The sequence below is a fragment of the Nuphar pumila genome, chromosome 5 (assembly GCF_984573655.1).
Source record: "Nuphar pumila chromosome 5, dmNupPumi1.hap1.1, whole genome shotgun sequence".
In the NCBI taxonomy this organism is placed as follows: Eukaryota; Viridiplantae; Streptophyta; class Magnoliopsida; order Nymphaeales; family Nymphaeaceae; genus Nuphar; species Nuphar pumila.
The window spans coordinates 65,857,193-66,001,371 of record NC_143253.1 but is presented as its reverse complement, the minus strand read 5'-3'; the positions used below and the strand labels follow the sequence as shown (position 1 = coordinate 66,001,371).

General features: G+C 36.7%; 1 protein-coding gene across 1 annotated transcript; it reads right to left on the bottom strand.

Annotated features, from left to right (window-relative positions):
• Positions 1-71,332: 71,332 nt before the first annotated feature.
• Positions 71,333-119,801, bottom strand: LOC149837727 (uncharacterized). The gene is made up of 5 exons (XM_090008110.1): positions 119,427-119,801; positions 119,090-119,231; positions 118,808-119,005; positions 118,096-118,702; positions 71,333-71,432 (listed from the first exon to the last, which is right to left on the bottom strand). The coding sequence occupies exons 1-5, from the start codon at positions 119,799-119,801 to the stop codon at positions 71,333-71,335; spliced, it is 1,422 nt and encodes a 473-aa protein (XP_089864236.1).
• Positions 119,802-144,179: the final 24,378 nt, after the last annotated feature.

The following is a 144,179-nucleotide window of genomic DNA, read 5'->3' as shown; positions in this document are numbered from 1 at the left end:
TCTCATATAGTTTGATTTCAGTAATATCCTGATTCTATGATGCATATATCTCAATTTTCCAAATTCACCGTGGATGAACACGAATGTCACGTGCACCAACTCTTAGAGAGTTGATGAACTCGGTGGAATCCATATTTACTGCCCTAGTCAGAATATGGACGAGACCCAGATCCATCATCTCTCTACCAGTCACATTGAGCCTACACTCTTAGGCTATCATGAATATGCACCACATATTTCCAATGTTTTCAAAATATTGTGAATTAACTCCAATGAACCCTGAATATATTCATGGCCACAGTCAGAATATGTGAAGGATTTACTTTGACTTAATCCACATTTTTCCAACCAATTTTTCAGAAATCTTTTCAAAGTGCATTCATTCATTCAAATCATCTGCATCATCTGTTTAATTCATGATTTTCTCAAGAGATTTTCACTTCATGGAATCGATTTCTCAAGAAACTATGATGATATTCGGAGTTGGATTTTTCAAATCAAAGTTTTCCTGTGATTTTTCTTGAAAATATTATTTTCTTAAGATGCTTTCAAAAGGAATTTCTCATCTTTCTCAAGAATCAAAGTTGATTTTCAGACATTTCAAAGACAAGATTCTCAGGAATTCAATTTCCTAAGTTTTGAATTTCCTTCTCCAATGAATTTTCCTACAAAATTTTCTATCCTTTTCTTAAGAAAATTCTCAAAGTCTGAATTTTCCCAACAAGTGCTTTCCTTTTCAAATGTTCAACTTTTCTCAAGAATTCCTACAATTTTCCTGAGATTCTCATTTCTTCATGGTTTTCTAAGTCTTCATAAACTTTCTCAAGATTTTCTCGAGATTCTCACTTCTTCAAGATTTTCTGACTCTTTATAAACTTTCTCGAGATTTCAAACTTTCTTCGTCTGAGTTTTCCTGAGAGATTGATTTCCATCTTTTCCTGAGAAATGCTTTTCAACTCCAAATGTTTTCTAATCATACATCATATTTTCCAATTTACATTTTCCAAAATTCTTATAGCACATGCCTGAATTCTCTGTGCATTTAGGATAGAACACAATTTCAATGATTTTACTAAGTTAAGCACAATTTTGGTCCTTGGTTTGATTACCCCTGTTAAAGGTGGCAGGAACGGTCGAACCTCGTACCGACAGGTCGAGCCCCATCCCATGGATTTTCCCGCAATTTTCAAAATGGAGGCGAGTATTTCAAAACAATTTCCAAAATCCGGTCAAGTTTGAATCGCGAAAGCATTTCCCTCTCTCTTCCGCAAGGAAGGGAAGACGGGGAAAATTTTCGCGACGATAACAGGTTTGGCGACCGTGATGGGACCTGTACTTGTCTGACTTAAATTGTGCTTGACTTAGTTCCATTATTGAAATTATGTGTTCACAAAATGTCAGCTCTTTACTTTTTATATCATGCGAACCTAGGAGCCTAGATTCTGACCTAGCTGACATTGACTGCATATAGTCTAGGCATGGTTTGGTAGGACCAGATTGAGGAGATATTTTCATGCTCACATAGACTTAGGTCTAAATACAACTCTCCTCAATTTAGGATCTGAATGCAAACAATGTATGCTTCTTCAAAGTTTTCAAAATCTATCTCTCTAGGTTTAGAGCCATCTATTTCTTGCATGTGATCATTTTTTCAAACCTCAATTACCTATCATTACCCGGTCTTCACGTTGCTGGGCTCTCTTCCAGAACCCTAGTTCGGGACAGAGCCTCACAACTGGGCCAATTATTTGGGTTAACACCCCCCTACAACGTACCGCGGGCCGCAGTCCGAAGTATATCGGTAGATGCTCAAGGATGTTGGAAAACCTTACCTTAGAACCAAAGTTGAAATTATATGCCACGTACCTCAGATTTCGGTTCGGGTATATCGGCATAACTGGATTGGACAAAGATGATCTGAACTTAGAGTTAGGATTAGGGTCCTACAGTTGTTTTCAAAATAATGCATCTAGAGTCAGCCTTTTAGGGAATGCTGAATGTGCATAAATGTTTGTGCAGGATGTGATTGTTTGTATGATACTGTGATCATCGCAAAATTTTTCCTCTTTTGGTGGTTTCTCTCTCTTCCTTCTTTTTTCCTTTTCCAACCTCTATTTTCCTCCTTTTTGAAGGGAGAGAAAATAAAAGACAGAAAAGAAACAGAGAAGAGAAAAGAAAGAAGAGAGAAGAGAAAGGAACTCTTTTGCGCGGTCTCACTTGACCTTAATTTGAAAAATATTTAGAAATTTAACTCGCCTCCGTTTTTGAAAATATTTGCGGGAAAATGGAGAGACGGGATTCGCTCGTCGGTATGAGGTTCGACCATTCCTGACGCCTTTACCAGGGGTAATCGAACCAAGGATCGAATCTATGTCTTTTGCTTTGCCTAAATATAATCTAAGGATTTAATCTAACTCTAAATGCACGAAGAATCATGCTTGTGCAATGCAAGAATGTATGCTCTTTTGAAAAGAATGTTTTGGAAATTTCCAAGTATTCTGAGATGAACTTGGTAAGGGAATGAAGAAATGTTTGAATTTAACTTTAGAACTTGAGATAGATCAGAGGAGTTCTAAGTTTTTTAAAGTAAATCAGGATTGAAAGGATAAATGAGAAAAAATGAAAGGAAATGAAATTTAAAAGTCAGAAATGGATTTTGAACTTGAAATTGAATTTTAGGAAAGGAAATGAATACTTGAGATGGAATTGAATTTGGATTTTCAAGTTTGGAATGGATCTGAGATAATCAAATGGTATTTAAAAAATAGAAATGGATTTAGGGAATTCAAATGAGATTGGATTTGAAATCTAGAATTGGGAATGGAATTGGATCTTAAAATAGATTTAAGATCTGAAATCTGAGATCCGATGTAAAATTGGGTTCTGGATCCTAAGATAGATTTGGATCTAAAGTCTGAGATCCAATGTAGAATTGAACTCTGGACCCTAAGATGGAATTGGATCCAAAGTCTAAGATCCAAAGTAGAATTGGATTCTAGATCCTAAAGTGAAATTGGATCTGAAGTCTGAGATCCAAAGTAGATTTTGAGTTCTGGATCCTAAGATGGAATTGGATCTGAAGTCTGAGATCCAATGTAGTGTTGGTCTCTGGATCCTAAGATGGAATTGGATCTGAAGTCTGAAATCCAGAGTGAAACTGAAGTCTGGATCCTAAAGAGGAATTGGATCTGAAGTCTAAGATCCAAAAGTGGAATTTGGAGTTGTTAAATTCAGAAGATGAATTAAGAACTTCCAAGTCTGATTTGAATTTGGAAAAAGGAATTTTAGACATTGAATTTTGAATATACAGATGAATCCCAAAGTCAATTTAGATCTGGGATTTGAAGCTTGAAATGAATCAAAAGTTAAATTGAACTTTGAGTTTGATTGGAGCTTTTTAAAAATGAATTTGAAATTTCAAAGTAAAATTGAACTTTGAAAATGAATTTGAATTGGAAATTTTGAATATGAAGTGAAATTGAAATCTCAAAGTTAAATTGGACTCTGAGATGGGAAATGAAATAGAATTGAAAAAGATGAATTGGATTGAAGATTGATTGAAGGAGATATTTACATCACTTGGAGTTTTGAAAAAGTAATTTTGAAAGTATGATATAGTTCTATCCTAAATGATGAATGAATTAAAAAAATTTTGAAATGGGATTTTGAAAGGCTATTTCATTCTTTGGATGAATTAAAATAAGATTGAAGATATAATACATCCTTGACTATGGTCATTGAATGTATTATATGATAATCTATATTAAAATTCAAGAGAAGAATGAAGCACATTTGGTGCTTTTATAGAATTTAAAATGAAATTAACTCTCAATATACCCTGACTATGGCCATTGGTATATATTTTGAATTAATTTTAAGTTGAATTCTAATAAAAGAAGAAGATATTTTGAGGAAAATATGATGGATTTTGAAAAATGGATCCAGTGTGGATCCGGTGTTATTTCGTAAAAGGTCAAAATCCTAAGTTTTGTCCACACCCTGACTATGGCCATTGATGTGGATCATCAACTTAGGATTGATTTACCTCTTACGAAATGATGCACATGCCATTCGTGTTTCACCAATGTGAGAATTTAAGAAATGAAAGTAAAATGAATGAAAACAAACAATTCATGATGGTTACGGTGCTCATTCATTCTATCTAAAACAAGAAGATGTAAATTCTCATTAAGTCCTATCTTATTACAACATATAAAATTGCATTTTCAAATCCAAGTAATAACATCCTCCACACATTCCTTGCAAAATCCAAATTAGCTGAAAGATTCATGGGCAAAGAGAAATCATGTTATATACAAATGGTGTAATTATGGACTATCATGAATACAAGATATGATTCCAAGGAGATGCAAAAGATCCAACTAGGAGACTGCTGGATACTACTAAATGGGCTGACAACAGCTATTATGGTGTATATACAGGGAATATAACATGTGGAGTGGTGATGCTGGGGGGGATGGACATATAACAGGGTAACAGCCCTGTGAGTGTAACTGCTGTGGTATGTGCAGGCTTAGTATTACTTGTAACTAAGGACCGGATGTGGATTGGGAACGCCATGAATACTGATTCTATCAAACGAGGGTTTTTCTAACAAGTTTCTCCATTAATGTCCATTAATGTTTGAGGAGTTTTTACTGTTGCAATAGAAGGCTTTGAAACTAAATGAATGAATTCTGCTGAGGAGTTTTCGACCTAAAGATCTGTCTGGCTCTAGTGGGATGTTATTAGATCCTTTAGGACAATGATACATGTAGCAGACTGAAATATCAGTCAGAGAAAACTTAACTGAGTATGGAAGTAGCAGACATAGCACTAATTATACAGTTAAGGTGTATCATATCCTAATGTTTAGGTGTTTAATTGCTAATATTTACATTAACTGACAATTCCTGATTATCAACAAAGACCCTATCACTGATGCAATTTGTTGAAAATAACAAGTGCTAACTGATATTAAAGTAACCATCAACATGTATTAACATGATTGTCAAACCCAGACTATTTCAATGAGGACCGACACCCCTACTGCTAACTCCTTTGTGATTTTAAATTCAATCATTAACCTGCTGATACAAACCATCCTGACTTATCAGGCAGTATACGCTAGGTAATTCAACACTCAACAAGTCTATCGACTGCATTTTATTCAAAGATTCAAAGGATGACTTTCATTCCAGATCTAATATCTATTATTCAAGCTGAATTCAATGATTTAAACATCAACTCTGATTCCAATAAAGTGTCCATCAGTAAGAATGATATTTACCTAAAATGAATGGTAACTAAAATCCGAATATAACACTTTGACATACATATTCAAATGTTCATTCATTATGCAAGATCAAATATATTTTGACAGATACGAAATATCACAAATTCCGGCAAATAAAATTCAATGGATTACTTCAAACCTTAGTAGACGATGCCTTGATTCACTGTACAGCTGACAAGAATTCCACACAACAGCCCCCCCCCCCAAAAAAAAAAAAACTTCTCCCAATCTGAAACACCGGGGAACTTCCTGTAAAAAAAAAACAATGATTTAGACAAAACATGAAGCAACAGCAATTGAGGCCGATTGGGGTGCAACACAAAACAATTTTTAAAAGGTAAAGTTTTCTTTTTCTTTTTTTCTTTCGGAGACACAGAATCAAATTTTAGGACTTCCCTTCACATGGGGAGTCTTTGAATGACGCCAAAGTCCAAGATGCATGGGTAACACGGCAGGTGAATACCATGACACCTTAGATTACCTGTTAACAGATATTACAGAGATGCAGAGCACATATACTATTTCTCCAAAAGCCAAAGATATAGATAGACCAAACAAACCTCATGCTGTAGAAACTGTTAATCTTCATTAGAGGGACCAAACCAAGGTAAAGTCTGATAACAGATACAACAAAGCAACCACCATGTAGATCCTGAAGAGAATTGCCTCACTACGATCGACCAACTTACCGAGAAATGGGTGGCGATTCTTCAAACGAATCCATGAGACCAACTTCAAAAGGAGATGCTAGCTTCAAAATTGACGACACTAACTTTGCAGTGAATCTAGGGACCCGTTTATGAACCAGTGATATATAAGAAGAAAGATTAATAGTGTAATTTGACTTCGATATCAATGAACTTCAGTAATTGTAGGAATTTTATGGCACATTCAATGATTTCTCGTGATTCTAATAATTGACAACCATCTAGCAGGGATGAACGAAGTCATTGAAACATTCAGCTTATCAGAACAAAAACTCTCAAATCTTCAGAAAGAGAGAAAATAGTAAATTCATACACATTATAGAACTCAGAAAACTTTTTCTAAAAATTCGGCCAGCACATTTTCAGATGTCTGGCAAGTAGCCTCTGCATTTCACAAACCTAAATTTGATCTGAAGAGTTACTCCAGATTTTTTTTTTTTTGAACTCAGACTTTCACTTAATCCAAATTTGCATTCTCCAGGGGACAACAGGTGGTCGGTTAGTGATCGACTGCTCTTCAAGTATCCTCCAGAGTTTCATCAGAAAGCAAATATACCAAATGAATGTTCAACAAAGGGGAACAAATATTCATAGCCTACAGCCACGCTAACTTGATTACTAAGGTATTCTACCTTCAAAAGATGACTCACTGAATTAGTTCAAACGTCTCAGATCACACTGAAGCGCCAATCAAGCCACTTCGTAAATTCTTTCCCTCACTGAGATCCAATTATAATGAAAGACAAAATGATATAAGCAGACGAAGAAAATAAAAATATTCCCCTTTTTTTTTATAGCATGCAAGAAAAGGCGATAACAGAGTGAGTGAGACATCCATGGCTGACAGTTTAAACCCAAAACAGGAAATAGAATACACAGTGATATCCAGCTTTTGAATAAATCCAATCTTATGACAAACCAAAGGAGCGATCCTTGGTAAAAAGAGTTGCAATAATAGAGTCTATTTCATAATGGGTATTAGAATTTTGCAAAATTTTGACATTCGGCCCTTCATCCCTTCTGATCAACCCCAACTTAACCACCGAATTCCTGACCAATACATGGTAGATAGGGTGATGGTGCGTAATGGGGAAAGAGGAGGAAGCTATTTCTGAGATGCAAGAAGCATAAAACAGAATGTGCGAAAAACTGAGGGGAACTAAAAATGATTTATGGAAGACGATGGAACTTACGAGAGAACACTAAGAAATCAAATTCAGATTGTGAGCAGAGGAATTAACCTTAAACATAAATCGACCATCGAAAGTAGAATTCAGAAGTAAACACAGGATTAACGAGAAAAGAAAAAAAAAAAATCTAACGAAACTCAGGGTATATCGATCAAAATAAAAAGGGGAAATACAGAAGGAATGTCAGAATGAGGGAATTCCGTTTGTTATCGCACAATATACATGGATCAGTGTTTGTTATATACGAAACTGACATCCACGACAGTGCTTTGGTGGGATAGAAACGAAAGCAAATCCCAAAGAAATTAGAAACGAGGGCTAGAGATATCCTCACCTTGTTCTGCAGGGGTTTTTGTAGGATGGGGAGAGCCTCCTCTTTATTCTGCAGGTGATTGATCCTCCAGAGGCCCAGTTCGATGATGAGAATGGACGGATGCTTCAGAAGAAAGGTCCTTCCTCGCTCAGAGTGAAACCGATATTAGAGGAAGAAATTGATCGGTGGTGTGAAACTAGATGGATGAAAGGCTGGATGTTTGAAGGGAAAAGGCCAAGACCATCCGAAGGCTGAAGTTCTGCTGTGGGATTTCAAAGCTTAAAAAAAAAGGAATGGGGCGACCATGAAAGAAAAACTCGATGCCTCCAGGGAGCCTGGAGGCCTCTCTTTAAAGAAGGAATGGAAGGCTCGAAAGGGTGAAGGTTGGTTGAGGATCAACGATGGAAGTGATCGAGCGAGATGGAGGGTTTTGGATGGAGGTCGCACATGGGGCTGTCGGGGAAGCTTCGTGAAGGTGGGGGGGAAGTTGAAGGTGAAGGGCAGGTTGTTGGCGATGGGGGGCTGAGGCTGATGGCGCGCATGGGGGTGGCATGGAAAGGCAGAAGGCCTGCGAGACCGTTGAAGATGAACAAAGGAGGCCCCAGGCCATGGTGATCGAGGGTGGCTGAAGAAGAGGGATGCACATGGGGGTGGTTTAGCCATGGAGGGAGAGAAGCGAAAGTAAGGGGGGAAAGCGAGTTAGGGTTTTCAAAACCCTAACTCGATCTTTAAACATCGAAAATCGGTTTTTCCAAAAAGGGGCCTTCTTTTCAAGTTTTCCTAAAAAGGTGGTTAAAGGTGAGTTTTTCGGAAAAAGTTTTCAAAAAAAAAAAAAAACCACGTAGTTTTTCCTAATTTCTTTGGTTTTTTGCATGATTTTTCCATTTTTTGTATTTTTAGAATAAAATCCTAAAGTTTGTAAGAAAACAAGGATTAAAACTAATTTTTTTTTTTGTATTTTTTCATTTTTTTTGTATTTTTGTAATAGAAAAACTAAGATTTAAAGTTTAAACACTAAATTTTGTATTTTTCTAAGAAATATTTAAAAATGTTTTCTCAAGAATTTCGGGCCATCTTGGGGAAAATTTCTTCAGAAAAAGGGGTTTGGACCCAGGTTTTGAGAAAATGTTCGAGTTTAGACCTCGAATCGAGAAATACAACGCGATGGATCCAAACGGATACCGGACGAAGTGTCTGAGCTTTTCAAAAGATTATTTTGGTAATTTTGTGAATTTAATTTAAAATTGGATAATGAAGCTCAGATTTGGATTTTGATAATGGATCCGGATCCAAAATTGAGTCAGATATGGAAAATGAATTTAATTTCAACCAAATTTTGAGAAACAAAAGGGGATTTAGATTTACAACTGACTCAATTACCCAGAAAATGGGGACAAAGTGCAAAACGGGGATATTTACAACATTTTGAAAATTTTGGGGTGTTCACAGATGCCCCTCTTTGCTACTGAGCCGGTTGAAAGCCGAGCTTAGTGGCAAAGAAATACTCCAAATTTTGAAAAAAATGCCCCAGTCAGCCGATCTGAACTGGGTGTGGAAGAATTTATTTTGAAAACACGACTTTTCAGGCTTAAAACCTTATCCTGAATGGTCCTGGGGGGATGAAATCCTCGGCAACGATACGACTGAATGATAGAAATGAGGAAATCGTGATGGGACTTTGGGTGAAAATCCCAGGGATGGTGAAAGATAAGAATTTTGATCAAGTTTCATGGGTGAGATAAGATCAGCCCTTTAGAATGACTCAGGTTTAGCCCTTAACCTGTATGGGACGAAGATAGATCAAGATAATTTGGATGGGGGAAAGGAAATATAAACGGACCTCGATGGGACAGTTTGAGAGAAATGCCTTGTGAGATGAAATTTAAAACATGATCCTTTCTTGGATGGATGTACAGAACATGGATTCCTTTGTGGGAAAAACTATGATGGGACGGGAAGAATTACCTCGTCTAAGCGAGGCTCGGGTTTAACCCAAACCTGAAAGGGAGGTACCTCACGGAGTGAGGTTCAGGCTTCACCCTTATCCTGAGAGGGACGACCATACAGAATCTTTGAGTGAAGGAACCGTGATGGGAGAACAAATGCATCGCCGAAGCGAGATTCAGGTTTAACCCCTGACCTGAGTGGGAGATGAAGCGGAATCTTCGAATGGAGAAACCGTGATGGGACTAGAAAGGATATCTAGTCGGAAATGGGACTCAGGTTTAACCCTAACCTGAACGGAAGGTACCTCGTGAAGTGAGGTTCAGGCTTAACCCTTAACCTAAAAGGGATGATCACACGGAATACTCGGATGAAGAAACCATGATGGGACCTTCAGAATTTGGACGAACAAATCCGAAAGGGGTTTGCGAGAAGAGAAAAACAAGGGATTCCCTAAAGCTTGGAAAGGGGATGATCTTGGGCGCCTCATTGCTGAGACTAAAAATCAGCTTTCTAAAAACAGACGACCTCTCGCAGAAGGTTTGGGTTTGTACCTCGAGGGGCGAGGTAACAGGTTTAATCCTTAGCCTGAATGGATATAGAATCCTCGAGGAGCGAGGAAAACTGTGATGGGCCTCTAGACTTTGCATGACAAGTCCAAGAGGGGTTTTCGCAAAAGGATAAAAATGGTGGTCCCTAAAGCTTGAAAAGGGGTTGTTCTTGGGCACCTCATTGCTGAGACTGAAAATGGCTTTTGACAATAACAGATCTTTTGCAAAAAGTTCAGATTTAACCCTTATCCTGAGCGGGAACTGTCTATGGCGGGACAGTGGGGAGCACAGGGAAGTATGCGAATCTGAGAGCGCTCAGATCAGACGGAAGGAAAGGACCTTTCAGTCCTAAGGAGGGATGACGTCAGGATACGTCAAAACGATCTCAAGTTCACACTTCATGTTGGGATAATTAGAAAATATTGCCAATAAGATGCCAAAAATTGTAGTTGATTCAGAATGATTGAATTGTGCTCATGTGTGAAGATATCACCTCTTTCTACCTAGAGTATTAGCTTCAATTGGGCTAACTCTATAGAATTTGAGATCTAAAATTCAAATTTGTTGTTGTTGAGTTTCTTTAAGGAAGATATCAATTTCCTTGACATGAAAAGAGAGGGAAACATTCTTAGCTTCATAAAAGCAATTAAGTGAAAAGACATTGATAAAGAATTTCACATAGATAAAGATGATTCTTGACAGTTCTTGGGCAGTTTGATATCCTGGGCATTTCCCATGATGATCTGTTTGCACTCTTTTGAACCATGGATCTTTTCTGGGTTCTTTTACATCCTCCTTCATTTTGGAGATGTCCTGACTTTTCTTTCTTTTTCGAGGAAGGGTACGTCACAAACTCCTTCATCTTGGAGATGCTCCGATCCTTCTTTTCTTTCTCAGGGATTATGACATTGGTTCTTGGGTTGAAATCTCTAAATGATAGCAGAAATCAAATATCTTTTAGGGTTTGTCGGCAGGTTCATCGCATCCGCCTTCATCTCAACGGTGATCCGAACTTTCCTGGAAGGATCCGTCACAAACTTCGTCATCTTGGAGATGTTTCAAATCTTCTTTGGCCCCGGGGGTCCACTCGCTTAATTCGCCTTCATCTTGACAACAATTGAGAGATCCCTTTTGCGGATATTTGATTGTACCTTAGCTTGGATGACTGAGGATATATGGATTGGGTAGATTCTTTTTACTGCCCAGGATATTTCCACTGTCTTACCGCAAAAAGAATAATCTTTAAGAATGTGCCACCGCTATGATTAGTATCAGTTCACTTATGGCTTTTCAACATCATTGAATTTTCCTTTGCCGGTCATATCAAAGATTTTTCTTCAACCTCTTGGTTGACCAACAGAAAAAGCTTGAATTTAGCTCTCACTTCGCAAGAGTCTTGCTCTTTTGAAAATGATACTGAAGGTAGTTTTGAGATAATCCTTTGTGTGATGAAAGTTTTGAGATCAACAATGACTTTTGATAGCAGATTGGCAACGTATTCTAGAAAATCCTTGACGAAGGTCGCTTGATATCGAGTCGACAAGTCCGTGACAAAATTCTCCTCTCTTTTTCCCCAAAAGAGAGACTCATGCTTAAGCCCTTACCTGAATGAGAAGTTGGACATACTCCTCTCTTCCCTGAAGGAGGAGGTGTTTGCAAAACGGAACTTTCGAAGAGAATTTAAGTTTTCGTCAAAACTCCCTATCTCTAGGCTTCTCTTATGGAAAGGCGGCCGAAAAACAAAGTTGAAAGTATCACAGAGGAACGAGTCCATCACACTCTCCCTAGAAGAGGGTCCTCTGTGAAGGGGTTGGCCAAAGATGATAAAACAGGGGCCACAAAAGAAACGAGCTTCCGTCGAAGCCCTCCCTAGAAAAAGGGTTCTTTTGTGTAAAGTTGGTTGTTGTTTTGCAAACTGTTTGCAAAGAAAACGAGTCCCTTCAAACTCTCCCTGGAAGAGGGTTCTTGTGAACGGAATATGGTTGCATGCGAAAGGAACGAGCTCCCTCGAACTCTCCCTGAAGAGGGTCCTTCGCAAGAGAAAAAGATTGATTTTTTTTTATAAAATGATGACCTGGAGGTCGAAATTGAGAATTTAGAACTTGAAATGATGATGCTTGGTTAGCACAAAGACTGAACCTAGAGGGCTAACTGATTAGTCAGCCAAACACTAGCACGAGCGCTAGATGCACCAGTACGAGTGCTGGATTTCGAAAAATGCCCCAGTACGAGCGCTGGGTTTTTTTGAAAAATGCACATCAGTACGAGAACTGGGTTTTTGAAATGCACACCAGTACGAGCACTGGGTCTTCGAAAATGCATACCTAGTACGAGCACTGGGTTTTTCAGAAGGAGGATTTGAAAAAATGAGACCGACATTCGAAGATACTTGAGAATTGAACGAGAATGATTGCCGGTGTTTCAGGATTATCCCTTATCCTGAAGGGGAAATGATGAGTGAAAACTCGAATTCACAATAACTTGTCCAATACGAGCATTGGATTCAAAGGAAGTTCAAGTCGGAACTTGAAACTTCAAAAAGATGAGAATATACAAAAAAAGGAAAATCCGAGTCGAAACCCGGTTTTTAAATATGAGAAAATGAATGAGAATTGAGTTTGAAAACTCGCATTCCCAAAGCAGTGAATTGTCCAACACGAGCATTGGATTCAAAAGGAAGTTCAGGTCGGAACTTGAGACTTCAAAAATAAGAATACATAAAAAGAGAAATCCGAGTCGGAACCCGTTTTTTTAAATATAAGAGAATGAATGAGAATTGAATTCGGAAACTCGCATTCTCAACACAACAATTTGTCCAACACGAGCATTGGATCCAAAAGGAAGTTCAAGTCGGAACTTGAGACTTCAGAAATGAGAATATATATAAAAGAAGGAAAATCTGAGTCGGAACCCGGTTTTTAATACAAGAAAGAAAGTGAGAATCGAGTTCGAAAACTCGAATTCTCAAAACAAAGAATTGTCCAACACGAGCGTTGGATTCAAAAGGAAGTTCAAGTCGGAACTTGAAACTTCAAAAATGAGAATATACAAGAAGGAAAATCCGAGTCGGAACCCGGTTTTTAAATACACGAAAGAAGGTGAGAATCGGGTTCGAAAACTCGAATTCTCAAAACAAATGAATTGTCCAACACGAGCGTTGGATTCAAAAGGAAGTTCAAGTCGGAACTTGAAACTTCAAAAAATGAGAATATACAAAAGGAAAATCTGAGTCAGAACCCGGTTTTTAAATACACGAAAGAAGGTGAGAATCAGGTTCGAAAACTCGAATTCTCAAAACAAATGAATTGTCCAACACGAGCGTTGGATTCAAAAGGAAGTTCAAGTCGGAACTTGAAACTTCAAAAAATGAGAATATACAAAAGGAAAATCTGAGTCGGAACCCGGTTTTTAAATACACGAAAGAAGGTGAGAATCGGGTTCGAAAACTCGAATTCTCAAAACAAATGAATTGTCCAACACGAGCGTTGGATTCAAAAGGAAGTTCAAGTCGAAACTTGAAACTTCAAAAAATGAGAATATACAAAAGGAAAATCTGAGTCGGAAAATACACGAAAGAAGGTGAGAATCGGGTTCGAAAACTCGAATTCTCAAAACAAATGAATTGTCCAACACGAGCGTTGGATTCAAAAGGAAGTTCAAGTCGGAACTTGAAACTTCAAAAATGAGAATATACAAGAAGGAAAATCCGAGTCGGAACCCGGTTGAGAAGGAGATAATTCTTACCCAAGAGTCGAATTTTAGAAGAATTGACAGAATGCATGAATAGGTTCCGACGATTACAAAGATTTATTCAAGATTCTTGACCCAAGATGGTCTGAATTTTGATGACTTCAGGATTTTCCCTTATCCTGGAGGAGAATGAATAAAAGATTAATATGAATTGAAGAGTTTATGGAAAGTAATTCAGGTTTTAACCCTTAACCTGAAAGGGATGCAAAATAAAAGATCGATAAAATTTAAAAGTTTGATGAAAACTTGATAAAAACTTGACAAAATGATAAAATGGATAACAAATCGATGAAGATTCAATTAAATCAGAAAATGAAATAGATATAATTTAAAAATAGATCAACTGAAAGATTGACAAGTTTTTCAGAAAGAGAGTTCGTCTAATCCTGCCTGCATATGACGAAGGAAGATATATATAGATCAAAAATAAAAATGCCTCAGTATCAGGGAGAAGATGTGAGAATTTTAATAAAAAATCATCGCTTTATTGAGAGAGACTTTTGAAGAGTACAAAAGGCTAGGAATTTAAGTGTAAAATCTCTTCAAATGTAAAGCATTAATAGGATCTGGCAATTCCGCTCCATCTGCATTGATCAAACGATAGGAATTACGGGGCAATGCTTCCTTAACCACATAAGGGCCTTCCCAATTGGCTGACCACTTGCCCTTTGGCCGATGCTTGAGATGAGCTCTCGATCTGAGCACAAGATCATTGACTCGAAATCTTCTCTCAATAACGGATTTTGCATAGTGCCTAGCTATCCTCTGACGATAGGCCTGAGCGTGCTCTGCTGCCTTGAGTCTTTTCTCGTCTAGTAGATCAAGTTGTACCAATCTCTGCTGCTGATATTGATCAAGCGGAAGTTTAATATGTAACGCAAACTTGAGTGCGGGCTTCTGAACATGTAGAGGTAACACCACCTCTGTTTCATAAACAAGCTCTGAAGGCGTAGCATTGGTTGGGGTTCGAATGGTGGTTCGGTACGCCCAAAGTGCGTCGTGCATCTTCTCGTGCCAATCACGGCCTCTTTCCACAGTTCTTTCCAAGATGCGGATCAAAATCTTGTTGGTGGCCTCAGCTTGGCCATTCCCTTGGGGATAGTAAGGAGCTGAGAAGTGATGAATCCCGAATTTCGAGCAGAAGGACTTCATCTTCTCATTCTTGAAATGGCTGCCATTATCTGACACAATATCATGTGGGACGCCGAAGCGACAGAGAAGATTTTTGTGAATAAATGAAACCACATGCCGGCCTTCTACTGTTCGCAGAGTTACAACCTTGACCCATTTGGTGAAGTATTCTGTAGCCGCGAGAAAGTATTTGTGGCCATTAGATGCAGAAGGAGTGATTGGACCCACCACGTCGAAGGCCCACATTGAAAAGGGCCAAGGAGAGACCACTGACTGCAAGTATGCAGCTGGCGCATGAATGGAAGACGCGTGCATCTGACATTTGACGCACTTCCTCACAAATCGATGGCAATCTTGCTGCATGGTTTTCCAGTAATATCCTGCGCGGATAATCTGCTTGACGAGTGTTTGGTAGCCGATGTGGCCACCACAAATTCCCTCGTGTGCCTCTCGGACAACTTCCATGGCTTCATCCTTGTCTAAACATCTAGCATACTTAGAACTAAACCCACGACGGTAGAGAGTATTGGCAAGGATAAAATAGCGGACTGACATGCATTGAATTGCGTGTTGCTCCTTTCTTGGCATTTCTGCTGGAAACTCACCGGTTTCAATAAAGCTTTTGATGTCTTGATACCAAGGCTTTTCCTTCTGAGCGGCCTGGTTCACTTGCTCAACTAAAATGTACGCAGGTTGATCAAGTTTGCCGATCTCGAAGGAACGACAGGATTCACTGTCTTTAAAAGACAAAATAGAGCCCAAGCAGGCTAAACCATCGGCTATGTGATTGTATTCCCTCTTGACGTGATTGAGCTGAAATTCTTCAAAGTTGCCTATGAGAGCTAAGGCAATCTTCTGATAAGGGATTAACTTTGAATCCTTGACTTGCCATTCATCATTAACTTGGCTGATAACAAGTAATGAGTCGCCGAAGGCGTGTACTCTCTTGACATCAAAGCTTTGCAAAATTTTGAGGCCTTGTATTAGAGCTTCATACTCGGCCATGTTGTGAGTACATTGGAAATTGAGCTTGAGGGAATAAGGGAGCATCTCCTTTTCAGGAGTGATTAACAAGATCCCAATTCCCATACCAGACATATTTCTGGCTCCATCAAAGAATAGAGTCCAGAGTGGAGATTCCTGAACACTGCAGATGCGATCGTCAGGAAAAACATCTTCTGCTTTGATCTCTTCTGTCAACGGGAAATCTGCTAACTGATCTGCGATGGACTGACCCTTGACTGACTTCTGAGAAACGTACTCCAAATCATACTGCATCAGAAGGACTTGCCATTTCGCAATCCGTCCAGTAAGAAAAGGCTGCTCAAGGATGTATTTGAGAGGGTTGAGTCTCGACAGGATCTTGATTTCTGATGCCATTAGATAATGTCTCAGCTTCTGACACATCCACACTAAGGCTAGACATGTCTTTTCCATCTGAGAATATCTCTTCTCGTAATCGATGAAGGTCTTGCTGATGTAGTAGATGGCATGCTCTATCCGGCTTCCTTCCTCATACTGCGCAAGAAATCCGCCACAAGCATTGTGGTTGACAGAAATATACAAGAGCAGCGGCTTTTCGAGTTCTGGTGACTTCAGAACAGGTGGATTGAGGAGATACTGCTTGATGCGCTCAAATGAGAGTTGGCATTCTGATTCCCATTCAAATTTCACTTCTTTTCTTAGCAAGTGATTGAAGGGCTCGCATCTCATGGCCAAATTGGAGATGAAGCGCCGGATTGACTGAATGCGCCCTTGAAGGCTCCTTAATTCTTTGAGGTTGGTGGGAGGCGACATGTCAATGATTGCCTTTGCTTTGGCAGGATCCACCTCTATGCCTTTCTTGCTGATCATGTAGCCAAGCAGCTTGCCTGACTCTACCCCAAAGACACATTTCTGCAGATTGAGTCGTAATTTGTAGAGGATAAGTCTTTCAAAGACTTGGCCGAGAGCATCGGCATGATCCTCTCCTTTAGATTTGACCAGGATGTCATCTACGTAGGCATCCATGTTCTTATGCATCTGATCATGAAAGATTACTGCCATAGCCCTCTGATAGGTTGCCCCAGCATTCTTGAGTCCAAACGGCATGACTGTATAGCAAAAGGTACCCCAAGGCATGATAAAAGAAGTTTTTGATTGGTCGCGAGCGGCCAATTTGATTTGGTTGTAGCCCGAGTATCCATCCATGAAGGAAAACATGGCATGGTCTGTCGTGCTATCGATCAGAAGATCGATGTTGGGGAGTGGATAATCATCTTTCGGGGTTGCTTTGTTCAGATCTCTAAAGTCAATACAAATCCGAACTTTGCCATTCTTTTTGGGGACTGCCACAATGTTTGCCAACCAATCTGGGTATTCGATGGTCCGAATGAACCCTGCTTTTAATAACTCTTCAAGCCCTTCTTTAACTTGTGGTGCCACTCGAGGATCCATTTTCCTGAGTTTCTGTTTGATTGGCTTGCAATCCGGTTTCAACGCAAGGCGATGTTCGACTAACTTGGAGTCTAAACCTGACATATCTTCATAAGTCCAAGCGAAGACTTCCTGATGCTGTTTGAGGAAGTAGATGAGCCTTTCCTTCTCATCTAAACTTAGACTGGAACCAATTTTGAGGATTCTTGGATCATCTTCTGAACCAATATTGACATCCTCTGTTGGATCTTGAACTAACGGCGATGGTTCATCCTGCTTCTGAATGCTGGCAAACTCTGGTAAATCTTGAATTGTTGAGTCAAATTCTGCCAACTCTTCAATCTGCTCTGTCATTTTGCTGACTTCTGCCCCTGCCTTCGCTTTGCATGCTCTGGCTGTTTTATTTTGAAAAAGGTTGGTATTGATAACGAGCTTTTTGAACGATTTAGGAGCCATGATCCTGGCAATCCTGTAAGTGAAAAAGGAGGCCTTTTGAGAAAAGGTAAAATGTTTGAAAAATAGCCTTTTGTACAGAGACAGAGAATGACAACATAGATAAGGATATAAGCAGAGAATTTGTGCACACCAAAATGAACAGAGCAAACAAACTTTTCATTGATTGAGTAAACTTTGATACTTACAAGCAATTGTTTTAAGGAAAAGAAAGAAACTGGGGCGGATCTTGCCCTTACAAAATGACGAAAAGGAAAGAGAAAAGAAAACACTGGCATTGTCTTCATTACTGAGCTCCCTTGACGAAGATGGTCTTTCTGCCCGATGACTGACCTGTGAAACCCAAGCCTGTGCCGGTGACATGCTGAGTGGGGATGATCGGCTCCAGGATGCCGTCTTCATCTTTGCCCAGGCCCCTGAAGGGCTGATACCCGTGCTTCATTAGGAGGTCAAATCCTTTCCTTGATTTGGAGAATTGAGGAAACAGAGGATGATTTTTAAATGAAGTACAATCAAGGCGCCCTCCTAACTTGAAGAAGCGAGGTCCCTGCCACTGAACAACTGCGGCGATATTTTCTCTAGGCTGGATTTCTTTCAAATTTAGCATATCCAGACTTTCACTCAGATCAATTTCTTCGGCTTCCCGGATGCTCGGGATGTCGACAGTGAAAGTGGGACGGGTGATGTCTTCTTTTAAATCGTTGTAATTTTGAAAAGATTTTTAAATGTAAAACATGTGAAAACCAGACATCAAATAATAAAAACCGGTTCTCACTAGTGGATGAGACCGGGTCGAACTCAGGGAACGGGAATATATCGTATTCAAGCACACAAATCTAAACTAATCTTTATTGCCGAATTATTGAAATGTAAAATGTTTCAAAAGAGTAAAACAACTAACTATTACAACAAATGAATACCCTTCGCAGAGGGCGTAAAGTGCAATATTTACAAACCCAATTAAATTCCTAATTCTAAACTAAAAAGTAAAAATCTTCTTTCTTCGTACTTCGTGTCATGTAATCGCTTCCGCTCCAGTATGTGCTATCCTGCACAATTCAAATGAACACGAGCAGTACCAGAGATAAAAGGAAAACTATACTAAACTAACTAAATGCTAAAAATACAAAAGAAATTAAGCAAGAAATCTAAATAACAAAATGCACTTGATTTCTAATTAAATCTAACTAACTAATTACCAACTAAGTACAAATGCTAATTATCTTATTTAACTAACAACTAACTAATGTCTAACAGGAAAGTAAACTACTTACTAAAACAAAACAGAAACTTCATGTAATGAAATAAAGGAAATTAGATTTGCAATTACTACAGACTATACTAAAAAAAACACAGATGCAGATCTATATTAACAATAAAAAACAAGAATTAAGGAGATTAAAACAAATGCTTTGAAATTAAAACATGAAATGCAACAAACAGGAAATCAATTAAAATGCTAAAAACAACAATAAGAAATCAGTAAAATGCAAAACAGGGAAAAGATGAATCAATTAGACAATTAAAAACATAAAATAAAAAAAAACAAACTCTGGAAATGAACAGAACAGCAAAACAAGATTGAAACACAAACAGGAAAAACATCAAGTCATTAAAAAAATATGAAATCCAGGAAGAAATGCAACAAATGAAAACAGGAAATAAAAAAATGAAGATAGGAAAAAAACTTACGCAACTTACCTGTTAACTAATGAATTAACAAAATTGCAAATGAAATCTAAAGAAAAACTTAACAAAATAACAGATCGGCTGATGAAAAAACAAAAACTAAAACACATCTATTGATTTTATTTCTTTTTTTTTTTTCTGAAACAAAACATAAACACACAAATGATCGATTGAAAAAGAAAACAGAAAAAAAACAAAGAAGAAGAAGAAGATGAAGAATTAGAATAAAATTAAGAGGAAGAAATAGAAGAAGAAGAAGAAGAGGATCGGATGAAGAAAAATTGGAGGAAGAAGCTGCAGAAGATGCAGAGCATGAAGAAAAAGAGGAACTGAAGAAATCGGAAGAAAAAGTGGCGACAGAAATCAGAAGAAGATGAAATCAAAAAGAAAAAATATATCGGCTGAAGAAAAAGAAGAACTGAAGGATAAGAGGAGGAAGAAGAAGAATAAGAGGATGAAGAACACTCAGCACTCACCGTGAACATGAGGGAATTGGAAGAAGGGCGGTCATCCACCATGCGCCATCGGCCGATTGAGGTTCCATCACCACCACCGGTTGAGGAAGATGAGAAAAATAGGTAGAAGAGGAAGAAAGAGGTAAGAAGGGGCCGGTGTTGGTGGAGGAGAAGGAGAAAGGAGGGAAAGAGAGGGAAAGAAGGGAAAGAGGGCAAGGTTCAGGCGTATAGGGGAGACCCTTATTTTTTCGTTGCTTTGGGTTTTTAAAACATTACAAACCGGTTCACCGGTTTGTAACAGTTTTTATTTTGAAATGCAAACCGGTTGGAACCGGTTTGTGATATATTTTTTTCATTTTTTTCAAGGAATCAAACCGTGTAAAACGGTTTGTTATTTTATAATTTTTTTTCAGTTTTTTTAAAATTCAAAAACTATGTAAACCTAGTTTATTATAAAGTTTTCAAAAATTAAAATCAAAACTTATAAAGAAACTTAAAAACTATTCTAACTATTTATTTCTATTTAATTTTTTCTTTTCTAAAAAAAACAAACATTTAAAATGATTTTAATAATATAAAACTATTTTCTCTATTCTTTATTTTTTTATTTTATTTTTTAATTGAAAACTAAAACTACATTACTATGACTATAACAAAAACTAAAATATGCATAAAAATGTAAAATAAAACTATTTTTCATGCATTTTCTATTTTTAAATCATTTTAGCACATTTACTCGAAAACTAACATAAAATTGGGTTTTTGAAACATTATTTTATAAAATCATGCATATTTAAATGTTAATAACCCTGAATTATATGCATGATCAAATACCCCCATGCTTATGTTTTGCTAGTCCTCGAGCAAACTAGAAAAATGCAAGAAATCAAACTATCACCTAACTCACTTTTGTAGGAATCACGGTTGCATTTAGCTCATGCAACAAGCCCTTTCACCCCCTGGGTTACCCCAGTGGACGAGTAAGGTCTCGTGAGGGTTTGCAGTGATGCTACCCACAAACATCTCTGTCATGTATGCATAATATTACACATTCTCATAAGCAGTAAGAAATTAAAGACTTTGTTTTCACAAATATTTCCTATTATTTCAAAATCGAAATATAATTAGAGTCTTTTATGCACTACCACAGAAAAAGAATTTCTTTCACTTTTCTAAATATCATAATTATTTATGTTTTATTCTTAGAAAATCCAATAAAAACATATTATTATTTACTTATCCTCACTCATATGTTTTTTGCACAGATTTTCTCAATCATACTTCCAAGCATTGAACTTTTCTTTCTTTTTAAGCTCTTTTCTCTCTTCTTTTTTTTTTCACACTTTTTCTTTTTGCGCACTTATTTTTCTCATATAGCTTGCGTGTGGTATGCTTTTATGCCTTGTGCAATGTCAATATCTTCTATACTTTTTCAATACATATCAAAAGATATCAACTAAGACATAAAAGTGACTTCCTTCATTCACCTTTATAACATGAGAGTCAAATATTTCAACTTGTATCTGATCTCAGTTACTTAGGATCACGAAGTTTTCCACTCTCCTTTATGAAAATGGACTTAAAAGTTTCAACTTACATCTAAGTTCCATCTACTAAGAATTGTGGAATTATCCAAACAACCTAACACATGCTATAATTTTTTCTTTTGAGCTCATTTTTACACTTTTGTTCATTTGCTTAGTTTTTTAAAAATAGAACTGTGCATATTCATATTTATGATTCAAAATAAATTCTAACATGTATCTATCATCATTTCTTCGAAATCCGCATAAACAACCATAATTTTTAGATCTATGTCAGAAAAAATTTTCGTGGGGCTTAAAAATCCTCTAAAAACATCAGATTTGAAATAACATTCATATAAGTTTAAACTCTTTCTTTAAAAATCTACTTTTCATGAGAGATATGTAAACATGTGCAAGAACGTAAACAGAAATATCAAGGTGTGCAAACTACACCCTCCCCCATGCTTGAATGACACTGTCCCAGTGGCACTCCCCCATGCTTGAATGAAACTAAGTGAATGCACATGAGAGAAATAAATGAGGGAAAAGAGTAGAATGACCTGACATGAATTAAAAATGCACATTCTATGAATGTAATAAATGCAATGTATACATGACAAAACCTGAAACTCATGAAAATAAAACCAAATAAAATCTACAAATCCTAACAAATGTAAAACTGTACAAAACATGAAACTCATGAATGAAACAAAAACAACATGAAAAACTCATCAAAAAGTAAAAACAAAATAAAATATATAAATTCTAATCAAATCTAATAATATACAAGATATGGGTTGCCTCCCATAAAGCGCTAAGTTTCACGTCCCCAGCCAGACGGATCTCTGAAAAAAATCCTTCATCGTCCATGAGATCAATGGACATGAAGTCAGACTCAACCGGGCTCTATGAAGAAAAGAGTGTCATCTGTGACACTACGCACTGTGTTTCTATCCCTTCTACCTCCAAATGTAGGATCATAACTCTCTCGACGTGAAGAACAAAGATTAGTCTCATCTGAGAGACTGGTCAAGAATCGAGAGTCTAGGACCGACCGAGTATCAATGAATGCTACTTCAGACAAGTGGTGAATATGATCAGGCTTGACTTGGTCAAGCACCTTCTGCATCTGCACCTCTTGCTTACTCAAAATGATTGGTGATCCTAAAGGCTAAGAAAATGGGGCTTTATATGATGAAAATGTATGCTGTGAGTAAGGCCCCTTCTGTTGAGGTATCATAGAGATCGACTCGTCAGTAGAAATGATATGGGGTTCATGAGTCGATTCCTGAGTAGGGTGACACGCCTTCCCATACTGAAGGGATGTAACAGATTTGACTTGCTCATGATGTGAAGTAGGTTGCAAGTCAAATAACATGGAATCCTCTCCCTTGGATGTGACAACAGACTGACTATGAAGGTTCCCTTGATTTTGTCTACTCAATGTCTGAGCTAACTGTCCCATTTGAGTCTCTAGCTTGGCTATTGACTGCGTATGAGAACACAGAGTGGCCTTGATATCAGAAAAAGCTTCTAACATCTTCTCTTGAAATGATGAACTTGGACTGGGCTCCTGAGGAGAAGGTAAACAATACTGGGAATGAACCTGTGGAAATATAGGATGCGAGTAACCTTGTGAAGGGTTACTGGGTCTATACTGTGTCTGGGAGGGCTGATGGGATGGGGAAATAAACTGGTTTCGCCAACCTGGGTTATATGATGATGTAAACGAATCAGGCATGGGTCTAGCAAAACCTTGGGCAGCATTCACCTGCTCCTGAACGAATTCAGGATATAATGGCGCTGCCGGACAATCCGCAACACAGTGTGCAGGGCTAGCACATATCTCGCACACTCTTTCTATTGGATTTCTCGAAGAATTGGCTAGGAATTGATCTAACTTCCTAGTCAATTGGTCAACCTTGGTACGCAATTCTAATTCGGACCCAACTTCGGAAATCCCAACCTTCCTAGGACCACTAGGCAGAGATGTAGTCCTATCGAGCCGTGAAGACAAGTTATGATGCATCGTGTTTTCACTCAAGGTCTCGAATAGAGACCAGGCCTCGTCCTCACTTTTGAGCATAAAAGTGCCCCCACAAGACGAATAAACCATTTGACGATGCTTTTTAGTAAGCCCGTCATAAAAATACTGCACCAACTGCCAACGAGGCACCTGGTGATGGGGACACTTGCGGAGAAGATCTTTCAATCTCTCCCAAGACTCGTGAAATTGTTCTCCCTCAATTTGAGAAAAACTGGTTATAGCTTTACGAAACTGATTCGTTTTACTAATTGGGAAATATTTTTTTAAAAATTCTTTTTGCATTCCTTCCCAAGTAGTAATACGAATCGTCTCAAGAGATTTTAACCAGTGCTTGGCTTTATCTTTAAGAGAGAACGGAAACAAAGTTAACCTCATAGCATTATCTCCAAAGTTATTGATTCGCACAGTCGAGCAAATCTCAAGGAATTCGTCGAGATGACGATATGGGTCTTCATTGCTAAGGCCATAAAACGAAGGTAACATTTGAATCACACTGGCCTTAATCTCAAAATGGCTCGCTCCTACATCAGGTCTCATGATGCAGGAGGTGGGAGTATACGTATTTGGCATGAAGTACTCCCTCAAAGGACGGATCAAATGATGATCGTCAGCCATTGCGTACACCTTAGAGTAGACCGGTGTAGCACACGTCCTAACTTTGGGTTTTCTACCTAACTAACGCACTAAGCGGCCAAACCACGCAAACCACAAAGCGAGTTAACTAAAAACAACAAAGACTACACAAACACCACGCAGTTACACATAACAGAGATTATGCATTAAAAATACGAAATCTATGTGTACGGTACCAATCGTACACAGTCACCTCTAAGGGGATCCTAATAGGTGGGCTGTGCAGAAAAGTAAGCTCGTCTCTAAGAAATGCACATACGTGGTTCTAAACCTAAATGCACACAAACACTAGGCAATAAAGTGAATACAAACCCAATTAAATTCCTAATTCTAAACTAAAAAGTAAAAATCTTCTTTCTTCGTACTTCGTGTCATGTAATCGCTTCTGCTCCAGTATGTGCTATCCTGCACAATTCAAATGAACACGAGCAGTACCAGAGATAAAAGAAAAACTATACTAAACTAACTAAATGCTAAAAATACAAAAGAAATTAAGCAAGAAATCTAAATAACAAAATGCACTTGATTTCTAATTAAATCTAACTAACTAATTACCAACTAAGTACAAATGCTAATTATCTTATTTAACTAACAACTAACTAATGCTCAATTAACTAATGTCTAACAGGAAAGTAAACTACTTACTAAAACAAAACAGAAACTTCATGTAATGAAATAAAGGAAATTATATTTGCAATTACTACAGACTATACTAAAAAAAACACAGATGCAGATCTATATTAACAATCAAAAACAAGAATTAAGGAGATTAAAACAAATGCTTTGAAATTAAAACATGAAATGCAACAAACAGGAAATCAATTAAAATGCTAAAAACAACAATAAGAAATCAGTAAAATGCAAAACAGGGAAAAGATGAATCAATTAGACAATTAAAAACATAAAAAAAAAAAAAAAACTCTGGAAATGAACAGAATAGCAAAACAAGATTGAAACACAAACAGGAAAAACATCAAGTCATTAAAAAAATATGAAATCCAGGAAGAAATGCAACAAATGAAAACAGGAAATAAAAAAATGAAGATAGGAAAAAAACTTACGCAACTTACCTGTTAACTAATGAATTAACAAAATTGCAAATGAAATCTAAAGAAAAACTTAACAAAATAACAGATCGGCTGATGAAAAAACAAAAACTAAAACACATCTATTGATTTTATTTCTTTTTTTTTTCTGAAACAAAACATAAACACACAGATGATCGATTGAAAAAGAAAACAGAAAAAAAACAAAGAAGAAGAAGAAGATGAAGAATTAGAATAAAATGAAGAGGAGGAAGAAATAGAAGAAGAAGAAGAGGATCGGATGAAGAAAAATCGGAGGAAGAAGCTGCAGAAGCTGCAGAGCATGAAGAAAAAGAGGAACTGAAGAAATCGGAAGAAAAAGTGGCGACAGAAATCAGAAGAAGATGAAATCAAAAAGAAAAAATATATCGGCTGAAGAAAAAGAAGAACTGAAGGATAAGAGGAAGAAGAAAAAGAATAAGAGGATGAAGAACACTCAGCACTCACCGTGAACCTGAGGGAATTGGAAGAAGGGCGGTCATCCACCGTGCGCCGTCGCCGGATTGAGGTTCCATCACCACCACCGGTTGAGGAAGATGAGAAAAATAGGTAGAAGAGGAAGAAAGAGGTAAAAAGGGGCCGGTGTTGGTGGAGGAGAAGGAGAAAGGAGGGAAAGAGAGGGAAAGAAGGGAAAGAGGGCAAGGTTCAGGCGTACAGGGGAGACCCTTATTTTTTCGTTGCTTTGGGTTTTTAAAACATTACAAACCGGTTCACCGGTTTGTAACAGTTTTTATTTTGAAATGCAAATCGGTTGGAACCGGTTTGTGATATATTTTTTTCATTTTTTTCAAGGAATCAAACCGTGTAAAATGGTTTGTTATTTTATAATTTTTTTTTCAGTTTTTTTAAAATTCAAAAACTATGTAAACCTAGTTTATTATAAAGTTTTCAAAAATTAAAATCAAAACTTATAAAGAAACTTAAAAACTATTCTAACTATTTATTTCTATTTAATTTTTTCTTTTCTAAAAAAAAACAAACATTTAAAATGATTTTAACAATATAAAACTATTTTCTCTATTTTTTATTTTTTTATTTTATTTTTTAATTGAAAACTAAAACTACATTACTATGACTAAAACAAAAACTAAAATATGCATAAAAATGTAAAATAAAACTATTTTTCGTGCATTTTCTATTTTTAAATCATTTTAGCACATTTACTCGAAAACTAACATAAAATTGGGTTTTTGAAACATTATTTTATAAAATCATGCATATTTAAATGTTAATAACCCTGAATTATATGCATGATCAACGAGGAATCATCGGCTGTGGGAGTCGTTCTTCTGAATCCTCTCCTAGGACCGTGGTGATCATGCCTCCCTTCGACCATTTGATGCATTGGTGCAAGGTTGATGGGACCGCATTGGCATTATGAATCCAAGTGCGCCCAAGCAACATATTGTATGTAGGTGGCACATTCACTACATGAAACAGGACCGTATGTACCGAATAGTTGATGAAAATTTCGAGAAATATCTTCCCCTTGGCTGTCTGCCCATGGTTATCAAAACCGTAGATCGTGATCGGATCTGGGGTGTATTCCTCTTCTTTCAATCCCAAAGCCTTGGCTGTCATTTCTGGATAGATATTTAGGCTGCTGCCTCCATCGACGAGCACATGAGGGACTGTCATGCCCCTTGTCCGCACTACTATGTATAGGGCATTATTATGAAACAAATGAGGCTTTGGCAAATCCTCATCGGAAAAGGTGATTGGTGCATTCGTCATGGCCTGATTGACGATCTAAGCCATATCTTGCGGAGTCGTGCTAGGCTTGACTTTGATCTTTCTGAGAAGATCTTCTAGCACTTGCTGGTGCTCAGATGAAGCGTGGGTCAGGTCCAAGATAGAGATATTGGATAATGCAGTAATCGGCTTCTGAACTGACACTGAAGCCTCTTCTTTCTTTGAAGTTGCCTTGATAAAGCGCTTCGGGATCCTGGGAACTAGCTTGGCAGTTCTTGTCGCTGTCTTTGTTGGTTTGCTGGAAGATGGGATGACATCTGCCCTCTTGACGGATGACTGTGCCTGGCGAAGGACTAGGACCTGATGTTGATCCTGAATGTCCTGCCTAGAACATGGTTGGATACTGTCTTGCAAAGAGAATGCTTGCTCTGAGATGACCGAAGCTGAATGTTTAGGGAATGGTTTGGACAAGATTTCTGGTTGCTGCTCGTCTTTGTCCTCAATCAGCATGTTTTTGTCGATACAATCCTGAATGATGTTTTTGAGGACAAAACAGTGCTCGGTGTCGTGTCCGACAGTCCGATGGAATTTACAGAATTTATCCATCCATTTACCCATGGCGACGGGAGGGTCCGCCACTTTGGGGAGCTTAATCATTCCCTTCGACATCATATATTCTAAGATGTCTTCGCGGGACTGTTCTAAGGCTGAGAACTCCCGATCATAACTCCAACCTTCGTGCTTCGGCTTTTCCGGCTGCTTTGCTTCTGACTGGGGCGCTAGTTGGACGGGCTTAACAAATTTTCCTTTCTGGGCGGCCGAGTTTGTCCTTTCGGCACTGGGATGTCCTGAGTTCTTGTTGCGGCCCTTCTTGTTCTTCTTTCTGCCGGAACCACTGCTGCCCTGATCTGTCAATCCTGCAGCACAGGCGACGTGCACCTTTTTCTTTTGATCAGGATTTCCTCTGACAAAAGGATATCCTTCGTATAGACCATTGTTCAGGCCGGTCTCGAGCCATTCGGCTCTCTCAATCAATTTGATGAATGACTTGGCAGGCGAAGTGGAAATGAGGTTCCTCAAAGGCTGGGCAAAGTTATTCAGAATAATCTGCAGGGCGTGCTCCTCCGGGATGGAAACCTTCATTCTGTTACAGGTGCTTCTCCACCTGTGGATGAATTCACTGGCTTTCTCATTCTCCATTTGTCTTAAATTGTACAGATGATTGAGGGTTGGTGAGGCTTCAATATTGAACATGAAACGCTCTATGAATAAATTCACAACTTTATCGAACTCTCTTAGTTCGATAGGATTAATGTGGTCTGCATACCACCTGGCCGCTACCCCTTCTAAGCTGCGAGGAAAGCAGATGAATAACGCCCGATTATCTTTCCTGAAACGGCCGCATTCGGCATAAAAGGTGGCCAAATGAGCCTTGGGGTTGCTGGTTCCATCGAATTTAAGGAACTTTCGAGGGAGATTCTCTAGATTGTCATCCCCATCCATACCATGATAGAAGTCTTCACCGGAGTAGGTCTGCTTGCCCTTGCTTTTAGCCTGAATATCCTTGATGGCCCGATTCATTTCTTTCATCTGCTCCTACATCGGGTCATTAACCGGAACGGGCTTATTGATTGATTCGGGCTCTGCAGTGGTCTTTGCAAACTGCGGTGGAGGATTCTGATAAACAAGCTTCTCTTCCTCTTCCGATTCCTCAACTGATTCTGTTTCTTCAGAAGTGGTGTCAGGTTGTACTTGCTTTCTAACAATCCTGACTGGCTTCCTTACAGCCTTTTTCTTTGGCTTGCTTTTTGGAACAGCTTCTTTCTGACTGGCCTCAGCCTGTTCAGCCATCATTTTGGTCATCATTCTTTTAAATAGTACATAGCTGGATCTATATCATCTGCTTGATTCTGATTCTGTCCTCTGGCTGATTTGGGGGAATCCATCCCTCTGGCCTCGCTGTCGCTGTGTTGAGGAACTGTTTCTTTTCCTGCCCTTGTTACAACCATTTTGCCAATGCCAGTGATTTCCTCCGAAGGTGAAAAGAATGATTAGGGTTCAGAGGAAATTTTTGGAAATGTGACTTCTTTTAGGAAAAGACATGAGGGAAGGAATTGACAAATTTTTGCAATGATCGCGTCATCCTTTCATGGTGACAAAATGCGCCTTGTGATCTAGGCGAGGTCATCTGTCATGAAAAAGAATAGACAAAATGAATCCGTATGAAATAAATTAAGATTTGGCCACAAAAGCTTTTCATCAAAATAAAAGTTTGCATTTTCATTGATGACAAAATTTAAATACAAAGAGAAGGTAGGCAGACAGTTTGCCACCATTCTCGATATTCTGATGATACATTAGGACCAGGAAATATAGACAAAGGAATAAAGGAGTCCCAGGTGTATTTGGCGACGTGGTATGCTCCAGACCACTGATCTGATCGTAGATCGAACTCTGGCATGCGACCTGTCGGGAAGCAAGTGTTGGCACGAACCTGCCGCTGCGAAAACTGTCTGAGACATCTCTCTGGCTGATAGTCTACGCAGAAGAAAGGGCCGAGCAATTTGTAGTGCTTGTCACGAGCATAGGTGTAGCGAGGAATGGTCTCTCTTCTGTCAAAGAAGTCCCAAATGATTTCCTCCTGATGCAGTTTCTCGATCAAAGCTCGGCACTGAATGGCTGACTTCGGCTGCTTGTTGCTGAATCTGAAAGAACTGGCTTTTGATGGTACATGTCGTAGGAACCATGACTGCAAGGCATATGTGCACCCTTCTACCAAAATGGTCTCTCCGAGGGCAAATCGAGCCAAACCTCTGTAGAGAAAAGCTAGAGCTGCCATGGAGACTGAAAGTTGACGGGTCTGCTTGCTTCCCCATCTTCAAAAAAGTTGGGCGACTCTGATGTCGATGAAATTCTGACCATCCTAAAAGAATGCCAGCCCCACTGTGCATAGGACCATAGCATGCTGGATTCTTTCTTTCGTTGTCCGAGATAAGGTATCGACTTCTTTATAGGCCCCATATTTGTTGTAGAGTTCGAACAGGTCGATGAATTGATTTCCGCTGATCTCTGCGAGAGGCCAGGATCTGCTCCCTGTAGCTCTGGTCAATGCTTCTCGAACATCTACCCCCTTGACATTGATCAAGAATTGCTGCTCGACCGGATCATCTGGCTGACCATCTGGTTCTGGCAATCCCATGATATCATTGAACTCGTCCATTAGCATAGTCATCTCTCCCCATGGAATCCAAAACGTGCAGGTACACGGATTCCATCGCTCTGCCATAGCTTGAATCAGACTGCCGTTGATGGTTCGCTTGCCAACTGCCGATGCCATCTCCAATCCACAATCATCCAAGTGGTCTGGGAACATACGCGAGAAGGCGGTGAACCAAGAATAGTACCACCGAGGGAAGAAGGTACGAGACTGGATGACCCGATGATCGGGGGTTCCATCCTTTATTTGATAGAAGACATGATCCCAAGGAAAGATAGCTTCGGGAGATTCGAATGCCATCAGAATGATACTGAGGCAAGAAGGAAGAAAGAGTCAGATAGAATGCAGGATTTACGGATAGACTTTTCGATGAAAGAAGGGGACAAACATTAATCCTGGAAATTTTGGAAAGAACAGAAGATTTGAAAAAGACTTTCCAGGGTTTTTAAGAAAAAGTTTTGGCATACAAAAGAGAAAAAAGAAATATAGGCAAAGGGAAAAATATGCACCTGGGGTTTTTGAAAATAGAGGAAGTTTTTAAAGAGTACACCCAGGGTTTTAAAAGAGGTCGATATAGAAGAACACAAGGAAAACATCGCATAATCATAGCTGCACAAACAAAGATGCGCACACAGCACTCCCTAAAGTCTGACTCTATATGCAATATTTGAAATAGCTTGTAGGACCTTAATCCTAACTCTATTGTTCAGATCATCTGATTTCAACCAAGGTATGCCGATATACTCAAGCCGAAGCTCGAAGTACGTGGCATATAAGATATTTCTCCGGTTCTAAGGTAAGGGCTTCCCAACATCCTTGAGCACCTACCGATATACCTCGGACTATGGCCCTTAGGTACGTGGTAGGGGGGCGCGAACCCAAATAAGTGGTCCAGTTGTGAGGCTCTCTCCCGAACTATGGTTCAGTGAGACAGCCCAGCAACGTGAAGACCGGGACAATATAGGTAAGGTTGTTTTCAGAATATGATCAACATGCAAATAAAATCAGAAGGCTCTAATGCAAGTCCTAAAGAGATAGATTTTAAATGAAAAAAAGCATACACTTGCATACATTGTTTTTGCATTCAATCCCTAAAATTGAGGGGAGTTGTATTTAAAACCTAAGTCTAATGTGAACATGGATAATCTCCTCAATATGGTCCTACCAAACCATACTTAGATCCTATATGCAATGATGTCAGCTTTAGGACAAAGTCTAGGCTCCTAAGGTTTGCATGGAAATGTAGCTGACATAAAAGAATAAAGGCTTTAGAAAATATTTAAGCAAAGCAAAGGCATAGATCCAACCGGACGAAGACGGGTCCCATCACGGTTGCCAAAACTCTGATCATCGCAAAAATTTTCCTCTTTTGGTGGTTTCTCTCTCTTCCTTCTCTTTTCCTTTTCCAACCTCTATTTTCCTCCTTTTTGAAGGGAGAGAAAATAAAAGACAGAAAAGAAACAAAGAAGAGAAAAGAAAGAAGAGAGAAGAGAAAGGAACTCTTTTGCGCGGTCTCACTTGACCTTAATTTGAAAAATATTTAGAAATTTAACTCGCCTCCGTTTTTGAAAATATTTGCGGGAAAATGGAGAGACGGAATTCGCTCGTCGGTACGAGGTTCGACCATTCCTGGCGCCTTTACCAGGGGTAATCGAACCAAGGATCGAATCTATGTCTTTTGCTTTGCCTAAATATAATCTAAGGATTTAATCTAACTCTAAATGCACGAAGAATCATGCTTATGCAATGCAAGAATGTATGCTCTTTTGAAAAGAATGTTTTGGAAATTTCCAAGTATTCTGAGATGAACTTGGTAAGGGAATGAAGAAATGTTTGAATTTAACTTTAGAACTTGAGATAGATCAGAGGAGTTCTAAGTTTTTTAAAGTAAATCAGGATTGAAAGGATAAATGAGAAAGAATGAAAGGAAATGAAATTTAAAAGTCAGAAATGGATTTTGAACTTGAAATTGAATTTTAGGAAAGGAAATGAATACTTGAGATGGAATTGAATTTGGATTTTCAAGTTTGGAATGGATCTGAGATAATCAAATGGTATTTAAAAAATAGAAATGGATTTAGGGAATTCAAATGAGATTGGATTTGAAATCTAGAATTGGGAATGGAATTGGATCTTAAAATAGATTTAAGATCTGAAATCTGAGATCCGATGTAAAATTGGGTTCTGGATCCTAAGATAGATTTGGATCTAAAGTCTGAGATCCAATGTAGAATTGGACTCTGGACCCTAAGATGGAATTGGATCCGAAGTCTAAGATCCAAAGTAGAATTGGATTCTAGATCCTAAAGTGAAATTGGATCTGAAGTCTGAGATCCAAAGTAGATTTTGAGTTCTGGATCCTAAGATGAAATTGGATCTGAAGTCTGAGATTCAATGTAGTGTTGGTCTGTGGATCCTAAGATGGAATTGGATCTGAAGTCTGAAATCCAGAGTGAAACTGAAGTCTGGATCCTAAAGAGGAATTGGATCTGAAGTCTAAGATCCAAAAGTGGAATTTGGAGTTGTTAAATTCAGAAGATGAATTAAGAACTTCCAAGTCTGATTTGAATTTGGAAAAAGGAATTTTAGACATTGAATTTTGAATATACAGATGAATCCCAAAGTCAATTTAGATCTGGGATTTGAAGCTTGAAATGAATCAAAAGTTAAATTGAACTTTGAGTTTGATTGGAGCTTTTTAAAAATGAATTTGAAATTTCAAAGTAAAATTGAACTTTGAAAATGAATTTGAATTGGAAATTTTGAATATGAAGTGAAATTGAAATCTCAAAGTTAAATTGGACTCTGAGATGGGAAATGAAATAGAATTGAAAAAGATGAATTGGATTGAAGATTGATTGAAGGAGATATTTACATCACTTGGAGTTTTGAAAAAGTAATTTTGAAAGTATGATGTAGTTCTATCCTAAATGATGAATGAATTAAAAGAATTTTGAAATGGGATTTTGAAAGGCTATTTCATTCTTTGGATGAATTAAAATAAGATTGAAGATATAATACATCCTTGACTATGGTCATTGAATGTATTATATGATAATCTATATTAAAATTCAAGAAAAGAATGAAACACATTTGGTGTTTTATAGAATTTAAAATGAAATTAACTCTCAATATACCCTGACTATGGCCATTGGTATATATTTTGAATTAATTTTAAGTTGAATTCTAATAAAAGAAGAAGATATTTTGAGGAAAATATGATAGATTTTGAAAAATGGATCCAGTGTGGATCCGGTGTTATTTCGTAAAAGATGAAAATCCTAAGTTTTGTCCACACCCTGACTATGGCCATTGATGTGGATCATCAACTTAGGATTGATTTACCTCTTACGAAATGGTGCACATGCCATTCGTGTTTCACCAATGTGAGAATTTAAGAAATAAAAGTAAAATGAATGAAAACAAACAATTCATGATGGTTACGGTGCTCATTCATTCTATTTAAAACAAGAAGATGTAAATTCTCATTAAGTCCTATCTTATTACAACATATAAAATTGCATTTTCAAATCCAAGTAATAACATCCTCCACACATTCCTTGCAAAATCCAAATTAGCTGAAAGATTCATGGGCAAAGAGAAATCATGTTATATACAAATGGTGTAATTATGGACTATCATGAATACAAGATATGATTCCATGGAGATGCAAAAGATCCAACTAGGAGACTGCTGGATACTACTAAATGGGCTGACAGCAGCTATTATGGTGTATATACAGGGAATATAACATGTGGAGTGGTGATGCTGGGGGGGATGGACATATAACAGGGTAACAACCCTGTGAGTGTAACTGCTGTGGTATGTGCAGGCTTAGTATTACTTGTAACTAAGGACCGGATGTGGATTGGGAACGCCATGAATACTGATTCTATCAAACGAGGGTTTTTCTAACAAGTTTCTCCATTAATGTCCATTGATGTTTGGGGAGTTTTTACTGTTGCAATAGAAGGCTTTGAAACTAAATGAATGAATTCTGCTGAGGAGTTTTCGACCTAAAGATCTGTCTGGCTCTAGTGGGATGTTATTAGATCCTTTAGGACAATGATACATGTAGCAGACTGAAATATCAGTCAGAGAAAACTTAACTGAGTATGGAAGTAGCAGACATAGCACTAATTATACAGTTAAGGTGTATCATATCCTAATGTTTAGGTGTTTAATTGCTAATATTTACATTAACTGACAATTCCTGATTATCAACAAAGACCCTATCACTGATGCAATTTGTTGAAAATAACAAGTGCTAACTGATATTAAAGTAACCATCAACATGTATTAACATGATTGTCAAACCCAGACTATTTCAATGAGGACCGACACCCCTACTGCTAACTCCTTTGTGATTTTAAATTCAATCATTAACCTGCTGATACAAACCATCCTGACTTATCAGGCAGTATACGCTAGGTAATTCAACACTCAACAAGTCTATCGACTGCATTTTATTCAAAGATTCAAAGGATGACTTTCATTCCAGATCTAATATCTATTATCCAAGCTGAATTCAATGATTTAAACATCAACTCTGATTCCAATAAAGTGTCCATCAGTAAGAATGATATTTACCTAAAATGAATGGTAACTAAAATCCGAATATAACACTTTGACATACATATTCAAATGTTCATTCATTATGCAAGATCAAATATATTTTGACAGATACGAAATATCACAAATTTCGGCAGATGAAATTCAATGGATTACTTCAAACCTCAGTAGACGATGCCTTGATTCACTGTACAGCTGACAGGAATTCCACACAACAGCGCCCCCCCCCAAAAAAAAAACTTCTCCCAATCTGAAACACCGGGGAACTTCCTGTAAAAAAAAAACAATGATTTAGAAAAAACATGAACCAACAGCAATTGAGGCCGATTGGGGTGCAACACAAAACAATTTTTAAAAGGTAAAGTTTTCTTTTTCTTTTTTTCTTTTTGGAGACACAGAATCAAATTTTAGGACTTCCCTTCACATGGGGAGTCTTTGAATGACGCCAAAGTCCAAGATGCATGGGTAACACGACAGGTGAATACCATGACACCTTAGATTACCTGTTAACAGATATTACAGAGATGCAGAGCACATATACTATTTCTCCAAAAGCCAAAGATATAGATAGACCAAACAAACCTCATGCTGTAGAAACTGTTAATCTTCATTAGAGGGACCAAACCAAGGTAAAGTCTGATAACAGATACAACAAAGCAGCCACCATGTAGATCCTGAAGAGAATTGCCTCACTGCGATCGACCAACTTACCGAGAAATGGGTGGCGATTCTTTAAACGAATCCATGAGACCAACTTCAAAAGGAGATGCTAGCTTCAAAATTGACGGCACTAACTTTGCAGTGAATCCAGGGACCCGTTTATGAACCAGTGATATATAAGAAGAAAGATTAATAGTGTAATTTGACTTCGATATCAATGAACTTCAGTAATTGTAGGAATTTTATGGCAGCATTCAATGATTTCTCGTGATTCCAATAATTGACAACCATCTAGCAGGGATGAACGAAGTCATTGAAACATTCAGCTTATCAGAACAAAAACTCTCAAATCTTCAGAAAGAGAGAAAATAGTAAATTCATACACATTATAGAACTCAGAAAACTTTTTCTAAAAATTCGGCCAGCACATTTTCAGATGTCTGGCAAGTATCCTCTGCATTTCATAAACCTAAATTTGATCTGAAGAGTTACTCCAGATTTTTTTTTTTTTGAACTCAGACTTTCACTTAATCCAAATTTGCATTCTCCAGAGGACAACAGGTGGTCGGTTAGTGATCGACTGCTCTTCAAGTATCCTCCAGAGTTTCATCAGAAAGCAAATATACCCAATGAATGTTCAACCAAGGGGAACAAATATTCATAGCCTACAGCCACGCTAACTTGATTACTAAGGTATTCTACCTTCAAAAGATGACTCACTGAATTAGTTCAAACGTCTCAGATCACACTGAAGCGCCAATCAAGCCACTTCGTAAATTCTTTCCCTCACTGAGATCCAATTATAATGAAAGACAAAATGATATAAGCAGACGAAGAAAAGAAAAATATTCCCCTTTTTTTTTTTATAGCATGCAAGAAAAGGCGATAACAGAGTGAGTGAGACATCCATGGCTGACAGTTTAAACCCAAAACAGGAAATAGAATACACAGTGATATCCAGCTTTTGAATAAATCCAATCTTATGACAAACCAAAGGAGCGATCCTTGGTAAAAAGAGTTGCAATAATAGAGTCTATTTCATAATGGGTATTAGAATTTTGCAAAATTTTGACATTCGGCCCTTCATCCCTTCTGATCAACCCCAACTTAACCACCGAATTCCTGACCAATACATGGTAGATAGGGTGATGGTGCGTAATGGGGAAAGAGGAGGAAGCTATTTCCGAGATGCAAGAAGCATAAAACAGAATGTGCGAAAAACTGAGGGGAATTAAAAATGATTTATGGAAGACGATGGAACTTACGAGAGAACACTAAGAAATCAAATTCAGATTGTGAGCAGAGGAATTAACCTTAAACATAAATCGACCATCGAAAGTAGAATTCAGAAGTAAACACAGGATTAACGAGAAAAGAAAAAAAAAAAAATCTAACGAAACTCAAGGTATATCGATCAAAATAAAAAGGGGAAATACAGAAGGAATGTCAGAATGAGGGAATTCCGTTTGTTATCGCACAATATACATGGATCAGTGTTTGTTATATATGAAACTGACATCCACGGCAGTGCTTTGGTGGGATAGAAACGAAAGCAAATCCCAAAGAAATTAGAAACGAGGGCTAGAGATATCCTAACCTTGTTCTGCAGGGGTTTTTGTAGGATGGGGAGAGCCTCCTCTTTATTCTGCAGGTGATTGATCCTCCAGAGGCCCAGTCCGATGATGAGAATGGACGGATGCTTCAGAAGAAAGGTCCTTCCTCGCTCAGAGTGAAACCGATATTAGAGGAAGAAATTGATCGGTGGTGTGAAACTAGATGGATGAAAGGCTGGATGTTTGAAGGGAAAAGGCCAAGACCATCCGAAGGCTGAAGTTCTGCTGTGGGATTTCAAAGCTTAAAAAAAAAGGAATGGGGCGACCATGAAAGAAAAACTCGATGCCTCCAGGGAGCCTGGAGGCCTCTCTTTAAAGAAGGAATGGAAGGCTCGAAAGGGTGAAGGTTGGTTGAGGATCAACGGTGGAAGTGATCGAGCGAGATGGAGGGTTTTAGATGGAGGTCGCACATGGGGCTGTCGGGGAAGCTTCGTGAAGGTGGGGGGGAAGTTGAAGGTGAAGGGCAGGTTGTTGGCGATGGGGGGCTGAGGCTGATGGCGCGCATGGGGGTGGCATGGAAAGGCAGAAGGCCTGCGAGACCGTTGAAGATGAACGGAGGAGGCCCCAGGCCATGGTGATCGAGGGTGGCTGAAGAAGAGGGATGCACATGGGGGTGGTTTAGCCATGGAGGGAGAGAAGCGAAAGTAAGGGGGGAAAGCGAGTTAGGGTTTTCAAAACCCTAACTCGATCTTTAAACATCGAAAATCGGTTTTTCCAAAAAGGGGCCTTCTTTTCAAGTTTTCCTGAAAAGGTGGTTAAAGGTGAGTTTTTTGGAAAAAGTTTTCAAAAAAAAAAAAAAACCACGTAGTTTTTCCTAATGTCTTTGGTTTTTTGCATGATTTTTCCATTTTTTTGTATTTTTAGAATAAAATCCTAAAGTTTGTAAGAAAACAAGGATTAAAACTAATTTTTTTTTTTGTATTTTTCCATTTTTTTTGTATTTTTGTAATAGAAAAACTAAGATTTAAAGTTTAAACACTAAATTTTGTATTTTTCTAAGAAATATTTAAAAATGTTTTCTCAAGAATTTCGGGCCATCTTGGGGAAAATTTCTTCAGAAAAAGGGGTTTGGACCCAGGTTTTGAGAAAATGTTCGAGTTTTAAACCTTGAATCGAGAAATACAACTCGATGGATCCAAACAGATACCGGACGAAGTGTCTGAGCTTTTCAAAAGATTATTTTGGTAATTTTGAGAATTTAATTTAAAATTGGATAATGAAGATCAGATTTGGATTTTGATAATGGATTCGGATCCGAAATTGAGTCAGATATGGAAAATGAATTTAATTTCAACCAAATTTTGAGAAAAAAAAGGGGATTTAGATTTACAACTGACTCAATTAACCAGAAAATGGGGACAAAGTGCAAAACGGGGATATTTACAATATTTTGAAAAATTTGGGGTGTTCACAGATACCTCTATTTTCTTACATTTTTCCCAAAATATTTTCAAATATCCATATTTCTCACCTTTTCCTTTATTTTCTCAAACCCTGGAAGATTTTCAAAACATCCTATTTCTTTCAAAACTCCAGGTGGTGTTCCATTCTACCTTTCTACTGGATCTCGAATTTCCCGCTACATTTTATCCTGCCTGCAAAAATTTTCAAAATTTCCTACATTTTCCTAAGTCTCATTCCAAGTCTTTTTCTGTTTCAGTTCGATGGCATCCAGTCAAGTCGATCCTATCTTTCCTGAAGGTCACATCTCCTATGAGGTGCGACAAGGTCGTCCTGAACACCGAGCCCTTAGCACCAAAACTTTCATTCCCCGGTGGTACTATTCCTCGCTCAAAAGCTTTTCCCGAATGTTCTCGGACCATTTGAGCGAGTGCGGATTAGAACTGGCGTCGGCAGTCGGAAAGCAGACCATCAACGGCAAGCTGATCCACGCAATGGCGGAGCGATGGAATCCTCGGACATGTACCTTCTGGTTCCCGTGGGGAGAGATGACCGTTTTAATGGATGAATTTTCAGAAATCATGGGATTGCCAGAACCAGCCGGTCAGCCAGGCGATCCATTAGAACATCAATTCCTGATCAATGTCAAGGGTTTGGACCCCCGAGATTCATTAGCTCGTATGACAGGCCGCCGATCCTGGCCCCTGATCCAGTTGGAGGGAAATGAATATGTTGACCTGCTTGAGTTGTACCGCCAGTACGGGACCTTCGTTGAAGTCAGTTCGCTATCCAGGACAGCTAAAGAAAGGATTCAGAATGCAATGGTGTTGTGCACTGCAGGATTATCCCTCTTCCCAGACGGACAAAACTACATGGACATCAGAATAATCCAGCTTATGAGAAGATGGGAAAGTCGGCAAACCAATCGCCTCTCCATAGCCATGGCAGCGCTCGCTTTCTTATATCGTGGTCTGACTCGATTTTCACTTGGAGAATCCATTTTAGTTGAAGGATGCATCTACGCACTTCAATCCTGGTTCTTCCAGCATGTTCCAGCCCGAGCAAGCTCTTTCAGATACAAAGGACAAGAACTCCTTCCAGTGGCGCAGTACCGGTCTATGATCAACAACATTCAAGAAGATGACGTAGTCTGGGACTATTTTGATCGGCAACTATCTCCTCTCAGATACACATACGCTTATGGCAAGCGGTTCAAGTTGCTGGGACCATTCTTCTGCACTTACTACCAACCAGAGAGATGTGTTCGACAGTTCTCCCAGAGACAGCAGTACGTCGAAGCCCGATTGTTATCAGGAGTTATGGCATAATTCGATCTCACTTCCGCACAATGGTTCGGGGCATATCATTCTGCCCGCTACGACTGGGATTCCTTTGTCTCTCTTAAAATTTTTCCTGGTCCTAGAGTGTCTGCTGATTATCGTGAATGGTGGCAAATTGTTTGTCCTCCACCTCTTTGTCAATATCAATAAAATCATGTTTTCTCATTTCAATAAAATTCTCTCTTTTTCTATTGTGGTTTGACGACCTCGCCTAGGTAACAAGGCATATTTTTTTTTGTTGTTGTTTGTTTCTCGAGCTAAAAGAGTTGACAACACAATTGTCGTGATTCTTGCGATGACTCAGTCCCTAGTAATGGGATATCTTCTTCAAATTGTCTACCATATTTTCAATAAATATTTCTTCCAAAAGCCAATTCCTTCATAATCTAATCTGGTCTTTGCCCTGCAGAGAGCATCCACAGCTACATTAGAGCATCTGCAGTATTTGATGGTTCGAACAAGATCAGGAAAAAGAACCACATCACCTCAGCACTCCTCAGCCTCAGAAGGAGAGATGGATCATCCCGTGAATCAAGATCAACAACAAGAGGATGATGGCATAGATCCGCAAATGTATGCCATGTTCCGAAAGATGATGAATAAAATGATGAGTGAACAAGCTGGGACTAGTGCAGAAAAAAATCAATTCAGAGAAAAGTTCCACGGGCATAAGAGCAAGAAAACTTCCAAGAAGCAGGTTCAGCTAGAAGAAAGTTCATATGAATCAACGGAAGACACTGAGGAAGAATATGAGGTGCCTCCGGCATTTCAGAAACGTGGCCGAGAACAAAGGAAAAGCCGCAAATCAAAGAATCAGGTTACAGAAGAACCTCTGCAGTCACAATTCAGGGAAATGGCCCGAGTTGTTAAGGATCTCCAAGCCCGCGACAAGGGCAAGAAAGTCTTCACCAGTGAGGACTTCTATAACGGCCTCGAAGGGGATGACGATCTTGAAAACCTTCCCCAAAAATTCATCAAGTTCGATGGTTCTGGTGATCCGAAAGCCCATCTCGCCACTTTCTTCGCAGAGTGCTCAAGATTAAAGAGAGATAACAGAGCATTGTTTCTATGCTTCCCCCGCAGCTTGGAAGGAGTTTCAGCTAAATGGTATGCCAAGCATATCAATCCCATCGAGCTCAAGGAGTTCGATAAAGTGGTGAATTTATTTATTGAACGTTTTTTGTTCAACACAGAAGCGCTCCCAACATTAAGTCATCTCTGCAGTCTGAGGCAGAATGAGAATGAAAAAGCACGAGATTTCATTCACAGATGGAGGTCAGCCTGCAACAAAATGAGAGATCCCATATCTGAAAGGCACGCTTTGTCATTGATCCTCAAAAACTTTTCTCAACCCTTAAGAGGATTAATCTCTACTGCACCATCCCAGACCTTCATTGAATTAACTGAGCGAGCAGAATGGCTCGAGCTGAGCGTAGAGAATGGAGTCTATGAAGGCTTCACTTTTTCCAAGAGTAACCCCCAAGGTGAGCAGAAGAAGAAAGCTCACTTCACCTTCTCTGCCAACAACAACAACAACAATAGCCGAAATCCGTACAAAGGGCAGAAGAAAGATTACTGCTACGGCGCAAGCAGTTCCAATAATAAAGGAGATCAGAAAATGAAGCCTGCTCCTCAATACAGCAAACCTTCTCAGCAAGACCAAGGGCCGAAACAACGTGAAAAAGTTAAACATGAAGGATGGAGTTATGACCGAAAGTTTACTCCTCTCGACCAATCACTCGAAGATGTGCTCGAGTATATGCTGTCGAAAGAGATGGTCAAGTTGCTGTTACGACAATGAAGCCAAACATGATACTTCAAGTACAAGGTTTTGATGATGAGCAAGTGGAATCAACTGCATTTCAGCCAAGGCTATGAAGAAATTGAAGAATTTGATGAAGAATCTTTGAAGACTTGTGTGCAAATGTTTAATTCATTAAAAGTCTTAGATTCTTGTAAGAGCCTTACTTAGAGTGCATATTTAGGTTGCATTTCACCTTAAAAGTCTTTAGAAAAACTTTTCTAAAAGAAACACTTTTGAAAATCTTTTTAGAAAACTCTTTTCTTAAATTTTCATGTTTATTAGTCGACCAATAGACTTATCAGTCAACTAATCCTTTCGCGCCATATTTTCTAAAAAGTCATTCTTGTCAAATTAGTTGACCGAAGATTTTATCAGTGGACTGGACAGAATGTCTGTTTTCTGGAAAATTAGCAGCAGTCGACTAATGCTTTTTATCAGTCGACCGAACAGAATGTTTGTTTTTCAGAAGATTTTAGCAGCAGTCGACTAAACGGTTTTCAGTCTATTGATGATATTATCAGTCGACTAACTTTTCTCAAGTCGACTAAGTTTCAAAAGTTTAGATTTTCAAACGGCTCGATTAACAGATCAGTCGACCGACGATAACTATCAGTCTACTAATAACTAACTATTAGTCGACTAACTGATGTTTCGGTCGACTAACTGATGTTTCAGTCGACTAATTTTGCAGTTTTCCTGAAACTTCACAAAGGCGTGTCTTTTCATTTTTCAAACGTTTTGATCATTCAAAATGGACTGTTTTGACACCCTTTCATACTCTCAACGTATGGAATCTTTTAACTATAAATATGAGTGCATTTTACACTAAAAAAAACAGAGAAACAACAAGAATTCAATTGATTTGAATCATTTACTTATTGCTTTTCACTCCTATTCAGTCAGGTATTTGTTTTCTCACTCACGTGATATTTTCACTTCAGTTTTTCACTCAAATCACTTTGAGAGATAGTGAATTCGTGAGTAGAGTGTTTCAACAACCTCAAAAGCCAATTGCATCTCATTTGCATTCAAAAGGAAGGCTCATAGGTTGTATTGTAAGTTGTTATTTCTTTTCTGTAAAAAGGACTCCTTGGTGTAAAGAAGTTGTTTGCTTTCAGTAGGATTGTTACTGAAAGTGGGACCGGTTATGGTCTGTGTGATCTTGTAGTTTACAAGGTTGATAGTGGAAAATCTCAAGCGGGTTTTGCTTGGGGACTGGATGTAGGTTGGGTTAGACCGAACCAGGATAAAATCTTGTGTTCTTTGTGTGTTTGCTTTTCGATTTGCAAAATCATTCTATATTCCGCAGAAATTTTTTAAAAGAACTATTCACCCCCCCCTCTAGTGCTCGTTGCCTTGATCCTAGTGCACTTTCATTTGGTATCAGAGCACAGGTTTGCTATTACTTTGATTTGACCATCAACTAGCATGGCAACTACAACATCTCAGCACAAAGAAGGAAGCTCCTCTGTTCGTCTTCCTCTCTTCGACAGAACAAACTATGGATACTGGAAAGTAAGAATGACAATATTCTTGCAATCCATGGATCTAGATATCTGAAGAGTTGTTTCAGAAAAGTACCAAACTCCATCAACTGATTTCAGCCGATGGACCGATGATGAAAAGAAGACTGCTTCACTGAATGCCAAAGCCATGAATGCATTATATTGTGGTGTTGACAAGGTAGAATTCAATCGCATCTCTCAATGCTCTACAACAAATGAAATCTGGCATACTCTTCTCGTGACACACGAAGGTACATCAAAGGTAAAAGAATCTAAAATTGCTTCTTTAGTTCATAAATTTGAATTGTTCAAAATGAAGCAAAATGAATCTATATCGGACATGGTAACTAGAATGACCGATATAACTAACACTTTGAAATCCCTTGGAAAAGAATATTCACAAGTGGATTTAGTCAGAAAGATTCTAAGGTGTTTAACTCCTGAATGGGAGAGAAAAACCACTGCTATTGAAGAAGCAAATGATCTCAATACTCTCACTCTTGAAGACTTAGTTGGTAACCTAATGGCATATGAGGTCCAACTTCAAGATAGACAAGAAGAAGAGCCTAAGAAGAAATCTCTTGCTTTTAAGGCTACTTCTGACTCAGAAAATTCAGAAGAAGATGAAGATATTGCCCTCATCACAAGGAAATTCAGAAGATTCATCAAAAAGGGAAGATTTCAAAGAAAGGTAAAGAAAGCAGATTCTTCCATTCCCAATGAAGTAAAGTACTTTAACTGCAAAAAGGCAGGACATATCAAGAAAGATTGTCCTCTTCTCAAATTCAAGCCCAAGGACCAATTCAAGAAGAAAAAGACATTTCAAGCATGTTGGGATGATAGTGACTCCTCTTCCGATGAAGAATCAAATGAAGAAGTCGCCAACATGTGTTTTGTAGCACAAGAAGATTCGGTAAGTCAATTTGACTATGATGAGTTATTTGAAGCATTTAATGATTTATATGCTAAATTTAAGAGTCTTAGTTCTAAAAATAAAGAGTTAAAAACTGAAAATTTAACTCTTGACTCTCAAAATAAAGTGTTACTTCAAGAAATAGAAGATCTCAAGAAGGAAAATTCTTGCCAAGCACTTGAGATAAAAGAAATTGGAGTTAGAACCAATCTCTTACAAAATGAAATATTTAGTCTTAAAGAAAAGTCAAAAGATCTTCTTTCTATAGTGACCAAATTCACAAATGGTCAACAAAATCTAGAAAAACTTCTTGGTTTTCAAAGATGCTCGGTTAATAAAACTGGATTAGGATATAGCTTCTTTGATACTCAAAATAGACCAAACTATGTGGTGAAAAATCAAAGACATTATTCTCAACCTTTTGTTCATAAAACTAAACTTTCTAGTTCTAATAGAAATACATCTAGATATGATTATTCTAGACATGTTTATTCTAAATCCTTTTATAGAAAGAATATTTATTATCAAAGGAAACCAAAATCCAAATGGATATGGGTTCCTAAGACTAACTCTCATGGACCCGAAAATAGAAAGGGGTCAAATGCTCTATTTTCTGATTTTGTTGTAGGTACACAACATAAGGAGCAAATGGATATTGGACAGCGGCTGTTCCAAACATATGACTGGAAGGCCAGAGTTATTTTCCACCCTCCAAAATAAGGATGGAGGAACCGTCACCTTTGGTGACAATAACAAGGGAAAAGTGATAGGTATTGGTAATATTGGTAATCCAAAATTTCCCTTGATAGAAAATGTTGTTTTAGTAGATGGTTTAATGCATAATTTAATATCTATCAGTCAATTATATGATAAAGGTTTTCATGTTTCTTTTGAAAATGATTTATGCTTAATTTCTGATTTTCAATCTAAAAAGATCATTTTTAAAGGTAAAAGAAGAAACAATGTGTATGAACTATATCTAGATGAATTACCCTCTTTTAATGAAAAATGTCTTATTGTTTCAAATGAAATTCAATGGTTATGGCACAAGAGACTTGGACATGTTAACTTTAAAATTATTTCAAAATTATCCAAGAATGATCTTGTAAGAGGCCTACCTAGAATACCATATAAAAAGGATCACTTATGTGATGCTTGTCAAAGGGGTAAACAAATCAAGAGTTCTTTTAAAGCAAAAGATATAGTTTCAACAAAACGTCCTCTTGAACTTTTACATTTAGATCTATTTGGACCATCTAGAATTCAAAGTTTGAATGGTAGCAAGTATGCTTTTGTTATAGTAGATGATTATTCTCGGTTTACATGGGTGATTTTTCTAAAAAGCAAAAATGATGCTTTTTCAGAATTTTCTAAACTTTGTAGAAGAATTACAAATGAAAAATCTACATCTATTATTAAAATTCGTAGTGATCATGGTGGTGAATTTGAAAATGAATCTTTTCTAAAGTTTTGTGATTTACATGGTATATCTCACAACTTTGCTTTTCCTAGAGCGGCTCCACAAAATGGAGTTGTTGAAAGAAAGAATAGAACTTTGCAAGAATGTGCTAGAACCATGCTTCAAGATAAAAATTTACCAAAATACTTTTGGGCTGAAGCAATTAATACAACATGTTATGTCTTAAATCGTGTTCTTATTCGACCAATTTTACATAAAACATGTTTTGAATTATATTATGATCGTATACCAAAGATCTCATATTTCAAAATTTTTGGTAGTAAATGTTTCTTGTTAAATACCAAAGATAATCTTGATAAGTTTGATTCAAAATCAGATGAATCAATATTTCTTGGATATTCTTCTAGAAGTAAAGCATATCGTATTTTCAATAAAAGAACATCTTGTATTGAAGAATCTTTACATGTTGCATTTGATGAGAATTGTGAGCAGGTTATACCTCTAAGTGAAGGAGAAGAAGTAATACTTCAAGAAGAACCCTTGATAGAGAGTACTTCTCAAGAAAATATTTTTCTTCAACCGGTTTGGAAAGAAGTTCCTAATCATCCACATGAACAAGTGATCATGCATATATTTTAGGGATATTTCATATAAAAATATGTATGATTTCATGAGAAAATGTTTCAAAAACTCAATTTTATGTTAGTTCTCGAGTAAATGTGCTAAAATGATTTAAAAATAGGAAATGCATGAAAAATAGTTTTATTTTACATTTTTATGCATATTTTAGTTTTTGTTATAGTCATAGTAGTTTAGTTTTAGTTTTCAAGTAAAAATAAAATAAAAAAATAAAGAATAGAGAAAATAGTTTTATATTGTTAATAAAATCATTTTAAATGTTTGTTTTTTTTAGAAAAGAAAAAAAATTAAATAGAAATAAATAGTTAGAATAGTTTTTTTTTTTTAGTTTCTTTATAAGTTTTGATTTTAATTTTCGAAAACTTTAGAATAAACTAGGATTACATAGTTTTTGAATTTTAAAAAACTGAAAAAAATATATATAAAATAACAAACTGTTTTACATGGTTTGATTTCTTGAAAAAAATATATCACAAACCGGTTTAACCGGTTTGCATTTCAAAATAAAGAAAATAATCCGGTGAAACCGGTTTGGATTTTGTTAAAACAAACAGCAAACCGGTTTGCTTGTTTTTAAAAAACCCCAAAACAGAAAAAATAAGGCGTCTTCATCTTTGCGCCAGAGCCCTCTCCTCTAACCCCTCTTTTCCCTCCACCTTGTTTTCTTACCTTCTTCTTCCCCTTCTCCCTTGATTTCTTCTTCTTCCCTGTTTCCGGTGGAGGTGCTTCTTCAACGGTGACGGCGTTGACGGTGGAGGCCAGCTTCTTCCCTAACCCTCAGGTTCACGGTGAGTGCTGAGTATTCTTCTTCTTCTTCTTCTTCTTCTTCTTCTTCTTCTTCCTCTGCATCTTCTTCTCTTCCTAATCTTCTTCTCTTAATTTCCTGTTTTTTTTTACTTCATTTGTAATTACAGTAATGATCGGTTTTATAAAATCAAAATAGAAAATAGTTTTACTTTTCTTCTTCAGATCATCTTCTTCTTCTTCTTCTTTGATTTTTTTTTTCTGTTCTTTCTTAATAATCTTCTGTTTCGTTAATCTGATGTCATACGATCAGCCGGTAGAGTGTTGATTTTAAGTTTAGTTTGCAGTTTTTCATCAGACGTAAGGATCAGTTTTAGCATTTGGCTTTCATATATCATTTTCTTTTATCGTGCTTCATAAATTCATTGTGAATCTTCTGTTTTTTTTTCTCTTCTTTCATAACATGCATCGCAGTGTGTGCATTGAAATCACAGGTGTTCATAGTTGCCAGATTATAGCATAAAGAATATAAGATTCACTTAACCATCTGGACTGAACTTCATTTTCTGTACAGATTGATCGATCATCTGGATCGATCACTCTGTTTTTCAAGCAATCTAAATCTACATCTACATTGAGATCCATCAGGAAATGGAATTCCACCGTTTATCTAGTTGTGCTTTTCATTGACAACGATAATCCTTGGTTTGAATCAATTTTTTTGATCCACTGTAACTGGATATCTGAGTTAATATCATGAGATGATAATTTTTGTTTTCGAATCCTGTTAATCGGTATGACTGAAATCGGATGTCCAGCAAGTTTCATCCCCAACGGCTTACAGGATTTCCAGAATCAATTGAAGGTTTGTATTAATTCTGATTTGAAAAAAATCCTATAAGGTTCTGATCTCATTGAATTGAATCAGGTAAATATTGATCGATAATTTGATTGATTATCATATGATTTTCGGTGAGTGAAACCTAGCTAAATGAGGTTTTCCAATAAATAGTTGCAATTTTTGATGTTTATTGTTCATTACTTCTTCTGGTGAATAGTACTTCTGTGGAGATATCAACAAATGTGTTTGCTCAGATATTTGAATTCGATATGAGTGTGGAAATTACTGTTTTTTGAATAAATGAGGAAATGGATCAATTAGATGTCATTGTTCAATGATCCTCATTGCAGCTGAAATTTTTGGTGACCATTGATCACATGATCTAAGAATTTTAGAGTGGATGCATGGATTACTTTTATGTTTACATTTGTGAATTAGTTTAAGTACTATCGAGTTTGAGTGCATTATCCGAATTCTGATAATTAGGTGTTAGTTTTTGTTTTTCTTTCGTGTACTGCTCGTGTTTCGTTGGACTTGTGCAGGATTGCAAGGGATTGGAACGGAAATGATTGCGTGACACGAAGTACGAAGAATAGAAGAATTTTTACTTTTTAGTTTAGAATTAGAAATTTGAAATTGGGTTTGTAAATATTGCACTTTACGCCCTCTGCGAAGGGTATTCATTTGTTGTAATAGTTAGTTGTTTTTACCTCTTTTGAAACATTTTACATTTCAATAATTCGGCAATAAAGAATAGTTTAGACTTGTGTGTTTGAATACAACATATTCCCGTTCCCTCAGTTCGACCCGGTCTCATCCACTAGTGAGAACCGGTTTTTTTTATTATTTGATGTCTGGTTTTCACATGTTTTTCATTTAAAAATCTTTTCAAAATTACAACGATTTAAAAGAAGACATCAAATTTTTGGCGCCGTTGCCGGGGAACGGCGTAATATTAGTATTCACTTTATTGCCTAGTGTTTGTGTTGCATTTAGGTTTAGAACCACGTATGTGCATATCTTAGAGAAGAGCTTACTTTTCTGCACAGCCCACCTATTAAGATCCCCTTAGAGGTGACTGTGTACGATTGGTACCGTACACATAGATTTCATATTTCTTATGCATAATCTCTGTTATGTGTAACTGCGTGGTGTTTGTTTAGTTTTTGTTGTTTTTAGTTTACTCGCTTTGTGGTTTGCGTGGTTTGGCCGCTTAGTGCGTTAGTTAGGTAGAAAACCCAAAGTTAGGACATGAGCTACACCGGTCTACTACGAGGTGTATGCAAGGGCGACGCTCACTTGACCCTGAGTTGGTAGAGCCGATTGAGGACCCCGAGTCCCTTATTAGGAGAGCCCAGAGATCTGCAACTATGGCTGAGAATCAGCAGATTACTCGTCCTCTGAGGGAGTATTTCATGCCCAACACTTACACTCCCGCCTCCTGCATCACAAGACCTGATGTAGGAGCAAACCATTTTGAGATAAAGGCCAGTGTGATCCAAATGTTACCCTCGTTTTATGGCCTTAGTAATGAAGACCCATATCGTCATCTACATGAATTTTTAGAGATTTGCTCGACAGTGCGAATCAACAACTTTGGAGATGACGCGATGAGGTTGACCCTGTTCCCCTTCTCTCTGAAGGACAAAGCGAAGAGTTGGTTAAAATCATTAGATACTGTTCGAATTACCACTTGGGAACATATGCAAAGAGAATTTTTAAAAAAATATTTCCCAATTGGTAAAACGAACCAGTTTCGTAAAGCGATAACCAGTTTTTCCCAAATTGAGGGAGAACAGTTTCATGAGTCATGGGAGAGATTGAAAGATCTTCTCCGCAAGTGTCCCCACCACCAGGTGCCTCGCTGGCAACTAGTGCAATATTTCTATGATGGTCTTACTGAAAAGAACCGTCAAATGGTGGATGCCGCGTGTGGGGGCACATTTATGCTCAAAAGTGAGGATGAAGCATGGTCACTTTTTGAGACATTGAGTGAGAATTTGATGCACCATGCGACAGCCTCACGATTTGATAGGGCTGCACCTGCACAGGATAGCATTAAGAAGGTAGGTATTTTCGAGTTAGGGATGAACCTTGAGTTGAGCAACAAGGTAGACCAACTGTCACAGAAATTAGATCAGTTTTTGTTGGGTCCTTCCCCTGCCATGCAGGTGTGCGCGTTGTGTGCGAGTCCTGCACACCATGTCTTCGAGTGCCCAGTTGCGCCACAATATCCTGAGTTTGTCCAAGAGCAAGCTCAGATGGCTCAAAACTTCGCTAGGCCCGTACCTAATCCATTTTTCAACACTTATAACCAGGGCTGGCGAAATCATCCCAATTTCTCATGGCGCAACTCACAGATCCAACCCCCCAACCCTTCCCATAGTCAACCAAGTCAAGGTGGTTATGCACCTGGATTTCAAAGATCCAGTTATCCCCCAGTCCAACCTGTTTATACTCAACCCCAGTCTCATGAGCCTTTGCATAGTCAATCTTTTGAGGATAAGATTTTGCAAGCTTTGAGCTCACATACCCAGTCTATTGCAAAATTAGAGACTCAAATGGGGCAGCTTGCCGAAGCACTCAGCAGGCGAAGTGAGGGGACATTACCTAGCCAGCCTATTGTCAACCCTAAGGGAAAGGAACCCATGCGTAGCTTGCATATGACTGATGCACATAAAGAGCAAGCTCAAGCAGTAACCCTTAGGAGTGGGAAGCAGTACCAAGCGAGGGAGACTGCAGAAGAAAGAGAGAACATAAGTGAAAAGCAGTCTGTCCCTAATAACTTACCTCAGGAAAGCGAGAAGGTTCTTTCATCTGAGCCTTCACCATCCTACATTCCCAAAGCCCCCTTTCCTGAGGCGTTAGAAAGGCCGAGAGCATTAGGTAAGTCTGGAGTGAACATGCAAGAGATGCTTGAGATATTCAAGCACGTTCAGATAAACCTCCCCTTACTAGATGCTATTCAACAGGTCCCTGCATATGCAAAGTTCCTCAAAGAACTTTGTACGCAGAAAAGGAAGTCGAAGTCCCATGTGTAGAAAAAGATTTATTTAACCGGGCAGGTGAGCGCAGTATTGCAACATCAAACCCCACCTAAGCTCAAGGACCCAGGGACTCCTATCATCTCTTGCGTCATAGGAAACATCACTGTTGGGCGTGCATTGCTCGACCTTGGGGCAAGTGTTAACATCTTGCTGGGTTTCTTTTATGACCAATTTGGATTGAAAGAGATGAAACCTACTCCTATGACTCTTCAGCTCGCAGATAGATCTATCAAGATCCCAAGAGGGATACTTGAAGATGTTTTAGTCAAGGTGGAGGATTGTTATTTCCCTGTCGACTTCGTGATATTAGATATGGAGGGAATTGATAGTCCACAACAGACTCCTATTATTCTCGGTCGCCCCTTCCTAGCTACCGCCAATGCGTGCATCAATTGCCGCACAGGTGCAATGGATGTGTCATTCGGAAATAGGAAGATACGGCTAAACATTTTTCGTGCTGCTATGGGGCCTACTGTTGAGGAGGCTTCTTTCGAGGTTGATGTCATTCAAGACCTCGTAGAAGCAGAATATGCTTGGTTATTGAGTGATCCACCTCATGAGGAGGATAAGGAATCACTAGAAGAGGATCACCTAGAATTACGTGAAAATCAGATAGGTGAGTTGAGTTGGATCAGGCACTTTGAGCCATTTAGAGGTAAACAGGACGGGAACATAGTGCGCAATGTCACTGATGACATTATTTTTCATAGAGAGCCCGGTTGAGTCTGACTTCATGTCCATTGATCTCATGGACGATGAAGGTTTTTCCAGGGATCCGTCTGGCTGGGGACGTGAAACTTAGTGCTTTATAGGAGGCAACCCATATTCTGTACAGTTTTACATTTGTTGCTAGGCTTTGTAGATTTCATTTGGTTTTATTTTTCGTTTTCTATCTTTTCTATGAGTTTCATGTTTTGTCATGTATACATTACATTCATTACATTCATAGAACGTTATTTTTAATTCATTCTACTCTTTCCTTCATTTTATTCTCTCATGTGCATTCACTTAGTTTCATTCAAGTATGGGGGAGTGCCACTGGGACAGTGTCATTCAAGCATGGGGGAGGGTGTAGAGTGCACACCTTGATATTTCTGTTTACGTTCTTGCACATGTTTACACATCTCTCATAAAAAGTAGATTTTTAAAGAAAGAGTTTGAACTTATATGAATGTTATTTCAAATCTGATGTTTTTAGAGGATTTTTAAGCCCCACGAAATTTTTTTCTGACATAGATCTAAAAATTATGGTTGTTTATGCGGATTTCGAGGAAATGATGATAGATACATGTTAGAATTTATTTTGAATCATAAATATGAATATGCACAGTTTTATTTTTGAAAAACTAAGCAAATGAACAAAAGCATAAAAATGAGCTCAAAAAGTGAGAAAAAGCATGCGTTAGGTTGTTTGGATAATTCCACAATCCTTAGTAGATGGAACTTAGATGTAAGTTGAAACTTTTAATTCCATTTCGAAAAGGAGAGTGGAAAACTTTGTGATCCTAAGTAATTGAGAACAGATACAAGTTGAAATATTTGACTCTCATGTTATAAAGGTGAATGAAGGAAGTCACTTTTATGTCTTAGTTGATATCTTTTGGTATGTATTGAAAAAGTATAGAAGATATTAACATTGCACAAGGCATAGAAGCAGACCACACGCAAGCTATAAGAGAAAAATAAGTGCGCAAAAAGAAAAAGCGTAAAAAAATGAAAAAAAAAATTAAGAAAAGAGTGAAAAAGAGAGAAAAGTTCAGTGCTTAGAAGTGTGATTGAGAAAACCTGTGCAGAAAACATATGAGTGAGGATAAGTAAATAATAATATGTTTTTATTGGATTTTCTAAGAATAAAACATAAATAACTGTGATATTTAGAAAAGTGAAAGAAATTCTTTTTCTGTGGTGGTACATAAAAAACTCTAATTATATTTTGATTTTGAAATAACAGGAAATATTTGTGAAAATAAAGTCTTTAATTACCTACTGCTTATGAGGATGTGTAATATTATGCATACATGACAGAGATGTTTGTGGGTAGCATCACTGCAAACCCTCACGAGACCTTACTCGTCCACTGGGGTAACCCAGGGGTTGAAAGGGCTTGTTGCATGAGCTAAATGCAACCGTGATTCCTACGAAAGTGAGTTAGGTGATAGTTTGATTTCTTGCATTTTTCTGGTTTGCTCGAGGACTAGCAAAACATAAGCATGGGGGTATTTGATCATGCATATATTTTAGGGATATTTCATATAAAAATATGCATGATTTCATGAGAAAATGTTTCAAAAACTCAATTTTATGTTAGTTCTCGAGTAAATGTGCTAAAATGATTTAAAAATAGAAAATGCATGAAAAATAGTTTTATTTTACATTTTTATGCATATTTTAGTTTTTGTTATAGTCATAGTAGTTTAGTTTTAGTTTCCAAGTAAAAATAAAATAAAAAAATAAAGAATAGAGAAAATAGTTTTATATTGTTAATAAAATCATTTTAAATGTTTGTTTTTTTTAGAAAAGAAAAAAAATTAAATAGAAATAAATAGTTAGAATAGTTTTTTTTTTTTAGTTTCTTTATAAGTTTTGATTTTAATTTTCGAAAACTTTAGAATAAACTAGGATTACATAGTTTTTGAATTTTAAAAAACTGAAAAAAATATATATAAAATAACAAACCGCTTTACACGGTTTGATTTCTTGAAAAAAATATATCACAAACCGGTTTAACCGGTTTGCATTTCAAAATAAAGAAAATAATCCGGTGAAACCGGTTTGGATTTTGTTAAAACAAATAGCAAACCGGTTCAAAACCGGTTTGCTTGTTTTTAAAAACCCCCAAAACAGAAAAAATAAGGCGTCTTCATCTTTGCGCCAGAGCCCTCTCCTCTAACCCCTCTTTTCCCTCCACCTTGTTTTCTTACCTTCTTCTTCCCCTTCTCCCTTGATTTCTTCTTCTTCCCTGTTTTCGGTGGAGGTGCTTCTTCAACGGTGATGGCGTTGACGGTGGAGGCCAGCTTCTTCCCTAACCCTCAGGTTCACGGTGAGTGCTCAGTATTCTTCTTCTTCTTCTTCTTCTTCTTCTTCTTCTTCCTCTGCATCTTCTTCTCTTCCTAATCTTCTTCTCTTAATTTCCTATTTTTTTTTTACTTCATTTGTAATTACAGTAATGATAGATTTTATAAAATCAAAATAGAAAATAGTTTTACTTTTCTTCTTCAGATCATCTTCTTCTTCTTCTTCTTTGATTTTTTTTTTTCTGTTCTTTCTTAATAATCTTCTGTTTCGTTAATCTGATGTCATACGATTAGCCGGTAGAGTGTTGATTTTAAGTTTAGTTTGCAGTTTTTCATCAGACGTAAGGATCAGTTTTAGCATTTGATTTTCATATATCGTTTTCTTTTATCGTGCTTCATAAATTCATTGTGAATCTTCTGGTTTTTTTTCCTCTTCTTTCATAACAAGCATCGCAGTGTGTGCATTGAAATCACAGGTGTTCATAGTTGCCAGATTACAGCATAAAGAATATAAGATTCACTTAACCATCTGGACTGAACTTCATTTTCTGTACAGATTGATCGATCATCTGGATCGATCACTCTGTTTTTCAAGCAATCTAAATCTACATCTACATTGAGATCCATCAGGAAATGGAAATCCACCGTTTATCTAGTTGTGCTTTTCATTGACAACGATAATCTTTGGTTTGAATCAATTTTTTTGATCCACTGTAACTGGATATCTGAGTTAATATCATGAGATGATAATTTTTGTTTTCGAATCCTGTTAATCGGTATGACTGAAATCGGATGTCCAGCAAGTTTCATCCCCAATGGCTTACAGGATTTCCAGAATCAATTGAAGGTTTGTATTAATTCTGATTTGAAAAAAATCCTATAAGGTTCTGATCAAATTGAATTGAATCAGGTAAATATTGATCGATAATCTGATTGATTATCATATGATTTCCGGTGAGTGAAACCTAGCTAAATGAGGTTTTCCAATGAATAGTTGCAATTTTTGATGATTACTGTTCATTACTTCTTCTGGTGAATAGTACTTCTGTGGAGATATCAGCAAATGTGTTTGCTCAGATATTTGAATCCGATATGAGTGTGGAAATTACTGATTTTTGAATAAATGAGGAAATGGATCAATTAGATGTCATTGTTCAATGATCCTCATTGCAGCTGAAATTTTTGGTGACCATTGATCACATGATCTAAGAATTTTAGAGTGGATGCATGGATTACTTTTATGTTTACATTTGTGAATTAGTTTAAGTACTATCGAGTTTGAGTGCATTATCCGAATTCTGATAATTAGGTGTTAGTTTTTGTTTTTCTTTCGTGTACTGCTCGTGTTTCGTTGGACTTGTGCAGGATTGCAAGGGATTGGAACGGAAATGATTGTGTGACACGAAGTACGAAGAATAGAAGAATTTTTACTTTTTAGTTTAGAATTAGAAATTTGAAATTGGGTTTGTAAATATTGCACTTTACGCCCTCTGCGAAGGGTATTCATTTGTTGTAATAGTTAGTTGTTTTTACCTCTTTTGAAACATTTTACATTTCAATAATTCGGCAATAAAGAATAGTTTAGACTTGTGTGTTTGAATACAACATATTCCCGTTCCCTGAGTTCGACCCGGTCTCATCCACTAGTGAGAACCGGTTTTTTTTATTATTTGATGTCTGGTTTTCACATGTTTTTCATTTAAAAATCTTTTCAAAATTACAACGATTTAAAAGAAGACATCAACAAGTTATTGGTGAAATAAAGAGTGGTGTCCAAACTAGAAGGCAGTTGGAATAATATATTGCAAATGTTGCTTTCATATCTAAATTAGAACCAAATAATATCAATGAGGCATGTGATGATGAATTTTAGCTTTTAGCCATGTCTGAAGAACTTAACCAATTCACTAGGAATGATGTTTGGGATCTAGTTGATAGACCAAAGGATCATCCGGTAATTGGAACAAGATGGGTCTTCCGAAATAAGCTGGATGAAAATGGTGAAGTCATTCGTAACAAAGCAAGGCTAGTAGCACAAGGCTATAATCAAGAAGAAGGCATAGATTTTGATAAAACCTATGCACCAGTGGCTCGATTAGAGTCAATTCGAATGATGCTTGCTTTTGCTAGTTACATGAACTTCAAGTTATATCAAATTGATGTTAAGAGTGCATTCTTAAATGGACACATCAATGAAGAAGTTTATGTAGAGCAACCTCTAGGCTTTGAAAATGAGAAATATCCAGAAAAAGTCTACAAATTGAAAAGAGCTCTGTATGGACTCAAACAAGCACCAAGAGCATGGTATAAAAGACTACGAAACTTTCTAGAACAATCTGGTTTTTCCATTGGTCGGGTAGACTCCACTTTATTTATTAAAAATCTTAATTCAGATATTCTTGTTGTGCAAATTTATGTTGATGACATAATATTTGGTTATACTAATGATTCCCTTTGTAAAGAATTTGCTAAAGCTATGCAGGAAGAGTTTGAAATGAGCTTGATGGGCGAATTAAACTACTTCCTTGGACTACAAATAAAGCAAACTGAAGAAGGAATCTTCATCAATCAGGCTAAGTATACAAAAGAACTTCTCAAGAGATTTGGGATGGACTCATCGAAATCAAGAAGGAATCCTATGAGTACAACTACTTCTCTTGATAAAGATGAAAATGGTAAAAGTGTAGATACTAAGCTCTACAGAGGTATGATCGGATCTCTATTATACTTAACTGCTAGTCGACCTGATATTATGTTTAGTGTTTGTATGTGTGCAAGATTTCAAGCTAATCCAAAGGAATCTCATTTAACTACAGTAAAACAAATTCTTCATTATTTAAAAGATACTTCAGATTTCAGTTTGTTTTACCCAAAATCATCTTCCTTTGATTTAGTTTCATATAATGATGCAGATTTTGCAGGAAGTAAATCTGATCGCAAGAGTACTAGTGAAACTTGTCATTTCTTAAGAAATTCCTTAGTCTCTTGGTTTAGTAAAAAGCAATATTCAGTATCACTCTCAACAACTGAAGCAGAATATATAGCGGCTAGTTTAGCATTTTCATAAGTACTTTGCATGAAACAGACCTTAAAAGATTTTGGTTTGAATTACTCCACAATAACTATTTATTGTGATAACACTAGTGCTATAAATCTTTCGAAAAATCCTATTCAGCACTCAAGAACTAAGCATATTGAAGTTAGACATCATTTTTTAAGAGATCATGTGTTAAAAGGAGATATTTCGTTAAATTTTATTTCCACTAAAGAACAACATGCCGATATCTTCACTAAACCTCTTAAAAATGAAGATTTTATGAGAATTAGGAGAGAACTAGGTATTTGCTCGTTTTTGGATTTATAAAAATGCTGATTTTTGAACAAAATCTCAAAATCGCACTATATTAGTCGACCGATAAAATTTTAGTCGACTGGTGTTTTATATTTTGGAATGTATCGCACCATGTTAGTCGACCGATATATTTCTAGTCTACTGATGATATTTTTAGAATAAGTCACACTTTTTAGTCGACCGATAAAGTTTTAGTCGACTAAATTTTTTTAAAAAAAAAATTAAATGAAGGGACCCCACACCCCTTGGATTTGTTTTAAAACCCATTTTTTTTTTTAAAAAAAAGGCATCGTTTCACTTCGTACCTTTTCGTTTTTCTTAAAAACGAAAACCCCTCTTTCTCTCTTCCGAAAAACCCTCGGAGTGCCATTCGACTCCATCTTCGTCGGGTTTTTCTTACCGTAACAGGGAGACGCCGGAATCTTCTAGCCGTGATCTTGAAACGCCGGAATCTTCTTGCAGTGATTGGCGCATCTTCAAAACACGCCGGAACTCTCTTGCCGTGACAGTGTATTGCCGGAATCCCCTTGTGGCCGACCTCTCCTCGCCGTCATCCACCGCATCGTCCTTCATTTTTGATCGTCGGAAAGCTTTTTCCCTTTGCCGGACGTCATTTGGAAGCCGACATTTTTTTGGTAACTTTTTTACCATGCCTTGTACGAAGTCTGCATTTGCAAAAGGTTTAGGTTCTCCTCCTCCTACACCTACTTCAAGACATGGTTTTTCACTAAGATTACTTCGCAATCCTCTTCTCTATGACACTTTTGGATCAATTTCTGCACTACCTATTCTACCAGGACGAAATGTTCTATTTCACTTGTTTTCTCGTTACAAAATAAGAGAATTATTTCCTGGTATTTCACATCTTTTTGATGCTTGTGCAGATACCCTTCACTATCTGTTTCTTATTCACTTGTTTTACACGAATTTACAAATGAATCATGAAACTGGAGTTTTGTCCTCGCTTGTTCGTGATGTTGAAATCAAGTTTGATTCGAAATTACTTAGAGAAATTCTTGAAATTTCACCTTCAGACACTCTTTTCAACACTATTGAATTGAATGATGAAAGAGTTTTTGAAAAAATTCTTCTTCCAGAAGCACCTCACTGCCCTCCTTTCAAAAATACTAATCTTCAAACTCGTGCACGCATTGCTGGACGAATCCTTGCCCATAATGTTCTACCCAAAACTGGTTCTTTTAATTATTACTCCACAGATCTATCTACGGCTCTTTATGTTTTATTTGGAAATTTTTCTGTCAACTGGGCCAATGTGTATTTTACAAACTTGTGGAAACAAAAATCATTTCTTCCTTATGGTTGTCTTTTAACCCGTATTTTTAGACATTTCAAAGTTCCTTTAACAAATAAAAAATACATTAAGCAAAAAGAGTTCTTTGATCAAACAATTTTTAAAAGAATGAAAATTAAATATCTGCCTCCTTTAAATGTTGATCAAACTGAACCATCTGATCCTAATGAACCATCTATTTCTGAACCTTCACCTTCTGCGACACCTTCATCTCATGCAAAAAGAAAGAAATTTTCAACAAATCAAGACCATGATGAAGTTATGCAAAGTCTGGAAGCTTTGGAGCTGCATCAACACACTTTTCGTGAAGATGTGACTCAACAACTTGCTTCAATTCAGAAGGATGTAACTGCCATTAAGGATTTGCTAAACTCTCTTTTCTGATCTTTGATCTTTGAAATACATACTTTATGGGTTGTAATATTTTTTTAAACTTGTATCTCTATTTTGCTTATGCTATTTTTGCCCTTACTCTTTTTGATTCTGACAAAGGGGGAGAAAAAGATAAAGATAGCATTACATTGAAATTGCAGGAGATCTTGAGAAAAAGATGATAGCAATTACATTGCAGGAGATCTTGCATGAGAAATGCAAAATTAAGAGAAAAAGAAAGCTTTGAATGAATGTATTTCTAAATGCATGAAGAAATGATGAATGGAAATGCAAACCAATCAATATGTGATATATGTGCTTTAAATGTGCTAACTTTTAATGTTTTGCAGCATATTGATAGGGGGAGTAAAATCTCCATCTATGCATCTAAATGCTTCATCTTTGATTAAGTTTGTCATTATAAAAAAGGGGGAGATTGTTACGATAATGAAGCCAAACATGATACTTCAAGTACAAGGTTTTGATGATCAGCAAGTGCAATCAACTGCATTTCAGCCAAGGCTATGAAGAAATTGAAGAATTCGATGAAGAATCTTTGAAGACTTGTGTGCAAATGTTTAATTCATTAAAAGTCTTAGATTCTTGTAAGAGCCTTACTTAGAGTGCATATTTAGGTTGCATTTCACCTTAAAAGTCTTTAGAAAAACTTTTCTAAAAGAAACACTTTTGAAAATCTTTTTAGAAAACTCTTTTCTTAAATTTTCATGTTTATTAGTCGACCAATAGACTTATCAGTCGACTAATCCTTTCGCGCCATATTTTCTAAAAAGTCATTCTTGTCAAATTAGTCGACCGAAGATTTTATCAGTCGACTAGACAGAATGTCTGTTTTCTGGAAAATTAGCAGCAGTCGACTAATGCTTTTTATCAGTCGACCGAACAGAATGTTTGTTTTTCAGAAGATTTTAGCAGCAGTCGACTAAAAGGTTTTTTAGTCTACTGATGATATTATCAGTCGACTAACTTTTCTCAAGTCGACTAAGTTTCAAAAGTTCAGATTTTTAAACGGCTCGATTAACAGATCAGTCGACCGACGATAACTGTCAGTCTACTAATAACTAACTATTAGTCGACTAACTGATGTTTCAGTCGACTAATTTTGTCATTTTCCTGAAACTTCACAAAGGCGTGTCTTTTCATTTTTCAAATGTTTTGATCGTTCAAAATGGACTGTTTTGACACCCTTTCATACTCTCAACGTATGGAATCTTTTAACTATAAATATGAGTGCATTTTACACTAAAAAAAATAGAGAAACAACAAGAATTCAATTGATTTGAATCATTTACTTATTGTTTTTCACTCCTATTCAGTCAAGTATTTGTTTTCTCACTCACGTGATATTTTCACTTCAGTTTTTCACTCAAATCACTTTGAGAGATAGTGAATTCGTGAGTAGAGTGTTTCAACAACCTCAAAAGCCAATTGCATCTCATTTTCATTCAAAAGGAAGGCTCATAGGTTGTATTGTAAGTTGTTATTTTTTTTCTATAAAAAGGACTCCTTGGTGTAAAGGAGTTGTTTGCTTTCAGTAGGATTGTTACTGAAAGTGGGACCGATTATGGTCTTTGTGATCTTGTAGTTTACAAGGTTGATAGTGGAAAATCTCAAGCGGGTTTTGCTTGGGGACTGGATGTAGGTCGGGTTAGACCGAACCAGGATAAAATCTTTTGTTCTTTGTGTGTTTGCTTTTCGATTTGCAAAATCATTCTATATTCCGCAGAAATTTTTTAAAAGCACTATTCACCCCCCCCTCTAGTGCTCGTTGCCTCGATCCTAGTGCACTTTCAGTTGCCTAGACTGGCCGATCCCCCTGTGCCTATGGGGAAATAGAAAGATCAATTCTGCAAGTTCCACAGAACAGTGGGACACAACACTCAGAACTGTTTCGTTCTCAAGAACATTGTGCAGGATCTTATTGACAAGAATTTATTGGTAGAAGGAGAAGAAGAAGAAAAAATGGACATTCTTAAGCAACCTTTTCCTGCACACACCACAGCAGTAGTGTCTGCACAACCATTCCTGCCTTATGAACACATCAAGCCGTGTTCTGCACAAGATCTACAAGTTCAACATCAGGTATCAGTACTTCGACAAGCAGCTCCAGCTTCTAAAAAGATGGACCTAATCTCAGCATTCGGCAAGATGAAAGTTTCTGAAGCACCTGTAAAATCATCCCCCTAGTCAAAGGGAATTCCTGATTTTCTCAATCAAATCATCAAGCCCAAGCCAGAGAATCCAAGTCAGAAGCCTCTGACCGCTCTGTCCAATGTTTCCATTCTTGACTTGACCAAGAGTTCCTGCAAGCATCAACAAGTACTGGATGATCTGCTGAGAAAGATCAAAGTTAAGCCCAGTACCACTCCTGAAGACATGGCACAAATTGTGAATTCAACCATGACTAATGCGCCAATCACTTTCTCGGATGAGGACCTTCCAAAACCTCATTCCTTTCACAATAATGCTCTTTACATTGTCGTTCGGGTAAGGGGAATGACAGTACCCCATGTGCTAGTAGATGGAGGCAGCAGCCTCAATATATGTCCCGAAATGACCGCAAAGGTGCTAGGCATTAAGGAAGAAGAATACATTCTAGATCCTATTACCATCTATGGGTTTGACAACCATGGTCAAACAGCAAAAGGGAAGATATTCCTGGAAGTGTTCATTAACTATTTTGTGCATTCAGTGCTTTTTCATGTGGTCAATGTGCCACCCACCTACAATCTATTGCTCGGAAGGACGTGGATTCATAATGCAAATGCAGTGCCTTCCACCTTGCATCAATGCGTAAAATGGTCCAAAGGTGGAATGATTACAACAGTGCTCGGAGAGGACCCAGAAGAAAGGCTCCCACAGCCTATGATCCCTCGACCATCATTCACTGCAGATATTCCTAGCATCAGAGAGAATGAAGAAATCAGTCTCGGAGAAAGTCAGGAAATACTCCAGGCAACATCAGAATTATCTATGCACACTATAGCCATGACCCGATGGAGAGGTCCCAAGTTCTTCAAGATTGGAGGTCGTGTCAGCCACGACACTGTCAAAGATCATCCATTGTTTCCACAATTTATGAAAGTGAGAAAGGGATTTGATTTACTTCTGAATCATGGTTATCAACCCTTTAAAGGACTGGCCAAAAATGAAGATGGTTGCATCGAGCCAATGATCCAGAAGCATCGTACCCACAGGGCAGGATTAGGGTTTTCCAGCGGGAGCTCACCAAAGAAAACTGTTTTTGTTAAAGGAGCATATTGAGAATCATTTGTTGCATTTCCTTTCTATTCCTTTCAAAATAAATGTCTCAATGTCTTTTATCAAAGTCAAATCAATAAAATGTCAAGTTTCTTTGTCTATCTGGATGCCATCTGTCTCTTTTATCTCGATATCCTCATTTTATAAATGTCATTTTATGCATAATTCTTTTTAAATGATTGTTTGTCGTATGATGGACGATTTTTCCTGAATCCAATTTCTTATCCAAAATTTCAGAAATGTCTTCCCGAACAATCAAGAAACTCGTTATCAATCCAAAGGCTTTACAAAAATCGGCATCAATTCACCGAGTAAAGGCAAGCACAAGAGACGACAAGATTGCAAAGCAGTTAGATGATTATGCAGAATTTGATCCGTCTCTTCAGGAATTACAAGAGTTCGCCTCAGTTCAGAAGCAAGATGAATCATCTGCTCTAGTACAAGATCCTATTGAAGATGTCAATATCGGCTCAGAGGAAGATCCCAAGATTCTCAAGATCGGTACCAGTCTAAGTCCGGAAGAGAAAGAAAGACTTACAAATTTTCTCAAGCAACATGAAGAAGTGTTCGCATGGACATATGAAGATATGCCGGGCTTAGATCCCAAATTGGTCGAACACCGACTCGTTTTGAAGCCAGATGTAAAGCCAGTTAAGCAAAAGCTGAGAAAAATGGATCCCAGAATAGAACAAAAAGTCAAAAAAGGACTTGAAGATCTGCTCAAAGCAGGATTTATCCGACCTATTGACTATCCAGATTGGTTAGCCAATATCGTCGTTGTCCCAAAGAAAAGTGGCAAAGTCAGGATTTGCATAGACTCAGAGACCTCAACAAGGCAACTCCGAAGGATGACTATCCACTGCCAAACATTGATCTTCTGATTGATAGCACGGCAGGACATGCCATGTTCTCCTTCATGGATGGATATTCCGGCTACAACCAGATTAAGTTGGCCACCCGCGACCAATCAAAAACTTCCTTTACTACGCCTTTGGGCACTTTCTGCTATACAGTTATGCCTTTTGGGCTCAAGAATGCTGGAGCAACATATCAACGGGCAATGGCCGTTATCTTTCACGATCAGATGCGCAAAATCATGGATGCGTATGTTGACGATATTCTCGTGAAATCTAAAGAGGGAGAAGATCACCTCGAAGCGCTTGATCAAGTCTTTAAGCGACTCATCCTTTATAAGTTAAGGCTTAACCCGCAAAAGTGTGTTTTTGGAGTTGAATCAGGCAAACTGTTGGGTTTTTTGGTCAGCAAAAAGGGAATTAAAGTTGACCCAGCCAAAGCCAAGGCTATCATTGATATGCCACCCCCGAAAAATCTCAAAGAATTGCGTAGCCTTCAGGGACGCATGCAATCAATTCGGCGGTTTATTTTCAATTTGGCGATGAGATGTGAGCCCTTCAACCACTTACTCAGAAAAGGAGAAAGGTTCGAATGGGGACCAGAATGTCAGCAATCGTTCGATCGGATTAAAAGGTATCTTCTCAATCCTCCTATCTTGAAGCCGCCAGAATTGGGAAAACCTCTTCTATTATACATCTCAGTAAATCAAGTCGCATGCGGCGGATTCTTAGCGCAATACAAAGAAGGCAGCCTGATAGAGCACGCCATTTATTATGTGAGTAAGACTTTCATAGATTATGAAAAGAGATACTCCCAAATAGAGAAGACCTGCCTAGCTCTGGTGTGGATGTGTCAGAAGCTAAGACACTACCTGCTAGCATCAGAAGTCAAAATATTGTCTAAACTCAATCCTCTCAAGTATATCTTAGAGCAGCCCTTTCTCAGCGGACGAGTCGCAAAATGACAAGTCTTATTGATGCAGTATGACTTAGAATATGTCTCACAGCAATCGATCAAAGGCCAAGCAATTGCAGATCAATTGGCGGATTTTCCTCAGGCAGAAGAAGTGAAAGCCGAAGATGACTTCCCGGATGAGCAAATTTGCAATATCCAGCAATCTCCAGTCTGGAATTTATTTTTTGATGGTTCCAAAAATATGGCTGGAATAGGCATTAGGATCTTATTAATCACTCCTGAGAAAGAGATGATTCCATTTTCTCTCAAGTTAGATTTTCAATGTACCCATAATATGGCTGAATATGAAGCCCTGATTCAAGGTCTAAAGATTCTACTAGACTTCAATGTTAAGAGAGTGCATGCCTACGGCGACTCATTACTTGTTGTCAATCAAGTTCGAGCCGAATGGCAAGTCAAAGATCAGAAGCTATTTCCCTATCAAAAAATTGTTTCAACTCTTGTCAGCAAGTTTGAAGAATTTCAGTTATTCCATATCAAGAGAGATTTTAATCAAGTGGCTGATAGCCTAGCCAGTTTAGGCTCCATTATGGCATTCAGAAATGAAGAATCTTGTCGCTCTTTTAAAATTGGCAGACTTGACCAACCTGCTTTCCTTCCAGTGGAACAAGTAAACCAGGCTGAGCAAAGGAAGAAGCCTTGGTATTACAACATCAAAACTTTCATAGAAACCGGTGAATTTCCTCCACTCTCAAAGAAAGAGCAACGAGCAATCCAGCGTATGTCTACTCGATATTTCATTTTGGCCAATGTCCTCTATCGTTGAGGATTCAGTTCAGAATATTCCAGATGTTTAGATGAAGATGAAGCCAAAGAAGTCGTGCGAGAAGCACACGAAGGCATCTGTGGTGGTCACGTCGGCTACCAAACCCTTGTCAAGCAGATCATCAGAGCAAGTTATTATTGGAAAACTATGCAGCAAGACTGTTATCATTATGTGAAGAAGTGTGTGCAATGCCAAATACACGCACCTTCTATTCATGCTCCGGCAACTTATTTACAGTCTGTTGTCTCTCCATGGCCATTTTCTATGTGGGCCTTCGATGTCGTAGGTTCCATCACTCCCTCAGCTTCAAATGGCCACAAATACTTCCTTGCCGCAACAGAATATTTCACTAAGTGGGTGGAAGCTATCACTCTTCGCGCAGTAGAAGGACGACACGTGGTCTCTTTTATCCACAAGAGCATCCTTTGCCGTTTCGGCATCCCACATGACATCGTGTCAGATAATGGCAGTCATTTCAAGAATGAAAAGATGAAGACATTTTGCTCAAAGTTCAAGATCTATCATCATTTTTCCGCTCCCTACTATCCTCAAGGGAATGGTCAGGCAGAGGCCACCAACAAGATTTTAATTCGTATCTTGGAGCGAACTGTGGAAACAGGCCGTGACTGGCATGAGAAGATCCACGATGCACTATGGGCCTACCGGACCACCATTCGTACACCAACGAATGCTACTCCATCAGAATTGGTTTATGGAACAGAAGTAGTATTGCCGCTACATGTTCAGAAGCCCGCTTTGAAATTTGCATCACTGCTAGAATTACCCCTTGATCGATACCAGCAGCAACGACTGGCACAGTTAGACTTACTCGACGAGAGAAGGCTAAAAGCAGCAGAGCATGCTCAAGCCTATCGCCAGAGAGTAGCCAGGCAATATAAGAAGTCTGTCATCGAAAGAAGATTCAAAGTCAATGATTTAGTACTTTGATCCACATCTTATCTCAAGCATCATCCCGGCGGCAAATGGTCGCCAAATTGGGAAGGTCCCTATGTTGTCAAAAAAGCATTACCCCGCAACTCATATCGGCTCATCAATGCCGATGGGGTAGAATTACCGGATCTCATTAATGCTCGACACTTGAAAAAGTTCTATACTTGAAACATTTATTCTCCTCTTGAAATCTTCCCGTTTTCCTCAAATAATGATCAAACTTGCTTTCCCAGTTATACTGAGGCATTTTTAAAGTTTTGTTCTGTATGCAGGCAGGATAAACAAATTCCTCATTTTACCCACTTGTGCATGCATGTGCATCAATTCATATTCATTTGCATTTCAACTGCATTAACAACAATCCAGTCAGTATTGGGATTTCAACAAAACAGTCTCATTACAATTCCTAATGATTCAAAATTGAAAGACAATCACCAATACTGAACCAAAACCCAGTGCTCGAACTGGTATTATTTCAAAATCCAGTGTTCAAACTAGTATATTTCCAAGATCCAACTTTTTGGAAAACCGAGTTCCGACTCGAATTTTTATTCAAATCATTTTCTCTATTAATCCGGGTTCCGACTCGAGATCTCTCTATTCATTCGAGCTCAGATTCGAACTCTTCATTTTTTCCTGTGGATCCAGGTTCCGACTTGAGATCTCTTTAGCTTATCCAAGCTCTAAGTCAAGAACTTCATTTTCTTTTGTTGATCCGGGTTCCGACTCGAGATCTCTCTATTCATTTGAGCTCAGATGCGAGCTCTTCATTTTCTTTTGTTGATCCGAGTTTCGACTCAAGATCTCTCTATTCATTTGAGCTCAGATGCGAGCTCTTCATTTTCTTTTGTTGATCCGGGTCCGACTCGAGATCTCTTTATTCATTCGAGCTCAGATTCAAGCTCTTCATTTTCTTTTGTTGATCCGAGTTCCGACTCATGATCTCTATATATCATTCGAGCTCAGATTCGAGCCCTTCATTTTCTTTTGTTGATCCGGGTTCCGACTCGTGATCTCTGTTTTTTATTTGAGCTCTGACTCGAACTCATTATTCTCCTTTGTTGATCCAAGTCATTTCGATCATCAGGGTCTGTCAATTGCTCAAATTTGATATTTTGCCCTCCAAATTCCAATTTAAATCTTTGAATCATGAAATTCTCAATCTCAACCTTCGGGTCACTCAATTCTCAATCTCAACCTTCGGGTCACTCAATTCTCAATCTCGACCTTCGGGTCACTCAATTCTCAATTTCGACCTTCGGGTTACTCAATTTCCAATTTTCGACCTTCGGGTCACTCAAATTCCAAATTTTTGACCTTCGGGTCACTCAATTTCCAAATTTTCGACCTTCGGGTCAATCAATTTTCATATTTTGACCTTCGGGTCAACCAATTTCTAATTTTCGACCTTCGGGTCAATCAATTTTCAATTTTCGACCTTCGGGTCACCTAATTTCCAATTTTCGACCTTCGGGTCACTCAATTCTCCATTTCGACCTTCGGGTCACACAATTTCAACCTTACGGTCAACCAATTCTCAATTTCGACCGTCAGGTCATCCAATTTCGACCTTCGGGTCATTCAATTTCCAACACCCAATTTTCCAATTTCAATTTCGACCTTTGGGTCAATCAATCTCAATATCCAATTTCAAACATTTTCTCTTGCAAGAGACCCTTTTTAGGGAGAGTTCGAGGGAGCTTGTTCTTTTCACATGCTATCCAATCTGTTCACTTAGCCCCTTTCCAGGGAGAGTTTGAAGGAACTCGCGTCTTCGTGAACCGTTTGCAAAACAATTAACAATTTCACACGAGGAACCCTTTTTAAGGGAGAGGCTCGACGGAGACTCGCTTTTCTTGTGACCCCCCAATTTCATACTAGGCCATTTTGTCATGAAAGACCCTCTTTTCAGGGAGAGTGTGATGGACTCGTTCCTTTCATGATCCAATTTTCAGACCTCACTATTATCGGCCCCTTTCCATAAGAGAAGCCTAATATTAGGGAGCTTTGACGAAAGCTTAATTTCTCTTCGAAAGTTCGTTTTGCAAACACCTCCTCTTTAGGGAAGAGAGGAGTATTTTCTATTTCCCATTCAGGTAAGGGTTAAACCTGAGTCTCTCTTTTTGGGGAAAAAGAGAGGAGAATTTTCGTCACGGATGTGTTGAGCCGGATCTCAAATGCTCTCTTTCACCAAGGATTTCAAGAACATGTTGTCAATTTGTCAGTCAATTACCTGTTGATTTCAAAAAATTTATTACACAAATCTTTACCTCAAATCTACCTTCAGCATTACTTCCAAAAGAGTGAAGCTTTTGCGAAAAGAGATTCGAAACTCGAATTCTTTTTATTGGCCAACCAAAAGGACGAAGGATAAATCCTCGATATGGCCAAAAAAGAAGATCCAATGTTATTGCAAAGCCATAAATGAGTGATATTGATCGCAGTCAATGGCACATTTTTAAAGACCATTCTTCTAAAGATGAGGCAGTGAAAATATCTTGAGCGCTAGAAAAAGAGAGCATTCATTAAAACCGTGTCTCCTCAAAAAAAAAAAAAATCACCTAAGCTGCAGTTAAATATCCGTAAAAGGAATCTCTCACTTGTCGTCAAGATGAAGGCGAACTAAGCGAGTAGACCCCCGGGGCCAAAGAAGATTTGAAACATCTCCAAGATGGCGGAGTTTGTGATGGATCCTTCCAAGGAAAGTCCAAAGCACTATCGAGATGAAGGCAGATGCGATGAACCTCTCGACAATCCCTAAAAGATATTTAATTTCAGCTATCATCTAAAGATCTCCCAACCCATGAGCCAATATCGTCAAAGAAGGATCGAAACATCTCCAAGTTGGAGTTTGTGACGTACCCTTTCCAAAAGAGAGCAAGAGAGGAAAAATAGAGAGAGAAAAAGTCAGAACATCTCCAAAATGAAGGAGACTGTAGCAAAAACCCAAAAGAGCCAAAAGAGTGCAGCAAGATTATCATGAGAGAAGCTCCCAGGATATCAAACTGCCAAATCTATCAAGAATCTTCTTTAAATTTGTGAAATTCTATTATCAGTATTCTTTCATCAATTGCTTTCATAATATCAGATTCTTTTTCCTATTCATATCAAGGAAATTGATAACTTCCTTGAAGAAGGTCAATTGCAAATAATTTGGGTTTCCAATCTTGATTCTATGAAGTGAACCTTGTTTGGAGGTAATGCTTCAGGTAGAAAAGAAAGAATATCTTTGCAACAATGTGCAACATTTCCAAAACTTTGAGTCAACAACATTTTGACAATATTTTCTAGCTATCCTGACGTGAAGTGAGAGCTTGATGTCCGTTTTTAATACATTCTGACACCAATTTTAAATCCCTCTTAAGGACTTGATTCCTTCCCTTCTTTGAGAGCATGAACTCTCATATTTGCACACTTCCCTGTGTCCCCACTGTTCAACCATAGACAGTCCATTTCGGTTCGAGGTCGAACCACCAATCATTTTCTCGCAAAAGGCAGTTTCAAAAAGCTATTTAGTCTCAGCAATGAGACGCCCAAAATCAATCACTTTTTCAAGCTTTAGGGACCCCATTTTCCTTCCTTTTGCAAAGCCCTTGTCGGATTTATTGTGCAAAATCTGAAGATTCCATCATACCAATTCATTTTTCTGCCCAATCAGGATAAGGGTACAAACCTGAGCCTCCTCTGATGAGGTATTTCATTTTCCGCCCAATCAGGATAAGGGTATAAACCTGAGCCTCATTAAAAAAGGTATTCCATTTTCCGCCCAATCAGGTTAAGGGTATAAACCTGAGCCTCATTTGATGAGGTATTTCATTTTCATTTCGCCCGATCAGGATAAGGGTACAAACCTGAGCCTCAATCAAAGAGGTATTTCATCTTCCGCCCGATCAGGATAAGGGTACAAACCTGAGCCTCAATCAAAGAGGTATTTCATCTTCCGCCCGATCAGGTTAAGGGTACAAACCTTAGTCTCATTTCGATGAGATATCCCATTCCCCAATCAGGTCAAGGGTTAAAACCTGAGCTTCGTTCCATACAAAGCATTTTCTGTCCCATCCAGGTTAAGGGCATAAAAACCTGAATTTCACTCTCACATAGTAAGTTCTTTCTCTTCATTCTTTGCTTCATATCTACCATCTTCCTCGGGCTAATTTTCTTCATACCCAGTCAAATCCTTCTAATTGAGGCCTTTTTTTATATATAGCCCAAATTTGGTGTGTTTTCTTTGCCACTAAGCTCGACCATAAGCCGGCTTAGTAGCAAAGAGGGGCATCTGTAAACACCCCAAATTTTCACTCACCTTCTTGACATCGCCCTCAATCATCATATTTCATTTTTTTTCAGAAGAAATGAAGGGCAAAATGGTCATTTTCCAAGATTGAACCGAACAAAAAGTCCTAAATTTCATTCTTGAGCCTCAAAATTTCTATATTTAGGTTCAGAGACATCTTAAAATCGCAAAATTTCAAAATCCTCTTTCTGGACAAAAAGTTAGAATTTCCAAGTCCAAGTGCAGAGTGACATTTCACAGAACATGTCTTTGCATAGCATTGCATCATTTTACTGCATAGCATGTCAGTTTGAGATCCAGAACTCCTGATTTTCAAAATTGTCCATCCAGATTTGATTTTTAAACTTTTTCAAATTGATTTTTAAAACCCTGGGTATTCAAAATTACCAAATTTTCCCATTTTACCCCCAGAACTTTGAATTACAATTTTTTTTTTTAAGAAAAACAATCTGGATATCTGGATATTGATTTTAAAGATTTTATCTTAAAACTTTTTGCAAAAGATTTTAAATCTCTTTACAATTTTTTTTACATTTATCCATATTTTTGCCCTGAAAACCCGATTTTTCCAAATTCTTGAAAAACAAATAATGTTTTATCTCGTATTTTCAAATAAATGGAGCGGGACCCACCTTTGAACTAGCATCATATTCAGGATCCCAGGTAAATTTCTTATTCTCAAGCGGGACCCACCCGGAGATCGAACCCACTTGCAAATTCTTCTTAATGTTATTGTTTTTTTATTATTTATTCTTTTAGATAGTGGGCCCACACACATGTGGCATCCCACTTGAAAATAAAAGATTTTCAAAACAAAATAAAACTTTATTTTCAAAAAGAATTTAAAAAAAAAAATTTGGCTGAGGTGGCATCCCCCATTTAATTTTATCTTTTTTTTTTATTTACTATTCGTTTTTAAAAAAAAGAAAAAAAGAAACAGCCCCAACACGGCGCCACAGCTAAACTTTCCTTAAAAAGATCATTTTACCTAAAACCTTAGGTAAATGAACCGAAAAATTTTGAAAATAATAAAACCGTCCTCTTTTAAACAGCAAATTTTTCAAACTTAATGAGGCATCAGTTTCACATTGCCAAAATTTTCAAAAAAAGAACGAAGGTAACGTATTTTCAAAGGGGAAAGGAAGCTGGATCTTTGGAAAGAGAGGAAAATCTTTAAAAGGGGAGGTAACCGATTGAATGAGGGGGAGGATTTACGGCTTTTCTTTTTGGATTTCTGCAGGGATTTCATCCTCAACGGGTTCTGGCTTTCCCAATTTTTATTCAGCCCAACAGCAGAGGAAAGGAAGCTTTGGCTTTCCCTTCTCAGCGTGGAGCCCCTTTCACTTGCAGCAGCCGCAGGTCTTCAATCACCATCTGATCCTTCATCCTTCTTCATTCTATCAACAAGAGATACCCAGCAGTGGTCCAACGGCTGCTACTTCCCATCTGCACCTCCAGCCCAACGTCTTCATCAATTTCTAGCCCAACCTCATTTCAGCCCAGCTGCAGCCCAGCAAAAGACGTGGTCTTCAGTCCATCTTCAGCCCACCAACAAGCTGCAATCATCCTTCAGCCGCAGGGCATCTCCAGTTGCTGCCCATCATCCATCTCCACTTCCTTCAACCCCAGCAACAAAAGGTCCAGCCGTTGTCCATCTTCTTCAACCCACCTGCAAAAAGAAACGCCCAGCTAGCATTTCCCCATTTTCCTGCAATCCAGCAGCAGAAGAAATCCAGCAGGCTTGTTCCCCAATATCCTTCAGGCCAGCATCAGAGAAAATCGACCCTTATACGCTGCCTACAGATCACTTGGTGCAGGGGATCTACAAGGTAACATGTGGATATATTTTCATCATCCTTTCGTTTAGTTTTGTCAAATAAAACCTTGTTGCAGGCTGTTAGTTAGGATTAATATCAACTGAAGAACCATTTAAGATCTCATTTTCATTATAATAGAATGATTTAAATGGAATAGTTGGAAAAATTTTCATATTCAGGCTGAAGAGATGAGTCGGATCATCCTGTTCATGGGTAATACCCTCACCTCAGTAGCCTATAAACGTGCATGCCATAGCCATTAGTCTCATTATTTTCTGTTGTGCATCATACCTACAGCCTATCTACTGTTACATTATATTCTTCCTTATCATTTCATGTTTTTTTTATATAAGAATCAAGCCCATTTTGTAATAGTTAAGGTACAGAGTTCATGTACTTCTAGTTGGAAGGATACAAGACCCAGTCTCTCTGCGTCGTTCCCATCATTTGTTTGGTCCATTCAAGCCTTTCCCCTCCAGCACATGTTCATTTTGAATCTTGGTCTTTACTTGCTAAAGTATGTGAAGTGATGAAGCTTCATACTTCATAGTTGTGTTGCAGTCAGATAATTATGAGGAAATACTCTCATATGAAGACTAATTCTTGGGGCTTTCACATGGTTACCTACTGGGATATTTGCAGTCTCTGGGATCGGATTTCCCAAAGAACATTAATGTGGTCGTTGCATGACCAAAAGGGATAAAACCTTCTTTGAGGGGGCTCTATGTTCAGGGAAAGGATATGAATGGTGCTGGAATCAAATCCAGTTTTGCAGAATGCTGACAGAAGAGCAACAGGTGTTGCATTAGGGTGGTCACTAACGCTTGGATCATCATTTACTTTTGCCATTACTTTGGAACAAGAATAAAAAAAAAATGACATTTTCTTGAATCTTGGAATAGTTCAGAGTAATTTTGAGTTATTGTTTAGAAGATATGTTGAGAATAGAATGGATGAAGAGCTGGCTTATAAGAACACAGTTAAGGGCATCATCGGCAAACCATCTCATCTCGAGTTCAAATTTTTTTTTTACTTGCGGAAACTGCTGGGTGCATCTCAGCCACGAATTTGATTTGGGGCTTCCAATTCATTATAATAGTCACACAACATACCACAGTTTCCTGTGCCTTAGTCTTTGCTGGAAAAAGCCTGTAATGGGAATCTCTAAAAAGTCCAGTTTATTTTCTTAAAAGTTTCTCTTATGTCGTCTGTGCTTTAGCATTGAATTTCTCTATACTTTAGGTAATTGGAAAAGTTTGAGTTGCCGCCATTCATCTATTGCTTCATCCACTGCAGCATATTGCATGCACATATCCATTTTCTGTTGTAGGTGTGCAGTCTTGATAATCGACTAGATTCATGAACGGATATATCCATATCCGTTCATGACATCTATACTATCTTTGGCATGCTTTGTTATGGATATATAGGGAAGCTCCATTCCCATTTTCATTGAAAATTACCTTGTAATTTGAGAAATACAGCTGTGCAAAATCTCCTACAGAAACTGTATATACCTGTATTTTCTGATTTTACCCATTATATGGAATTTCCATTAAATATGTATATTTTCTCATTATATATATATATCTATGTATATGTATATCTATTGTATATCTACCTATATGTATACGTATACATGTATATATATATGTATATATATATATATACATATATATATATATATATATATACTTATATATATGTATATATCCCTTCATGTGCATTTGTTATCACATATTTTTTTTTTCTTTTCCTTTTCTTTTTGTAAATGCATCTTCATTATCATATATCATTTATCATAAATTCAAATATTTCTATGTCTATACATATATCTTCGTTGTATATGGTATATATACCCCTTTCCTTGGTTTCTTTGTACTAACTCTCATTTTGCAAGAAAGTCTAGAAGATGATGATTTCTTGGCTCCATTTCATTTTTTTTTTTTACTTTATGTTATGCAATGTAACAATCCAATGTAAACATTGGAATAAGATTTACTTTTACTGCTTAGATTAGGCCGCATCTCATATAGTTTGATTTCAGTAATATCCTGATTCTATGATGCATATATCTCAATTTTCCAAATTCACCGTGGATGAACACGAATGTCACGTGCACCAACTCTTAGAGAGTTGATGAACTCGGTGGAATCCATATTTACGGCCCTAGTCGGAATATGGACGAGACCCAGATCCATCATCTCTCTACCAGTCACATTGAGCCTACACTCTTAGGCTATCTTGAACATGCACCTCATATTTCCAATGTTTTCAAAATATTGTGAATTAACTCCAATGAACCCTGAATATATTCATGGCCACAGTCAGAATATGTGAAGGATTTACTTTGACTTAATCCACATTTTTCCAACCAATTTTTCAGAAATCTTTTCAAAGTGCATTCATTCATTCAAATCATTTGCATCATCTGTTTTTCTCATGATTTTCTCAAGAGATTTTCACTTCATGGAATCGATTTCTCAAGAAACTATGATGATATTCGGAGTTGGATTTTCCAAATCAAAGTTTTCCTGTGATTTTTCTTGAAAATATTATTTTCTTAAGATGCTTTCAAAAGGAATTTCTCATCTTTCTCAAGAATCAAAGTTGATTTTCAGACATTTCAAAGACAAGATTCTCAGGAATTCAATTTCCTAAGTTTTGAATTTTCTTATCCAATGAATTTTCCTACAAAATTTTCTATCCTTTTCTTAAGAAAATTCTAAAAGTCTGAATTTTCCCAACAAGTGCTTTCCTTTTCAAATGTTCATCTTTTCTCAAGAATTCCTACAATTTTCCTGAGATTCTCATTTCTTCATGGTTTTCTAAGTCTTTATAAACTTTCTCAAGATTTTCTTGAGATTCTCACTTCTTCAAGATTTTCCGACTCTTTATAAACTTTCTCGAGATTCCAAACCTTCTTCGTCTGAATTTTCTTGAGAGATTGATTTCCATCTTTTCCTGAGAAATGCTTTTCAACTCCAAATGTATTCTAATCATACATCATATTTTCCAATTTACATTTTCCAAAATTCTCATAGCACATGCCTGAATTCTTTGTGCATTTAGGATAGAATACAATTTCAATGATTTTACTAAGTTAACCACAATTTTGGTCATTGGTTCGATTATCCCTGTTAAAGGCGGCAGGAACGGTCGAACCTCGTACCGACAGGTTGAGCCTCATCCCATGGATTTTCCCACAATTTTCAAAACGGAGGCGAGTATTTCAAAACAATTTCCAAAATCCGGTCAAGTTTGAATCGCGAAAGCATTTTTCTCTCTCTTCCGCAAGGAAGGGAAGACGGGGGAAAATTTCGGGACAATAACACTGACCAGCTCGAAAGCAGGATTTGTTTGACCGACCAGCTCGAAAGCAGGATTTTTTGTTCAACCAGCTCGAAAGCAAGATTTTTTTGACCGACCAGCTTCAAAGCTGGATTTGATTGACCCACCAGCTCGAAAGCAGAATTTGTTTGACCGACCAGCTCGAAAGCAGGATTTGATTGACCGACCAGCTCGATAGCAAAATTTTGATGTTTAAAATGGTAAAAATGATTGACATTGATAGAGTTGTGACCCAAGGGCTTGAGGATGATAGATATTGATGAAATTGTAACCCGAAGGCTTGGATTTGAGAATTGGATGACCCAAAGGTTGAAAATGTGATTAGAACTTTGAATTTTTTGACGAATGGTTAGTGCAAAGACTGAACCTAGGAGGCCAACTGATCAATCAGCCAGACACTAGCATGAGCGCTACGCATACCAGTACGAGTACTGGATTTTTCAAAAAATGCCCCAGTATGAGTACTGGGTTTTTGAAAATGTACCAGCACGAGCACTGGGTTTTGAAATGGGGCCAGCATGAGCAGTGGACTTTCTGACCGAGAGTTTTGGAAAGGAGACCGACATTCTAAGATATTTGAGAATTTTGAACGAGAATGATTGTCGGTGTTTTTAGGATTATCCCTTATCCTGAAGGGAAAGTTTAGGTTTCTCCCTTAATCTGAAAGGGAAATAAATACCTTGAAGGCCGAGGTTCAGTTTTGTCCCTCAACCTGAGAGGGAGGAAGGAGATTTTTGAGGGTATACTTGAGATTTGAATTTAGAAGAGATATGACAAGATTTATGATTTATGATTGGTGATTTTAGATGGATCAGCACAGTTAGCTGTATGCGGTCCAAATTTCAGGATTAACCCCTTATCCTGAACGGGGAAAAAGAATAAAGTTTGAGAAGATAGAAGGAGATAGAATTTAATGAAAGATTTGATAAAAATGGAGAAAGTTTGAAGAAATTGATGAAAGATTTATTTTGTAAAAGAATTCTCACAAGTAGCATTGTTGCTCTTATGAGTGATCTCAGGATCATCTGTTATCCTCAGTGGGGAGAAGAATACCTCGAATGCCGAGGTTCAGGTTTATCCTTTAACCTAAAAGGGAAAAAAAGAATACAATTTAGAAAAATTGAATAAATTTATGAAAATTTTGTTTTTGAAAAGAATGCTCACAGGTAGCCTTGTTGCTTCTGTGAGGGGTCTCAGGATTATCCCTTATCCTGAATGGGAATAGAATAGAATTTAAGGAGAATTAGTGAAGAGAAATTGATATAAATTTAGAAAATAAAAAAGAATGATAAAACTTGTGTTATAAAAGAATTCTCATAGGTAGCATTATTGCTCCTACGAGGGGTTTCAGGATTATCTCTTATCTTGAATGGGAACACCTCGAATGACGAGGGTCAGGTTTATCCCTTAACCTGAGCGGGAAAAGAATAAAAGAATACCTCATGGGAAGGAGGCATCAGGTTTATCCCTTAACCTGAAAGGGTAAGAAATAGAATAGAATTTTGAGGAAAATTAAAAGTGAAATTGATAGAAATTTACAAAAATAAAGCGACATTGATAAAAAATGTTTTGCAAAAAAAATTCTCATAGGTAGCAATATCTCTCCTATGAGGGGTCTCAGGATTATCTCTTATCCTGAATGGGAACACCTCGGACAACGAGGGTCAGGTTTATCCCTTAACCTGAAAGGGTAATATGAAGAATTTACCAAAATTTGAAAGAATTGGGAAATAGATAAATTGATAAAATTAGTAAAGAAGGATAAAAACTGATAAGATTGACAAAAAATGAAAAATTGAGAAAAGAAAAGAGTTTATTTGATCCTGCCTGTGGGATCTTTAAAGTGAGAGGAGAATGTTTAAAAGACAATTGAAAAATCATTTTGAGAAGAAAATCAACCATGAGAAAACTGATGAGCGCGAGAGCTGATCTTTGAAAAGGGGAATCAACATGAGAGATCATCATGAGGGTTGTTTTTGAAGATAATGATTTAAAATCCATTTTGGAAAAGAAAAATCAACATGATGGTTGATTTTGAAAAAGATTGGACCAAAATATTAATTTTTTTGATGATCATGATGAAGAGTTTGCAGAAATTTTTCAAGATTTTATGATTTTGAAAAACCCTCATAGGTAATATCATTTCTCTCATGAAGGAGAAAATGAATTTGAAAAAAAGATGACAAGGATTTAAAATTTTGAAAATAGCAGGCAGGATCAAAAGAATTGAATAAATGAGAAGAAGAAAAGGAAAAATACCCCTGGGTTCTTGAAAACAAAGAGGAAATTTTGAATAATATATATCCAAGGTTTTGGAAAATATAAGGAATATAAAATATCACGCAATCACAGATGTATAAACAAGGATGCAAAAACAACACTTCCTAAAGTTGACCCTATATGCAATATTTGAAATGGCTGATAGGACCTTAATCCTAACTCTAAGATTTTAGATCATCTGATTCCAATCAAGGTATGCCGATATACTCGAGCCGAAGCTCGAAGTACGTGGCATAAAATATTTCTCTGGTTCTAAGGTAAAGACTTCCTAACATCCTTGAGCGCCTACCGATATACCTCGAACTATGGCCCTTAGGTACCTGGTAGGGGGGCACGAACCCAAATAAGTGGTCCAGTTGTGAGGCTCTCTCCCGAACTATGGTTCAGTGAGACAGCCCAGCAACGTGAAGACCGGGACAATATAGGTAGGGATGTTTTCAAAAACATGTTCAACATGCAATAAATTCATAAAGCTCTAATACAAGTCCTAAAGAGATAGATTAAAATGAAAAGAAGCATACACTTGCATACATTGTTTTGCGTTCAATCCCAAAAATTGAGAGTTGTATTTCAGACCTAAGTCTAATGTCAGCATGGAATAATCTCCCCAATATGGTCCTACCAAACCATACTTAAATCTTATGTGCATTATGTCAGCTAGGACAGAATCTAGGCTCCTAAGGTTTGCATGAAAATGAAGATGACATTCGAAGAATAAAGACTTAGGTAATATCAAAGCAAAGCAAAGGCATAGATTCGACTGGACGAAGACGAGTCCCATCTCGGTCGCCAAATCTGTGATCATCGCAAAATTTTTCCTCTCGTTCCTCTTTTCTATTCTCTTTGCCTTTCTAACATCTGTTCCCTTTTTAAAGGGGAATAAAAGATAGAAAAGAAGAGAGAAAAGAAAAAGAAAGAAGAAAGAGGAACTCATTTGTGGGGTCTCACTTGACCTTGATTTGAAAATATTTAGAAAATTACTCGCCTCCGTTTTGAAATATTTGCGGAAAAAATTGGGAGATCGGATTCGCTCGTCGGTACGAGGTTCGACCGTTCCTGGCGCCTTTACCAGGGGTAATCGGACCAAGGGTCGAATTTATGCCTTTTTGATTTGCTAAAATATCAATTAAGAATTTATTCTAAGTCTGAATGCACAAGGAATCATGATTGTGCAATGCAAGAATGTATGCTCTTTTGAAAAGAATTTGGAAATTTTATCCAAGTGATTTGAAATTTGTGAAGAATATGATGAAGAAATGGTTTTTGAAAGTTAAAGGACTTGGAGAAGTTAGATTTTCTAACTTAAGTTTTAGAATAGATCTTGAGTTTTGAAATAATCAAAGCTGAGATAAACTTGAATTTGAAGAAAGGAGTTTTAGGAAATAAGAATTGAAAGTTGAATATGGACTTTAGAATTGAGAGTCAAGATGGAATTTTGAAGATAGAGTGGAACTCTACATTGAAAATTTGAAATCAGAATGATAAGGTGGAAGAAATCTAGATGGGATTTGGAATTTAGAATTTGGTATGGAACCTGGAATCCTAAACAGAATTTGGATCTAAAGTCTGAGATCCAATATGGAGTTGGATCCGAAATCTGGAATTCTAAATGGATTTGGATTCGAAGTCTGGAATCCAAAATGGTAATTGTATCTGGAGTCTGGGATCCAAAAATGAAGTTGAAATTCTGGGATCTTAAATGGGATTGGACCTGAAGTCTGAGATCCAATATGGAGTTGGATCCAAAATCTAGAATCCTAAATGGATTTGGATCCGAAGTATGGAATCTAGTATGGAATTAGAAGATGGATCTGGTTTTTAGAAATCCAGATGAGATTTGAAGATGGATCTGGATTTTGGGAATCCAGATAAGATCCGAAGATGGGTTTGGGCTTTGGAAATATAAATGGAATTTGGATTTTAAGAACCCAGATAGAACTTGAAATTGAACTTTGAGAGATCCTAGATCAATTTCCAAAATTTGGGAAGAAGGATACAAATTGAAACTTTGATTTTGAATTTTAAAATCAGGAGACGAATCTGGAATATAGAAATGAATTTGAATTTTCAAAGTCAAATGGGACTTCAAAATTGAATCTTTTGAATATAAAATGAATCTGAAATTTCAAAGTCAAATTAGACTTTGAAATTGAAGTTTTGAGTAAGATAGAATTTGAGCATAGAAAGGAGATTTTGAATTTTACAAATGAGAATTAAGGATTGAGCTGAGAGGTGAAGAAGATATTTTGAAGAATATATCTCAAAATCACTTGGATTTTAAAAGAATTTTGAAAATATAATGCAATTCTATCCTAAATGATGAATGAATTAAAAGAATTTTGAAATTGGATTTCGAGAAGCATATTTCATTCTTTAAGTGAATTAGCATAAGATTGAGGATATAATACATCCCTGACTATGGTCATTGAATATATTATATAACAATCATATTTAAATTCAGATGAAGAATAAAACATATTTTGGTGCTTTTATAGAGTTTAAAATGAAATTAACTCTCAATATATCCTGACTATGGCCATTGATATATGTTTTGAGTTAATTTTAAGTTAAGCTCTGATAAAAGAGGACAATATTTAGAAAAATATGATGATTTTTTAAAAGAATCCAGTGTGGACCCAGTGTTATTCCATAAAAGATAAAAATCCTAAGCATTGTCCACATTTTGACTATGGCCATCAACGTGGGTCATTTGCTTAGGATTAATCACCTCGTATTAGAATGGTGCACATGCCATTCGTGTTTCACCATTTGTGTAGTTTTGAGAATAAAAGAGGAAAATGTCATGAATCAAGTAATTTCTAAAAGATATGTACATGCTCATGCATTCTAATCTAAGCTAGAAATGAAAATTTCTCATTGATCTAGCTATCACTTCATTTAATGGAATTGGAGTTACCTTAATAACACTCTTTACATATCTCCTGCAAAAGTAAATTTTGGCATAAAGTAGAGAAATGCATCTGGAAAGGAAATAACATTCTATCAATGTAATGAAATATTTACATGTCTAAAGAAAATACACATGAGAGGCCAAGAGATAAATGTATATACATGAGGGTGGGCCAATCTAAATATATAAAAGAATATATGAAGACATATGTGTGTATTCCTATGACTATAAAATCTACATAAGCTATAAATATATATATATATATATATATATATATATGATATGTATGATATTAGTGTCTAAGGGGTAGCTTGGAGTGCAGGGGTGAACATAGAGAGTGACTAGTGGATGAGGCACATGTGCTGTATGCATGTGAATGAAGATGTTGGGTGGTCTTGAAATGCTGAAAGCAGCTTGTGAACACCCCAAATTTTTCAAAAGTTTTGTAAAAATGACCATTTTGCCCCTGACCCCATTTTCTGAGAAAATCAAAGCAATTTCAAAGCTAAATTTCAGTCATTCTTCAGATTTTCTGAATTAAATTTCATATTGGTATATCCAAAATTAATTCCAGATCCGAATCTAGTACTTTAAATCCATATTTCCTCAAAAACCGGATCTAAACCCATTTCTGAAGAAATTTTCTCAAAATAGCTTTTAAATTCTCAGAAAAATTTCCTTTTGTAAATATTTTACAAAAAAACACAAAAAAATTAGTTTTAACCTTTGGTTTCTCGTAAAACTTTAGGATTTTATGCTAAAAATGCAAAAAAATGGAAAAACAACATAAAAAACAAAAAAAAATGGAAAAACTACAAGAAAAATGAATGGTTTTCAAGCTTTTTGAAGCCATTTTTTTCAAAAACCTCACTTGAAAAGCATTTTTATAAAAGCTTCTTTAAAGGGGAGCCTTTTTTAGGAAATATCACAAAAAAGCCAACGGTTTGCTCCCGCGCTTTTCCCCCTCCTCTCTCCATCGTCCGATCTCAAACAAACCCTCTTCTCTCCACCCTTAATCCTCAACCATTTCCTCTCTCGAGCCTTCTATGCTCTCTTTAAGAAGAGACATCGATCCTCTTCAAGGATCATCCGTTTTTCCTTTAACAAATCATACAACAATCGATCTTCAGGTAGCAAATTTCCTCCAGCATCGATTAAAACCATCATCATCAAGTTTCTCCGGAGCATCCATTATTAACATCCATTCTCCACCCCGACACATGGAGTTTTTCTGATAATCAAGGGCCGCTATCCATTTCCCATCCTCTTATCAAGTTTTCTTCTCATCAATCCATCGATTATCTGTTGCGGTTGTACACAGAGAACTCATCTCTTCTACCTCTATCTCAGTCGAATCAAAGAATTCTATTAAGCAGGAAGTCAAGGAGAGAATCCTTCCTCAAATTCATAGTAAGCGAATCCCCCATTCTCTTTTGTGTATTGTAAAACCCGAAGTTGTTCTTTGTCATGTGATAAGTAAGCCCTTGTCGTAATGCCGATCTGCCTATAGCAGAATCGGTTTACCTATGGCAACATTAATGGAACAGTAAGCATTCCAACATTTCTTTGCATTTCATTTTATTTATACTGCAACTCTTATCTTATTGGATTGAAGTTATCAGATTTAATAATCTGATAGGATTCCTTTGAATCCTGGTCTAATTTCCTTTTTGTTAAACATTGTTTTGATCTTCATAGGGGTTTCAGAATAGTTCATAGGATTTTCTTTTATTTTTAACAGTAGATCTCTTGCCCCTATTAGCTATCGTTTTTTTTTTTAATATGATAGCTTCATATAACTTGATTGTCGGCCTCACATCGGTCATTATATCATATATGCATCGTTGTTCACTGTTTAAACATGAAGATATCATGTAGCAAGAAATTGTGCATCTCCTTATTTGATGGTTAGATACTGCATCTTTAGATCTTATAAAATCCTTTTACAGAGGAATAATATGCATCCAGAGGTTAGATCCTTCGGTAAGTCCATTCACATAAATTCATTTAGAGGTTTGTTCCATTATAATTTTCACAAGCATTTATACTTTGATGAAGATACAATCCCCTGTGGCATTTGTCTTACATTCCACCAATGCATTCACGACTCTCACACTTTTTTTACATAGCGTCAGTACCTGCTATAAGTGATCGAATGATCTGTGATCATCTGGCCTTTCTTATGCCTTCAGTGTTGGGTCTTGCTCTAGGATGTTTTTGGGCTACTTCTTGAAGTAGTTTGGTTTAGTCATCTTTTTTTCTGTATGCTTTTCAATTGTATGTCTTACAAGATCGAGGGTGTTCATCTCCTGTTGCAGCAAATCTGCTGATAATCTTACCCCTTGTATGTCTACCTTTGGGGTTTTAGCCTCTTATCTTGTTTACATTTTGAGTATTTTTTGCAGGAAACACTTCAAAGAATTTGCGCACATCCTGTGTGTGTGTGGCTTTGATCATCATACATTGAAACAATGCGTCTCTGGGGTGGGCTTTATCAGTCTGGCCTATCATGTGTTCTAATGTGTCTCATAAGCATATAGATCCTTGATTTCTATCCAGTCGTGGTCATTTTGGGTGATGGGGTTGGCACTTTTATCACATCTTTTTAAGACATTTGGCCTTAAAAATCAAGCCAACTTTTGTGCTTAGGTTTTTGGTTCTTTACTCTCCACTATCTGTTAATCCTCATTTATATGAGGAGGTTGTACCCTCAGGTGGTTTTTTTTTTTCCTCTTTACTTGAATTACCCTATTGAATGTCACTGGGCTTTTGCCTAACCTGGAGGTCTATGGTGAAAGGATGCCTTTGGTGGAAGTGTTGGCCTGGAAGTGATCTATGAAAACAAGATTCCGCAGCACTACTCCTTGTAAGATACAATTCCTTAGGATACATATATGATGTTGCTGAGGATCAACAAATTTGTCAATCTCTTCAGAAAATTTTCGATGAGGGAATCCTCCAAAGAGTTTGGATAATGTTTAATTACCTGTCATACTTACCCTTTTGGAGATTATTTGATGTAGAAGTTGTTGGACATCTGTATTGAACTGCAGATAACTCAATATGTTCATGTGGTCATAGCAAAGTCTAAAGAACTCGCCAGCATCTCATTGAACATATTTGACACATGGCAGCTCAAAACTGATAGAAATTCTCAGAACATCGCACCCTTGTCACCCATCACAACACTCATCACATTTTTTTTTTCTCTTTTACAATCCATGTATTATATCTGATCAGTTCACTGTGGTTTCTTTGCATCTACAGCAATATCGCACACTGTTGTGAATTCTTTTGCATATATATTTTTCACTGAGTATTTGTTATAAATCATGTTACCAACACATTTTTTTTGTTTGTTGGCTTACTGTAAATCATTTTTGTTTCAAAGCATATTCTACTGAGTTATGAATCACTTAGGATATCTTCTACTGCATTTTAATATACCTGTGCATATCTTTGCATATGGCATCCTACCTGTACACCCACTGAATTCCCACTACTGTGGTACTATATTCCTGTTAGTTGCACTGTCACCATTGTACATTATTGCTGCCCATTGCATTCACTTTGCCACTGCATGTTCATATCTTCTGCTACATCACCAAACCCCTCATACCTTGTATCCAGCCTCCACTTATGTATAGCTCACTGTTAGCATTGTTGCACCTACACAGCCCCTTCACATTCAGCATCTTCTACTGTATACCAGTCCACACACCTGCTGCATGTCATTCCCTCTGCATGTTCTATCATTTCAGCCACGCCCCTACCCATAATCTGTTAAAATGAAATGGTTAAATTTCCTGCAATAAACAACTATTTTCAGCTGAGAACCATTTCCATGTGACTATTCAGAGACAATCTGAATGTAATGCTTGCAAAACAGCAAGAAGAAAATCTAGAGTTTTGATCATAAGTTGAATCCTATATAAAACAACTACCTTCAGCCCATCTACTGCATACCATTCCACTTATATATATATATATATATATATATATATATATATATATAGGCATGTATATATGTACATGAATATATATCATTTTCCCACACTGTTAGATCTTAAATACCTTGGTATGTGAGCATTCTTTCACCATTAACATTTATATAATATGTGCAAATTTTCCTCTCTTTTCACACTAATCAAGTGTTTTGCAGGGGAATATGTGGAAAAGGTAATTATTTGGAGCTGCAAATTCAATTTCATGTATTGTAATAGTTAGATCTTAAATGAGAATTTACATTTCCTGTTTTAGATAGAACGAATGAGCATTGTAAATATCATGAATTACTTGTTTCCCATGCATTTCGCCTTTATTTCTCAAATTCTCACAAAATGGCAACACGAATGGCACATGCATCATTTCGTAAGAGGTAAATTAATCCTAAGTTGATGATTTACCTCAACGACCATAGTCGGGATGTAAACAAGACTTAGTATTTTTATCTTTTATAAAATAACACTGGATCCACACTGGATCCTTTTCAAAATCATTATATTTTCAAATATTTATTTATTTTATTAGAGTTTAACTTAAAATTAGCTTAAAACATATACCAATGGCCATAGTCAGGGTATATTGAGAGTTAATTTCATTTTAAACTCTATAAAAGCACAAAAATATGTTTTATTCTTCACCTGAATTTAAATATAGATTGTTATATAATACATTCAATGACCATAGTCAAGGATGTATTATATTTTCCATCTTATTTCAATTCATGTAAAGAATGAAATATGATTTTCAAAATCCAATTTCAAAATTCTTTAAAGCCATTCATCATTTAGGATAGAATTGCATCATATTTTCAAAAAAATTCTTTTTTTCAAAAACCCAAGTGATTTTGAATATCTCTTCTTCAAATTCCTATTTCAATTTATCAATTCTATCTCAAAAACTTTGAAATCAAATTCAAAGTTTAAATCCAACTTGATTCATTCCAAATTCAAGTTCAAAGTCCAAATTGACTTTGAAATTCATTTTCAAAATCAATTTTGAAATTCAAAAAATCCAAAGTTAGATCCTAATCTCAACTTAGATCCAGATTTCCAAGTATCAATCTCCACTTTTTGGATCTCAGACTTCAGATCCAAAATCCATTCTAGAATCCACATTCCAATTCTACTTTGGATCTCAGATTTCAGATCCAAATCCATTCTAGGATCCAGATTCTAATTCTGCTTTGGATCTCAGATTTCAGATCCAAAATACATTCTAGGATCTCAGATTTCAGATCCAAAATACATTCTAGGATCCAGAACCCAATTCTATTTTGGATCCCAGACTGGAGATCCAAATCCATTCTAGAATCCAGAACCCAATTCTACTTTGGATCTCAGATTTCAGACCCAAATTCATTCTAGGATCCAGAACCCAATTCCACTTTTCGATCTCAGATCTTAGATTCAATTCCATTTAAAAATTCAGAATCCAATTTCATCTTGGATTCCAGAATTCAGATCGAATTCCCACTTCAGATTCTAAATCCAAAATTCGATTTTAAATCTCAACTCTATTTAGAATCCAAACTTTGGATTCAGATTCCATCCTGAATTCCAGATTTCAAATCAACTTCTATTCCCAATTCCAATTCTAAAAACCAATTCCATTTCATCCCAAAATTCAAATCCAATTCCCATTTAGGATTCTAAATCCAGAATTCAATCTCTCTTGAATTTCAACTCTATTTAGAATCCAGACTTTGGATTCAGATTCCATCTTTGAATTTCAAACTTTCAAATCAATTCTATTCTATTTCCCACATTTTATTCTGATTCTAAACTTCAAAAGTTAGAATTCAATTCCATTTTCATCTCTATTCTGATTCAAAGTCCATTTATGACTTTGAAGTTTCCTTTCTCCTCCTTATCTCAATTTCAAGATCCTTCCTTTCAAAGTCAAGATTTGTTCTCAAACTCTGATTATTCTAAAAACTTAGAACTTTAAATCTTAAGTTCTAAAGTTAAAAAATCATTTTCTTCACTCTATCATCAGATCCATCTCAGAAACACTTGGAAAATTTCAAATCAATTTTCAAAAAAAAGCATACATCTTTGCATTGCACAAGCATGATTATTTGTGCATTTTTAGACTTAGAATAGATTCTTAGATAATATTTTAGCAAAGCAAAAGGCATAAAATTTGACCCTTAGTTCGATTACCCCTGGTAAAGGCGCCAGGAACGGTCAAACCTCGTACCGACGAGCGAATCCTGTCTCCCAGTTTTCCTGCAAATATTTCAAAAACGGAGGTGAGTTATTTTCTCAAATAGTTTCAAAATTAAGGTCAAGTGAGACCCCGCAAAAGAGTTCCTCTTCTCTCTTCTTTTCTTTTCTTTTCTCTTCTCTCTTCTTTTCTCTCTTTTATTTTTCTCCCTTCAAAAAGGAGAAAAATAGAGGTTAGAAAGGAAATAAGAAGGAAGAGAGAGAATATTACTAGAGGAAAAATTTTGCGATGATCACAGATTTGGCGACCGTGATGGGACTCGTCTCCGTCCGGTCGAATTATGCCTTTTTCTTTTTCTTTGATATTATCTAAGTCTTTATTTTTCAAATGTCAGCTTCATTTCCATGCAAACCTTAGGAGCCTAGACTCTGTTCTAAAGCTGACATTCAATGTATATAGGATTTAAGTATGGTTTGGTAGGACCATATTGAGGAGATTATTCCATGTTCACATTAGACTTAAGTTTGAAATACAACTCTTCTCAATTTTAGGGATTGCATGAAAACAATGTATGCAAGTGTATACTTTTTTTCATTTTAATCTATTTCTTTTAGGACTTGCATTTGAGCCATCTGATTTCTTGCATGTTGAACATATTTTGAAAACCTCCCTACCTATATTGTCCTGGTCTTCACGTTGCTGGGCTTTCTCACTGAACCATAGTTCGGGAGAGAGCCTCACAACTGGACCACTTATTTGGGTTCGCGCCCCCTACCACGTATCTAAGGGCCATAGTCCGAGGTATATCGGTAGGTGCTCAAGGATGTTGGGAAGCCATTACCTTAGAACCGGAGAAATATTTCTATGTCACGTACTTCGAGGCTCGGCTTGAGTATATCGACATATCTTGATTAGAATCAGATGATCTGAACCCTAGAGTTAGGATTACGGTCATACAAGCCATTTCAAATATTGCTTTTAGAGTCAGCCTTTAGGGAGTGTTGTGTGTGCATCCTTGTTTATGCAGCTTTAGTTGTATGATAATTCTCTTATTCTTTCATATATATGTATCAAACCCCTTTCAAAACCCTGGGTGTATTATTCAAAACTTACCCTTATTTTAAAAAACCCCAGGTGTATATTTTTTCTCTACCTACATTTCTTTTCTCTTTTAGATCAAATTTTCTTCAAAAACCCTGAAAAATTCCTTTAAACTTTCCTCGATCTTTCAAAATTTCCAGGTTTGTACCTTCAAAGAGTTTATCCGTAAGTCCTGCATTCTATCTGATTCTCCTCATTTCTTTTTTGCCTCAGTATCATTTCTCAATGGCATCTGACTCCCTTAATGCGGTCTTTCCCCAAGATCATGTCTTCTATCAGATTCAGAGTGGATCCCCGGATCAACGGGTGTTATCATCGCAAAATTTTTACGTTTTGCGAGTCAAACTGACCTTTGAAAAAGATTTTGAAAATAACTCGCATCCATTTTAAAATGCGGGAAAATTCCGAATAGGACTCGCTTGTCGGTACGAGGTTCAACCATTCCTGGCGCCTTTACCAGGGGTAATTGAACCAAGGATCAATCTACTGCTTTGCTCTATTCAACTTGTCTAAACCATATTCTAATTCCTAAATGCACAAAGAATCAGGCATGTGCTATGAATTTCTGAAAATGCATATTTGAAAACATGATGTTTGCTTTGAGATTTGAAATACTTGGAAAATAAACTCTTTGAAAATCGTGAATCATGATTAAGATACTATATTTGAGAAAGTGAAAATCGATTTCTGAAGAAATATAAGGATTTTGTGAAAATCGATTTTGAGAAATGTGAAATAGCTTTGGAAAACTTGATTTCTTTGAATTCAAACTTTGAAATTGAATATATAACTGGGAAAATCAGGATTTTGAACTTAGTAAATGCTTGAAATATCATTGGAAAATCAATGTTTTGAGAAAATCTATTTTTGAATAAGACTTAGAAAATTTTTGAGAAAATTGATTTTCTGATTTGGAATTTGAACTTGCAAATTGAATGAAATGAATCAATATGGATTTGAAAGACTTGATTTTGCGGAATTTAGAAAATCCTTTTTATATTTTTGAGAAATGCAGTGCATTTTGAAGTTAGCCTAAGAGTGTAGGCTGAATGTGGCTAGTATGAAGATTACAAATCTAGGTATCATTCGTATTCTGACTATGGCCATAAATACAAATTCCACCAAGTTTGTCAACTCCATAAGAGCTAGTGCACATGCCATTCGTGTAGACCATAGTGAATTTATAATGAATGTGCATGAATAATGCATTCATCAGATATTAAAATTTGCAGAATTAAACTATATGCAATGCAAATCCTAATCTAAGCAGAAAATGTAAATCTTATTCCAAATATTACATTTAATTTGCATCACTAATTGAATTTAAATGACTGAAAATAAAGTCTTCAATGTCCCTGCAAAACTAGAAAACTTGTTAGTGAAGATATGTTGGTTTTTCTAGGTTTATCCAACAATATCTGGAAATTGTTGGATTTTGCTAGATATAAGCCTTTTTCCATGATTTCCTGATATAAACTTAATAAAATATGAAATAAAACTAAATGAATAATAAATATGAGATTTGAAAATTCAAAATTGGGGTCAAAATGACCAAAATACCCCTGATAGCAAGACTATGGCCTTGAAATCAGGGTTTTCAGAAAGATATTTGGTAAAATGCAAGTTTTGAAGTTCAAATGAAAATAAATCAAACTAAATATGATATGACATGCTTAAAAATGTGAAAATTAGGGTTGAGAATTTTGAAATTGAGGTCAAATGACCAAATTACCCCTGATAGCAAGACTATGGCCTTGAAATCAGGGTTTTCTGAAATAGATTTTGATAAAAAATTGAGATTTATGATTGAAATAAGCATAAAATCGAACATGAAACATCTTAATATGACTCTAAACATGAAAAAACCCTCAAACTACACACTTATGCACGAAAATCAAGAAATATCACCAAAATTGTGATTTTATCAATGTTTTTGGATCTTTCAGGTATCCTGTTTTGCAATTTTATTAATTCAGACATCAAATGAATTCTAAATTTCATAAAAATTGGCACAGACACTTATTATAACCCTAAAATAAGATTGGAATTGCAAAAATAATTTTTTAATATTATCTTAATCCAAAAATTGCATTAACAACCTAAAATAAGCTATTTTTAACCTAGGTCACATATGAGTTTGAGAGTTAGACCCGAATCAGGGATCAATCCTCCATGAAAACTTCTAAAATTTTACAGAGACAAACTAAGAAGAAAAGCAGAGATTTCCCAATTTACAGATCGGAAAAAGCATCTCTGGTTAGGGAGAAACCCTTCTGGCAATCTGAACTAAAATATAACAAATCTAATAGGGGTTAAAACAGCTACTTAGGATTGAAAATACAGAAATAAATAGCACACTTAATCAAAAATTTCTGAAATTTTAGAAGTGAACAGAATACATAAAAATCATAATACTCATTTTTTATAGATTATGAATCCGATTTGTGGTTTGGGATCTATGAATAACACAAGTCTGATTAGGGTTTTGGTAAACCCTAACGACTTTTAAATTTAAAATCACACTTTATGTCAGAAGAAAAATACTAAACAGATATCAAAAACTCTCAAAATTTTACAGTAGATAGATCTAATCAATATAAATCCATGGCACTTTACAGATCTCAAATCGGATATAAGATGAGAAAAATATCATAACAGCAAGTTATCCTTTGGATTTTAACAACGATTTTAAAGTTTTAAAAACCCGATTTGATGTCCGATTTTTCTGACAGGGTTCCCGAATCCCAAAAACTCTGATTTTTTTACAGTACCTCATTTACATATCCTTTTATCACATATAAAAAAATCAGCAATTAACAGTGAATATTTCAATATGAAATAACAAGCTCTTTTCTAATCTAAGCTTAAAACACACATAAATTTGATAAAACCTAATAAAGCATGCATTAATCAATGAAAACAATAAAGAAAATACCAAAACAGTAAAATAAAATTGATTTATATGCTGGAGAACGTATAATAAACATGAATAAGAAAAGAAATAAATAAAATACAGGGAATCAATGGCTGGAATTTGCTTTCACCTTTGAAATCATGGATTTAACCCATTTAACGGGTAAATCTCACGTTTCGTCGGTTAAGAACATGAAAAACGTACCTCTCATCGATTCTAATGGATTAGAATCCTTGAAATCACCCTCAAACTGAGTTATATCATCTTCTTGGGTCGGTTTTTGGGTTCTTGGATGAAATCCATGGTTAAATCCATAAACACAAGAGTTTCCATGGTGAAATCTATTGAAAAATCATAAAAAACTAATAAAATAATAATAAAATAATATTAAATAACTCACCTTGGGGCTGCAGCTGCAATGGAGGAAGGTGGAGGTGCTGGAGAGGAGAGAGAAGCCACGAAAATTTGAGAGAAAAAAAAGCTCCCTTTTGACCCCCTTTAGGTCCCCTATTTATAGAATTGTTTTTTTTTTTTTGGATTTGTTTAGGAAGAGTTTTGATTTTTTTAGACTCTTTTTAATTGTTTTTGATAAACCACATGGGGAGGACGATTTTTTTGAAAAATTCTAACCTAAATTGACTCTAATTAATCCCTAATTAACACCTTATTAAACCCTAGAAAGTCCAAATGTGGCACCACCTAGTATGGACCCACATTTAGTTTTTAAAACTTGAATTTAAAACCTTTAAAAACCAATGGTTTAAAACTTAAATAAAATGGATTTTATAATTGATTTTGACTCACCTAGACATATAACCTAGGTAGGACATTGACTAATCCTAGTCTAACCCTGACTTTTACAAATGTGGCGCCACCTTGAGTGGGCCCCACTTGAATTTTCAAAAACGATTTTAAAGCTTGAAATTGAGAGAATTTTCAAAAGATTTTTAAAAGTAAACTTGAAATCAAATTTTTTGAAATGGCATAGAGTTCCAACTTGGTCAGAACTCCTCTGGATATGGAGCCAACTGAGTGGACCCCACATCAGAGTTTTGAAAATTTAAAATAAATACTGAAAATGGCTTTGAAAAGGGGTTAAAATCAATAGTTGAAATTCAAAGTTTTGAAAGTAGAGTCTTAAGCGAACTGGAACTCCGGGTTAGAGTTCTGGATTTTTAGGACTCTGTGATATTGGTTTTTAAAAGCCAAATGAAGGAGTTTTTGAAAAGATTTAATCGAAAATGGTGAAACAAGTCAGAAAATACAGTCAGGATTAGACTCCTAACTCGATCAGAACTCTGAAATAGAGTCCTGGATCAACTGAACTCTATAAAATGACATAATTTTTTAAAACAAATGAAAATAAATGAAAATGGAAGTAAAAACAGACTCCTGACTGGATTAGGACTCTGGGACAGAGTCCTGATCAGACTGAAACTCTAGATTTTTTTTTGGTATTTTTCTGAAAAACAGATGAAAGAACTTGTCAAAACAGTGAAAACAATAATGAATATTGGAATAAAACAAAGTTCTGATCCAACTGAGATTCTGAGAACAGAGTCTTGATTGAACTAGGACTCTTCAATTTTTGGATTTTCTGAGAAATCAAATGAGAGAATTTTGAAAAACAAGTGAAAAATAGGATAAAATTGAAGTTTTGGTTCAGACTCCTGATCTGATTAGGACTCTGAGAAAGAGTCCTGATTCAATCAGAACTCTAAGAATTTTGTTTTTTCTGATAAGCAAATGATGAAATTTGGGCAAAGCTTTTGAAAACCAGTGAAAATGAAGTATAAAAATCAATTTTGGATAGAGTCCTACTTTGATCAGGACTCTGGGGTAGAGTCCTGATTTGATCATGACTCTGAGATAAAACCTCAGAATTTTGAAATTCTTTGATAAAAGTGTAATAGTTTTGGTAGATTGAAAGATTTCTGAAAGATTCTCTCAAAATTGAAATCAGGATCAGAGTCCTGATCCAACTAGGACTCTCTGAACAGAGTTCTGCTTTGACTGAAACTCTGAGTTTCTGACTCATTTTGAAAGATTTTGAAAGATTTGAGTGAAAATAGATAAAATAGCTGTAAAAGATTAGAGTCCCAATCCAATTGAAACTCTGAAGAAGAGTCTTGATCCGACTGGACTCTTGAAGAAGAGTCCTGATCCAACTAAGATTCTGAAATTTTAGCCAAAATAGAAGATTTTGAAAGGTTTTCTTTAAAAATAGGTAAAAAGGTAGTGAAAAGTAGAGTTTTGATCTGACTAGGACTTTGAGAAAAGAGTCCTGATCCAACTAGGACTCTAAGATTTTTGAGATTTTTGATAAATGAAAGCATCCAGAAGCGACACCACCTAAATGAGCCTCATCTGAGAATTGAAATCAATTGAAAGTGAGTTTGAAATGAATCCAGATCATTTTCTGAGCAAATATTTCAAAATATAAGGTCCTGGGGGTTGGCAAATGACAAAATGCTGATTAAAAACCCAGGTTTTTAACAATTGATTTTGAAAAAAAAGTTTTAAAACCCGAATCTGGATTAAATTTTTTGTAAACAAGAGTGCTGGATCTCGAAAATGAGATGTAATGACATGCAATGCTATGCAGTGCAAATGGAATAGTATGCCAAATGCATGCAATGATATGCAATGACACATGAAATGTAAGCACTGGATAAGAGTGAAAATTTGGGGTGTTTACAGATGCCCCTCTTTGTTGCTAAGCCGGTTGAAAGCCGAGCTTAGTGGCAAAGAAAACACACCAAATTTGGACTATAAAAATGCCCCAGTTAGATGAATCTGACTCGGTATGAAAGAATTAATCCAAGTAATGATGGTAGATATGAAATGGAGAATTTTGCTTCAAACGAAGTGAGATTCAGGTTTTGCCCTTGACCTGGATGGGACGGGAAATACCTCGTGTAGAAACGAAGCTCAGGCTTAACCCTTAATCCTGACTGGGTTGAAAATGGAATACCTCATCAAAGGAGGCTCAGGTTTGTACCCTTGACCTGATTGGGTGAAAAATGAAATACCTCATCAAAGGAGGCTCAGGTTTGTACCCTTAACCTGATTGAGCAGAAAATAAAATACCTCATCAAAGGAGGCTCAGGTTTATACCCTTAACCTGATTGGGCAGAAAATGAACAAAATCTTTAAAAGAAGAGACCGTGATGGAACCTTCAGATTTTGCACAATAAATCCGATAGGGGTTTCGCAAAAGGATGGAATTGGGGTCCCTAAAGTTTGAAAAGGGGTTTGATTTTGGGCGCCTCATTACTGAGACTAAATAACTTTTGAAATTGCCTTTTGCTGGAATTGGTGGCTTAACCTCAAGCCGAAATTGGACTGTCTATGGTGGGACAGTGGGGACACAGGGAAGTGTGCAAATCTGAGAGCCCAAGCGCTCAGATTATAGCAAAGAAGGGAAGGAATCTTGAAAACTCCCGTTATCAAGTCCTAAAAGGGATGGTGTCAGGATGCGCCAAAGATGAACCTCAAGCTCTCGATTCATGCCAAGATAGCTAGAAAATATTGTCAAAATGTTGAAAATTATTGTTGATTTAAAATAATTGAAAATGATGCACATTGGTGTGAAAATATTCCTTCTTGTCTTCCAAAAGTATTACCTCTGACTGGGCTTAACTCCGTAGAATCAAGATTCGAATTCAAATTGCTTGCGATTGGCTTTCTTTCAAGGAAGCTATCAATTTCCTTGATATGGACGGAAAAGAAAGTATTCTTGATATTGTGAAAACAATTGGCGAAAGGATATTGATAAAATAATTTCACAAAATTAAAGAAGATTCTTGGGCAAATTCGGCAGTCTGATATCCTGGGATTCTTTTCTCATGATGATCTTTCTGCACTCTCTTTTTAACGGAATTGGAGCTTTCTTGGATTTTTCGGGAATTACATCATCCTTCATTTTGGAGATGTCTTGACTTTTCTCTCTTTTCCTTTTTTTTGGAAGGGTACGTCACAAACTTCTTTATCTCAGAGATGTTCCGATCCTTCTCTTCTCTCAGGGATTATATTGACGGTTATTGGCTCTTTGGTTGAAAATCTCTTGGTGATAGCAGAAATTAAATATCCTTTAGGGTTTGTCGGTAGGCTCATCACACTCGTCTTCATCTTGACGGTGATCTGAACTTTCCTTGGAAGGATCCGTCACAAACTCCGTCATCTTGGAGATGATTCAAATCTTCTTTGGCCCCGGGGGTCGACTCGCTTAATTCGCCTTCATCTTGACGACAATTGAGAGATCCCTTTTGCAGATATTTAATTGCAGCTTAGGTGATTGAGGAGATATGGAGATTGAGTAGATTTTTCTGTATCACCCGAGATATTTCGACTGCTTTATTTTTCAAGAAAGGTCTTTAAAAATGTGCCATTGACTGCAATCAATATCAATCACTCATGGCTTTGCAACAACCTTGAATATTCTTTATTGGCCATATCGCGGATTTATTCTTCATCCTTTTGGTTGGCCAATAAAAAGATTTTGAACTTTGAATCCTTTTTCGCAAAAGCTTTGTCCTTTCGGAAGTAATACTGAGAGTATTCTGAGGTAATAATTTCGTGCAATAAAGATTTTTGAAATCAACAAATATTCAACGACAAATTGATAAAATTTTCTTGAAATCCTTTGTGAAAGAGAGCATTTGAGGCGCAACGCAACACATCCATGACTAAACTGAATCCTGAAAAGACTTAATAAGAGATCAACTTGAAGGTTAGGTTTGGTTTTGATTTACCAGCTCGAAAGCAGGATTTGTTGACCGACCAGCTCGAAAGCAGGATTTGTTTTGACTTACCAGCTCGAAAGCAAGATTTGATGACCGACCAGCTCGAAAGCAGGATTTGATGACCGACCAACTCGAAAGCAGGGTTTGATGACCGACCAGCTCGAAAGCAGGATTTGTTGATCGACCAGCTCGAAAGCAGGATTTGTTGACCGACCAGCTCGAAAGCAGGATTTGTTGACCGACCAGCTCGAAAGCAGGATTTGTTGACCGACCAGCTCGAAAGCAAGATTTAATGACCGACCAGCTCGAAAGCAAGATTTGTTGACCGACCAGCTTGAAAGCAGGATTTGTTGACCGACCAGCTCGAAAGCATGATTTGTTGACCGACCAGCTCGAAAGCAGGATTTGAAAATGATTGACATTAATGAAGTTGTAACCCGAATGCTTGGAAAGTGATACGTATTGATAAAGTTGTAAATCGAAGGTAGGAGCATGACTGATGTTGGTAAGATTGTAACCCGAAGGCTTGAATTGAGAATCTGATAGAGTGGGCGGCCCAGAGGCCTGATTGATCAAATTGGATGATCCGGAGGTCAAGATTTGAGAATTACATGACCCGAAGGTCAAAATTGAGGATTTGAATGACCCGAAGGTCGAAATAGAGAATTGGGAATCAGAAATTAGAAATTGGAAATTGGAAATTGGAAATTTGAAATTGGAAGTTGGAAAATTGAAAATTGGAATTTTGAATTTAGAAATTGGCAATTGGAAATTTGAAACTTGAAATCTGAAATTTGAAATCTGAAATTTGAAATTTGAAATTGGAAAGTGGAAGTTTAAAAATTGGAAATTAGAAATTAGAAATTAGAAATTGGAAGTTTAAAAATTGGAAATTGGAGATTTAAAATTTGGATTTTTTTTTAAAATTGGAAATTGGAGATTGGAAGTTTAAAAATTGGAAATTAGAGATTTAAAAATTGGAAATTTAAAAATTGGAAATTTAAAAATTGGAAATTTAAAAATTGGAAATTGGAAATTGGAAATTGGAAATTGGAAATTGGAAATTGGAAATTGGAAATTGGAAATTGGAAATTGGAAATTGGAAATTGGAAATCGGAAATTGGAAATTGGAAATTGGAAATTGGAAATTGGAAATTGGAAATTGGAAATTGGAAATTGGAAGTTTAAAAGTTGGAAATTGGAAATTAGAAATTGGAAGTTTTAAAATTGGAAATTGAAAATTTAAAAATTGGAAATGGGAAATTGGAAGTTTAAAAATTGGAATTTGGAAATTGATTGACCTAAAGGTCGAAATTGGAAATTTGAAATTTGGATTCTGAAATTTGGTATTTGAAATTGGAAGTTGGACATTTGGAAATTGGAAATTTGAAAGTTTGAAATTTGAAATTCGAAATTGGAAATTGATTGACCTAAAGGTCAAAATTAGAAATTTGAAATTGGAAATTGGATAACCTGGAGGTCAAAATTGTGAATTGGTTTACTGGGAACGACATGGGTTCTGTAGGGATTCATCCTAAGAACGACATTGCTTTAGTTGAGAACGACATTGATTCATTGGGAACAACATGGGTTCTGTAGGGATTCAGCCTAAGAACGACATTGGTTCAATTGAGAACGACATTGGTTCCGCAAGGGTTCGACCTACGAACTATCAATTCCATAGGGATTTAACCTAAGGATCATAGTTTAAGGAGGAATGATTCCAACTTGTGAGCTTTAAATGGACCAGGTGCTAAACTGGGTTTTTGAGGGAAGATTCGAATCAGAATTCAACTCTTCAAGGAGAAACTAGATGAATTGGATTTTGAAAGAAAATTCGAGTCGGAACTCGGATCTTCTAGACCAACTCGCAGGATAGTTTGAGTAGAAGTTCAAACTTTTAAAGGAAAGCTAGGCGGATTGGATTTGAAAGAAAATTCAAGTCGGAACTCTAATTTTCTAGACCAACTCTGAAGTAAAAGAAAACTCGGGTCGGAACTCGAATCTTCGAAGGAAAACTAAATCCATTGTGGAAGGAAAAGAAATTCGAGTCGGAACTCGAATTCCAGAGGAAAACTAGATTAACTAGAAGGAAAGAAGATTCGAGTCGAAACTCAAATCCCGAAGGAAAACTAAACAAAACGTCCTCTTGAACTTTTACATTTAGATCTATTTGGACCATCTAGAATTCAAAGTTTGAATGGTAGCAAGTATGCTTTTGTTATAGTAGATGATTATTCTCGGTTTACATGGGTGATTTTTCTAAAAAGCAAAAATGATGCTTTTTCGGAATTTTCTAAACTTTATAAAAGAATTACAAATGAAAAATCTACATCTATAATTAAAATTCGTAGTGATCATGGTGGTGAATTTGAAAATGAATCTTTTCTAAAGTTTTGTGATTTACATGGTATATCTCACAACTTTGCTTTTCCTAGAGCGGCTCCACAAAATGGAGTTGTTGAAAGAAATAATAGAACTTTGCAAGAATGTGCTAGAACCATGCTTCTAGATAAAAATTTACCAAAATACTTTTGGGCTGAAGCGATAAATACAGCATGTTATGTTTTGAACCGTATTCTTATTCGACCAATTTTACATAAAACATGTTTTGAATTGTATTATGATCGTATACCAAAGATCTCATATTTCAAAATTTTTGGTAGTAAATGTTTCTTGTTAAATACTAAAGATAATCTTGATAAGTTTGATTCAAAATCAGATGAATCAATATTTCTTGGATATTCTTCTAGAAGTAAAGCTTATCGTATTTTCAATAAAAGAACATCTTGTATTGAAGAATCTTTACATGTTGCATTTGATGAGAATTGTGAGCAGGTTATACCTCTAAGCGGAGGAGAAGAAGTAATACTTCAAGAAGAACCCTTGATAGAGAGTACTTCTCAAGAAAATATTCTTCTTCAACCGGTTTGGAAAGAAGTTCCTAATCATCCACATGAACAAGTTATTGGTGAAATAAAGAGTGGTGTCCAAACTAGAACGCAATTAGAAAAATATATTACAAATGTTGCTTTCATATCTAAATTAGAACCAAAGAATATCAATGAGGCTTGTGATGATGAATTTTGGCTTTTGTCCATGTCTGAAGAACTTAACCAATTTACTAGGAATGATGTTTGGGATCTAGTTGATATACCAAAGGATCATCCAGTAATTGGAACAAGATGGGTCTTCCGAAATAAGCTGAAGGAAAATGGTGAAGTCATTCGTAACAAAGCAAGGCTAGTAGCACAAGGCTATAATCAAGAAGAAGGCATAGATTTTGATGAAACCTATGCACCAGTGGCTCGATTAGAGTCAATTCGAATGATGCTTGCTTTTGCTAGTTATATGAACTTCAAGTTATATCAAATTGATGTTAAGAGTGCATTCTTAAATGGACACATCAATGAAGAAGTTTATATAGAGCAACCTCCAGGCTTTGAAAATGAGAAATATCCAGAAAAAGTCTACAAATTGAAAAGAGCTTTGTATGGACTGAAACAAGCACCAAGAGCGTGGTATGAAAGACTACAAAATTTTCTAGAACAATCTGGTTTTTCCATTGGTCGGGTAGACTCCACTTTATTTATTAAAAATCTTAATTCAGATATTCTTATTGTGCACATTTATGTTGATGACATAATATTTGGTTCTACTAATGATTCTCTTTGTAAAGAATTTTGCTAAAGCTATGCAGAAAGAGTTTGAAATGAGCTTGATAGGCGAATTAAACTACTTCCTTGGACTTCAAATAAAGCAAACTGAAAAAGGAATCTTCATCAATCAGGCTAAGTATACAAAAGAACTTCTCAAGAGATTTGGGATGGACTCATCGAAATCAAGAAAGAATCCTATGAGTACAACTACTTCTCTTGATAAAGATGAAAATGGTAAAAGTGTAGATACTAAGCTCTACAGAGGTATGATCGGATCTCTATTATACTTAACTGCTAGTCGACCTGATATTATGTTTAGTGTTTGTATGTGTGCAAGATTTCAAGCTAATCCAAAGGAATCTCATTTAACTGCTATAAAACAAAATCTTCGTTATTTGAAAGATACTTCAGATTTTGGTTTGTTTTACCCAAAATCATCTTCCTTTGATTTAGTTTCATATAGTGATGCAGATTTTGCAGGAAGTAAATCTGATCGCAAGAGTACTAGTGAAACTTGTCATTTCTTAGGAAATTCTTTAGTTACTTGGTTTAGTAAAAAGCAAAATTCAGTGTCACTCTCAACAACTGAAGCAGAATATATAGCGACTAGTTTAGCATGTTCACAAGTACTATGGATGAAACATACCATTAAAGATTTTGGTTTGAATTACTCCACAACAACTATTTATTGTGATAACACTAGTGCTATAAATCTTTCAAAAAATCCTGTTCAACACTCAAGAACTAAGCATATTGAAGTTAGACATCATTTCTTAAGAGATCATGTGTTAAAAGGACATATTTCGTTAAATTTTATTTCCACTAAAGAACAACATGCCAATATCTTCACTAAACCTCTTAAAAATGAAGATTTTATGAGAATTAGGAGAGAACTAGGTATTTGCTCATTTTTGGATTTCTAAAAATGCTAATTTTTGAACATTATCTCAAAATCGCACTATATTAGTCGACCGATAAAAATTTAGTCGACTGATGCTTTAAAATTTTTAGAATGTATCGCACCACATTAGTCGACCGATATATTTCTAGTCGACTGATGTTTTTAGAATGAGTCACACATTCTTAGTCGACCGATAAAGTTTTAGTCGACTAAAACTTAAATGAAGGGACCCGATACCCCTTGGATCTTTTAAAAAAAAAAACACTCATTTTTTTTTTAAATAGGCATCGTTTCATTTTCACACCTTTTTGTTTTTATTTTTAAAGGAACGAAACCCTTAAAACAAAAACCCCTTTTTGGTCTCTTTCCTCTCTCTCTTCTGAAAAACCCTCGGAGTGTCGTTCGATCTTTGCCGGGATTTTCTTGCCGTGACAAGGAGACGCTAGAATCTTCTGGCCGTGATCTTAAAACGCCAGAATCCTCTTGCAGTAACTGGCGCATCTTCAAAACACGCCAGAACAATCTTGTCGTGACGGTGTATCTTCAGCCATTGCCGGAATCCCCTTGTGGCAGCCTTCACACTCGTCGTCAGCCACCGTATCTTCATTTTCTGAACGTCGGACAACATTTTCCTCTTGCCGGACGTCATTTGGAAGCCGACATTTTTTTTTTGGTAAATCTGTTTTTAATCATGTCTTGTACGAAGTCTGCATCTGCAAAAGGTTTAGGTTCTCCTCCTCCTACACCTTCTTTGAGACATGGTTTTTCACTCAGATTACTCCAAAATCCTCTTTTATATGATACTTTTGGATCAATTTCTGCACTACCTATTTTACCAGGCCGAAATATACTGTTTCACCTGTTTTCTCGTTACAACATAAGAGAATTATTTTCTAGAATTTCACAGCTTTTTGATGCCTATGCAAATACCCTTCACTATCCTTTTCCGATTCACTTGTTTTACACGAATTTACAAATTAATCATGAAACTGGAGTTCTTTCTTCTCTTGTTCGTGATGTTGAAATTGAGTTTGATTCTAAACTGCTTGGAGAAATTCTAGAAATTCCACCTTCAGACACTCTTTTCAACACTGTTGAACTAAATGATGAAAGAATTTTTGAACAAATTCTTCTTCCAAGTGCACCTCACTGCCCTCCTTTCAAAAATACCAATCTTCAAACTCATGCACGCATTGTTGGACGAATCTTTGCCGACAATGTTCTACCTAAAAATGGTTCTTTTGATTACTATTCCACAGATCTATCTACGGCTCTTTATGTTTTATTTGGAAATATTTTTGTAAATTGGACCAATGTATATTTTACAAATTTGTGGAAACAAAAACCATTTCTTCCTTATGGATGTCTTCTAACTCGTATTTTCAGACATTTCAAAGTTCCCTTAACTAATGAAAAATATATTGAGCAAAAAGAGTTCTTTCATCAAACAATTTTTAAAAGAATGAAAATTAAATATTTGCCTCCTTTAAATGTTGATCAAACTGAACCATCTATTTCTGAACCTTCACCTTCTGCGACACCTTCATCTTATGCAAAAAGAAAGAAATTTCCTACAAGTCAAGACAATGATGAAGCTATTTAGAGACTGGAAGCTTTGGAGCTGCATCAACACACTTTTTGTGAAGATGTGACTCAACAACTATCTTCGATTCAGAAAGAGATTACTTTAATCAAGGATTTGCTAAACTCACTTTTCTGATCTTTGTTGTCTAAACTTTCATACTTTATGGGTTGTAATATTTTAAACTTGTATCTCTATTTTGCTTATGCTTTTTTTGCCCTTACTCTTTTTGATTCTGACAAAGGGGGAGAAAAAGATAAAAAATAGCATTAAATTGAAATTGCAGGAGAGCTTGCAAGAGAAATGCGAAATTAAGAGAAAAAGTAAGCTTTGAATGAATGCATTTATAAATGCATGAAGTAATGATGAATGGAAATGCAAACCAATCAATATGCGATATATGTACTTTAAAAGTACTAACTTTTAATGTTTTGCAGCATATTGATAGGGGGAGTAAAATCTTCATCTATGCATCTAAATGCTTCATCTTTGATTAAGTTTGTCATCATAAAAAAGGGGGAGATTGTTACGACAATGAAGTCATACATGATACATCAAGTACAAGGTTTTGATGATGGCAATTGGAATCAACTGTATTTCAGCTAAGGCTATCAAGAAATTGAAGAATTCGATGAAGAATCTTTGAAGACTAGTGTGCAAATGTTTAATTCATTAAAAAGTCTTAGATTCTTGTAAGAGCCTTACTTAGAGTGCATATTTAGGTTGCATTTTACCTAAAATGTCTTTAGAAAAACTTTTCTAAAAGAAACCCTCTTGAAAATCTTTTTAGAAAACTCTTTTCTTAAATTTTCGTGTTTATTAGTCGACCAATAGACTTACAAGTCGACTAATCCTTTCGCGCCATATTTTCTAAAAAAAAGTCATTTTTGTCAAATTAGTCGACCGAAGGTTTTATCAGTTGACTGAACAGAATGTCTGTTTTCTAGAAAATTAACAGCAGTCGACTAATGGTTTTATCAGTCGACTGAACATAACATGTGTTTTCTGAAAAATTTATCAGCAGTCGACTAATGCTTTTATCAGTCGACCAGACAGAATGTTTGTTTTTCAGAAGATTTTAGCAGTAGTCGACTGAAAGGTTTTTTAGTCTACTGATGATATTATCAGTCGACTAATTTTTCTCTAGTCGACTAAGTTTCAAAAGTTCATATTTTCAAACGGCTCGATTAACAGATCAATCGACCGCCGATAACTGTCAGTCTACTAATAACTAACTATTAGTCGACTAACTGATGTTTCAATCGACTAATTTTGTCGTTTTCCTGAAACTTCAAAAAGGCGTGTCTTTTCATTTTTCAAACGTTTTGATCGTTCAAAATGGACTGTTTTGACACCCTTTCATACTCTCAACATATGAAATCTTTCAACTATAAATATGAGTGCATTTTACACTCAAAATAACAAGAATTCAATCGATTTGAATCATTTACTTCTTGCTTTTTACTCCTATTCATTCAAGTATTTGTTTTCTCACTCACTTGATATTTTCACTTTAGTTTTTCACTCAAATCCCTTTGAGAGATAGTGAATTCGTGAGTAGAGTATTTCAACAACCTCAAAAGCCAATTGCATCTCATTTGCATTCAAAAGAAATGCTTATAGGTTGTTTTGTAAGGTGTTGCTTATTTTCTGTAAAAAGAAGGACTCATTGGTTTAAAGGAGTTGTTTGCTTTCAGTAGGGTTGTTACTGAAAGTGGGACCGGTTTTGGTCTGTGTGATCTTGTAGTTAACAAGGTTGATAGTGGAAATCTCAAGCGGGTTTTGCTTGGGGACTGAATGTAGGTCGGGATAGACCGAACGAGGATAAAATCTTGTGTTCTTTGTGTGGTTGCTTTTCAAATTGCAAAATCCTTTAATATTCCGCAGATTATTTTTAAAAGAACTATTCACCCCCCCTCTAGTGCTTGTTGCCTCGATCCTAGTACACTTTCACCAACAATTTGAACCGCTTGTCATAAGCATGTGTATATCTGAGAGAAGATAGTTGTCGATCAAAGTAGTCCCAAACTATGTCATCTTCTTGAATGCTGTCGATCATGAACCAGTACTGCGCCATTGGAAGGAGTTCTTGACCATTGTATCTGAAAGAGCTCGCTCGGGCTGAAACGTGCTGGAAGAACCAGGATTGAAGTGCGTAGATGCATCCTTCAACTAAGATGAATTCTTTAAGTGAGAAACGAGTCAGACCCCAATACAAGAAAACGAGCGTTGCCATGGCTATGGAAAGGCGGTTGGTCTGTCGACTCCCCCATCTCCTCATAAGTTGGATTATTCTGATATCTATGTAGTTTTGTCCGTCTGGAAAGAGGGCTAATCCTACAGTGCATAGAACCATTGCATTCTGAATCCTTTCTCCAGCTGTCCTTGATAGTGAACTGACTTCGACGAAGGTCTCGTACTGGCGGTACAACTCGAGCAGGTTGACATATTCATTTCCGTCCAACTGATCAGGGGCCAAGATTGGTGGCCTGTCATACGAGCTAAGGAGTCTCGGGAGTTCAAACCCTTGACATTGATTAGGAACTGATGCTCTAACGAATCTCCTGGTTGACCTGTTGGTTCTGGGAACCCCATAATCTATGAAAATTCATCCATTAAAATGGTCATTTCTCCCCATTGGAACAAGGAGGTGCATGTCTGAGGATTTCATCGCTCCGCCATTGCATGGATCAGGTTGTCGTTGATGGTCTGCTTTCCGACTGCTGACGCCATTTCTAATCCTCACTCGCTCAAATGGTCCGGGAACATTCGAGAAAAGCTTTTGAGCCATGAATAATACCATCGGGGAATGAAAGTTACGGTGCTAAGGGCTCGATGTTCAGGACGACCTTGTCGCACCTCGTAGGAGATGTGACCTTCAGAAAAGATAGGATCGACTTGACTGGATGCCATCGAGCTGAAAACAAAGAAAGACTCGGAACGAGACTTAGGAAAATATAGGAAATTTTGAAAAATTTGCATGCAGGATATAAAATGCAGCTGGAAATTCAAGATCTAGTAGATCAGTTGAATGGAAAATCACCTGGAGTTTTGAAAGAAATAGGATATTTTGAAAAGTCATCCAGGGTTTGAGAAAATAAAGGAAAAGGTGAAAAATATGAATATTTGAAAAAAATATTTTTTGGGAAAAATGTAAGAGGAATAAAGGTAACGTACAAACAATCACATCCTGCACAAACATTTATGCGTATACAACACTCCCTAAAAGGCTGACTCTAAATGCATCATTTTGAAAACAACTGTAGGTCCCTTAATCCTAACTCTAGGTTTAGATCATCTTTATCCAATCCAGTTATGCTGATATACTCGAGTTGAGATTCGAAGTACGTGGCATATAATTTCAACTCTGGTTCTAAGGTAAGGTTTTTCAACATCCTTGAGCGCCTACCGATATACTTCGGATTGTGGCCTGCGGTACATGGTAGGGGGGTGTTAACCCAAATAAGTGGCCCAGTTGTGAGGCTCTGTTTCGAACTAGGGTTCTGGAAGAGAGCCCAGCAACGTGAAGACCGGGTAAAAGTAGATAAGGGAGGTTTGAAAAAATGATCACATGCAAGAAATAGATGGCTCCAAATCCTAGTGATATAGCTTTTTGACAATCTTTGAAGAAGCATACATTGTTTGCATTCAGATCCTAAATTGAGGAGAGTTGTATTTAGACCTAAGTCTATGTGAGCATGAAAATTTCTCCTCAATCTGGTCCTACCAAACCATGCCTAAGCTATATGCAATCAATGTTAGCTAGGTCAGAATCTAGGCTCTTAGGTTTGCATGATATCAAAAGTAAAAGAGCTGACATTTTGTGAACATAGTTTCGATAATTGAACTAAGTCAAGCACCTATGTGATCAGACAAGGACAGGTCCCATCTCGGTCGCCAAACCTGTTATCGTCGCAAATTTTTTTTCGTCTTCCCTTCCCTTGCGGAAGAGAGAGGAAAACGTTTTCGCAAGTCAAACTTGACCGGATTTTGGAAATTGTTTTGAAATACTTGCCTTCGTTTTGAAAATAGCAGGAAAATCCATGGGATGGGGCTCGACCTGTCGGTACGAGGTTCGACCGTTCCTACCGCCTTTAACAGGGGTAATCGAACCAAGGACCAAAAATGTGCTTGACTTAGTTAAATCATCAAAATTGTGTTCTATCCTAGATGCACAGAGAATTCAGGCATGCACTATGAGATTTTGTAAAATGTAAGTTGAAAAAACATGATGTATGCTTAGAAAACATGTGGAGTTGAAAAGCATTTCTCAGGAAAAAGATGGAAATCAATTTCTCAGGAAACTCAGATGAAAGGGTTTTGAAATCACGAGAAAGTTCACAAAGGTGTGGGAAAATCATGAATAGATGAAAATCCTGGGAAGATAGAAAGAATTCTTGAGAAAAGGGTAAACAATTGAAGGGAAAATGCTCGTCAGGGAAAATTCCAACTTTGAAAACTTTTTTTGGAAAATGATTGAAATTCATTGGAAAACTCTTTGGGGAAGAAAAATCAAAACTTGGGAAACTGAAATCCCGAGAATCTTAGCATTGAAACACTTGAAAATCGATTTTAATTCTTGAGAAAGATGAGAAATTTCTTTTAAAAAATGAATTTTAGGAAGATAACATTTTCCAGGGAAAATCACGGGAAAACTTTACTTGAGAAATCCAACTTCGAAAATTTTCAGAGTTTCATGAGGAATTGATTTCCAGAGAATGAAATTTTCTTAAGAAAATCATGAGAAAAGCAAATGATACCATAATGCAGATGATTTGAATGAGTGAATGCATTTTGAAAAGATTTTCTGAGAAATGTGTTGGGAAATGTGTATTAAGTCAAAATAAATCCTTCACATATTCTGACTGTGGCCATGAACATGCTTAAAGTTTAATTGAGTTAATTCACAATATTTTGAAAATTGGAAATATGATGTGCAATTTGGAAGATAGCCTAAGAGTGTAGGCTCTGTGTGACTAGTAGAAAGATGATGAATCTGGGTATCGTCCATATTCTGACTAGGGCCGTAAATATGGACTCCACCAAGTTCATCAACTCTCTAAGAGTTGGTGCATGTGCCATTCGTGTACATCCACAGTGATTTTGAAATAAAATGCATGAGTTGCATAATCAGGATATTACAAAATCAAACTACATGTTATGCATCCTAATCTAAGTTGTGAAAGTAAATATTATTCCAAATTTAGATCTGATTATTACAATTCCGACGTAAAATGAAATAAAAAAAAAATTCAAAAGGACTCGGCATCTCCCGGACTTTTCCTGCAAAGTGAGTTAGCACCAAGGAATAATGCAAAAGAGATCAAGAATCTCATATTAATGTCAATGCACCGACAATTATATACAGATTACAAGGGAAATGTCCATGAAACTATAATACTGGAAGCATATATGGAATGCTTATGAAAAATGCCTGGACACCATGTATGAGGGATATTACATATACAATATACCTAAATATAAAACTTATATTAACAAGAAAATGTATATGATATTCGTACAAAATGAAAATGTTTATGACATATGCTAAGTACAGAATGTACATGATAAGCAGTAAGAACATAGACTTAAGCTGAATAATGAAAATGTATAAATATATATATATATATATATATATATATATATATATATATATATATATATATATATATATATATATACGATGCACCTTTTAATATAATCCCTAAATTACCAAAAAAGTGCTGATGAACATGTATGGTAAGCTTACTGATATGGTGAGAAATACAGGATATGTTATGAATATCTAGACTAATATGACATGAAAAGATTATGAGAGATATCTTGAACATGCGAATAAAAGCATGGGGATGCATCAATGACTGTATAAGAGTATTCTATATCATGCAGAAATAATCATTAGTATGCTAAGATATACTAGACATCCACGTGATGACATGACCATGCTCACATTCAGCAAATTGAGGAAACATCAGATATTCTACAACAGACAATCCAAAGGCTGATTTCAGGATATAGTGTCTTAACATAGCCTACTTAGCCATAAAGCAATTACAGCAGGATAACGTAAAGATCAAAACGGCTCTTAATTCATCGATAAACTAAAAAATGGAATGCACAGGGATCAAACTGACGACCTATATATATACTAAATGGCCTGCCATGAAAAATAAACTCCTATAGCATAAGCCCATAAATCAGTCTTACCTGAACTAGATCACATCATGCACAATTGAAATCTGCTAAGTTTATCAACAAACTGTTATAGAGTTTTGCAAAACACCATAGATGGCTGCTGCAATAATCAGAAGTAAAAAAAAAAAAACTACTGAATCTGCAGTTATAACACAGTGAGACACATAGTGTACAGATATAATATGCAGGAGCTATGCATCAATTTACTATAATGGTGCTATACACAATGACATAGATACACGCAATAGTGATGTGCTTAATGTAAAGTACTTAGGTATAATTGAAGGCAATAGCAGAGTGTACAGGGGAGAAGCACTACACTGTTAGCATCTAAGTGCCAGCCGTGAAGGTGTAAGAGGAAGAAACGGGTTGCTGCCAGCTTGTGAAAGTTGATTTTCCTTAAGTTTCAAAGCCTGGGTAAATGCATAAAAGGGGTATCTTTGTGTAGCTAACGAATATCATAGAAATCTCTACAGAATCAAGAAAAGATGAGTCATGTAAAAGAAGGGTAAAAGAAAAAAAAAACTTCAGACTTGAGAAGAAACCATCAGAACATTGAGTCGGGATAAGCCAGCATACTTAATTTTGCCAATGTGTGAACACAGATTAATAGGAATTTGATAACACGAAAATTATTCAATGCTATTATCCTTAACAACAAAAAGAAAAAAAAAACACAGATGAAAACAGATACAAGATGATTGAAAACACCGACTATGGTCATGTTTGTCTGCAAGGTATTAAGTGCAAGAACATGATATTTTGAAACTGGTTTTGCATATCCAAGTGGACTGCGTGATGTTAACTATGCCTTACCGAACAAGACTAACTCAAAAATCGCTGATTTAGGATGGTCTGTATACTCAGGAATAAAAAGGCAAACCACGTGTGTGGCTCTGGACTATCTGACACTAGAATTTGTGGAAAACAAGGAACGTAATGACACTGACGATAAACTAGTGTTTGGCCATGCTTTGCCACGAGTTCCTCTATGGTGTAACACCCTTCGAAGCTAAGAGCCAATCGGATGCTGTCAAGTCAAATCAGTTACTTATGCTCTCCTATGAAGTAGCTTTCAACATTGTTACTTAGAAGAAAAAAAAAAAAACTGAAGTTATTTTCCTCACAGGATTACAGAGGTTAATTTGATTTTTCCTTCCATTTCATCTTCTGGACTTCTTAATAAGAAGTAACCCATAAATGCCACATCTCTGATCATGGCTATTGTGGGCATATCTAAACCTATATGAGCCCACTCATGCTGCCAGAATCCTAACAATCTATTTAGCAACCTTCATAAACAGGATGCAGAAAACCCGAAATATGAAAAACCATCAAAGGAAAAGGTGTAACCCAGTAGGGGGTTAAATTTCTATGGCAAAACATAAATTGGTGATGTTATTTGCAGACCAATGTTACGTATGATGCACCAATGAATAGAAAACGACGATTTAAGAAAAGGAAAGAGGGGGATATAAAGGATCTTCACCTGAGTTTGACAAAGGCTGAGGAGGATGCTTCCTTCAGGGGTGGATCGAGTCTTCAGGGGGCGCAGAGGGTCTCCCTTTCTCGGACTATCCTTGAATGATTTGCTGAAGGGCACTGGAGAGAAAAAGGTTCCAGGGGAAGGGATGAGAACTGGAAAAGAAGAGGAGAGGCAGGGGGGATTCGAGGGATAGGGAGATGGTGTCCAGCAAAAGAAAAAAAAACGCAGATCCCCCTTCTCATGTTGGGCCCTAATAGCCCTTTTAATAATCGGCCTCCTATCTTTTTCCCCAAATCCCCCGGCTTTTTTTCCTCTTCAGCCAATTTTGATAACCTTTTAAAACGAGTTTTTGAAAATTTTTGAAATGTCCGCCGTTTTGAGAGCGGGGCAGCTCCCTTTCTCTAGAAAATTTTTGAAAACTTAGGTAAAAATAAAAGTTTTTGGGTAGGGTTTCACGGTGGCTCCATTTGGGGCTGAAAAGTAAAAAAATGATTTAAAAAAAAACGGATTTTGTTTTTCCCTTTTCTTTTCCCCCTTTTTTTAAGGTGGTGCCACCTCAACTGGATTTGAAAACTTTTTGAGGTAAAAGAAAAGTTTGTTTTTCTTGGCAAGGAGCTTTAGTGGGGCGCCACCAACGTGGGCCCACTAATTATTTTATTAAAAATTAAATTAAATGAAAGAGTTTTGTAAATCGGTGCCACCTCCAGATGGGCACTATTTTGAAAATAAGAGAACTATTTGCGAATTTGAGTGTGACACCACCTCGAGGTGGGCCCCACGTCATTTTATTTAAAATAAAAGCAAAGTAAATTTTTTTGGAATTTTCATAATAGTGGGTCAGTTTAGAAAATACAAAGCAAAATTTGGCTTGATTTCAAAACTTAGAAGAAATGGTCCTTCAGGGCAAAATATAGAAAGATGCAGAGAAATTCGAAGCCCTTTTTGTAAAAGTTTGAAATAAGGTCTTCTGAATTTAAAATTGTGTCCCCCTCTTTCCAACTGACGAAATTTTGAAAATCAATATCAAAATTATCCAGATCATTTTCTTGAGAAATCTTTTATAATTCGAAGCCCTGGGGGTAAAATAGGAAGAATTGGTAATTTTGAAAATCTAGGGTTTTAAAATCAATTTTGAAAAGTTTAAAACTCGAATCTGGATTGAGACTTTTGAAGATCAGGAGTTCTGGATCTCGAAATGACATGCTGTGCAGTGATATGAAATGCTCATGCAATGCTATGCAAAGACATGTTTCCTGAAATGCCCCTCTGAATTAGGGCTTGAAAGTTCTAGCTTCTTGTCGAGAGTAGGATTTTGAAAATTTGCAGTTTAAAGATGTTTCTGAACCTAAATATAGAAATTTTGAGATTTGAGAATGAAATTTTGGACTTTCTGCAAGGTCCAATCTCAGAAAATGACCATTTTGCCCTTCATTGATTCCGGAGAGCTGAACTGATTGATGGAGATGTCAGGGAGGTGAGTGAAAATTTGGGTTGTTTACAACCGGTTTGTTATTATTTTTCAAAAATTTAAAAAAAACACTACATAAAAAACTATTTACAAAAAAACTCCTTTGACTAAAAAAATATAACTACTCTAATTTTTATAACTATTTATATGTATATTTAATTTTTTCTTTTTTTCTATAAAGAAAACTAACACTATTTTAGTAACAATATAAAAATGTATACTAAATTGTAAAATAAAACTAATTTTCTTTATTTTCTCTATTTTTTATTTTTTTATTAAAATGCTCTATCCTAGCATATAGATGGTTTTTTTAATTGATTTTAATATGAAATTATGCATGTTTTTATGTAAAATGTACCTAAAATCTATGCATGATCAACAACTTGATTTGCTAGATGAAAGAAGACTCAGAGGAGCAGAGCACACTCAATCGTGTCGTCAAAGAATAGCCAGGCAATATGCAAAATCCGTCATTGAAAGGAAATTTTGAGTCAACGAGCTAGTGCTCAGATCAATGGCTTATCTCAAGCACCTCCTAGGTGGAAAGTGGTCACCAAATTGGGAAGGTCCCTATGTTGTCAAAGAGGCATTACCCTGCAATTCATATCGGCTCATCAATGCCGATGGAGTGGAATTACCAGATCCCATCAATGCTCAACATTTGAAATTTTTTTATACGTAAATCCTCTATTCCATCCTTTGTAATTCCTCAATATATTTTCTTCAATAATAGTCAAATTCTTCTTTCCCAGTTACACTGAGGCATTATTTTGAAAATTGTCTTCAAAACGTCTTGTATGTAGGTAGGATCACACAAATCTCTCATTTTGCATGCATGTGCACGCATTTACAACATTTGCATTAATTTGCATTTGCATGCATTCATTCACATTCATCTGCATCAATTTGCATTTGCATCAATCTTCCCCATCAGGTTAAGGGATAAACCTGAACTACCCATTCAGGATAAGGGATAAATTCTGAGACCCCGACAGTTGTCCAAGTCATCGTGAGGGTGAAGACTGAAAATCTTCAATCAAAATCAATTGGTAATTTTTCAAAAATTTAGTGTTCGTGCTGGTAATTTTTCAAAAACCTAGTGTTCGTGTAACGCCCCAACTTTTTATAGTAAAAATTTTGGAGTAATTTTTTTTTTAAATAGCGGAATTGCGAAAAACACAAGTCGGGTGCATTATAGAGTAAAACAGAGAAGTACCAAAAAGCATACCATTCATTAATTAAAACATTAATGTCATTAAGTACATCTCATAACAGAAATGTAAATCTACTAATCAGAGTTCAAACATAAAATACTGAAATAAATGAGATCTCTTGGCTATTTTCACGACTCCCCGATGCTCCGATTTAGTTGTTACCTGAAAACAATTAAAGCAGAAGGATCAGACTCCCCTGTTTGCGTAAGAAGCATTATATTTATATGTGGTGCTCAGTGTCCTGTGTATAAATATGTGCAACAACTACAGATATAACTAGTATGAAAATTTGTATCATTCTAAGAAAATAATCATGCTTTCTAATTCATGATACGGTGCAAAAGATAACTGAACTAAAGGTACATTTATTCACATTAGCATAAGTTGTAGATTCCACAAGTTTTATGAAGGTCATATCAACAGTACATAATTCTTCAGAAATAAATTTCCCATCAACTTAAATCATTTAATGATTATCTTACTCTTACCCTATGGGTACGCACAGGCATAGACCTCGTAGCGGACCGCGACCATACGGGTGTCTATTAAATAATAACCCGTATGACTAGCCGTACGGATATAAAAAGGGGACGGTCCGTGACCGAGAGAGAACTCCCCAGCGGCTAGAACAAGAATTAAGATGCACCCTTGACACTTCTGCAGAAGACTTGGATCTACCACCTAGGACACACTGGTAGTCCTGGTCCCCAAACTTCATGGACTGCGGACCTAGTGAGACGCCTAGCTCTCACGAAAACAAGAATGTCCACGAAGCTTGTACCACCTACCCTCTCTAAGGTAGACCATGGGTCCAGTAACATACACCATCTTTCAGGTGTACCCAGAGCCCGGAGAATCCGGTAACATACACTGTCTTTTAGGTGTACCCAGAATCTCGAAGGTTTTATATTTATGTTTTTATTTTACCTTTTCTTTATAACCATGTGCGAGCTATTGCACCACCAGTGGTCCGGTAGCATATACCATCTTTCAGGTATACTCCGAACCACGAATTTTTTTTCGATTTTGCATTCATTTCCTTTTTTTGTTTGTTTTCTTGTGCGAGCCATTGCACCACGGGGATTTCCAAAATCCCAAACCCGCAACTGTGTTCAAACACATACTATGCATCTGACTATTTAGGGCGTCTCATAAGCATTGCCCAATTGTGTATATTCCTCAGAACTCGGCTCGACCTAGTGCCCACATTTGAATATTCATTTTTTTTAGCTATGGCGTACACATTCGTACCCACAAACTATGCCATCCACACGGCATGGTTTAATTGATATATATATATATATATATATATATATATATATATATATATATATATATATATATATATATATATATATATATATATATATATATATATATATATATATATATATATATATATATATATATATATATATATATATATTATTCACAGCCCGACGTACTATGGCTGATTCTCACACATAACCCAATTTTGTATTAATCCCCCAATACAATGACATGATCATACATATCGCAAACCTACATATGTTGTTGTATGCCTTACATGACCTCAACGGTAGGTTCGTAACAATAGCAAACTTGCATATGCTGCAATGGTACCGACATGAAATTCAATGACAGATTTACATTAATAGCAAATATGCATATATTGCTGCGTCATTGTCATGAATTCACATGACAGATCCGCGTTAATAATAAGTATGCATATGCTGCGGCATGACCTTCACCTGTGTAAAGACCAAGATATACTCTTAGCGGACTTCACACATAAGAGGTTGGATGCATAAATATATTTATGCATCTATATGTTGGATCTTACGTTTTCCATCATCTATATGAGATGTACTCAACCCTATAGTCGGACTTGTGCTTAGAAACGCAATATCAGCAATAAAGTATTTTTTTTTTATAGGCTGTATTGATTTTTTTATCATTTGAAGTGGTGTGTACAACCTAACGACTCAGATATAGCCCTTCACATGTTTAACTGCATACTAGCAAAATATCTTGTTGGTTCATTAAGACGCTGAGTCAATACATATGCTTCCACCTAGTTAATAAGGTTTAGTAATAATCAATAACCAACGTTTTTGGTGTATGCAAATTCAAAAAGCAAACAGCAATTATAAACCACTCCTGATTCAATAGAAGTGTCATACCGTCAATAATCACTGTTTTTTTCAATGAGATGCACATAGTTTGGGTATTCTTTTGGGCATTTAGAAATGGTGGGTGTGCAGGTCGTATGTACAAATCTGCACATTTGTAAGATGTAGTCACGTTGCTTATGTGACTACAACTAGTAAATAACTCTTATAAAGACCAGCATGAGTAAAAACCACATCCAACACTCATACGTAACTGCAAATAAACCAATACATACAACATTACCCTCAGATTCATAGTTAGTTTTTTTTTTTAAGATATTGGCATATTCATCATTTTTTTTTACACATTACCACCAGATTTGGGAAATGCATGAGCACGCCGGTTCATGGGTGAATAGTATAAATATGCATATTTGCCATATTCTGATTGATACTTTCATAATCTCTATTATTCTTAGCTAAACCATAAAACTTATAAACTTTTATATTTGTTTTTTTTTTCTCCTTATATCAAATCGATGGTGCTGCAGTGCTGCAGCTTATTCATGCCACAGGGCGTCGATCACTCACATGAAAGTGAAAATACTTCTTACCTTTTTGAAGTTCTGAGATGGCACAACCGCACCTTGTTTCCTTCGTTGAAACGGCACACCACGTCGGCAACGGAGGTCCACCCGTCCAGCACTATGGTCGACCACCACCGAGAGAGAGAGAGAGAGAGATGGGTAGAATCGTGTGGCTCCCCATCATAACTTTCTCATTTAATTCCCCCCACTTTCTTAGTGGGAGTTTCAAATTCTCAACTCTCAAACCCCCATCCCACGTTTTTTGGTGGGTGTAAGCATTTCCTAAATTTCCCCCCTTACCTTCAGCAAAAGTTTCTCTAACTACCTTTATTGGTTGCTTTAGTGGTACCTCCACCGCATTTGGGGGGATTTCCCATGTTTCTTGGAAAAGAGGAAGCAAAATGGCCAACTCCCACACGTTTATTGTGGGAGAGGGTCTAGAAAGTAGGGGTTTAACTCACCCACAATTTTTCCTTTCTTTATTATTTTTTTTTCCACCAAAGTAAAAATCCCACTTTTCTTGTGCAAAAAGAAAAAATCATGCACAGGGGGTTTTGAACCAGAGACTACCACCAAAGGGGCTACGAACCCCACCACTTGTGCTATGTTGTTTTTCGTTGCCAAGTCTGTGGATGAAATTGTATTTAACCCTATCCATTTCGTTCTGGATTTCATGAAAAATATAATGCTTTTCACTTCTTTGTGGGTTCCCCAAGGTTTTGAACTCGAGTTGTGGCTCCACACAACCGTGTGTCCAACCACTACACCCATCCATAACTTGGTGTTTACTTTTGCAAGAAAATTCTTTTTATGTCATATTGGGACATTTTCCCTCGTTGATGGATTTCTTTCGTTTTCACGTGGATTTTGCTCTTGTTTGTTCTAAACTTGCCCTCTCTTACCTTAAATGTGTTTCGGATCTCACGCTATTATCCCGAAACCATTGAATTTACCATTGGGTCCCGTGAACTGGGTCGGATTATCGGATCTTGCCAAGATCCGGATCCAAATACCACTTTTGAGAGTTTGTTATCGGTTTCGTTCTAGAAACCTCAAGTCATCAAAATGGTATTGCATAGCATAAAATCTTACTATTTCACATAAATGCTTCACTTTCATTCGTTTAGATTTCCATAAATTTCACGGGTTTTACATCCTTCCCCTCTAAAAACAAAATTTTGTCTGCAAAATTTGTAATATATATCAATCAAACAATTGAGGGTACTTGTCCTTCATTACTGCTTTCGGTTCCCACGTGCATTCTTCTAAGCCATGATGTCTCCATCTCACTTTGGCTAATGGAATGATCTTGTTTCGCATCACCCGCTCACTGCGATCTACAATTTCAACCGGTCTCTCTTCTATGGTCAGATCCTCTTGCACACTGATGTCCTCAAACTGAATCACGTGTGACGGATCTTGAATGTATTTTCTTAACATCGATACATGAAATACATTAAGAATCTTGGCAAGTTGAGATGGTAGCTCAACTCGATAAGCAGTTTCGCCGATCCGCTCTAATATCGGGAAAGGTCCGATGTATCTAGGACTCAACTTCCCCTTCTTTTCGAATCTGAAAACGCTCTTGGTCGGCGATACCTTGACAAACACTGCATCTCCCACTTCAAAACTAAGCTCTCTGCGTCGCTGATCCGCATAACTTTTCTGTCAACTCTGTGCTGCCTTAAGTCGATCTTATATCTTATGTATTTGTTCAGTGTAATGTTGAAGTACCATTGGCGACTCAATTGTTCTTTCGCCAACTTCATCCCAATATACTGGTGACCTACAAGGCCGCCCATACAATGCTTTGAAGGGCGCCATGCCAATACTCGCAAGGTAGCTATTATTGTAAACGAATTCTGCTAGTACCACGTGAGTGTCCCATTCGCCTTTCCAATCCAGCATACAGGCACGTAACATGTCCTCCAGTGTCTGTATGGTCCTTTCTGACTGTCCGTCGGTTTGTGGATGAAAGGCAATGCTGAACTTCAACTTAGTTCCCAATGCCTTTTGTAACTGCCCCCATAGTCGTGAGGTAAACCGAGGGTCTCTGTCGGATATGATCGAGATTGGCACCCCATGTAGTCATACTATCTCCTGGATATACAGGTTGGTCAAGCTCTCAAGTGACTGACTCTTCCTCATTGGTAGGAAATGTGCTGACTTAGTGAGTCGGTCAACCACTACCCAAATAGAGTCATGGTTCTTTCAGGTTCGCGGTAAACCCATCACGAAATCCATCGTGATATATTCCCATTTCCATTGAAGAATTTCCATCAACTGCATTGTTTCTTCTGGCCTTTGGTGCTCAATTTTGATTTGTTGACACGTCAAGCACTTCGCAACGTATCTCGCAACATCACGCTTCATTCCATTCCACCAGTACCTGAGTTGTAGATCTTTAAACATCTTGGTACTGTCCGGGTGAATAGTGTACTTGCTCTTATGTGCCTCTGCCAATAACTATTCTCTGGTCTCTGGGTCGCTCGGCACCCATAGCCGATCCTTAAACCATATACTTCCATCCTCTTTACGCTGGAAAACAGTGTCTTCTTGCAATGCCAATGCCTCTATCTTCCCGTACTGCGAGTCTTTTGCTTAATCATGATCCGCTCTCGCAGTTCTGATCGTACCGTCAGACTAGATAGCCTAAGTATGCCTTGGTCATCGAAGAAAGGTCTCCATTCTGTGAACTCAGAAATCATCTTCCATCTAAGGCTTACCAGGCTAGAAAGATTTTCCCCAGCCTTGCGACTAAGGGCATCAGCAACAACATTTGCTTTCCCGAGATGGTACGAGATTGTAATTTATAGTCCTTGATGAACTCGAGCCACCTTCTTTGTCGCATATTGAGTTCTTTCTGGGAAAACAGATACTTCAAGCTCTTGTGATCAGTGAAGACTTTGAACTGCTCCCCATATAGATAATGTCTCCAAACCTTCAAAGCAAAAACCCCAGCTGCCAACTCTAGGTCGTGAGTGGGGTAATTCCTCTCATGAATCTTCAGTTGTCATGATGCATAGACAATGACCTTGCCATGCTGCATCAGTACACACCCCAGTCCAGTACCAGAAGCGTTTGTGTACACCACGAATCCTCCGCTTCCAGATGGTAAGGCTAACATTAGAGCTGTGGTAAGTTTAGCTTTAAGAATTTGAAAGCTTTCTTCACTTTTCTCATTCCATTCAAACTTTACCCCTTTTCGTAGAAGCTTGATCATTGGCATAGCGATTCGGGAGAAGTATTGGATAAATCACCTATAGTAGCCAGCTAACCCTAAGAAGCTTCGGATTTCGCTAACATTCTTTGGTTGTGACCAATTCATCACAGCTTCAACTTTGGTAGGATCTACTGAAACTCCGCCTTTCGAGATCACATGTCCAAGGAACATGACTTCTTCAAGCCAGAATTCGCATTTCGAGAAGTTGGCGTATAACTGATGTGTCTGGAGGGTTTCTAAGATGATTTTCAAATGTTCTTTGTGTTCCTCCGCATTTTCTGAATATATCAGTATGTCATCAATAAAGATGATGACAAAGGAGTCTAAGTATAGCCTGAATACCCGATTCATCAGGTCCATGAATGTCGTTGGAGCATTCATGAGTCCAAATGGCATTACCACAAACTCAAAATGCCCATATCTGGTTCGAAATGCTAACTTTGGGATATCTTCATCTTTTATTCTCAACTGGTGATAACCTGACCTCAAATCAATCTTAGAAAAGACTTTTGCTCTTTTCAGTTGATCGAATAGGTCCTCAATACGAGGTAGAGGATATTTGTTCTTCACAGTTGCTTGGTTCAACATTCTATAGTCTATGCATAGTCTCATAGACCCGTCCTTATTTTTCACAAACAGGACCGGTGCTCCCCATAGAGATGTGCTCGGTTGTACAAAACCATGCTTCATCAGCTCCTGCAACTGCTTCTTTAATTCTTCCAACTCTGTTGGTGTCATCCGATAGGGTGCTCTTGATATTGGCTTCGTACCTGGCATCAGTTCTATCCCGAACTTGACTTCCCGCTGAGGAGGAAGTCCTGGAAGTTCCTCTGGAAATACGTCGGCAAAATCGCGGACAATTTCCAAATCCTCAAGTGAAGTTAGTTTTGTTTCACCTCCAATCATGCTAACTAGAAAAGCCATGTCTCCCTGACGGAGGTACTTCTGGGCCTTGAGAGTTGAAACAATTCTCTTTTGAATACCTGGTATTGCTAGACAAAATACAACCTCTGGCATACTAAGTTGGAACAAGATGACCTTCCCTTCCCTACAGAGGATTCTGGTATAGTGTTCAAATAGCCAGTCCATGCCTAATATGACATCATACTCGGTCATATCGAGTAATACTAAATTAGCAGGTAGGCTGTGATTCCCTAATATGATCTCTACTTCTGGCATATAGTTCACACAGATTTCATTGAGCCCTATGGGGTTGTATACTACTAATTCATGGTTCAGTGATTCTGTGGGATTGCTAAGTTGTTTTGCAAAATTAATAGATATGAAGGAATGTGAAGCTCCACAATCAAATAAGACAAGGGCAGCTTGGCCCGAAACAAGCACGGTACCTTGCACAAGGTCTCCCTTATCCAGTTGGTCAGTTGTGGTGGCATACACGTGTCCCGCTATGCGCTGTGTGGCCGCCTGTGGCTGTGGTGGCGGTGCACGGTGCTGCTGTCCTCCAGTGTCGCGTCGTGCATCATCGGCCTGCTTCTTCCGACACTCATTGATGTAATGCCCTAGCTTTCCACAGTAGAGACAACCTCCTGTCTCACGAGAACACTATTGTCCGGGGTGAAAACGGTTGCACTTTTGACACCTTTGATTTTGTCCTGGCTTGGGTCTGGTACCTCCGTCATGCCTTGGTTTCTTGGTTTGATGGTTGAAACGTTTTCCACCAAACCTCTTCTTGAACTCGGGTTTCTGAACCCCCGTTCTGTTCTTTTGCGACTTTTGCCCCTCCTTCCAGTCATCGTCGAGAAGAGTCACAACCTGAATAACAAGGATAGTTGATAACTAGTCAACGTTTCTTGATAGTCTAAGTGTTAACTTCGATAACTTAAAATAAGACTTGTATTGCAATGAATATAGTGATTTTATCTGAATGGCTTCATCAAGGGTCTTGGGCCCTCGAGTATACAGACGGTTTCTCAAGCCCGTCTTCAAGCCTCGAGCAAACTTTATTGCCCGATCCTCATCCGATGTATACACATTTGGGTAATAGCGTTCCAAACTGTGGAACTTAGTAATGTAATCAGCTAGGGGCATCTTGCCCTGTTGCAGATCCAAGAACTCCTGCATCTTCTTTGCCCTCTCGTGCTTGGGAAAATTGGTGACATTGAAGACTTCTACGAATTCAGTCCATGATACTGGGCCGTCCTGGAACTTGACTGCCCTGATAGTTTTCCACCACTTTTCAGCATGATCCTTGAGACGATAAGTCCCAAAGTCCACTCGACGCTCCTCGAGCACCTCTAATACACGGAAAATACGTTCAATCTCTCGTATCCAACTCTCAGCGGCTTCTGGATTCGTCTTTTCGGAGAAAGCAGGAGGATCCATGTCCATGAATTTCTTGTAGGACATAGTCCCACCGTTGGTACTCTTCTCATGGGCCACTTGGTGTAGATTGTTGCCCATCTATTGCATTGTCGTAGCTTGCTGGCCTACTACCTCGGCCAGGTTATGTAGCGTTTCCATAATATCATTGCAGCGGTTTGCCCAAGCCATCTATTTGAGCAATTAAAATTTTAATATAACCTTAGTTATAAGTTTGTGAAATGATTGTACATCCTCATATGGTTTTTATCTCTACATTACAAAAACAACATTCCTACATACTTACAGAGTCATCGCGGTCACTAGAAGAGCCAAGATCTCAAGTTATTTAGTCCCGCTCTGATACCAAAGCTGTAACGCCCCAACTTTTTATAGTAAAAATTTTGGAGTAATTTTTTGTTTTTAAATAGCGGAAGTGCGAAAAACACAAGTCGAGTGCATTATAGAGTAAAACAGAGAAGTACCAAAAAGCATACCATTCATTAATTAAAACATTAATGTCATTAAGTACATCTCATAACAGAAATGTAAATCTACTAATCAGAGTTCAAACATAAAATACTGAAATAAATGAGATCTGTTGGCTATTTTCACAACGACTCCCCGATGCTCCGATTTAGTTGTTACCTGAAAACAATTAAAGCAGAAGGATCAGACTCCCCTGTCTGCGTAAGAAGCATTATATTTATATGTGGTGCTCAGTGTCCTATGTACAAATATGTGCAACAACTACAGATATAACTAGCATGAAAATTCGTATCATTCTAAGAAAATAATCATGCTTTCTAATTCATGATACGGTGCAAAAGATAACTGAACTAAAGGTACATTTATTCACATTAGCATAAGTTGTAGATTCCACAAGTTTTATGAAGGTCATATCAACAGTACATAATTCTTCAGAAATAAATTTCCCATCAACTTAAATCATTTAATGATTATCTTACTCTTACCCTATGGGTACGCACAGGCATAGACCTCGTAGCGGACCGAGACCATACGGGTGTCTATTAAATAATAACCCGTATGACTAGCTGTACGGATATAAAAAGGAGACGGTCCGTGACCGAGAGAGAACTCCCCAGCAGCTAGAACAAGAATTAGGATGCACCATTGACACTTCTGCAGAAGACTTGGATCTACCACCTAGGACACACTGGTAGTCCTGGTCCCCTAACTTCGTAGACTGGGGACTTGGTGAGACGCCTAGCTATCACGAAAACAAGAATATCCACGAAACTTGTACCACCTACCCTCTCTAAGGTAGACCATGAGTCTAGTAACATAAACCATCTTTCAGGTGTACCCGGAGAATCCGGTAACATACACTGTCTTTTAGGTGTACCCAGAATCTCAAAGGTTTTATATTTATGTTTTTATTTAACCTTTTCTTTATAACCATGTGCAAACTATTTCACCACCAGTGGTCCGGTAGCATATACCGTCTTTCAGGTATACCCAGAACCACACAAACTTTATTTCGATTTTGCATTCATTTCCTTTTTTTGTTTGCTTTCTTGTGCGAGCCATCGCACAACGGAGATTTCCAAAATCCCGAACCCGCAATTGTGTTCAAACACATACTATGCATCTTACCATTCAGGGCGTCTCATAAGCATTGCCCAATTGTGTATATTCCTTAGAACTCTGCTCGACCTAGAGCCCACATTTGAATATTCATTTTTTTTTAGCTATGGCGTACACATTCGTACCCATGAACTATGCCATCCACATGGCATGATTTAATTGATATATATATATATATATATATATATATATATATATATATATATATATATATATATATATATATATATATATATATATATATATATATAAATTATTCACAGCCCGACGTACTATGGCTGATTCTCACACATAACCCAATTTTGTATTAATTCCCTAATACAATGACATGATCATATATATCGCAAACCTACATATGTTGTTGTATGCCTTACATGACCTCAACGGTAGGTTCGCAACAATAGCAAACTTGCATATGCTGCAATGGTACCGACAGGAAATTCAATGACAGATTTACGTTAATAGCAAATATGCATATATTGCTGCGTCATTGTCATGAATTCACATGACAGATCCTCGTTAATAATAAGTATGCATATGTTGCGGCATGACCTTCACCTGTGTAAAGACCAAGATATACTCCTAGCGGACTCCCCACATAAGAGGTTGGATGCATAAATATATTTATGCATCTATATGCTAGATCTTACGTTTTCCATCATCTATATGAGATGTACTGAACCCTATAGTCAGACTTGTGCTTAGAAACGTAATATCAGCAATAAAGTATATATTTTTTTATTTATAGGCTGTATTGATTTTTTTATCATTTGAAGTGGTGTGTACAACCTAACGACTCAGATATAGCCCTTCACATGTTTAACTGCATACTACCAAAATATTTTCTTGGTTCATTAAGACGCTGAGTCAATACATATGCTTCCACCTAGTTAATAAGGTTTAGTAATAATCAATAACCAACGTTTTTGGTGTATGCAAGTTCATAAAGTAAAGAGCATTTACAAACCACTCCTGATTCAATAGAAGTGTCATACAGTCAATAATCATTGTTTTTTTTCAATGAGATGCACATAGTTTGGGTATTCTGTTGGGCATTTAGAAATGGTGGGTGTGCAGGTCGTATGTACAAATCTGCACATTTTTAAGATGTAGTCACGTTGCTTATGTGACTACAACTAGTAAATAACTCTTATAAAGACCTGCATGAGTAAAAACCACATCCAACACTCATACGTAACTGAAAATAAACCAATACATACAGCATTACCCTCAGATTCATAGTTAGTTTTTTTTTTTTTTAAAGATATTGGCATATTCATCATTTTTTTTTACACATTACCACCATATTTGGGAAATACATGAGCATGCTGGTTCATGGGTGAATGGTATAAATATGCATATCTGCCATACTCTGATCGATACTTTCATAATCTCTATTATTCTTAGCTAAACCATAAAACTTATAAACTTTTATATTTGTTTTTTTTTCTCCTCAAATCAAATCGATGGTGCTGCAGCTTATTTATGCCACAGGGCGTCGATCACTCACATAAAAATGAAAATACTTCTTACCTTTTTGAAGTTCCGAGATGGCACAACCGCAGCTCGTTTCCTTCGTTGAAACGATACACCACGTCGACAACAGAGGTCCACCCGTCCAGCACTATGGTCGACCACCACCGAGAGAGAGAGAGAGAGAGAGAGAGAGAGAGAGAGAGAGAGAGAGAGAGAGAGAGAGATTTGTAGTCTCATGTGGCTCCCCATCATAACTTTCTCATTTAATCCCCCCCCCCCCCCCCCCTTCTTAGGGGAGTTTCAAATTCTCAACTCTCAAACCCCCATCCCACATTTTTTTGTGGGTGTAAGCATTTCCTAAATTGGCCCCCTTACCTTCAGCAAAAGTTTCTCTAACTCCCTTTATTGGTTGCTTTAGTGGTACCCCCACCTCATTTGGGGGGATTTCCCATGTTTCTTGGAAAAGAGGAAGCAAAAAGGCCAACTCCCACACGTTTATTGTGGGAGAGGGTCTAGAAAGTAGGGGTTTAACTCACCCACGATTTTCCCTTTCTTTATTATTTTTTTCCACCAAAGTAAAAATCCCACTTTTCTTGTGCAAAAAGAAAAAATCATGCACAGAGGGTTTTGAACCAGGGACTTCCACCAAAGGGGCAACGAACCCCACCACTTGTGCTATGTTGTTTTTTGTTGCCAAGTGTGTAGATGAAATTGTATTTAACCCTATCCATTTCGTTTCAGATTTCATGAAAAATATAATGCTTTTCACTTCTTTGTGGGCGCCTCGGGGTTTTGAACTCGGGTTGTGGCTCCACACAACTGTGCATACTACCACTACACCCCACCATCACTTGGTGTTTACTTTTGCAAGAAAATTCTTTTTATGTCATATTGGTACGTTTTTCCTCGTTGATGGATTTCTTCCATTTTCATGTGGATTTTACTCCTGTTTGTTCTAAACTTGCCCTCTCCTACCTTAAATGTGTTTCGGATCTCACGCTATTATCCCGAAACCATTGAATTTACCATTGGGTCTCGTGAACTTGGTCGAATTATCGGATCTTGCCAAGATCCAGATCGAAATACCACTTTTGAGAGTTTGTTATTGGTTTCGTTCTAGAAACCTCAAGTCATCAAAATTGTATTGCATAGCATAAAATCTTACTATTTCACATAAATGCTTCACTTTCATTCGTTTAGAATTCCATAAATTTCACGGGTTTTACAGCTCATGCTGGTAATTTTTCAAAAATCCAGTGTTTGTGCTGGTAATTTTTCAAAAAACCGAGTGTTCGTGCTGGTAAATTTTCAAAACCCAGTGTTCGTGCTAGTAATTTTTCAAAAATCCAATGTTCGTGCTGGTAATTTTTCAAAAACCTAGTGTTCGTGCTGGTAATTTTTTAAAAATCCAGTGTTCGTGCTGGTAATTTTTTAAAAACCCAGTATTCGTACTGGTAATTTTTCAAAACATAATGCTTGTACTGGTTCATTTTCAAAATCCGGTGTTCATACTGGTACACTTTAAAATTCAGTGTCCACATTGGTCTAGTTTTCCTTCGGGATTCGAGTTCTGACTCAAATTTTCTTTCCTTCTAATTGATCTACCTTTCCTTCATGATTCGAGTTCCGACTCGAATTTCTTTTCCTTCCAAATTGATCTATTTTTCATTTAGGATTCGAGTTCCGACTCAAATTTCTTTTCCTTCAAAATTGATCTATTTTTCCTTCAGGATTCGAGTTCCGACTCGAATTTCTTTTTCTTCCAAATTGATCTACTTTTCCTTCAGGATTCGAGTTCCGACTCGAATTTCTTTTCCTTTCACACTGAATCTAGTTTTTCTTCAAAGATTAAAGTTCCGACTCAAATTTTCTTCCAAATCCAATTCAAATGGCTAGAATCGGTCAAGAAAATTAGAGTTTCGACTTGAATTTTCTCCCCAATCCGATTTGCTTAGCTTTCCTTTAAAAGTTTGAACTCCTACTAAAACTTTTTTTTGCAATTTAGTAATTGATCTAGAAGATCCAAGTTCCGACTCAAATTTTCTTTCAAAACCCAATTCATTTAGTTTTCTCTTGAAGATTTGAATTCTGATTTGAATCTTCCTTCAAAACTTAGTTTAGCACTTGGTTCATTCAAAGCCCACAAGTTGAACCCTTCCTTCTTAAACTATGATCATTAGGTTAAATCCCTATGGAATTGATAGTTCGCAGGTCGAACCCCTGCGGAACCGATGTGATCCTTAGGTTAAATCCCTATGAAATTGGTAGTTCGTAGGTCAAACCCCTGCGGAACCGATGCGATCCCTAGGTTAAATTCCTATGGAATTAATCGTTTGTAGGTTGAATCTCTGCTGAACTGATGTGATCCCTAGGTTAAATTCCTATGGAATTGACAGTTCTTAGGCTAAATCCTTATTGAACCCATGTCGTTCTTAATTGAACAACTGTCTTTCTTAGGCTGAATCCCTATTGACCCCATGTTGTTCCCAGAGAACCAATGTTGTTCTCAATTGAATCAATATTGTTCTTAGGCCGAATCCCTATTGAACCCATGTTGTTCCCAGAGAACCAATGTCGTTCTCAATTGAACCCATGTCGTTCTCAATAAACCAATTTCTAATTTCGACCTTCGGGTCAATCAATTTCCAAATTCAAGCCATAGGGTTACAATCTTACCAACATCAGTCATTTTCCTGCCTTCATGTTACAACTTTATCAATATCTATCACTTTTCAAGCCTTCAGGTTACAACTTCATCAATGTCAATCATCAAATTCAATCTTTCAATAAAAAATCCTGCTTTCGAGCTGGTCGGTCAACAAATCCTTCTTTCGAGCTGGTCGGTCAACCCAAATCCTACTTTTGAGCTGGTCAATCAACAAATTCTGCTTTCGAGCTGGTTGGTCAACAAGTCCTGCTTTCGAGCTGGTCGGTCAACAAATCCTGCTTTTGAGCTGATCGGTTAACCCAAATCCTGCTTTCGAGCTGGTCGGTCAACCCAAATTCTGCTTTCGAGCTGGTAGGTTAACCCAAATCCTGCTTTTGAGTTGGTTGATCAACAAATCCTGCTTTCGAGCTGGTCGGTCAACAAATCTTGCTTTTGAGCTGGTTGGTCAACAAATTCTGCTTTCGAGCTGGTCGGTCAACCCAAATCCTGCTTTCGAGATGGCCGGTCAACAAATCCTGCTTTCGAGCTGGTCGGTCAACAAATCCTGCTTTCGAGCTGGTCAGTCAACAAATCCTACTTTCGAGATGGTCGGTCAACAAATCCTGCTTTTGAGCTGGTCGGTCAACCCAAATTCTGCTTTCGAGTTGGTCGATCAACAAATCCTGCTTTCGAGCTAGTCGGTCAACCCAAATTCTGCTTTCGAGCTGGTCAGTCAACCCAAATCCTACTTTTGAGCTGATCGGTCAACCCAAATCCTGCTTTCGAGCTGGTCGATTAACAAATCCTGCTTTCGAGCTGGTCGGTCAATAAATCCTGCTTTCGAGTTGGTCAGTCAACCAAGTCCTCCTTTTGAGCTGGTCGGTCAACAGATCCTGCTTTCGAGCTGGTCGATCAACAAATTCTGCTTTCGAGCTCATCGGTCAACAAATCCTGCTTTTGAGCTGGTCGGTCAACAAATCCTGCTTCCGAGCTGGTCAGTCAGCCTAAATCCTGCTTTCGAGCTGGTCGATCAACAAATCCTGCTTTCGAGATGGTTGGTCAACAAATCCTGCTTTCGAGCTGGTCGATCAACCCAAATCCTGCTTTCGAGTTGGTCGATCAACAAATCCTGCTTTCGAGCTGGTAAGTCAAAACAAAACCCAACTTTCAAGTTGATCTTTTAACTGAGTCTTTTCAGGACTCAATTTAGTCAGGGATGTGTCAATTAAACCTCAAGCAATTTCTTTTACCAAGGATTTCAAGAACATTTTGCCAATTTGTCATTAAATATTTATTGATTTCAAAATCTTTATTGAAAAAAAAATTACCTCAGAATACCTTCAGTATTACTTCTGAAAGAACAAAGCTTTTGCGAAGAGGGATTCAAAGTTCAAAATCTCTATATTGGCCAACCAAAAGGATGAACAATAAATCCTCGATATGACCAACAAAGGAAATTCAATGTTGTCGTAAAGTCATAAGTGATCGATATTGATCGCAGTCAATGACACATTTTTAAAGATCATTCTTAGAAAACAAGGCAGTCCAAATATCGTGGGTAATACAGAAAAATCCATTCAATTTTTATGTCTCCTCAATCACCTAAGCTGCAATTAAATATCTGCAAAAGGGATCTCTCAATTGTCGTCAAGATGAAAACAAATTATGCGAGTTAGACCCCCAGGGCCAAAGAAGATTTAGATCATCTTCAAGATGAAGGAGTTTGTGACGGATCCTTCCGGGGAAAGTTCAGATCACCATCAAGATGAAGGCGACTGCGATGAGCCTCCCGACAAACCCTAAAGGATATTTAATTTCTGCTATCATCAAGAGATTTTCAACCAAAGAGCCAATAACCGTCAATATAATTCCTGAGAGAGAGAAGGATCAGAGCATCTCCAAGATGAAGGAGTTTGTGATGTACCCTTCCAAAAAAAAGAGAGAAAAGTCAGGACATCTCCAAAATAAAGGATGATGTAATCCCTAAAAAAACCCAAAAGAGCTCCAATTCTGCAAAAAAAAATGCAGAAAGGTCATCATGAGAAAATAATCCCAGGATATCAGACTATCAAGTTTGCCAAGAATCCATTTTAAATTTTGTGAAATTCTATTATCAATATTCTTTCACCAATTGCTTTCACAATATCAAGAATACTCTCTTTTCTGCTCATATCAAGGAAATTGATAGCTTCCTTTAAAGAAAGTCAATTGCAAGCAATTTGAATTCGAATCTTGATTCTACGGAGTTAAGCCCAGTCGGAGGTAATACTTCAGGTAGAAAAGAGAAAATATTTTCAAAACAATGTGCATCACTTTCAATTATTTTGAATCAATAATAATTTTCAATATTTTGACAATATTTTCTGGCTATCCTAGCACGAAGCGAGAGCTTGAGGTTCATCTTTGGCACGTCCTGACATCAGTTGTTATCCCTTTTAGGACTTGATAACGGGAGTTTTTAAGATTCCTTCACTTCTATTGCTATAATCTGAGTGCCTAGGCTCTCAGATTTGCACACTTCTCTGTGTCCCCACTGTCCCACCATAGACAGTCCAATTTCGACTTGAGGTTAAGCCACCAATTATTTTCTCATAAAAGGTCATCAATTTCAAAAGTTATTTAGTCTCAACAATGAGGCGCTCAAAATCAAACCCCTTTTCAAGCTTTAGGGACCCTAATTTCATCCTTTTGCAAAACCCCTATCGGGTTCATTGTGCGGAAGTCCGAAGGTTCCATCATGGGTTCTTCTTTCGAGAATCTCATCATTTTCATTCTCGGTCAGGTTAAGGGTTAAACTTGAGCCTCATTTTGATGAGGTATTTCATTTTTCGGTCAGGTTAAGGGTTAAACCTGAGCCTCATTTTGATGAGGTATTTCATTTCCTCGGTCAGGTTAAGGATTAAACCTGAGCTTTGTTTCTACGCGAGGTATTTCCCATCCCAATCCCATCCAGGTTAAGGGCAAAACCTGAATCTCACTTCTTTTGAAGTAAATTTCTCTTCTTCATTCTCCATTTCATATCTACCATTTTCATTAGGGCTAATCTCTTCGTATCCAGTTAGATCCTTCTAACTGAGGCAGTTTTATAGCCCAAATTTGGTGTGTTTTTCTTTGCCACTAAGCTCATCCTCAAGTCGTCTTAATAGCAAAGAGGGACATCTGTAAACACCCCAAATTTTCCTCATCCATTCTCAAACAACCCTCCTCGTGCAATGCCAACCCTGTTAGGTCAGTGTAGGAGTCAAACCCCTAGTCAGTTTCAGAAAACTACCACTTTACCCATTTTTATTAGGAAAATTACCATTTTACCCCTAGGACATCCCGAACCTCAGTGAGTCGAAGTCAACCAAGCTCATTGGTCAGTTCAGAACAGTTAGAATATCAGTCATTTCAAGCTCATTTGAGCTCACAGTGAGAAGGTCATTTTCATTTCTGACAATTCCTGCCAAAATGGGATCATTTCTTTAGAATCTAGCTTATTTCTCACTTAAATCCAAGCCAATTGTCTTCGAGTCAGTCATTCACAATCAGTTATACTCCCTTGAGTCTAGCCTGAGCTCACTAGGAGTACAAGCACTCCAGTTTCAGTTCAAAACCCTTTTCAAGTGTCTAGGAGCCCATTTTAGCCCATTTCAGCTCATTCAGTTGAAATTGAGCTGAATCTAGTTAATTGAGCTAGTGTTCGAGCTTCAATTTTAGTTCATCTCAGTACTATCAATCTTTATCCCAACTCAAACCCAACTCAGATTCGTAATTCACTTCACTCCAGTGACCATTCCGTACCATTTCTCTAAAAATGTCAGCTTTTCTTGAAAATTTAGTCGGAAAGGTCAGTTGAGTCAGTGTCTTATCAGTTCATTTGAGTTCTGAAACTCTAAAACCCAACTCATTTCAGTTCAATTCAGCCCAAATCTTAATTTCCAGTGTCACTTTGGCTCGGTAGAACCCGAAAACCATTTCTTGAACCATTTTGCAAATTTTATCAATTATAACTCTTTTTGAACTAGTACAAGTGCCAATCGGGGTCAAATATTCAAATTTCTTTATTCAGGGTTAGCATTTCGCATAGCATTTCATGTCATTTCTCATCATTTCATATCATTTCTCAGCATTTCATAACATTTCATCACATTTCATTTCATTTTAGAAGTCCAGAATTCTAGTTTTATAAATTTCAATCCAGATTGAGTTTTAACAGTTTTCAGAAATCAATTTCAAACCCTGGGTTTCTAAAATTGACATTTTAACCCCTGAAAGTCTAAATTTGGAAATATTTTCTCAAGAAAAATAATCTGGATTTATTTCAAACTCAATTTTTTAAATTCTACGCTAGATTTGCTTCGCAATGGGGCATTGAACTTCAAAATCCGAGCTCATTTCAAAAACTGCCAAAAATAGCCAAAAGTTTTCTAAGAAATTTTACAAAGTCATTTTTTTACTTTTGTCACAAGTGGGACCCACTCTGAGTGGTGTCACACTGAAGCTTTTGGTCTTTATTTCAACATTTCTTTTTTTTGGAAATCGCGCGGGCCGCTCTAATGTGGCGCCCACTCTGAAACTCTTTTGAAAAACCGTGTGGGCTCCACTCCAAGGTGGCACCACATGTAATAAAAAAAAAAAAGAAATTTCTAGATTTTCCTCTTTTTTTCTTTCCCTTTTCTTTTTCCTCCTTTTTCTTTTCTTCTTTTCTTTCTTTCCCTTTTCCTTTTTCCCTTTCCTTCTTTCTTTCGTTTCTTCTTCTTCTCTTTCTTTCCTTCTTCGCTTCCCTTCCTTTCCTTACTTACTCCAGCCCATTCACGTAAATTTTTTTTCCTTCTTTTCATTAGCCCCTAAATACCTAAGTATATTCATTCATTAAACCCTAAGTTTTATTTGGGTTGAAAGGAAGCACATACGTTGAATACCTATCTCTCTCTCCCTCTCTCTATTATATGGTTCTCTCCCTGCAGCCTCCATGGCTCCTTCCAAGACAACCAACCACCTCCAAGGCAGCATCAAGGCACCCCATCACAGCTCCTTACACAGAAGCAAAGGGACCACCCCTTTCTTCCAGCAAAGGACCTCCATTGCAGCCCAGCAGCCCACCTTGAAGCATCATCTTCAGCCGGCCTTCCATCTCCAACCTCCAAACAACACTTGTAGCCCATCTATACACTACCTTTTTCAAGCGAGGTTCAAGACGACAGCCAACCCATCTGTTGCAAAGTGGAATCCAAGTAACATCCAAGAAGAAGATTTTGCTTTTATTATTTTATTTTAATTCAATGTAATATCAAATGTAATAATTTGGAATAAGAGTTACTTTTCTGCTTAGAATAGGACTGCATCGCATATAGTTTAATTTCTACAAATTCTGATATCTGATGCATCATTCATGCACATTTTTCCAAAATTACTATGGTTGACACGAATGGCACGTGCACAAGCTCTTATGGAGTTTATAAACTTGGTGGAATTTGTATTTTTGGCCATAGTCAGAATACGAATGAAACCTAGATTTATAATCTTCGTATTAACCACATTCATCCTACACTCTTAGGCTAACTTCAAAAATGCACTGCATTTCTCAAAGTTCCAAAAAGATTTTCCCAATTATTCAATGAAATTCTCTTTCAAATTCATTCATTCATTCAAATTGCATTATCTTCAAATTCATTTTCTAATTTCAATTTAAAAAAAAACCAGTTTTCCCAAGAATTTTCCAAGTCTTTCTCAGGATTTGACTTTCTCAGAATTCTAAGTTTTCAAATGAGATTTCAAGGTATTTCCCAAGTTTCAAATCCTGATTTCCCAAGATTGACACATTCTCAATTCCAAGTTTCTAATCTCAAAATCAATTTTCTCAGATTTTCCATTTTCCTGAGAATCCATTTTCCATTTCAAAAATCATTTTCCAATGAACTTCCTGACTTTATCAAGATTCTCAAATCCATTTTCTCAGAAAAGCAATTCCATATCTCAAAAAAAATGATTTCCCCAAGATTCAAGTTTTCTTGAGAATTCATTTTCCAATCCAATTTCTGATTTCCAATGAAATTGAATGATTTTCCCAAGTATTTCTCAAGCATTTTCCAAGCACATTTCAATTTTCCAAAGCAAACATCATATTTCTCAAACTTGCATTATTTTCAAAATTCTATAGCACATGCCTGATTCTTTGTGCATTCTAGGAAAATAGAGCATAATTTAACTTAGACAAAGCACGCATTTGATCCTTGGTTCAATTACCTCTGGTAAAGGCACCAGGAACAGTTGAACCTCGTACCGACAGGCGGATCCCATTCCACGGAATTTTCTCACAAATTTTCAAAACGGAGGCGAGTAATTTCAAAAACCATTTTCAAAACTTTGGTCAAGTTTGACTCGCAGAATCGTTCCTCTCTCTCGCAGAGGGAGGGGAAAATTTTGCAATAATAACAACAGTGCATTTAGCAGGTGGCATGTGCTGTGAAGTGTCATATGAATATGGTATTACACTGTGAAAGAGGTAATAGTGGTGTTGTGTAAGGAATATACACAGGTGGTGAGCTTGAATGATCAATTTTTGACAATCCCACGATTTTAATAAGTTGCTCTATTTCTTCAACATCTCCCTTTCTTCTTCTTTGATGAAGAGAGACCACAACAGGAGAACCTTTCAAAAGATCTGGCTCTTGAAAGACTTAGGGATAGAGCTCAGGTGTTGCAACCACAAAATCTACACAATTCCTCTTCAGAATCTCTATCATACCCTACATTACTCGCTTAAAGGGCCATAAGTTTCTCCATAGGTGTATAGTAGAAGTTCAATCCAGTTACAGTGGTCATATCAGAATCATTGACATGTATTCCAGTTGCAAGAGGAAGGACAAGGTCAATTACATCTGTAACATTATGTAATTGATTTTCAAATATCCAGCATGTTTACTTTCTTTATCATTGTTGGCATCAAGTAATCACTCACCAATTTGGCAAAGTAAACTTTGCTGTGAGATTTCAGATGCATCCAGATTAAGACACAAATTATTCCTTGGTGAAAGAACATTACAGGTAGCGAGCCGGAGGTATAGCAATATGGTGGTATGACACACAATGACGGGAAGTATTTGCAAGAAAATATACATATGTAAGGTGGATGTAGCAAGGTATATAGTGAGTTAATGTGAAGAGAGGTTGTACTGTGAAGAAAGGTGCAGCAGTAGTATAATGATGTGCCATGTAGCAGGGTGTTAGCAGGAGGGTTGCTGTGGAATCAAGAGGTAAGTGAGAGGGGTATACAGGTAGGTGGCAAGGGTATGAATAGTGTAGATCATGTCCTTTCAGTAAACCAAAAAAATCGATCCATGTTGACTTCAAAAAGCACTAGAGCTTGGATATGGTCTGTATTTATAAACTAATGCTTTATTCACAGTTTTTGCAAAAATCGTCTTTGCTCATAGGCTTGTACACTGATGCTTCATCGGTGGATGGGATCTGGGTATAATACCTTACTATATATTGCCTAACTGCCTATAGTGAAATGTATATCCTACATATGACATGCAATGAGAGCTACCAATTATTCACATCTCGTTCCTTGACTTCTAACAGGATAAAGGTGCCAGACATATTTATGTATGGCCTTTATATGAAAATTGATTCCCTTGGATGACTTTGAAATAACAAAATAAATATTAACGAGAAGGAAAATTACAATACAAAACGAAAGGAACCAAGTCTGTATTATAACAAGTTGCATGCTTAAACTTAAGATGGCAATATGCTCATTATCAAAGGTACTGAAACATGAAGTTCTAATTCAGCAAACAAGGGCAATTGCAGTTGATGTGTATCCTCTACCAAACTTTATAACTTATCATTCCTGGATTCCATTCACAAAATCTTTTAAGAAAAACATCCCTTGGCATATTTTACCTACAACATTTCATCATTCAAAACTCCTGGTAAAAAAGTAATAGAGCAGAAAAGGACAGTACCAGTCAGATATGAAAACCTTACTAACTCCCAGCCATGGATGTTAAAAGCTTCCCACCAGAGATTTCCAGGAGCCCCATTGGCATCTCTTGCTTCTAACTGGGTGATTATGAGATCAGACAAAGGTACCAGATCTAGAACAACATGATCTCCAAGAGCACCCCCCCCCATTGAGCACCCTTTTCTTGGACAGAATGAGTGCAAGTACCTTTGGCAAAGAGATTGAGCCTACCCAAAAAGACATCACAAGATAAAGTGCAAAGTACTGGTAGCTCACAAGGAACCTAGCAAGATCATCAAAGGGTATCTTCCTCTCATAGATATGAGAATTTAGTGACTGGAAAATTTTGAGGAGATTGCCAACAACGTTATGTATCGCAAGTCGGGATCGACATCCAGACTGTTGCATAGGAAATGGTATGCTGATAGAATCCAATTAAAAGGAAAATGAACTGTGCAAGTGCTCGTGACTGTAGTGACATAGCAAAAGCAAAGAAGCTAAATGCAAAGGGGGATATATGGGATTATTCAATTGAATAAGCATCAAATTGCTTTTAGAGGCAACTGATCAAAACCTCTATCACCTTTATAATACCTCACCTCAATAACAGTAAGAAGATCCTCTTGTTTAGAGGATTCAACAGAGATCAGGGGAAGTAGAGCCATGAACTGACTTTCTAGAGAAAGTCACACAAAAACAAAACTTCAAATCTTAGGATTAAATGATCGATTGATCAAAGAGAGAACCAATGCAGGGATGAAACATTGTCATACCCCCCCCCCCTTTCTCAAAAAGAAAGGTGAACATAATATAAATGTAACACAAATTAAACGACAAATATGGCTTAAAACCAAAAAGAGATGCTGAAACAATGCAGATTGAAAAGTAGTAAAATGGGATATGAGACGACCGAGCATGAATGCAAGCATCAGAGATTAAACCAAATGGAGTTTTAAAAGGGAAATCATATCTGAATAAACATGATTTTCCGGGTGATACCCTAACCAGGGCAAAATCAACTAAGAAAATCATGAGACGAGAAGGGATTAAACAACTTTAATCAAACGAAATAACTAGAAGGATACATAAAAATGCACAGATCTGAAACTAGTGAGTTTACAGATCTACTGTTTAATCAAACGGTAATAATGGAAGTAGAAGAAGCAAGATAAACATTAATCCAAGATGATAAATTTTGTACAAGTTGCAGAAAAATAAGAAATGTGAAGATACGAGACAACTAATAAAAAAAAAGATTACAGAGCATAATCATAGAATTGTAACGCAAGTATAAAGCATATGAATATAGAATTTACAGAAGCAGGAGGAAATTTGTCGGAACCATTCATTCCCTTACTGTTGCACTGTGTAATCTGATTTGCTATATGCGAATCGGGTTTACAGGGTGTGCGTCAATGGGAACAAGACAAGAGAAATAAAAGCAAATCAAAGGAATCAAAGGGGAAAAATAAACCATAAACCGAAGATTGTAGCGAGAGGTAGATCGATCCTGTTATATGCAGGTCGATCATGCCTCTAATGCCTTATGATGACAGAGAAATGCAGAAGAATAAAATCATACAGGAAAATTTCTTCAGAAGGTCAAAATAAAAAGGAGAAAAGGGGCTTATATAAAATCATAAAGAGTACGATAAAGCAGTAGAAAAGGGCAAGCGGTACCAAAAAAAATGGAAGAAGATGAGACACTTACCTATTGTTGTTGCAGAATTGATCTCCTTCAGACCACTGGGGCAGAACCAGAAGAAGAGATGAAAAGAACGCATAAGGGAAGAAGGAGGATCGAGAGGAAGATGGGGAAGCAGATGTGTGAACCATGGGGAGGTGAGAACGGATCAGTGAAGGAGAAGAAAGGTGGAGGGGTCGAGAATGGATGAAGATCGGGGACCCCTGCGCCTCCTGTTTTATAACAGGAGGTTGTTAGGCTTCTTTCAAAGGAGGCCCCCCTCTATTTTGAGATTTTCAAAAGAGGGCTCCCCATGTTTTCAAAATTTTTCAGAAAAAGGGGATTTCTTTTATATTTTCTTATCAAAAAGGGTGGTTAAAGGCCATTTTTTTGTATTTTCTTTTTCGATTTTCTTATTTTTTTTTTGTTCTTTTCTTGACGTTTTCTATATTTTTAAAATAAAAAACTTCAAAACTATGAGAAAATGAAGGATTTTAAACTATTTTTGCAAAATTTTAAAAATATTTACAAAAGATGGGTTTTTTTGAGAATTCGAGGTTATCATTTGGAAATTTCTTCAGAAAATGGGTTTAGATCCAGATTTTGAGAAAATATTAGAGTTTTGGACCTCGAATCAAGAAATACAGAGCAGTGGATCCAAACGGATACCGGATGGATTGTCCAAGCCATTCAAAGATTATTTTTGGTATTTTTATAATTTCAATTTGAAATTTGGATAACGAGGCTCAGATTTGGGTTTTGAACTAGATCTGGATTTGAAATTGAGTCAAATATATAAAATGAAATTGAATTCCAGTGAATTTGAGAAATAACTGAAATTTAGATTGAAAATGACTCAATTTACTCAAAAAATGGAGGCCAGGGGCAAAAAGGGCATATTTATCAAATTTTGATAATTTTGGGGTGTTCACAAAAACATTACAATGATATATACTTATGAAGGCTAAATTTCTACAACAATTTGTATATTTGAATGCAGCAATGATTTATACATTTAATGCAATAGCAATTTGTATGTTCGATGCAACAATGATTTATACGTTTGAAACAATAGCCATATGTATTTATGATTTATGAAGTTACCATGATTTGTACTTAAGTTTGCTAAATCGTACAACGATGTTTACTTATGAAGCCCAAACATTACAACAATATGTACTTATGAAGGGTGTGATTTCTACAATGATTTGTATGTTTGAAGCATGAACGATTTATACATTTAAATTAGTAGCGATTTGTATGTTTAAAGCAACAACGATTTATATGTTTGATGTAGTAGCAATGTGTATTTATGAAGTTACCTCAATTTGTACTTAAGTTTGCTAAATCTTACAACGATGTTTACTTATGAAGCAAAATATTACGATGATGGTGCTTGAACACCATGACCCACCTAGTCAATAAGTGGAATCATAAGACAAACACATTCCAGTTTGATGGTTTTGAGATCACCATGACCCTAGAAGATGTGGCACAAATTATGGGTCTTAAGTGCCATAAAAGTGTTGTCCTAGCACAAGATTCAAACCATAACGCAAGGGACAAGTGCACGACCCTTCTAGGAATGTCGATGGAGGAATGAAGTCAATATATTTCTGGTGGAAGCAATTCCACATCGATAAAAGTTTCTTCTTTCCGTAATAAATGGGAAGGCCGGTCCACTACATGTGCATCTAAAAGAGCTGACCAAGAGTTGTGTGGTTTCCTTCTTTATTTTTTTGGACTTACTTTATTTTTGGATTTGTCTAGTTCGAGGTTAAGTTACCTGTGCTTGCAGTTCTTAGAAGGTTTAGATAAAGTCAACAACTATGCATGGGGTGCTGCTATGCTCGCACACTTGTACAATCAACTTTACCGTGTGAGTAAGGGTACAAAAAATGTCAGAGGGTTTTGACCATTTGTCCAGGTAATTGTTTATTATATATTTACTAGTTGTAGACTAAGATCGTTAAAGGTTATAGTCTTACTAATATATTATTTTTTTAGGCCTAGATGTGGGAGCATATTTTCGCCTTATGTTCTCAATGTGGCCCTGCGATTTATGGTTTTCTCAAGATTGGCTGGTGGGCTACAATAAATGTCAAGGAGGATAATGCTAAGTTCATTTTAGATGGTTTGCAATGAAATGAGGTAAATGGTTTAAAATTATTTACAATTGTTTTAGCATTTATCATTCATTAGTATAAATTATTAAAATATTTAGCATTCTTAAGTAATCATCACTGTAGGATTTTGCCTTCGTTAGTACAAATCGTTATCACATTAGCATTTAACATTCATTAGTATAAATCGTTATAATGTTTAACATTCTTAAATAATGATCGTTGCAGGATTTTGTATTCCTTAGTACAAATCATTATTGCTTTAGAATTTAACTTTTATTAGTATAAATCATTGAAATGTTTATCATTATTAAGTAATCATCGCTGCAGAATTTTGTCTTTGTTAGTACAAATCGTTATCGCATTAACATTTAGCATTCATTAGTATAAATCATTCTAATGTTTAACACTCTTAAGTAATGATCATTGCAGGATTTTGTATTCTTTAGTACAAATCGTTATCATTTTAGCATTTAACTTTCATTAGTGTAAATCATTGTAATGTTTAGCATTCTTAAGTAATCATCGCTGCAAGATTTTGTCTTTGTTAGTATAAATCGTTATCGCATTAGCATTTAACATTCATTATTATAAATCGTTCTAATGTTTAACATTCTTAAGTAATGATCGTTGCAGGGTTTCGTATTCCTTAGTACAAATCGTGATCGCTTTAGCATTTATTGTTGTAAATTGTTGTAATATTTAATATTCATTAGTGTAAATCATTTCAATACAAAGCACTCATAAGTAACAATCATTGTAATATATTTAGCACTCATTATTATAAATCATTTTAATATTTAGCATTCATTAGCATGAATAATTATGTCTATACCTAAACCACAATCTTCAATGTACAAGTTGTGTGGAGACCGTATGGAGATGGGGAGGACGAGGACCAAGAGGTTGTTGCTGAGGCTACGAGACTGTTTGGCTACGATATTTGGCTGTTTAGCAAATGTGAAGCCGAGTTGCAGCATGGTAGTTGAGTTCTCCTACAGACTGGCTTGGGACAGTCGACCCCAAAGCAACCTGTGGTAGTGACAAAGAAGATGAATAGTGGTGGGGCCAGGAACATGAATTAGCATGAACGCTTTAGAAAACAATTGGATAGATGGAACACATGAGGTGTTCGTGTCATAGCATATGATTATAAAGAATGACAATATGACCCCAACTATTTCAAAAAATATTGGGAACCCATGCGTTGAAATTTAAAGATTGAGAAGAAGCAATATGGAAGTAAGGACCCTCATGTCTCCCAGCATGTCGTCTTTCAACATATAAATAACGTCTATCATGTCCCTCCGGCTATAACTACGATTCCCTTAATTGCAGTACATGGTGAGAAGCCAACATAACTCACAAAGAAGAAGGTAGTCTCCGCCACAAGGTTAGAGATGTTGGAGAGAGAGAATAAGGAGTTACGAAAGCAGGTACAAAATTTAGAGAGATAAATGCGGTCATAATATGGTACACTGGTAGAGATGATTACCAGTAGTTTTAATAAGATCGAAAGAACCAAAAGGCCTCCGAGAAAAGAAAGTCTACCAAGGAAAAGAAAGAGATGATTTGTATGTCATAGTCCATCTGAGTCGTCAAGTGCCACTGAATAAATATTATATGATTTTTGTATCTTGATAATTATTTATTATAATTTTATAATTCTTTGTTGTAATTCTATAATTCTTTTTTGTAATGTGACATTCTATAATTGTATAATTATTTTTTTAATAAGTGTAACACACTAGTGCCACTGAACAAATTGTTGTAATGTTCGACCTTTATAAATAAAAATCGAAGAAACATTTAGTGTTGTGTACTGTGGAAATTGTGATTTTCTTTTATGAGCTATCTTCCTATCGCATTTTACACAATAATTGATAAAAGGTGGAAACAATTTGTACATATGAAGGCTACGTGCTATAGCGATTTGCTTGATACTGATTGACTTGCAACCAATTATAATTCTTTGTTGTAATGTAACATTTTATAATTATATAATTCTTTCTATAACAGATCGTGATTTGTTTTTTATAAATAAAGTGTTCTATCATAGTTTGTTCAACCACGAACATAAAGTGAAAATGATTTGTCCTATAACGATTTGCTTTTACATAGAGAAATTTTTGTGAATTATTATAGTTAAATACTGCTTTTTTCTAAAAACTTATCGGCTGACTAATTAGAAAATTCATTATCAATAGTATTTCAACATTTATTCAAGTTATTTAATGTTTAATTGAAAAAATTATGAGATCTTTGCAGAGTATTTGGGTCAACCCAAATAGATATGGAAATAGTTTAGACACATATCAGGGTTTAGACTGGACCTATAAGAGATTTGGATCCATTTAAGACCCAAATAGATCTCCTCTAATGTAAAAAGTATTTTAAATCTATTTAGAGATCAAATTGGATCTTACTAAGAAAATAAGATATTGAATCTACTTGAAGACTCAATTAGATCCCATTATGTAAATTAACATTTGGACCCATTTGGAGATCCAATTGGATTTCAATAAGCAAATAAGGCTTTTGGATCTATTTGAGACCTAAATGGATCTCATGAAGGTAAAATGAATTTGTTTGGATCTAAATTCAATTGGAGACCGAAATAGATGCTACTTAAGAAAACAAGATTTGGATTCACTTATGATCTAAATGAATCTTTTTAGTGTACTGTGAATTTCACTAGAATATAATAAGTTTTGGATATATTTAAATTCCAAATGGATCCTACTTAAATAAATAGAATTTGGGTTCATTTGAGACCCAAATAAATTTAATTAAATTATATATGTAAATGTGTATCTCTCTCTATATATATAATAGTTTAGATTGGGTTTGGATTTGATGAGAGCTAAATGGGTCTCACAACAAACCCAATCCAATCACTCCCCCACCTAAACCCATCCTCTCAATCTAATACATCCCATACACCAAATCCATTTGACCTATCACGGTATTTGTACAACCACAGACATAAAGCGAAAATGATTTATCCTATTGTGATTTGCCTTTACCAGCTTTATCTATGTGAACGATATGTCCTATCGCGATTTACATAAAGACTGATTCATAAAAGACAGAAAAAAAAAACAATAAACAAATCGACACGATGTTTAAACTTAGTAAAGTACAAATCAAGGTTACTTCATAAATATAAATCGATTTACAACTTGATACTGATTTAAGTTTTATACTAAAATAATATTTTAATCGATTTACAACTTGATACTGATTTAAGTTTTATACTAAAATAATATTTTAATCGATTTACAACTTGCTATCAATGGTTTGACCATGAAACGATTTACACAAAGACTGATTCATAAAAGGCAGAAAAAAAAACAATAAATAAATCAACACGATGTTTAGACTTAGTAAAGTACAAATTGAGGTAACTTCACAAATACAAATCGATTGACAACTTGATACCGATTTAAGTTTTATACTAAAACAATATTATAGTAATAGTTGTAAATTAATGAGTAAATTGCGATATTACATATCGATATCTTTCATAAAGACATATTGTTGTCATGGTAACTTCATAAATACAAATCGACGTGATTTACAACCATATTCATTTACAAATAATATGAGTATTTAGTTACAATACATCATGACCAATGGTTTGGCCATGAAACGATTTGTATTATAAAGATCTTATCTCAATATTCTATTTTCTATAACGATTTCCAAATGAAATGATATTTTTAAATTTATGTGCAATGTAATTTATTTGTTTATTATATACTTTGCACACAATTTTTGAAAATGAGTAGGATGTGAAATGATGTTTCCTTTATAAATGAGTGACACATCGCACAAGTTCAAGAGGGTGTTGCTTCGCTTTGCTTCGTGAGTAAATAACACATGGACCAATGTTTCCTTTATAAATAACGTGTTTGGAGGCCAAACATATAACCTGCTTCATCGCAAAGGGGGTATTGATGGCGATGAAGGAGACAATGAGAGCAACACGGCCAGCGACGGTGAATCAGGTATATATTTTATAAACATGATATATCGTATATTCGATTTGTCTCTTTTTTGTTGTATATTTGATTTGTTTTGTGTGTTGTAGAAAGGAATTGCAATATAATGCGATAGATCATTTATTGAATATTTTGCTAATGTCAGTGGAATATCTACAAAAAAAAGGTGCCTAAAAACTCAGCAAAGAGCTCCAAGAGAACATCAACCGGCTGCGAGATGAATTTAAAGAAGGAAACACTATCAGTAATTTTGTATATATGAAACCACTATCAGTTATACATTTATGTATGCCATGAGTATGTATATTAACGCATGCATATTTGTTGTAAACAGACTATATACGATTTGTCATGTATATTCAAAGCAATGCAACAACCAATACTAGACGCGTCGTTAGCCCTTATTTCATGGTATATCGATTCTCTTATTTGTTTATTTTCTTTTTTGATTTACTCTTGTTGCTTCATGTTTTAACCTTACTATTATCACTGTTTTGTTCAATAGAGTTTTCTCCGCCGACTGCCATGCGCCATTGGATTTCAAGATGGACTACAATGTTGGGGTAACGATGATCATTGCGGAGATTTTTGGTCAAGTGAAAAGGTAAGTGAAGAAATCTGTTGTCCAAGGTTTGTGAGGCATAACAATCCTAACATGATTTTTACTATCAATTTGTAAGATATTATATCGATTTAAGATATTGTTTTGATTCTTAATATCGATTTGTATGTTGATTCTTAATATCGATTTCTAAGCTATTAATAGAAATTTCTATATTGATTTGTAAGATATTTTATCATCGATTTGCAGATATTGATTCCTACATTGTGGTGATCGTCTGAGCATTGGGTCTTATACGTGATAGATTTATTAAAACAACAACTATGGTGCTACAACTCATTAAACTTTCACACTAGTATAGAACGTGACATTATGCATTTGGTAAGTTTCTATCTATAAGTGTATCGTATCTTTTACGGTGGCCTGAAATTTACTTGCCTCTGTATTAACCACAGGTGGGATTTCTCAAAGACGTCTTGGGTGTCAACATTGGTGAGTGAAGGTTTCACTGCGCACTCGATGCTCCTTTACAAAATAATGGCATTGATTATGGCGTATTTGTAATGAAGTATATTGAAGCAATATACAATGGATAAGAACCTAATTTTAATGTTGTATGCTCTACACTTAAACATGTTTTATTATCTTATATTCTTGGAGACTTAATTTCTATATTGGTCTCACATTACCTTTTTGTTGTAGGATGATATACGTGGATTCTGCACAGAACTATGTGAAAAATTGATGGAGTTTCTAATTGTAGAAGAGCAAAAACTCAGACAGCAAGAATGCCTAGAAGGCAATGAACGATGCGAGCCCCCAAGAGTAATATGTTGTACAAAGATTTGTAACAGATTTTGTGGACTGTGTATACAAATTTTGTAAGACTGTGTATATAAATTATGTAAATCTCTCTCGATTGAAATAAAAATTCAATAATTACCTCGATTTCAAGAGGAATGCTGATAAATACTGATAAATGTTGATATCAAGAGAAATGCTAATATATACTTCTAGAATGGAAAGATATGTGTTTTTTATCCTTTAACATAGGACACTATGTAAATTGATATGGTTGTAAATTACGTCGATAGGCTACATGATAAATCGCTTTTACTAAACATGTCAATAAGTTAGACTGTTGTTTTATAGCAAAGGCAAATCGTTGTCTCCAACATAGATGTCATTGTGTAAATCACTTTAGGACACTATATGGTATAATGATTCAAATACAGTATATGTACAACAATTTATATATGTGAAGGCTAGATGAGACAACGATTTTTACTTTTAATACAGTTTATTCATAAAACAACTTTTTGCGCAATGATTCAACTCCAGTATATGTACAACGATTTGTATATGTGAAGGCTAGATGAGACAATATTTTTTACTTTTAATATAGTTTATTTACAGAACAATATTTTGCGCAATGATTCAAATACAGTATATGTACAACGATTTGTATATGTGAAGGCTAGATGAGACAATGATTTTTACTTTTAATATAGTTTATTTACAAAACAACTTTTTGCGCAACGATTTAAATATAGTATATATACAACAATTTGTATACGTGACGGCTAAATAAGACAATGATTTTTACTTTTAATATAGTTTATTTATAGAACAACTTTTTTTTGCAATGATTTAACTATAGTATATGTACAACCATAAACGTATCAGCGATAGTGATTTAATACTAGCGATTTACCAAATGGGGGAAGTCGGTAAATGCTATATTAGTTAGCACCCCTTGTACAAATTGTCATCACACGTTTAGTATTCATATATAAAAATCGTACTGAAAGAAAAAAAGTGTTCTGTATCTACTACGATTTATACATGTGAAGGCTACATGAGGCAAGGATTTTTACTAATGGTATAAGCACTGAACAACAGCGATTTACCAATGGTATTTACCAATGGTATCAAAATTATAGCTCTGTAGGCTAGATGAGACAATGATTTATACATGTGATGAATACATATTATAACGATCAATCATATTAATACAATCAAATACAATTATGTAGTTGAAGAATTCACACGCGATTCATGTGTTTCATTGCTCACTTTTGAATTGAACTGAATCTGTCATGAAACAGAACAATATAAGACACTATATTAAGTTTAACAAGAAATGCAAGCATCCTCCCAACATTGATTACATGCCAAAAGACTTATAAAACTGATGTCATCGTTCCACTCAAACTGGTCAGGAGGATTGAAGGTTCCAATGTTGTAGTGTACGTCTGTAGGGTATTGTTGCATGTTAGAAATTACACAAGTTAGATATTGATAAGCTTTAAGTAATAAAATTTACATGGAAAACAATATAATG

Excerpts from the sequence above, each read along its gene's own strand:
- LOC149837727 (XM_090008110.1), bottom strand. The coding sequence starts at position 119,801 with ATGGATCCTCCTGCTTTCTCCGAAAAGACGAATCCAGAAGCCGCTGAG. Across the intron at positions 119,232-119,426 it reads ATACATCGGATGAGGATCGG|GTTGTGACTCTTCTCGACGA; the intron begins GCAATAAAGTTT and ends CTTGTTATTCAG. Across the intron at positions 118,703-118,807 it reads TAAGGGAGACCTTGTGCAAG|AATCACTGAACCATGAATTA; the intron begins GTACCGTGCTTG and ends GCAATCCCACAG.